General features: G+C 42.0%; 3 protein-coding genes and 2 long non-coding RNA genes across 6 annotated transcripts in view; 3 read left to right on the top strand and 2 right to left on the bottom strand.

The window, feature by feature from the left end:
* The window catches only part of LOC138950952 (dTDP-glucose 4,6-dehydratase-like), a 39,605-nt gene extending 13,133 nt beyond the window's left edge, over positions 1–26,472 (bottom strand). Inside the window, exons 1-5 of the mRNA XM_070322668.1 lie at positions 26,407–26,472; positions 8,766–8,827; positions 6,257–6,313; positions 3,583–3,637; positions 1,065–1,156 (exon numbers count right to left, since the gene is read on the bottom strand). Coding sequence (XP_070178769.1) covers positions 1,065–1,156; positions 3,583–3,637; positions 6,257–6,313; positions 8,766–8,827; positions 26,407–26,449 — 309 coding nt within the window. The 5' untranslated portion in view covers positions 26,450–26,472. The remainder of the gene's footprint in view (positions 1–1,064; positions 1,157–3,582; positions 3,638–6,256; positions 6,314–8,765; positions 8,828–26,406) is intronic.
* Positions 13,785–16,225, top strand: LOC138950949 (uncharacterized). Its single transcript, XR_011450886.1, has 3 exons — positions 13,785–14,454; positions 15,276–15,342; positions 16,190–16,225. It is a non-coding gene; the product is annotated as an uncharacterized lncRNA (long non-coding RNA).
* A 13,295-nt stretch (positions 26,473–39,767) lies between the features above and the next one.
* LOC138950948 (uncharacterized) lies at positions 39,768–61,436 on the top strand. Its single transcript, XM_070322665.1, has 3 exons — positions 39,768–39,929; positions 47,196–47,915; positions 50,791–61,436. The coding sequence occupies exons 1-3, from the start codon at positions 39,906–39,908 to the stop codon at positions 51,469–51,471; spliced, it is 1,425 nt and encodes a 474-aa protein (XP_070178766.1). The 5' UTR covers positions 39,768–39,905; the 3' UTR covers positions 51,472–61,436.
* Positions 61,437–61,581: 145 nt separating this feature from the next.
* On the bottom strand, positions 61,582–134,024 carry LOC138950950 (colorectal mutant cancer protein-like). Of its 2 annotated transcripts, XM_070322666.1 has the most exons (18): positions 133,536–134,024; positions 120,910–121,151; positions 111,666–111,829; positions 79,980–80,093; positions 79,202–79,344; positions 77,149–77,252; positions 76,042–76,181; positions 75,070–75,300; positions 74,542–74,651; positions 74,046–74,154; positions 73,211–73,426; positions 72,041–72,221; positions 70,221–70,410; positions 69,465–69,702; positions 68,587–68,745; positions 67,903–68,120; positions 66,458–66,560; positions 61,582–64,578 (listed from the first exon to the last, which is right to left on the bottom strand). In XM_070322666.1, exons 1-18 carry the CDS (start codon positions 133,649–133,651, stop codon positions 64,501–64,503), a joined length of 2,856 nt encoding a protein of 951 aa, XP_070178767.1. In that variant the 5' UTR covers positions 133,652–134,024; the 3' UTR covers positions 61,582–64,500. The 2 variants fall into 2 exon arrangements, with proteins under 2 accessions (XP_070178767.1, XP_070178768.1); XM_070322667.1 differs by lacking the exons at positions 111,666–111,829; positions 120,910–121,151; positions 133,536–134,024 and adding exons at positions 81,944–82,260; positions 82,402–85,536.
* LOC138950954 (uncharacterized) lies at positions 104,177–108,290 on the top strand. The gene is made up of 2 exons (XR_011450887.1): positions 104,177–104,708; positions 108,105–108,290. It is a non-coding gene; the product is annotated as an uncharacterized lncRNA (long non-coding RNA).
* Positions 134,025–144,179: the final 10,155 nt, after the last annotated feature.

The raw sequence follows: 144,179 nt of genomic DNA, 5'->3' as shown, positions 1-144,179 counted from the left end.
GGTCTGTTTCGACAGTGATATCAAAATCTCGACCTCCGGTCTCGATTTTGATATCACTGTCTCAACAGACAATAGCAGAAGATATCATCACACAGTCCGTCAATATTGGGTAATAGATGGGAAGCCCAGAGGGTCATAGACCATAATCACACACAGAGTTCGGACTGATTTTGAGTCATATGTGTCGGTTGACTCAAAACAAGACCTATTTTGGGTTAATATGGCTAAAATGTGTACGGCACCCAACAAATACAATATTTAGATAATTTACGCAACATTTTGCCAAGAGCCAAAGCCCTGTCACACATGCATCAGTTTAGAGTTAGAGGCTTTAAAATACACAACAGTCCCGTGGGCTGGGTTTGTTCTTCCAATCACCTGCTGCAGAAGCTAAATGTCAATCTGTATGTTCACCTGGTTTTCAATATCTTTTCCAATATTTCAATTTGTTAACGGTAAAATACCGTTTATTTCCAGATAACGTGATACTTATCCTCGTCACACTAACCGTATCTCAAGTGTATGGTAAGGTTCAGTTTACTAGCAGGCCATGCGCCATCGGCATCGGCGCACATCTGTTAATGACCCATGAGAATTCCCTTCAGCGAGTCAAAGGGCGCATTTATTATAGGTAACACTACGCCACCCTATACAGTCTCCATTGGAGTACAGCGTTTGGAATGAGGCAACATGATAGAGTGGCAAATTCTAAGCTCACATGGCACCATATTGCACAATTGTGACCCTCCACCACGAAATGAGTCGCCTGTCACCTCGCGCGGTTCTGCGCTTGGCTTAATATAAGTCCGGGGAGTGTCTGGGAACAGTGTGAGGGTCACCTTAGTCACAGGCTTATAACTTAAACAGTTTTTGCTCTTTTCTGAAACGGTTTTCCCCACTGGATAGAGCATAAAAAACTCTTTACGAAAATGTACAAATATGAAAATCATGCAAAGGTGACATGCGACTCATTCCGTGGTGGAGGGTCACAATTTAGCGTCAAAAGACCAAAACATGCTTGTCCAGGAGCTAGGCGGGATGTGAGAAATGTTGTGAAAACTGACCGGTTCACTCTGTCCATACTTGGTCTCTGCAGCAAAGTTGACAACATAGTCAAAGGGAACGTCATCACTGGCAAAGGCATTCTCCACTGAGGCTGAAACATCAATGATGTACAATGTGAGTGAAGGAACACCAGCCCGCACAAGACAAACACACCAAAACTCTGAGAAAGTCAGGTCATAAAAGGGAAACAGTCTTATTTTTAAAGGTGGTCGTCTACATTTTTGCTTTTTTTCAATAATCTTATGGTTAGATTTCAATACAAAATTATGTCAAATGATGAATGAACCATGGGGAAAAAAATTATAGAAAAAAAAATATATGTAAAAAAAGATTTTATTTTTGGATAGTGTGACTCACGCTTCCAATATTTTATTTTCTGTTTGCTGAGAACATGTGCTTTGCCTAAAAATACTGACCAATCAAATTCATGTCACTATGCTTATAGCCACGCCCAAACAAGTGCAGCAACAGTTTGACACTGTAGCGCTGTCCACGCTTTTTTATAAACGCACGAAATGCACGGGATTTGAGAGGAGCTTTGCGCTTGGCATTTTCCAAATAAGGATATCCTACTATGAGTACTTCGCTGGAATACTACAATGAATTTTCAAACGGCTACACTGGTTTCGTCTTTCCTGATCGAAACGGGGTGTATTGTTGATATTTGTAGATAATAGACTCTGCATTTTAATGGTCAAATGGCGATTTCGGTATAAAAATGTAGACAAGGACCTTTAAAGAGAGCTACATCTACACACAGAGCTACATCTACACACAGAGCTACATCTACACACAGAGCTACATCTACACACAGAGCTACATCTACACACAGAGCTACATCTACACACAGTATGAAGAGAAAGTATGGCTGTATGCAAAAGCACATCTTAGAATGAAGGCAAGTCTTCCTAAAAACATAAAGTGTTGGCCTACTCACCTACCCAGTTTATTGGAGCAACATGTTACCTCAACCACAATTTCGTTTGTTTGTTGCCTTATGCAGGGATGTCGTTAGGCATCAGACATCGGACATAGATCGATTGAAAGGCTCAAATTTCCGATTCACATAGGCGCATGGCGGTCAGATGTCCTATCGTTTTTAACTGAGCGCTGTCATTGTCCGATAAGAACTCCATTCCTTCAGACAAGCGTGCATGATATTCGATATTTTCCGTTCAAGCATGATTATACATTTTCAAAAAGCGACCGAGCACTCTCGCGTACAGGTGCACTGAAGTTGTGTAGTGCTGATCTTGTGTTTTCGGGAATTCCGAACCGTTTGCGATATGAGCCGTTTGGATACACCCATCTGCAGCACACTAAAGTTAGGAGTACGGGAGACAACTCCAACTGACTATAAGTCTTGCATCTGCTTTTGGTTTCAGTTTGAGACATTTTGACGAAGCGAATTGAATTATGCCACCGAAATAAAACTAAGGCCTGCCAAAGATCAATAAAAGCTGAAGACCTTTGGCTTTTCAACGGCATCCTGTGCTACGTTTGGGTCAAAAACAGGTGAAAACACGGCGAGCGTCATTCTTGAAAATGACGGTGCCAATGACTGTGTCGCCACGGAAAGAGAAGTTTTGTCTTTTGTACAGGACATGCTGTACAGCAAAGAGACCATACTGCTTTGTTGAATCTGTGTTGAAACAGACTTTTTTTTCAGTATTTCATTTTCTAAGTCAAATCATGCAGTTTGTGAGACAATCAAAAAAAGAGTGCTGAAGGTTTGGGTTGCTTTTTAGATGTTTGTTTCTTTTTGTGTGTGTCCTATTGGGAACTAAAATTATAAAACAATGTATGCAAAAATGTTCCGTGTATATCTATATATACGACTTGTGTCTGTGTGTGTGTGTGTGTGAGTGTGTGTGTGTATTCGCGATGCACGGCCAAAGTTCTCCATGGATCTGCTTCAAATTTGGTGGGCATATTCAGGTAGACCCCGGACACAACCTGGTCGATGAGAATTTTCAACACGTGCTCTCAGTGCGCAGCGCTGAACCGAATTTGGTTTTTCTGTTCATCTTCCCAGATCCATTCCCAGTAACTCTTCCTTATCTTCTCCAGTGTTTTGCGTTTATCTCCCTTCCTTCGTGTGGCGTCAATCCATATTCCCGTTACTATTTTTAGTCCACAACGCTCAATCCATATTCCCGTTACTATTTTTAGAAGGTCACTGTCCACAACTCTTCCTTATCTTCTCCAGTGTTTTGCGCGTTTATCTCCCTTCCTTCGTGCGCCGGCAAAGCCGGCGTACACCCGGGTATTCGGCTCTACTTCTTCCCGGCGAAGCGGGTAATCATCTAGTATACTATATGTGTGTGTTAAAGCCTATGTGTGCACATGATTTTGGAGCCATCCCATCGATAGTGTTTTGCACAAAATTATGATGTCTTATTAGTCCTATTGATATTTCTGAAAGCGGTCAAATGTCCTATTGATTTTGAAAAGCTCAGGACATTTGTCCTATAGGTGTGAATTTGTAACAACATCCCTGCTGATGTGTGGACCTACTTGGGTTGATGAGGTTGGAATGCTTGAACTCCACACATGGGTTGGAAAACGCTGCCTGCAACAGTGTACCAAGGCAAGAGTCAACAGTACACCAAAACAATGTGTTTGCTGTAATCATTACAGTGTTGTTCCCAGGTGAAGAGGACCACTGGTCATTGGACCTGGACTGAAGATTGTACACGTATTGGTCTAAATGTCCTGGCTATAAACAAGCAGTGTTCAGTCAGAAGAGCTCCTATACATGTCAACACGATCAGACAATCAACATACAACTTGGTGTCACAACAACCCTGCTTCAGATCAAAAAAGTATGTGTCAATGACCGAAGACTGGGGCCTTTATTAGGCACCAAAGTAACAAAAACAGTGGAAGAGCGATATCTGCGATGAAAGGACACCCTGTATTGTTCCAAGACACGTAAGACATAGGTCATTTCGACCTGGATTCAAAATATACGCTGTATAACCGTCAAAATGTCCTGGCCGCAAATGACTTGTGCCCGCGTGTCAAAACTACCGGCCTAGGGTAAGAACAACGTGTCAGATCAAAAAATGACCAAAGACAGAGGCCTGGGAACGTTACACTGGACAACCTTGTGTCCCTACATTGCAGCTGGCCTGTCATGACAGGTCTATTTTGGTCAAGATAATAGACAACAGAAGTTCTCCTTTCTTGGGTGATGTCCGGTCTCACCAGAGAGTCCTCTTATCTCAGGTACCATTGTACCGTACGCAATCTTTTCACCACACGAAGTAATATACAACAATTCAAACAATTCAAACCGTATGGAAATATTCAAAACATCATAAAACAGTCCTGAAAGCAGGCTCAGAGTAAACAAACTCACAGATTGGTGTTGATGGATCAATTGGCAATTTCCAAATTGACACACTTGTTTACGAATTTACCTGATCCAGATGAACAGTTTATGATAGAGTTAAATACGATTTTTTTCAAATTTCTTTGGCATGGAAAAAGAGATAAAATTAAAAGAATTACGGTCACCCAACCTTTTGAAGATGGAGGATTAAAGATGGTTGACGTGAAATGTTTTCTGTCATATCTCTGAAAATTGTTTGGTTAAAAAGGGTTGTTGGTCTTACTGGATTCATATCAAGATTATTGTTCAAAGCATGTCCATTTGTCACAACAATTAATATGAGAGGAGGAGAATTTGCAATGTTCTGATGCAGAAAATGGATAACCCATTTTGGACCGATGTATTTAAACACTATAAGAAATTATATGGAAAATGTGACCCTACAACCTTCAACGATTTTGTATCAGAATGTTTACATTATAATGTTAATGGCTCGTCCCAATTTTTGGTTAAAAAGTCGGGGGTGCGGCTTATAAAACGGTGTGTCTTGTAATCCGTCAAATACGGTACATTTTGCGGTAGAGATGAAGAAACCCTTATACATATGTTTTGGGAGTGTGATAAAGTGCAGACTTTTTGGATAGAATTTGTACATTGGTTAAAGACGAACTGCACCCATTGTGACAATATAACACTGTCCAAAGAACTGGTTCTATTTGGAGTGGCGAACAATGTAGTCACCGACAAAGTTTTTGATGTGTTAGTAATTTGTGCCAAACATCACATATATTTCCAAAATGAACAAAAAGATAAGAATAAGAATAAGAATACTTTATTATCTCATAGAGAAATTCAGACATTTTCAGACATTTAATAGAAATTTTAAGCAAAGATTTATTTGGTAAAAGTACAACGCAGCTATGAATAATACACTACATCAATTTTTCAAGGATTGGTGCTTGTATATGCATGTTTTGATGTAACCTTTAGGTTCTTTTTCATTTACATATTTTTGATACTGCGACTACCAAGCCCCACCCCCTGTGTGTTGTAATTGTCCCCTTGTCTATGTGATGTAATGTAATGTAAAGCCTATACATGTTAAAAAAAAATTCACCGTTAAAAAAAAATCAAATTTAAAAAAAAAAAATCAATTGAATCACTTCAATTTTTGATTTCTTCTTCTTCTGCGTTCATGGAATGAAACTCCCATGTACACTAGTGTTTTTTGTTCAAGTGGGTTTTTACGTCTACGACAGTTTTTAACCAGTCATGTAGGCAGTCATACGTCAATTTTGGGAGATGTGTACTTGGTATTTTTGTGTTTCTATAACCCATCTAATTCTGACATGGCTTACAGGATCTTTTCCGTGCGCATTTGGTCTTGTGCTTGCATGTACACACAAAGGGAAATAAGGCATTAGCAGGTCTGCACACAAGTTGACCTGGGAGATGAGAAAAAGCTCAACCTTTAACCCACCAAGCGCGACCGGGACTTGAACAAACAACCTTCCGCATGGGAGACCAGCGTCTTATCCTCTAGGCCATTCATTATGCCCATCCATTTTTCACTACAAGATTCGGTTTGCTTCCTCCCAGTGGAAAGCTAGCAGCAACAGAGCCGCCCTAACCATGTGTGCGTGTTTAGGTGTAATCAGCCACCTGCACTTCTGGCAGAATGACCGAGGTCTTTTATGTGACATGGTGGTGACACAGGAGTGGGACATGGATACTGTTTTTGAGTCTCTGACCTGTGTCTGTCTCGGCCTGGCCCGCGGATCAAAGGTCCAGTGTTCCACCAACTAAGCTACCGGGCCTCCCAATGACAGACAAATGTCACTTGAATAGACTCACCAAATGTCTCTTGTTCATCCAGGCCATCTGAGGTGGAACTTTGTCTGCCACCCGTATCTGAAACATGAATTCAAGTGCACTGCAAGTTTCTGACAGAACCACTGCTAGACAGTCTTTGTAAAACTTCCAAACGTACGTACCTTCAAGCTGAGAAAAAAAGTGAACAAAAACTGTGAAAAGCTGGTAAAATTCTCTGCAAAGTGGATTATAATCATAAATGAGTTTTCAACTGAGCACAAGAACAACTGAAGATTGTTGTGTTTCCCCACCAATTCAACAACAAGAAGGGCAAAGCCCATACGACTCACATGCTTGACCTTGACCTTTACATAGCAATGACATCATACACTAAGAACTGCTTTACACATTTTTCCTACCAAAATACATGTTCATCCATGTCATGCAACACAAAGCTGTTAATTCAAGACATAGGAAGTACAATGGTGCTTATTGGCTCTTTCTACCATGAGATATGGTCACTTTTAGTGGTTCACTACCTTATTTTGGTCACATTTCATAAGGGTCAAAGTGACCTTGACCTTGATCATATGTGACCAAATGTGTCTCATGATGAAAGCATAACATGTGCCCCACATAATTTTTAAGTTTGAAACAGTTATCTTCCATAGTTCAGGGTCAAGGTCACTTCAAAATATGTATACAATCCAACTTTGAAGAGCTCCTGTGACCTTGACCTTGAAGCAAGGTAAACCAAACTGGTATCAAAAGATGGGGCTTACTTTGCCCTATATATCATATAAAGGTGAGGTATTCAATCTCAAAAACTTCAGAGAAAATGTGAAAAATGTGAAAAATAGCTGTTTTTTAGACAACATTTATGGCCCCTGCGACCTTGACCTTGAAGCAAGGTCAAGATGCTATGTATGTTTTTTGGGGCCTTGTCATCATACACCATCTTGCCAAATTTGGTACTGATAGACTGAATAGTGTCCAAGAAATATCCAACGTTAAAGTTTTCCGGACGGACGGACGTCCGGACGGACGACTCGGGTGAGTACATAGACTCACTTTTGCTTCGCATGTGAGTCAAAAACAGAGTATACACAGTAAAAGATTGTTTCTGTGAAGTGGGAGGTTGCGTGCACACGTGCAAGCGTGTGTGAGTGTGTGTGTGTGTGAAAGTGTTTCTGTCTGTCTGTGTGTGTGTGTGACATACAAGCCAGTGTTTGTGGGCAGTGGGGTGTTTGCCAAATGGAGACCCTTTCCATAACAATCACCTGTCTATAAAGACCAGTGTTGCTCCTTCCCTTGGCTGGTCGTTATAGACAGCTTCCACTGTACAATCATTTCTAATTATATTTAGTCAAGTTTTGACTAAATATTTTAACATCGAGGGGGAATCGAAACGAGGGTCGTGGTGTATGTGCGTGTGTGTGTGCGTGTCTGTGTGTGTGTGTGTGTGTGTGTAGAGCGATTCAGACTAAACTACTGGACCGATCTTTATGAAATTTGACATGAGAGTTCCTGGGTATGAAATCCCCGAATGTTTTTTTCATTTTTTTGATAAATGTCTTTGATGACGTCATATCCGGCTTTTCGTGAAAGTTGAGGCGGCACTGTCACGCCCTCATTTTTCAACCAAATTGGTTGAAATTTTGGTCAAGTACTCTTTGACGAAGCCCGGGGTTCGGTATTGCATTTCAGCTTGGTGGCTTAAAAATTAATTAATGACTTTGGTCATTAAAAATCGGAAAATTGTAAAAAAAAAAATAAAAATTTATAAAACGATCCAAATTTACGTTTATCTTATTCTCCATCATTTGCTGATTCCAAAAACATATAAATATGTTATATTCGGATTAAAAACAAGCTCTGAAAATTAAATATATAAAAATTATTATCAAAATTAAATTGTCGAAATCAATTTAAAAACACTTTCATCTTATTCCTTGTCGGTTCCTGATTCCAAAAATATATAGATATGATATGTTTGGATTAAAAACACGCTCAGAAAGTTAAAACGAAGAGAGGTACAGAAAAGCGTGCTATCCTTCTCAGCGCAACGAATACCCCGCTCTTCTTGTCAATTCCACGTGCACTGCCTTTGCCACGGGCGGCGGAGTGACGATGCTACGAGTATACGGTCTTGCTGCGTTGCGTTGCGTTCAGTTTCATTCTGTGAGTTCGACAGCTACTTGACTAAATATTGTATTTTCGCCTTACGCGACTTGTTTTTTTTTCTGCAGGCCGTGCCAAGGATATATTTAGAACCAATATTCATTGATGAAATCCATTTGTATGGTTAAAATGTCTCAGTTAAATACAGAAATATCACGTGCGTAACATGGTTTCCACTGGTACACAGCTGTGGAGAATAACCCTAGGTATTATCCCTTTAAGTTTAAGTACAGTATAGCATGCTGGGTTGACTTGGGCTGATTTAAGATGTCAGCAACATTTTTATGAGAATGGCATTGGCAGTCAGGACAGTGAATTAACAAAATATGTCCATGGATGGCTATGTGTACGAAAAAAATTGTGTACAAACCTTTGATGCAAGCTCATTTGTGACCAAGTAATGAACAAAGTTTCTTCCAATGAATCCAGTACCTGAACAGAAAGCATGCTTATTTTCATACTGCCATCACAAACAGGTATCCAAAATACAAGAGAGAGAGAGAGAGAGAGAGAGAGAGAGAGAGAACAAGAACAAGAACAAGAACAAATCTTTAATTGTCTAAGGCCACAGCCCCTTACAATAGTGGTTAAAATAACAGCAATAGTATCTGCACAGTTATAAATTATAGTCACGCATAAAATTCAACAAATACATTAAAACCCTGATGACATATCACTGAACCTCATTTATAAGGGTTCGTCTCTTCTGCAGCATGAAGAACACAAATCTGCTGAAGCTGTTCATCACATTTTCCTCATTATTGCCACAGAAATACACAAGTTGTTGTTGCAGCGTCTTAGAGTTCGAGATTTTCAAATACTTTGCTCGAAGGTCTTGATAAAAAGGACATAAAAATACAACATGGTGTTCATCTTCTTTATCAGCTGTACAGAGAGGACAGTTTCTTGTCGTTTGGTTTGGTGCGTACCGAAACTTGTGAGCGTTGATTTCGGATACTCCTGCGCGGAAACGAGTAAGAGCAACTCTGTACTTAATATCTTCGATTAATTCAATGTATTTCTCTTTTTCCAAGCATGTTTTGTAACAATTATAAATGTCAAAACGTTCACTGCATTCTAAAAAGGAGAACCATTCTTGACAAAAACAATCTTGTAAACGTCTTTTAAACTCTTGTAAGAAACACTTCTCATTCCCAACCGTTCCGTACATCCACACAGCAGCAAAACCATTACAACATAAAAGACTCTGCACATGTGAGACCCAATTTGTGTGGCCCTTCGATGCCAAATTACATAAAGCTTTATATGCAATCTTGGAATATCTTGAATCGGGTTGCTTCAGCAGTGTAAACCAGTATTTCACACATCTGACTGCAGAGTTAATATACAGCGGATGTCTTCCCAATTCACCATACACAATGTTGTTTGGAGTTCGAATTGTCACTTTCAGAAACTTTTTACACGCAAACAGGTGGACCCTTTCCACAGAGTCATACTTTCCATATCCCCATAGCTCTGAACCATACAAGAGCATAGGAGCGATCCGTGCGTCAAACAGTTTGAAAAACACCTTTGCCGAATGGCAGCCAAGTCTGTTCAGTAATCTAACGATTTCGATCACTCCCTTTTTCGCCATGGTTGTCTTTGTTTCTACTGCAATGTTCCAGCTCAGTTGGGTGGAAAGGGTTACACCGAGATATCTAAACGAGTTCACAATCTCAAGACGATCCATTCCGTAGAACCACTTCTCTTTCTGTGCAATGTGCCCGCCCTTTCTAAAAACCATGACCTTAGTCTTTGTCAAGTTCACGTTCAGACACAGTTTTTCTGCAGAGCAGCGCAGGACATTAAGCTGGTTTTGTAGGCCTACTACAGTGCTGGATAACAGCGCAATGTCGTCAGCAAAAAGCATTACAAACAGTTCTAACTCAGACGGAGATAAACGTATCCCATGTCTGCCTCGTTGTATGACATCCTGTGCCAGTTCGTTGATCAGAAACGAGAAAATTGTCGGTGAGGCTACACAACCTTGCTTAAGGCCTTGCATACATTCAAAGAAATCAGTGTATTCGTTTCCGCACCGCACGCATGCTTTCACATTTTCATACATGCTCTTTAACACCTTAAATATTTTGCCTTGTATGCCTAATCGAAAAAGCACTGACCAGAGCACGGGGCGCTTAATGCTATCGTAAGCCTTACAAAAATCTATGTAGGCTACATACAGTTTGGCCTTTTGTGAAAATTGTTTCTGGACGCAAGCGTAAAGGGTAAACACATGATCAATAGTTGAGTAATTCCTCCGGAAGCCAGCCTGGCTTTCATCTAAAATGTTATTATTTTCTGACCACACAGACAGGCGGTCGTTCAGAACAGACATAAACATTTTGCTCATCGTACTGGTGAGGGAAATTCCTCTGTAATTATCAGGGTTATCACAGTCTCCTTTTTTATGTAACGGCACAATAATGGCCTTGGACCACTCTCTTGGGTACACCCCCTTCTCGAGAATGTTGTTGAACAATTTAACTAAAAAGGGTAAAATAAGACTTTCAGACACTTTCAACATTTCATTCAACACACCATCAAACCCTGCCGCTTTACCATTTTTCAAATTTCTGATTGCTTTACTAATTTCAATTTCAGTTATTTCACTGTCAAGAATTTCGTCACTGATACCTGTATCAGGCAACTGATCGTCTTCGGGTTCATCTTCAACTGTATCGGTGTTTAAAACATTCTTAAAATGTTCGTACCATGCCTCTTTTGGTACGGAGTTGGAGTGCACCTCTTTTCTATTACATTTCCTTATTTCCTTCCAAAATTCAGTTGGTTTATCAGCAGAGAGCACTAAGTTATGAACTTGTTTTAACCTGTACTCTGTTCGCTTTGTTCGAAGAAGGTCTTTATACTCCTTCCTGACTTCAGCGTACTTTTGCTTTGCTATCTCTTTTTCTTCTTTATCTTCTGTTTTAATTCTTTGGTAACTTCTCAGCAACCGTCTCGCAGATCGCTTCTTTTCCAAACATTCAACATCAAACCATGAGGACGCACTTCTACCTTCATCGTCACCTCCGACTTTTTTGTTCATGCACTTTGCCGACTGTAACATTGCTTTGTTAAAAATCTCCAGCCCCTCGTCCATGTCTGCGTTGATGATGTCGCACGCTTCCTTTAACTTAGCTTTAAAATCGTCTGATTTAACACTTTCAATAAAATCATTCTTTTTTGCATCGTTCCACGCAACTTTTGAGACACGTGCTTGTTTAGGGGGCTGGCGCTGATTCCCTTTCAACCCAAGCGCAAAGGTCACAGGCATATGCATTGATTCAATTCTGTCGCCAATGGTTAAATCGTGAATGTTATTAGCTAGGTCAACAGAGGCTAAACAATAATCCACCACACTGTTACCACTATGGGAGATATAAGTAAACTTGCACGAGTTGTCCGCATTGCAAACACCATTCAAGATTTTGAGATCAAAGCATACACATAGATCGATAAGCTTTGTACCAAACCCATTTAGTGTATAGTCTTCAGTCATTCTACCATGTGAAATCGTGTCATGGTCATGACCTTGCGAGTCTTGATCAAGGAGGTCAAAAATGTTCTGCGTATCTACCTGGTAGTCTAATGTTCTAGAATTAAAATCACCGCACAAGAGCGTGTGGCAATCACTTGTCATTTCTAAAACATCACTTAAACATAGCTCCACTTCATTTAGATGGCACGAGGAGTCTGTCTTTTGGTAATAAGGGCTCCCACATGGTGGCACATACACTGGCACGAACACAATATCTCGATCACCACCACACACATGTTTTGACAGTTTCAAGACTAGCATATGATCAGGGCCCGTATGCATGAGGAGGAAGTCAGCAACACTGGAAGTAGAGGCCTCTTTCGGAAGTGGGAACTCCCGAAGTTTAACTTTCCAACTGTTCACTATGCATGAACGCCGGAGTGGTGACTTCGAGAGTATTCGGTCAAGGTCGCGAAAATTGGGGGAATCCTAACTAGTACGCATGTGTTTGTTAACGGTAAGCTTGCCACCAGAAAAAACAAATCTCATCGCGAGTTCAAAAAGGCGAACGTTGAGCGCGCTGTAGTACTAACAGCGTTATTGCTGTTGTTTTTTTGAATGGTAAAACGAAAGGGTCGGTTCAAACCTGTGATGATTGTCTTGGAATCGAATGATTGTCTATGACAAATGACTTTGTTGGCTTGAATGTTAGAAGAAGAGTAAATGATTATGTTGAACTTTTTTTTTTGGGGGGGGGGGGGGGGGATCTCAGCTGCTTGCATGCTTCAACCCTTTATTTATTTGATTTTTTTTGCGGGGAGTATCCCTCTTCATTGACCTTTTTTTCTTTTCTTTTTTTCTGCTTTTTATATTAATTTTTCTACTTTAGAGGTCCTTGTCTACATTTTTATACCAAAATCGCCATTTGACCATTAAAATGCAGAGTCTATTATCTACAAATATCAACAATACACCCCCTTTCAATCAGGAAAGACGAAGCCAGTGTTGCCGTTTGAAAGTTCATTGTAGTATTCCAGCGTAGTACTCATAGTAGGATATCCTTATTTGGAAAATGCCAAGCGCAAAACTCCTCTCAAATCCCGTGCATTTCGTGCGTTTAAAAAAAAGCGTGGACAGCGCTCCAGTGTTGCTGTACTTGTTTGGGCGTGGCTATAAGCATAGTGACATGAATTTGATTGGTCAGTATTTTTTCCCCCACAGAAATCAGCACAAATTAGGTATACCAAACATGAGCTGAAAATGTACTGAATTTGTACCTCCTGCCCAAAAATGTACTTCAAATGTACTTCAAATGTGCTGCAAAGAAAATTCAGTACATTTTAGGTACACTGAAAATGTACTGCAGTTTTGAACCAAGTTAGGTGGTATACTGAAAACATACCTCTATTGTACTGAAAACATACCTCGTTTAGACTTAACCACTTTTTGATGTACTGAAAATGTGCTTTTGTTGGACTTTGAAAATATTTTGTATGCTGAAAAAGTACTTCAATATGACTTAGAAAACATTTTGTGTACTGAAAATGTGCTTCTTTTGGACTTAGAAAATATTATGTATACTGAAAACATACCAAAATAACTTAGCCATTTTTTGCCTGTACTGCAAATGTACTGCTTCGACTTTGTTACTTTTCATACTGCGAGTGCCAGTTGGACTTAGAAACATTTTGTGTACTGAAAATGTACGACAAACACTACGCCATTCAATCTTTCATCGAGCCATTTTCTCTAGCTGTCATCGATAGTGTAAATCAAATGCATATATATATATATATATATATATATTTGACCATATGTTTCAGTTAACTTGAAGCAAGACATTACAATTTGCATCTACATTCTTAATGATATAGACGTTTGCCTTCTTCTTCCCCAAACATCCAGGTACCATTCAAACTGGAATAAATACACCAACCAAAACACACATGTATACAATATTCTGCATTATTTATTTTAACAAGACGGCACAGTAAATTAACTTATTCAAAATGTTCAATTTTTTTTATATTTTTTTTTTATACCTAAAACACAGTTTAAACTTCAAAATAAGCAGAACATAAATATGTTGCTGCATCCACTGGACAAAAGAATGTGATTAAAAAAAACTTTAAAAAAACAACAACACCTTAGTGATTTGAAAACATTTCTGGTCCAAAACCTACTTTTCACTCTTGTCTGCATGGTGGCTAGTTCTAAAAATATCGCCCAATCAAATGAAAGGAGACAAAAGTACACCGCCATTTTTGAAGCTGCCATGAGGCATGACTGAAACAGTGCGTGTCTAGAGTGGATATTTTCCCAGGAATGCATCATGAACGAAGCTTTTGAACTGGATATCTAAGTGTGGGATCAAAGTCTACAATATTGTTGCAATGTTGAGATGCACAACTACTTCCATGCGAAAAGCCAGCCGGTCCTTTGACAACGTGGAGTTCTAACCATGGCTGACAGTGACACCTCTGGCTCAGAAACGAAACATGAAACATCCACTTTGCCTCCACCCGAATCGCAATGAGTGACTCACTCTCTTCACAAACCCTCTTCACTCTCGTTGGTAAGTAATTGTGTTGATTGTTTTGATACAGTGGTATTTTAACTTTTAGTGTAGCTATTGTGCTGACCCAGTGAGTCGAGTGACATAATGGGACTGGTAGTGGTAGTATGGCACGAAGACAAAGAAATTACACATTCATTACTCTTTTCAAACTTTCACTTACTGAAGTTACTGTTACCAGTGCCACTAGAAATAGAACAGAACTTAGCTTTGAGTTTGAATTTGAGCACTTTAGTAATGAGTCATTGGCCATGCAGGACATTCTTTATACTTTATAGAGCCTCACTTGCACCCACAAAGAGTGCTTGCATTCGTCATTTGTAATATTGCCAACCAATTATTTCCTTCCATACATTTAGTATTTGAAAATTAGCAAGTTTAACTAATTGTTTCTCTTCAAAGTTAAACTAAAATAATCAAATGTTGAATTGTATATTAAGTTATTTACTATTAGTATTACTTTATTAGACAAAAGTAATAATAACTACTATTACTGAGTACTATGCTGGTTTTTTTTCAAGTATCCCCTGGATACATGTGCGCAGTGAAGAGTAGCAAATAAGCAAATCTATATTTGTTTTATTTATATTAGCTATGCAGTTGGCGTCGCTAGAGTCAGCGTCGCCAGTCACCACGACAAATGTTCCTCAATTTGCAGCGAGTGTTGCCAGTTAGTTTATTGCTTCATTCTTTGCTTGAAGCCTGATCATTTCTGTGCATGTGACATTTAGAGCAGATCCTAATAGCAGCTAGTGTCTTTTTTTCAAAAGCCTTGAAAGTTGAATGTTCTCACGTGTTGCTATGGGATTTTTTTGTTTTAGCCTTCATATGACCTCGATGGTGCACCAACACCGCGTGCAACAGTAGCGGCTAAGGCGCCGAGATCAGGTAACTAATTATTCCCTATCAAAAAACAAGAAAGGTAAGTTTGTTGGAACGTTTGTTATTGACAAAACAATACATTCACAAATATATATTAAATTACAACAAACTACCGTTCTTGGATTTTGATTCTGAATTTTGGAACGTTGGCAGTCTTTTTGTTTATGGATTTATTTAATTATTCCCCAACAAAATTATGATGTGTCTGCTCACTTTTTAAGTGCCGACAGTTTTGATTAATGCTTTAGTAACATTTTTGAGTCACTTGAGAAAAAGTGACTCTATGTAATCGGTCAGTGTTAGTCTGTCCGGCCGGCCGGCCGGCCGTCCGGCCGGCCGTAGACACCACCTTAACGTTGGACTTTTCTCGGAAACTATCAAAGCGATCGGGCTCATATTTTGTTTAGTCGTGACCTCCAATGACCTCTACACTTTAACGATGGTTTCGTTGACCTTTGACCTTTTTCAAGGTCACAGGTCAGCGTCAAAGGAAAAATTAGACATTTTATATCTTTGACAAAGTTCATCGGATGTGATTGAAACTTTGTAGGATTATTCTTTACATCAAAGTATTTACATCTGTAGCCTTTTACGAACGTTATCAGAAAAACAAGGGAGATAACTAGCCTTTTCTGTTCGGCAACACACAACTTAACGTTGGGCTTTTCTCGGAAACTATAAAAGTGACCGGGCTCAAATTTTATGTGAACGTGACTCATTGTGTTGTGAATAGCAATTTCTTCCTGTCCATCTGATGCCTCATATAATATTCAGAACTGCGAAAGTGACTCGATCGAGCGTTTGCTCTTCTTGTTTATTTATACATGTGCATAATTGGTATTCTTTTTTTCAGTTCTAACCACAGAACCTGGCCTGCACTGAAGCCTGCAATGCAGCTGCACTGAGGGAGCAGGTCAAGGACCTGCAGGCCAAGGTCACTACTGACTAGCCTGGAGGCAAGACAGCGCGAGCTGGAGGGGGAGCTGATGGCCAGCTATGCTACACAAGGTATGTTAGGTATGATAGCTGCATACCTGCCAACTGCTACAATGTTTGGCGTAGCATGCTCCGATTTTGCAGTCATTGCTACGCCAAGCCAAAAGCTGCTATGCTCAACAACAAAATGACAAGCATCCAAAATGTTCACTTATCCCTCGACAATCAATAATGAACATAGCGTAACTAGCCAAGTACTGATGCCTGGGTACCACTCCGTTATGACTCGGATGTTGTCCACGTGACTTGCTTAGCCATTTGTGAATTTTGTTGCAAGCATTCGCATACTGCGACTTCTGTCTTGTGTGTGGCGCACGTTAAATGTCAAAGCAGCACCGCCCTGATATGGCCCTTCGTGATCGGCTGGGCGTTAAACAAACAAACAAAAAATTCAGATCTATCACTGTAAAAGAAGGTTCTAAAAATTAATCACTATCACTTCTGGTACTTACAATCTTATAAAAAAAATCTTGATCTCTTTTAAAAAGTTAAAAATCTTGTCCGGGGGAACATCCCGGATCTGAAGCAGACAGAGATGCATTCATATTAATTAATTGCACAAGTGGTATTCTGCTGGTAAAGTTAAAGAAAAGACTTCAAGTACAGAGGTTTGGATGGATATTAATATTTTTCTTGCAGGCTTTAATTTGAATTATAATTTTGTCTGAACCTGCTGAATATATCATTTCAGCTTACACCGTGGCAAGCAATGAGGGCAGCTCGTCGGCGAGGATTAGGACGGTGCTGCGGAGCAAGCTGTCAGCAGCCATTTGTAAAGCTAAGAATTCGAAGTAACTTTTACGTCCTGATATAATATATTATTGTGCCATGTGCCAGGACCTATGGTTGTTTGGATGTATGGACAGACTTTATTTTCTTTTAGATCTGTTTTCTTTTTTTCTCTGTGGTATATTTTTATCTAGTCACGTTCTGTTGTATGTACATCAAATTGTTTCTCTCCTATTATTGGTATGAGAGTTCTAGTCATATTTTGTCTGTGGTGTCTTTATGTGATCTCCACCCATGTTCTATGGTATGGAAACTTTGATGAGGGTTATTTTTTTGTGTACTGACATATATTTTTTTCCTTTCTATCTCCCCCCCCCCACCCCCCTTCCCCCACCCCCTTCCCCCCTCTCCCTCCCTCCCCCCACCCCCTCTCCCTCCCCCCCCACCCCCTTTTTTCTGTGGCTATTTTTATAAACCTCTGGGGAAGTATATTATTGGTATACTTTTAGTACATTTTTGGTATACCTCTGCAGCAGTACATAATCAGTATACTAATGGTACATTCTTTTTTTCTGTGGCAATTTTTCTTAAACCTCTGGGGAAGTATATTATTGGTATACTTTTAGTACATTTTTGGTATACCTCTGCAGCAGTACATAATCAGTATACTAATGGTACATTCTTTTTTCTGTGGCAATTTTTCTTAAACCTCTGGGGAAGTATATTATTGGTATACTTTTAGTACATTTTTGGTATACCTCTGCAGCAGTACATAATCAGTATACTTATAGTACATTCTTTTTTCTGTGGCAATTTTTCTTAAACCTCTAGAGAAGTATATTATTAGTATACTTTTAGTATACTTCTGCAGCAGTACATAATCAGTATACTTATGGTATATTCTTTAACTTCTATGGCAGTATATTATTAGTATGCTTTCAGTATCTGTGAGGTATGTCTCCAAAGCAGCAATTAATCAGTACAGTTGCAGTATATTTGTGGTACATTTGCAGTATGGTTGTGGTATGCTTGCATGCAGGTGTAAAAGTTAATACATATTTTTCTGTAAAGTTGAACACTATTTGTTTTAAATTTGCATTGTGTGTGTGCATATATATAGATATAGATATACACATGGATTCATGTGAATGCATTGTTATTTTTCGGATATTAAAAGCTGAAGATTGCCACTGCAAATTGTTTTGACTTTTCTCAGTTTTTCTTATTTACAAATGCTAGCATTTGCCCTAAAACTTTCATGGTGTGCATGTTAACAGCACATATTCAGTATATTTTCAGTACATGTTGATACTTTGAAAAGGGAAGTACGTTTTCAGTACTTGGAGGTATATTTTTGGTATCTTTTCAGCATAGTTTCAGCACGGTTCCAATTTGGTACATTTTCAGTACGTACCTTAAATGTGCTGCAAACGTACCAAAATTGTACCTCCTGCAGTACAAAATAAGTATACTGCATTTGGGTAAGGGTAGGCAAAGCACATGTTCTCAGCAAACAGAAAACAAAATATTGGAAGCGTGAGTCACGCTACCCAAAAATAAAGTGTGAGTTTAGAGGGAGCGGTCAGCGACCATAAACTCTATTTAAACGAGACAGACAATGCAGCATTAGTGAGTAGTTTAAATCTTTTTTTACATATATTTTTTTTCGATAACTTTTTTCCCCATGGTTCATTCATCATTTGACATAATTTTGTATCGAAATCTAACCATAAGATTATAGAAAAAAAAGCAAAAATGTAGACGACCACATTTAAATGTACCTATATCGTTAACAATACTATTTCTAAATGTATTTTAAACACGCCCAAAAAACTTCCTTTACGGTAATTTTTAATAATCATATTATATTTACAAATCACTTTATCCTCAACGCATTTCCAAGTGAACATAATTTTGGGGCACACACACACACACACAAAATCAGTATAATCAATTTCGTTCTCACAATAAGTACAACAATTACTGTATGTTGAACTTGTGTTTAATAATTTTATATCGGTAAAACTCTTTGTTGGACAAACATAGATGAGGGCCCCAAAGGGGGGGTATCATCACGATCACGGGAAGGGACATTTTAGCTTTCACGATCACAGTTACCTTGATTTTTGTTTTCACGATCACAAACACCTTGACGAATAGAGGATCATAGAGTGATACAGCTGTGAAAAATGTACGTTGAAAATAACATGCTTTGCAATAATGCCCATCACGATCACGAAAACAAATGACGATCACGATCACGAGACTTGATTTTTTTGTCATCACGGATCACGGGCAAAGTCCCATCACGATCACAGAAATGGAAATTTCGGCAATCACGGTCACAGAAAGGTCAAAAAACGCCAATCACGATCACGATTTTAAACCCTTTGGGGCACTCATAGATTGGTTATAGGGAAACTTTCGGTTACTGGTAAAGTTTAAAAGGAAGAACATTATGCAGTAGACCGTAAATAACTAAGTTTAGTGACTTGTTCCTTATTTATTGGGGAAATGTCTGTCAAGAAGTTTAGAAAAGACAATACTGTTCATCGGTGTTTTAATTTGTTTTCACTCGTTAATTTTTGATTACGATGGCGATGCATGGTTATGTACAGTTAAAAGTCAAGATTCGATTTTTTTTGAAAGTATAGGACAGTTTCTTTACGCGTTTAAAAAAAATTAACACAGAGGCAAAAAAAAGACTGGTTGTTGCAGTCTGAATGCAATTGAGGTCTATTAAAAAAAAAAAGGTTTAAAAAAAATTAGCTCCCAGCGGCACTTGAACCCAGAGCGTCGGATTGAAATTCCGAATCCGTAACCACTGCACTATGCTACTCGTCTAGAAAAAGCACTATGCAAAGATGTGTTATCAGTTATTCAGTCGTGGTAGTTTGAAAGCTCACCATCTTCGCCGAATGACTCGAGCACGTTTTTTTCGGTCAGTAAATGATCGTACTGTCGGTTTTGAGCCCCGCTGTTTCCAGCTTTTCACCTAAATTAAACAAGAATGTCACAGTTCGTGTCTATGGTGCAAGGTAGCCGACCGTCTCATTGTGGCCAAGTTACGACAGTTGCTCGATTGACGCATTTCACGTCTTCAATATTGTGTCTGAGCTCATTTCCCAATGAGCTGCCTTTAAAACCAGAATGTCAGGCAATTGTAGCATGCGTTGGAGGTTTCTTTTAAGATGCGATATCGTCGTATAAATGATGAAATTAACTTTGAAAGTGGGAACTTCGGAAGCAAAGCTGCCAGCTACTCGGTATGCACGAGCTAACTTGAACGCCGAAGTAGTGGCTTCGAGAGTCCTGAGGTCAAGGTCGAGGAAATTGGGGGAATCCCAATTAGTGCGCATGCGTTTGTAAACGGTAGGCTTGGTGACCAGAAGAAACAAATCTCATCGCGAGTTCGTAAATGGGCGAACGTTGATCGCGCTGTAGCTTTTACTATAGTTGTTGTTTTTGACTGGTTGAACGAAATGGTCTGTTCAAAGCTGTGATGATTGTCTTGAAATTGAATGACTGTCTGTAATAATGATTTTGTTGACCAGAATGTTGGGGAGAATAAAACTTTTTTTTGTTTATGTGGTAGCGAAGTCGGTTATGTTAAACCTCTTTTCTTTTTTTTTAATGATTGTGTATCAGTAAAACTGTTTGGTTAGAGCGAAAGTTTTGGGCTACTGGTCAATTTAAAAACTCAAGTTTTGGGGGGAATCAAGATATAAGGTGTAGTGAAAAGAAGATAAGTTCAGTAACTTTCATATTAATTGGGAAAATGTGTGTCCAAATTTTTACAAAAGATAAATTGTTGTACTTAGGTGTTAGTAAATTATGTTTGTCCTCGTTAATTGTGAACAGGATGTATGTTTATGTAAAGTTGAAAGTCAAGATTGGATTTTTTTATCCTACGCGCGTGTGTGCATGTGTGTTAGACATAGAACACTTTATTATCTCAATTTCGAGAAACTCGGGTGTGGTGAATCACAACAAACAACATAAAACGTAAGAAAATAAATAAAATATCGAGGCGCAAATAATCAGCTCATAATAGTGTGTGTGTGTGTGGAGGGGGGGTGGGGGTGCACACACAAACACACACACACACACACCGTTGAACACACACACGCACGCGCACACAAACAAACGCACAATTATACCCGCACACACGCACGCACAGGCACTCGCACAAATACATACAAACACTCAGTTTCACACACACACACACACACACACACACACACACACACACACACACACCCTTCCCCCAACACACATGTGCGCGCGTGCACTGCAAACGAATGAATGAATGAACAGATGCACACCTACACACGCACGCATGCACGCACACACACACGCACACTCTCACACAAACACACACTCACACATGCACACAACGACGCCCATTTTCATAGAAACACCCTCTCCTAAAAGCGGGGATTAAATTTTAAGAGTGGTGGCCAGTGACCCAGAACGAACAAAAGTCAAAGCTGGCAACTCAGGTTTGTATTCAGGGAAATTTACACGAAATGCACGCACGAGATACGACTTTTCTTTCTATTTTCTCTCTTTGGGACTTTCATTTGCGTTAGATCGGTTTTATATGAAAAACCGAAGAAAAGCCCTGCTATTTTGCACTGAGAAACTTTGGAAGCAGCGTGTTTACTCCTGGGTTTCGCTGTAGTACAATTACCCTCACTTACTTCCTCGCTTGCTTCAAAAGTAAGCACTTTTTCCGTCCCATGCATGCAAAATTGAGGATGTACTTCCAATGTCGCCCAAAACGTAGGAAGTTGTCGCAAACTACCATCAATTACTTCCTCACTTTGCTTCGAAGTAAGCCCTTCTTCCGGCCCATGCATACGAAAGTGAGGCAAGTTCTTCCGATGTCACTCAAAACTTCGGGAGTTTTCGCGAACTTCCCCCATAAGCATACGGGCACATGTGAGGAGTCAACCAATTCAACGTGCTTTGCTATGTTTTTCTTACACATCACGACAATACCCCCTGACTTGCGACCCTGATGTGAGAGCTTGATAGCTGGAGACATAAATTTTACGTAATTTTTAAAGTGTAGGGACAGATCAAAGGAGTCATCAATAAACGTCTCAATAAAACATACAATATCAAACTTTCCAACATAGGCAGAAAAATCTGTATCACCAAGCTGAGAGGCAAGACCTCCCACGTTCCACACCAAAAAAGACACTGCTTTACCCACACTAAATGTATCACTAGCTTGACGGGAACGCTGATCATGAAACCTACCCCTGTACTCGTCTGATTTTGAACTCATACTTGTATCAGTGTTTGTCCCCCTTGTGTTGTCTTTGCTCTCACGTCTAGCGTTAATACATTCACCACTCATGTGCACATACCTGTCGTCAGTTGTCTGTCCATTAAAACACTGTGCAGAAACTAAAGGTTGGGGCCGGCCGTATCCCTATCTCCACGAAACAGTATGTCGACCCCTACCTCTGCCCGTCCCTCTGGACGCTGCATGTGACCGTGTTTCACGATCACGAGAACCAGGGAGCGCTGCGCTCTCCCTGGCTAATCAATCAGGGTTGGCATGGTGACTGGCACGCTCGCTGGAACCGCCACCAGAGGAGATGCTGGAACTGGAAGAGGAACAGGCACCGTGACCGACTGAAGCATCGGTGTCGGCACGGGAGCTAGAACTGAAGTTAGAGCTGGACCAGGCACCGGAACGTGGAGCGGCGCTGGCACTGTGACTGGCACCTGAGGCGGTACCGTGACGTCGATTGTGGCTGGCCAGGTCGCGGGCTGCATGCACTGCGTCTCGCCTGTCCCTCGGGCTGTCCCTGTCGTTGTAGCCATCGCTGTTGTCTCTGGAATTACCCGTCGTCTGGTCTGGTCTGTTGCCCTGAAAGCTGCTATTCTTTGTCTGAGGAAGTTGCTGTATAGTCTGGCTGTGCGTGTTGTACACGTACGCAGTTCCTTCACACACAACTTTATCAAACTTCATGTATGCTTGCTTGCCATCTTCACGGAGAGTTCCCAGCAGGGACTGAAGGTGTTTACGTTTATTCTGCACATTCTGGGAAAAGTCCTCACGAACGTAAACACTGGATTTCTTTTTCCTTGATTTCGCCCTCCATAGAACTTCTGCCCTCTGTTTGTACGACTGGAATCTGACGAGTATGGCGTGACCCACCCGACGTGCTTGATCGATCAGAATCATATCACTAATCTGCAGTTCGTGTTTGATAAAGTCACGTACCTTTGTCTCACAGCCATAGTGCTCCGCACCAGTCCCAGGGCCCATACCAAAAAACAACAAGTTATTTCGACGGCTCTGGTTGTCAGCAGTATCACACTTATCCTCCACCATTTCCAACCTAGAGCGGAGATCAGCGTTATCTTTTTTGACCGAGTCACACTGTTCACACATAGCATCCACATCAGCCTGCAAAATGTCACAATGGTCAGCGATTTGACTCACTCGACTCGTTAGTTTGTTCTCCAGCTCCAATAGTCTTGTGTCAATGAGAGAGGAGAGAGATTTCTGTGAGGTTTGAAGTTCCTTAATTGCAGCAGCCATCATTTCCACAGCCACAGATAAACGATCGTCCCTGGTTTCACACACCCCTGCACTGACACTCGACTGTTCTGTGTCACTCATAGCCTGTGTGACAGTCTTTGTGTTGACGGCACGTGAACTTTCCTTTCTTTCTGTAGCCACGCTTGACTGACCAGGGCCGGGGTTCGGCTCTACACCAGCCATAAGGAGAAAGGCGAGTAAACTCGCCACGCTGAGTAGGCCTGCTGTTGTGTGTAGTTTCAGACCCCGGATCCGTTTTGCAGATTTACACGCATATCTCGTCAGAATTTTCACCAAAACTGACACAAAAAGACCAACGGCAGCGCGGTACACTTGTATATCACATGCCATCTTAAAACTTGATCATTATTGGCTGAAAATGACGATAATTTCACTAATTTGCCGGAGCGATGCGAAAGACGTGTTGACAGCACCGTGAACTCGAACTCACTCCCGAGAGAGAGAGAGAGAGAGAGAGAGAGAGAGAGAGAGAGAGAGAGAGAGAGAGAGAGAGAGAGAGAGACAGAGACAGAGACAGAGACAGAGACAGAGACAGAGAGACAGAGAGAGAGAGAGAGAGAGAGATCATAATCAAAACATAAAGAAATGAGGAAATAGAATATATTATATGAAAAAACATTCCACTAGCGTGGGTGCTGTACCGTAACATTATTCTGAAACCTTAGATTCAAGTGTGAGTATTCATTGAGTGTACTGAAGTAAAATATTCTAGTTCTCTTCTGCAACACACACACATTCTCTTTGTCTCAAATGTAAGGGGGTACTGGATGAATCACAACATGCCCAGATTTTTATTTAACTAGGAGAATGGTTGAAGGTGTGGTTGTGTGTGTGGGTGGGGCTTATTATCATTCTCACACAAAAAACCTGAAATATTATGAATATGACCTCATAGTCATACTTAAAACAGATATATATATATATATATATCCTTTCTTCAATACTTAAAAGTTAAATAGTTTTCCATTACATACTGTTAGCATGAGTGTAAAAAACCCAACTTCCTTATGTATAATGTTTGGTGTTCCTTTCTTCAAAAGCAATGATTAATTTCCTCTTGTGGCTTTCAGCTTTACATTGGATTTACTTCCTGTTACTGTCTGAGAACATGTAGACAAAAAGTTTAGTAATGACTACCCCTGCCAGCACTGTTTTCATAGGTTTTCATTTTGCATTGAAAACTGTTTTAACTTCTTAACCAAAAGTGACTAATTTTCATAATTATCGGTCAAATGACCTAGACTTTGTACTTTCTTTCTTTCTTTATTTGGTGTTTAACGTCGTTTTCAACCACGAAGGTTATATCGCGACGAGGGAAAGGGGTGAGATGGGATAGGGGGAAAGGGGGGAGATGGGATAGAGCCACTTGTTAAGTGTTTCTTGTTCACAAAAGCACCAATCAAAAAATTGCTCCAGGGGCTTGCAACGTAGTACAATATATGACCTTACTGGGAGAATGCAAGTTTCCAGTACAAAGGACTAAACATTTCTTACATACTGCTTGACTAAAATCTTTACAAACATTGACTATATTCTATACAAGAACCACTTAACAAGGGTAAAAGGAGGAACAGAATCCGTTAGTCGCCTCTTACGACATGCGGGGTGCAGAGAAATAAGGATGTGGAAAAGAAGACTTTTGGTAAGTGAAATAAAGGTGATGGATCCAGTCAGGTAGAAATAAGACAACAAGAAAAGAATTGGAAAACTGCAGGGAATAGTAGGGAGAGTTTTCTTGGAAGGAAATATAGGTGAAAGGACTGGTAAGGCAGAAATAAGACAAAAGAAGAGAAGTAAAGGAGTGGGGTAGCATAGTATAAACACTCCCGCCGTGTGAAGGCGACCCCATGGGAGCGACTTTGTACTGATTCTGCCCCTCCCCCTCCAATTTACAAAAATATTGGCTAAAACAACGCACACACAAATGTCTGCACCAGTGGCAGTGTTTTTAGTACTTGCGCAGGAAATATTTGTAACCCAAAATGGAAAAAAAGATTGGCAACATTTTCAATTTCATTCCAATTAGAATTACTAAACAACAAAACTTTCAGACTAACCCAAATAGGGCAGTTTGCCATTATTTCATATTTCTCACATAATCTACACAGGCAGAAGTTAACTGATGTTTCTTGCCTTGTTTAATGTTCATACTGATATGAGGGGAAGGATCGAGAGACCGGGGGGGGGGGGGGGAGGGGGGGGGGGGGGGGGGGCTGATCGGGCAGATCATACAAAATTATCAAAAGAGAGCAAGAGAGTTTTTCTAAATAAGCTGGTAATCCTAAATCAAATTGAAAGGAAAGAGAGAAGACGTGGGAGCGAGAGATCTAAGCAAACTGGGAATGGGGCGGGGTGTTTTTACATTGTTAGCACAAGTGGGCCCTCCTATAGTGTCACCAAACACAGGCCCTGTCACTGCACCACAAAGCTCTCAAGCCCACTATAAACCTCATGCCATACATACACAGTCAGTCACTGGTGACATGCTGGCAGCACGTACAACCCGGTGGAGAGCTGACCTGACACCGATCAATATTGGGTCATAGCTGCAGTGAACCTGACAGACACTCTCACTCCCCTCGTGAGGTCACCGAAAGCGCCGTATCATTTTCCGTGACTCCGCCTCACTCATCCGTCTCACCTCCGCTCTGTCGCCTACAATATCACACATGTTTTTCTAGTTTGACAATGACTAGTTACTCACACATATGCTCACTTGTATCCGGCAACAAATGTCAGCACTAAACACGGATACTCACCACCAAGCACCAGAACACGCGGCCTCTCGCTGCTCGCCGCCATTTTGACTGTCTTTTATTGTTATCATGTGACCTCAGAGTGTCTTCCCAGTGGCGCATGTTTCCACAGAGTGCACTATGACGTCAGGGAAATATGTGCTCTGAAGCGTCGTCTGCTATCGACGCTATTAATTTTCACATTGTTATGGCTGGATTGGTTGTTATGTTTATATTGCCAACCTTTTATTCGGCCACATGTGCATAGGAGTATTTACAATTTACAGCCAATTAGCAGTGCGCAAAAATAAAGTATTCACTGATGATTCGCCCGTGAAGCCGGCCGGTACAGGCACTACTGATGAATGATGTCACTTTATATTGATTACATGTGTCTATAAAGTTCAAAACTGAACAGTGTGCCTAGTTAGTTAGTAAAGTCACAGTGAGTGGGCGAATGAAAACAATAGAACATGAATAAATAAAATAAATAAAAATTACAGCCTAAAATAATAGAACATTATATAACCGCAGTAGCGCTTCTGTACAGCTCGACAAAAGCGAGTTACACTGAATTGCTCGGTGGAGGGGAAAAACCAGGGCGCGCGAGTGTGTGTGTGTGTGTGTGCCCTGTGTCAGTGTGTGCCCGGTCACAGTGTGTCACCGTCAGTGTGCCGTCACTGACAGTGTGTCTCAGTGTCTGTCATGTGTCACAGTCAGTGCCGTGTGTGTCAGTGTGTGTGTTAGTTTTATATGGACGGGCACGGGCCAACAAAACTTTCTTTCACTATTTTACATGCTTAAAGTGTGTTTTATTTAAACTATGTACTGAAGAAATTAACACTGGATCAAACCGATATGGATCAAACCGTGGACCGGGCCACACAGCGGCGATTATAACTGACATTATTAATTATAAGTTTCCCTGCCGGGGCCCAGTCGCTGCCTGTGTTCGTGGTTGCGGAAGGTGAGCACTCGGGGCTAGAGCTGGCTAGTGCATACAAACATAATCGCACACACACACACGCGGCCGGAACGGCGAACACACTGACACACACTCGAGTCACACGCACGCACGGCGCACACACACACACACACACACACACACACACGCACATCATCATGTGCTTAGCATCAGAATGTCTAGGCGGCTGAATTACAGGCACAGTGACACTTTTTGGGGGGTTGGGCTCTACTCCCGGCACTCAGCAGCCAATGTCATGTGGCGGCGGGACTGAAAACTAACAGAAACTCGAAAGCATTTTAAAACGGTTGACTGACTGAAGAGAAACAGTTTTCTCAGTGCTGACAAAGTGCAGTATGCTGAAATATAACTGGCCGTAACAACCGTTGCGGCTGACTCGAGTTCTGCATTATTAGGCAGTCAGCTTCGGCACTATAATTATAGCGACCGGTGTCACAAACTGAAAACTCTGCCTGAACTGACTGACTAATCCCTCTCAATGCGACGGTCAATGCGCATGCGCTAACATGGGGTGATTAATCAGGTCGTGAACAACCTAACCCTAACCCTAACCCTTACCTGAACCCTAACACTAACCCATGGTTCGTTCGGTCAAAGGGTCGCATTTTTTAAGTCCAAGATTGGCGCATGCGCATTGACAGCATTGAGAGGGATTTTTCAGTTCGTGACACCAGCTTCAGTTCCGAGCCTCGTTACGCCGTTACTCGTTTTGACAGTGACATACAACTTGACTGAACTATGTGGCATAATGCCGGTGTGTCAGTCTCAGAACTTCTGACGTCGCCGCTAGTGGTTCCATTCAGCAACCACTTTCTTAGTTTTAGAAAAACAAACAAACTGAGCAATTAAAGCTAGCAGCAAAGAAGCAAACAAAACCGGCTGAATGTGACGAGATAGACGATGCGAGCAACCGCTTTTTCCCCCTTCACTGAGATTGATGTTTTATTTAAAAGAACTTGAAGTGGGACAATAACATTGAAAAAAAAAATTAAACCGAAAAAAAGAAAGAAGAAGACACCTGAGATAGAAACTGAAACAAATTCCGGCATCCTTGTACTCGATGGTCACTCCTGTGTGTGTGTGTGTGTGTGTGTGTGTGTGTGTGTGTGTGTGTGTGTGTGTGTGTCAGTGTGTGTGGTGAGTGTGTGTGTGTGTGACGGAGAGAGAGAGAGTGCTTGTGTGTGTGTGTGTGTGTGTGTGCGTGTGTGTGTGTGTGTCAAATGTGTGTGTGTGTCACGCGAGAGAGAGTGCGTGTGTGTGTGTATATGTGGTGTGTGTATGTGTATGTGTACGTGTGTGTGTGTGAGTTAGTGTGTCAGTGTGTGTGACAGTGTGTGTGTGTGTGTGTGCTTGCGTGTGTGTGCGCGTGGGTGTGTGTGTGAGATAGAGAATGTGTGTGGGTGTATGTGTGTGTGTGTGTGTGTTTGTGTGTGTATGTGTGTGTGTGTGTGTGGTTTTTATTTGACTTGGGGTGTAAGTGTGAGAGGGAGGGATCGCCGATTCAGTGTCCTTCGGTGGGGATATGCAGTGCCCTGATTGGTTGACTGCTGTGCCAAGGGCATTGCACTTCTACTTAATTCTTGTTTTAAAAAAATGTATAGCTTGTTTGTATGTTTGTTTGCTTGTTTGTTTGTTTGGTTGGTTTGTTTGTTTGTTTATCTGTTGTTATTGAAGACTGACTCCTTACATGCACTGAAATAACGCTCCACAGAAGAAGAAAACAAGTCGCGTAAGGCGAAAATACAATATTTAGTCAAGTAGCTGCCATTTTTCAGCAAGACCGTATACTCGTAGCATCGTCAGTCCACCGCTCATGGCAAAGGCAGTGAAATTGACAAGAAGAGCGGGGTAGTAGTTGCGCTAAGAAGGAGAGCACGCTTTTCTGTACCTCTCTTTGTTTTAACTTTCTGAGCGTGTTTTTAATCCAAACATATCATATCTATATGTTTTTGGAATCAGGAACCGACAAGGAATAAGATGAAAGTGTTTTTAAATTGATTTCGACAATTTAATTTTGATAATAATTTTTATATATTTAATTTTCAGAGCTTGTTTTTAATCCAAATATAACATATTTATATGTTTTTGGAATCAGCAAATGATGGAGAATAAGATAAACGTAAATTTGGATCGTTTTATAAATTTTTATTTTTTTTTACAATTTTCCGATTTTTAATGACCAAAGTCATTAATTAATTTTTAAGCCACCAAGCTGAAATGCAATACCGAACCCCGGGCTTCGTCGAAGATTACTTGACCAAAATTTCAACCAATTTGGTTGAAAAATGAGGGCGTGACAGTGCCGCCTCAACTTTCACGAAAAGCCGGATATGACGTCATCAAAGACATTTATCAAAAAAATGAAAAAAACATTCGGGGATTTCATACCCAGGAACTCTCATGTCAAATTTCATAAAGATCGGTCCAGTAGTTTAGTCTGAATCGCTCTACACACACACACAGACACACACACACACACACACACATACACCACGACCCTCGTCTCGATTCCCCCCTCTACGTTAAAATATTTAGTCAAAACTTGACTAAATATAAAAACGTTGGGTTTTTTTTTCTCCTCAGTATGACTATTTTATTGCACGGGTCTTCTATATTTCTGAGATCATCAAGCAACCCGCTGTGGTGTGGCTGCTACACTTTCACGGAGTCCAAAGCTGGGACCGCTCCCTCGCCACTTGGCTATTTGGCCTCTTCCACCTTCATAATTATTATCTGGAGAGAAAAAAAATACAGCTCGTCAAAATAAAGTAGACGCCAAGGGTGTTTGCATGCAGAGGACGTCATTTTAAGCACATGTGAACAAATCCTGCATAACAAAGAGTGGCGTCTCCAAATAATGTTTATCAGTTGTTGGAAATAAACATCGCTACATGCAGAGAGAGAGAGAGAGAGAGAGAGAGAGAGAGAGAGAGAGAGAGAGAGAGAGAGAGAGAGAGAGAGAGAGAGAGAGAGAGACTCGAGTAGCATTCCAACATTCTTACTCTGCATACTAAAGTAGACAGACTGTAGAATTTGTGTTATATGCATAGCTCTTTCTCACTAGCGAGGCCGGAGGTGTGCACGAGTTTCGTCCCTTTGGTTCGGTAAGTTCCGGTTAAGATAGAGGCGGCAGTCGAGCGCATGAACGTGAAAGAATTGAAAGATTTTCTTCGGAAACATGGCCAACTTGTCAGTGGAAAAAAAAGAAGAATTAGTGCGCAGAGCAAGAGGCACGTTTCAGCTGCGAAAAGATGGCAAGGATGCTATCGATAATGCTGTGGAAACAAATGATTCAAGTTAGCATTTGACAGACCACTTCGACTGTCAGTGTCACGAACTTGTAGCCTATGTGTTAAATGTTATCAATAATTATTGAGCACACGCGGAATTTGTGCGTGAATCAGTGAGTCCTTTTGATGCTTGGTAGTCATGCATTTATTGTTGTTAACTGGATGTGCGTGTTGTCTAAGGCTAATGTCAGACGGAGCTCGCAAAACACGAAACAAAAGGCCGAACAAAAGCAAAACAACACACAAAAGCACCATGTTTTGCTTTTGTTCGGCTTTTGTTTCGTGTTTTGCGAGCTCCATCTGACATTAGCCTAAGAGCAGTTTCACATTACCAGTTCATGGCTCTTTAATGTTACTTCAGTTGTTTTACTTTACATTGTTTACCAACTTTGTTAAACTGCTATTGTTTGTATATGTTTTAGATAAATAAAACCCAAACTGTATCAACTGCGTCTGTTGAAGTGTGTGTGATTATCTGTAAAACAAGTCATTCATCAAGCTTCAGATTCATCATGTCTTTATTCTTTGAATACATATATAATTATATAATACACTGCATTGTCGTTCCTCGGCAAATATTTCAGCCAACTGTGAATAAAAAACAAAATGAAATCACACACAGGTAATAAATATTTTTCCCTTAAAAACATAAAAAGCATAGATACACACCACACAAACCCTATTTATAATTTCATGTACATAATCCCACGTTACAAAATAGTGCACTCCTTACAACACACGCTCACACCTGGTTGGTTTGCGTTCAACTTCTCAGACATATTCAGGCATAAAAATTCTCCGTATTTTCCGTATTTTTGAAAAAAATAAACCGTATTTTTTTTATTTTCCGTATTTTTCCTTTTTTTTTAAAAAAAAAAAATTTTTTTTTAATTTTTTTTTCCTAGTCATAGTTATAGTAAAATAGTTTTGGGGCCATGTTTGAATCCAATTTTAAGGCTCAGATAGCCCCAGATTGCACCAAATTGCACACTTGAAAAAAAAAAAATTTCTGGGGGGCATGCCCCCGGACCTCCCTAGAAGTCTTGGCGCTTTGCGCCTGCGAAACTTGGCGCTACGCGCCTGCGAAAGTTGGCGCTACGCGCCTTCGAATTTTGTTTTCAGTATTTTTTTTTTTCAGTTTTCATGCCTGATATTTTAACTGGATACAAAAATTTGGAGTACAAACCAGCATCAGTTTTCATGCATACTAGTTTTATAATTTCTGTCTTCCATGCATTGGGAATGTAAGCATCAATGAGTGACATACACAGAGTCAATGACTGAGATTTATAGTGACACTAGAGACTACAGTCATACTGAGACACGGCAGTCCTTCTTACAGCCCATGTGCCTGTTACTGTTTCACACAGACAAGAGCAAAATGCACTAATGATTGAAGGAAGTATGTTGTACAACAACATTCTTTTACACTTTTATGTACATGAACAAATAATACCCATCTGATTAACTCGACGAGAAAGTCACTCTGTCATTTTCTAAAAGAAAGAGTAACACGTAGGCGCTGCTCCCAAGCTCTTTTCAGTTCCTTTAAACAGTATTTTATTCGTAAACAGACACATGATAATATAACAACATCATTAAGAAGGAGCACAACAAGTTTAAAACTTATGGTAAGTGCTCACATAAACATTCCTGAAATTTCATGGCGGATTATGATCAATGCGACACATTTTTTGAAAAAAGAGATGAGACCACAAAAAAATAAAAAATAAAAAGGAAAAAAAGAAAAGGAGAAAAACAGCAAGGAAAACTTAGTTTGAATTATCGAACACAATCTGTGTCAATACCGAAAACGAAAACAATTACAAAACGAGAACGAAAGACACAATTTCAGTTGCTTGTTTGTTGGAAGTTTATGTAGCCTGACAACTCTTCCTTCAATAATTTTTCCACGATAGTTATGGCAAATGACACAGTACTGCTTTCCACCACCACACACTCTGAGCGAGCTTTCTTTCAGTGCAGACGCCATGATGTAGAAGATACCGGAACTAACCCAGCGTTTCTCCTTCGTTGAAGAGCATGGAAAGATAACTCGTACTTGACTAGAAGTGAGAAAGAGCTATACAAGTGAAAGGGTGATCTTTACGAAGATATGTGAACAAGTTGAATGATCCTCTTGTCACGTTTGGAGATATACATAGGAGGCGGAGAGGCCGGGTGCTCTTATCGGATCACGTTTGATGTCAATCCGATCATGAATAAGAAATGGCCATGTTATGTTTTGTTTTGTCTCGTCAGTCCAAGTGTTCTTACTTACCTTCCTCATCGTCTGGAGCGCCAAAACAAATCTCTTCCAAAGATTGTTGGCCAGTTCCACCGTCATATCAACTGCAACAAAACAAAAATCACAGCTCCTCAAAATAAAGTAGACCCCATGTGTGCAGAGTAAGTTAAGGTGGCGTCATTTTCAACCACCCGTGACCAAATCAGGCATGACACAGAGTGCATGACGTCACCAAATAATTTTGTTGTTGAAAATAAACGTTGCTACAGAGAGAGAGAGAGAGAGAGAGAGAGAGAGAGAGAGAGAGAGAGAGAGAGAGAGAGAGAGAGAGAGAACTATTATTCGTCCTCGAGTCGCACTCCAACATTCTTACTCTTCATATAAAGCAGACAGACTGTAGTTGTTGTTGTTGTTTTTTTATATATGCATACGCCAAATAAACCGTAATTCTACTTCGACACATACTTTTGCACAGTTTGAGACCAAACGAAACATATATATTTAGATGCAGGAAATACAAATCATAACAAAATCACGTTTGTGTCTGGTACAGAATTTCACATTTGAGGCAGAACTGTTTAGAAGCAAATTACTTGATCAATTGTTCAGCTTAAACACTAGAATACTCTTTTGACAGAACTGTGCAAAAATATGTGTCGAAGTAGAATTACGGTTTATTTAACCGACATAATTAAGCCCAGAACTTACTAGTCTCAAAAAGACATCAGTTTGTTCTGTTTCATTGTTTTAGGCCAACAATGGCTGAATATTTCGACACTGCTATCGATGCGACTTGTTTTCACATTAAGTCAATTATGACTAAATGTTTAAACATAGACCGGGAATTGAGACGAAGGTCAGTGGTGGTTCGTTGAGTTTCATTCTCAGTTGAGTTCGACAGATTGATTTAATGTATTAATTTCGTTTTACGCGACTTGTTATTGTTTGTTTTTTGTGTAATACTTTTGTTGCCTTCAATTGTCAGATTCTGCAGCAAGCGAGGGCCATAAAAGGTTGGTGCATTTGTAGTTTAACAACATTGGTAGATTAACACCTTAACATTTGGAGTTTAACCCCTTAATATTTGAAGTTTAACCCCTTAACATTTGTAGTTTAACACCTTTACATTTGTAGTTAAACACCGGAAAATAAATAGATTTACTTTAATTACAAATAATGATTCCGGCACCTGAAAAATCGTATTTTCTTCAAAGCGTTCATTAAAGTATCATTTCCGTCGGACAATGAGACAAAAAAAAGATACATTTTAGTAACACCTTAACGCATTGCATCAGTATGTAATACATTGGAACATGGTTTAGACGACGAGGAAGGTAAGTATGAACACTTGGACGAGACAAAACAAAACATAACATGGCTTTTACTTATTCATGATCGGATTGACATCTAGCGTGATCCGATAAGAGCACCCCTCTCCTCCTATGTATATCTCCAACAAGAGGATCCTTCAACTTGTTCACATATCTTCGTAGAGATCACCCTTTCACTTGTATGCATATAAAAAAAATTCTACAGTCTGTCTACTTTAGTATACAGAGTAAGAATGTTGGAATGCTACTCGAGTCTCTCTCTCTCTCTCTCTCTCTCTCTCTCTCTCTCTCTCTCTCTCTCTCTCTCTCTCTCTCTCTCTCTCTCTCCACCCTCTCTCTCTGTCTCTCTCTCTCTCTCTCTCTCTCTCTCTCTCTAAGGCTCTCTCCACCCTCTCTCTCTCTCTCTCGCTCAGCTCTCTCTCCACCCTCTCTCTCTCTCTTTTTCCACCCTCTCTCTCTCTCTCTCTCTCTCTCTCTCTCTCTCTCTCTCTCTCTCTCCACCGTGCCCCCTCTCTCTTTCTCTCTCTCTCTCTCTCTCTCTCCACCCTCTCTCTCTCTCTCTTTTACATTACATGCAAATACATGCTAATGCATGCTAATCACTTTTGTCCTCAGATGTTTTGGATTCTTTATATGCAATGCGTTCAATGCAACTGTGTTGCAATCATCATTGCATCATCAACACTATATTTTGTATGATTGAACTGTTTCCCCTTTTGTAGTGTGTATAAGAAAATATGATTTATTTTATTTTATTATTATCAATATTATGTGCGTCTGTATTAAGTGTTTGTATAAGGGACAGGTTGTAAGATTAGGCTCTGCCTAAAAACCTCTATCCTTTTGTAATAAAGTTCAGGTTCAGTTTCAGTTTCAGTTTCAGTCTCTCTCAAGTATTCTGGCAGCGTTTTGTGGAATTCTCTCCCGGAATCAGTTCGAGTCCCAACAAGTCTCAATACTTTCAAAAAACACCTCTCATTACATTTAATGTCAAATTACGAAAAGTCACAGTGATGGAAGACTTCGTTCTGATTATTTTCATATTGATCATATCTGTCCATAAAGCATCAGTGTTTCATAACGCAAGAATGTATGTATAGCCTACAACGTGTATATAGTCCTGTGAATAGTTTTTCTGCCTTTTTTTTTATTTTTATTTTTTACTGTCATGCTTATCTTTTGTAATTCTTTTACGTTTGTATGTATATGTATTTAAGATTAGAATAGTCCCTCTCTGGGCGAGGGCTGGTTGAAAAGAAGCTCGTTTATATTGCTTATGCCACAACCCTCGTAAAATAAAATTTGATTTGATTTGATTTGATTTGATCTCTCTCTCTCTCTCTCTCTCTCTCTCTCTCTCTCTCTCTCTCTCTCTCTCTCTCTCTCTCTCTCTCTCTCTCTCTCTCTCCGAGTCTATCTCTGTAGCGATGTTTATTTCCAACAATAAACATTATTTGGAGACGCCACTCTTTGTTATGCAGGCTAGGTATAATGACACAAAGGAAATTTCTACAAAGTTGAAGAAAGTTACATGAATCAAAGCTGCTTCATATTCTACAACCTGACAAAATAAAACGAAAATCAAAACTGGGGAAAAAAGGAACAACTCTGAATAGCCAAAAAGACTTCCGGGAACTCTTCAAACAGACGAATGTAGCTGCTGTATCAAAACTTACAAAACTAAGATTAAACGTGTTCATACGAGTATAAAGTGCCTGACTTAAACTTTCATATAGAACAGTCCGCAGAATTCTACACAATGACCTTCAGTTTCAACAGTTGGCCGCAAAATGGATGCCTTATAAGCTGACAGGGAAACGGAAGAAGCAACAGATTCCTGTTGCACGCGATCCGCTCAACCATTTTGAACGAAGTAGACCCAAACTTGTGATGAATGTAGTCACTGATAATGAGACTTTGGTTTCCTTCTATATTATAGCCAGAAAACACAAAACAAAGCGCGATTGGACCACAATGACGTGACGCACCAAATTTGTATGCAAGGTTTTCAAAGCAGAAACCGTGCTATTCGCTGTACTTTTGTGATCACCAAGGTCCTGTTGCTGTCGATATTCTGTCTGCTAACAGAACTGTCACATACTAAGCAAAAACCTTATTACCCAAACTTACTCACGAGTTCAGCAGTAAACTGCGAAACCCAGACTTCCCTTCTCTTCCATGACAATGCCAGTCTCCATACGGGCCGTATATAAGTCTAAATAATCCCACCTTTGCCTCACACACTCTACAGACCTGATTTTACTCCTTGTGATTTCTGGTTATTCACTCTATGAAACTGACAAGACTTTTTGTCAAGACATTTTATTGTTTCCAAGACATCAAAAAAGGTGACAAATCAGAGCTTAAACATGTGACCAACTCCAAAGAAGGCCATCTTAAGGCGTCTACTTCGCCCAGGCACTTGTGACTTTGCATCGAGTATTGCTAATGGCTACTGTAATTTGAGCCAGATACGCCAAACAGTCTCCGCGAAAAATCACATTTGATAATTTTGTTTCGCCGGATCATACCTCGTAGCGCTAATTCTCATGCAACAATGTTTGAGTTTAGTTATGTACAGATTTACAATTAACGTGATATTCTCGACTAACACCAACAAAAAATAAAGTGGAATAGTGTGTTGCACATTTAGGATCTTGTCAAATGTACATACTCATTTGTTTTACGTGAGTGTATCATGGTTGTTAAATTGCCGGGAAGAATTTTGTTTTGTTTTGTTTGTTTGCTTAACGCCCAGCCGACCACGAAGGGCCATATCAGGGCGGTGCTGCTTTGACATATAACGTGCGCCACACACAAGACAGAAGTCGCAGCACTGGCTTCATGTCTCACCCAGTCACATTATTCTGACACCGGACCAACCAGTCCCGGCCTAGCACTAACCCCATAATCAGTGCCAGACGCCAGGCGGAGCAGCCACTAGATTGGCAATTTTAAAGTCTTAGGTATGACCCGGCCGGGGCCGGGAAGAAAGACCGTGAGAACGTGAAAATAATGACTGCTCAATACAAAACCGTTTAAATGACGTTTTTGAGCTAGAATCAGGAGCCATTTATCTTTCTGATAATGTGTACCTGTTCGCCCGCCACGTTTGAATTCAATATTTTTGAAAATCAAGGCGATGTCTGAAGTGTATAAGAAAAAACCCGAGTGACCTTGACCGGTGACCTTCAGGAGTGTTCTTGACCCATAATGCTTTAAATATGTTTGCTGGAGGAGTATGTTTCTTTAATGTGTATCAATATATGTAGAAAATGTCCAATTCAAATGATTAGTTCACAAGTTCAGTATTTAGATGGGCAATCATGGTGTCGGTAGACCAACGGGCGGACCAACGGACAGACGGACGGAGAGACAAAGAGCCGTATCTATGGTTCAACAATGGCTGAGAAGATCAATAATCAGTTAAAAATCGTCCGTGTGAAACTACCTATATTTTAACACCAAAAATATATAACTATTGAACACTGATTGAATTCACACGTGCCACGTCAGTGACGCTCAAGTGCCACGTCAGTGACGCTACATATTAACCGCTTGTGGGAAGGATACATTTGATATTTGCAATTTTTTTCATATTTCAGTAAGTATGATATGTCTTGACTATGATCTACCAAAAATCACATGATTTAGTTGCCTAAACTCATAGAATTTTAGAGTTTCGCTTAGTGAAAATGCAGGTGAGCATTTTTGCCACATGTGTCAGTGACGTTTTTTCAAAATCAAGTTAAGTACCCTTAGCTATTTTTACCCTCACATTTTTCACCTTGGGTAGGAAGGTTGTCATATTTGGGGAAATCTCTGCAGAACTGAATTTGAGTTAATAAAAGCATCATGAATATTGCTCAAATTTTATGGCAAATAATGTCTGAGTTTTTGTGCGAATGCCACGTCAGTGACGCTGGAATTGCTCTGAAGAGATAACATTTTGCGTAGGTTTAAAATATCCATGCGTATTTCAGTAATTAAAGCAGTTTTCAGGGGCTCACATCCATGAGAGATGGCATAGGACAAATGTCCTGGACAATGCAAAAGCAATAGGACATTTGTCCCGAACAAAAAAAAATGAATAGGACCTTTTTTTTCTCGCAACAAAACGTACACTAACAGCATGGTTTTGTCTGCTTGGAGAGACACATCGTAGCAAATCAAACTACTGTAAATTGGAAAGTACTGACAATTTCCAGATCAAATGAAAGCATAATCGGACAATGACCACTTTGTGACAAAAACATTAGGACATATTAATTATGTCCTCTTGCATGAAAAATGTATAGGACATTTGGAAAAAATATCCGTGTATGTCCGATGTCCGACGTGGATGTGAGCCCCTGAGTTTTTACACGAAGACTTACTACACAGCCGGGTAAAAGTTCAGGGCGCTAAAGTACATTTGAGCCGAAATCGCACCCAAACTCCTGTTGACCTCATTTCTTCCCAAAATAAACATCACTGCTAAAATAAAATGCATTAAAACCAAGACAGTATCCAACCCAGTATCCTTAATTTTTGAAAGGCTAGGCTAAGTGATTTACAACAAATGTCTTCTCACAATCCGTAACTTTGTCAAAAAATATTTGCAGAAGTTTCTCACCTCGCCTTGGCAGCCATCTTGGAACTGGAGAGACCCTACGCAGGAAGCAAGGTTGAAAGTTGGTTAACCGGTGACGTCACTCCAGTCGTACCGGACCGAGTTTTTGCGACCTCCGGTTCGACTCGAGTCACCTTAGTTGACGCTAAAACTCGCTCACTCTCTCTTCGGATTCTCAAACGGAGCAGTCTTCATTTTACACTGTGAACCAAAAGAAAGAGGTCAGAGTTCACAAGCACCGAGCCCGACTACACAAGGAGCGAGTTTTAGCGTCAACTAAGGTGACTCGAGTTGAACCGGAGGTCGCAAAAACTCGGTCCGGTACGACTGGAGTGACGTCACCGGTTAACCAACGTTCAACCTTGCTTCCTGCGTAGGGTCTCTCCAGTTCCAAGATGGCTGCCAAGGCGAGGTGAGAAACTTCTGCAAATATTTTTTGACAAAGTTACGGATTGTGAGAAGACATTTGTTGTAAATCACTTAGCCTTTCAAAAATTAAGGAATGGATACTGGGTTGGATACTGTCTTGGTTTTAATGCATTTTATTTTAGCAGTGATGTTTATTTTGGGAAGAAATGAGGTCAACAGGAGTTTGGGTGCGATTTCGGCTCAAATGTACTTTAGCGCCCTGAACTTTTACCCGGCTGTTTTGCGCTCGATTTTCACGCTCACTTCTTCATTGACGTTCGAATCGATAGTTCGATGTTTTGGCATTACATTCACATCAACAATAAAACAGTACACTAACCAAAATGTACCGATTATCTCAAAACAACAGCGATGGAATCCGTAACGCGCTTGTCGCCATCTTGTTGCAAGGGACGCGACTGGACACAACCCAACAGCGTTTCCGCGAAGAAAAAAACCAGACATGCGCAGTGACCCTACCGTAGCTCAACCCTGTTCCTCGCGAAAACTCGCTCCTTAGGGAGGCCACAAAATCACAGCACACTCATTTTCTTGTTCCTACTCTGCATCCGAGTCGGGATAAATTTACGTTTTGACGAGAGGAGACCCAGCCAGCGGGATGAATAGCTTTACATGACGTCGCCATAAGATGTATTTGTACCGTGTTTGCTGGGTGAGTATAGGAAGAGATGGATGAGTGGTACATAAATGAAGTGACTGTGGTCGGTCACCGGCATAGATCTATCTATGGTCACCGGTCTTTCCGTGCTGGTCGTCTGCTCGCAACAGACCCCGTTTTTCACTCGCGACAAGATGTCTACCGCGTGTATTTTTATCCCTTACGACACGTCTCGTACAAATGTCGATCTTAAACTTTTTCAAAATGTGGGGCTGATGGTGTTAGCAAAAAGATCCTACTGCGTTATAAATGAAATTTGGCGACTGGTGGTAACGCAACAGTTGTAACTTATACCGGGGGGAAATCGAAGGCTAAGGAAGGAGCCAAGAATGCTGCTGACAGCAGGCTCCGGGCGTTGATTTGGGGGGGGGTGGGGGGGGGGGGGGGGGGGGGTGGGGGGGGGGGGGGTGGGGGTGTGCTTTAGGCTTTAAACGCTTGCAGCCAAAACGCAAAGCAGCAACACACGTTTATTTTATGTGACATTATCGCTGTGGGAACGGAAGAGGGGATCTGTTGCTTGCATCAGGCTTAGACTACTCGTGTGCGTACAGTCTCTTCCTGTGTTCTTTTCTTTTCTTTGTGTGGTGAGATGTTATGTGATAATAGTACACTACAGTCTATTATTTTCTCTATGCCCACACAGTCATTATTGCATCCCTAGAGAGACTATCAGGAATATATCCTGATAACGGTATGATGGAATCCAAGCACTGTCTGTGCAGCTCCAAGAAGATGGCACATAATATGAGTTCATCTACAATACTGAACACTTTGGTGGTCAGTGTGGTGCTATTAAGATTTTGTTCAAAATAAGGCTTGTAGTTACATTTGTATTGTGGCAATGCATTAAGATAATGATAATGTACAAATTCATATATTTTTTGCTGTCTGCATGATGCATTTAATTGCAAACTGATAATAAAATGTCGACCGCTGTACTTGCATAAAACGTCTCCTTTATATGGCAAACATGTATACATGTTATTGTGGCATGGCAAACATGTATACATGTTATTGTGGCATGGCAAACATGTAGACATGTTATTGTGGCATGGCAAACATGTATACATGTTGGAAGTGAAAATTGCGGTTGACAGAACATGTCCGACTGTCCCATAGACACAGCAGAACATAGAACCCCTCCCTTTAAAGAAGAAAGTCATGCCCCCCCTCCCTTTAAAGAAGAAAGTCATGCGCAAACACTGTGGCACATTGACATGATGGTCATTGAGCTAAGGGTTGATGTCACAAGTGGTCATGACGCCTTGTATACTGAACAACCATCCTTGACTGCTTGCCGATAGAAATGATCAGTGACAATCTCCTTGACGCTGATAGTCATGCACCACAAATGTTAATGTAACATGATTAAGGGTATTCAGCTGGTATTTCCTTGTTTTTTACTACCTATTTTATTCATGTTTTTATTACTTAGTTAGTGGAAGAATCTTTTGTAATGTATGTGTGATGGTGTATGCTTTTAATTAAGCGTTGTTGACTATGAATGTAGATGTAAATGCTTGTATAACTGTGTTTTAATTTTAAATGTGTCAAGCGCAAAGAGCATAATTGTAAAGTTATGATGTTGCGCTATATACATGCTCATTTATTATTATTATTATTAAATAAGCAGAAGTATGGAAGATAACAAACACTGCTCAAAGATAATAATAATAAGAACATTTATATAGCGCTAAATCAAAAACTTTCGTTAAAAAGGCTTGCTCTAAGCGCTTGACATCTAAACTAAAACGTCATTCACACTCTTTACAATGATGTACAAGAACTTCATGTCACACTCTTTCATTCAGTATAGCACCATTCACACAGTTGTTATTCTGTACAAGACAATAAGTTAGTCTAACATTTAGAATGTTCATAAGATGAAAACAAGAGAAAACCAGACTGATTAAATCAACTGCTTAGTGCTAACAAAGCATGAATCTTAATGATAACGTAATACATGTTTAACTGTTAAGACCATAAAAAAACCTATATACTAAAATAACTTCGAACTTTTAAGAACTTCTTATAAGATACACAGCACATCTAGATAAACACCAGAATGATAAAACAAAAGGCAACTCGTTAAAACTATTAAATGCATCAATGTCTAAAACACGAAAGACTCAAATATAAGATACACAATTCTCTAGAATTGTTTATTAAAACTGAAACCGACCTGCTCAAAGTAAACCATACCCACCCCCTCCCTACCCACCCCCAACCCTCCTCCTACACTAAATACTAATTATTTCTACTCTTAACTTCCCAACTACACGTTATCCATAAACTATGCACAGGAACATGTGTGTCAGCATTATGTGGCACCAACATGACTTGTGCATATCTAGCTTACAGCTAAGGGTTAAAGTTAAAGGACTACTGCAGTGAAAAATTATATTTATAATAATTTAAAACAAAAGACAAAAATAACAAGCTGAATAGAGATGGAACCGTTACAGAACAGGATGGCAAAATGTTGCGACTTTAGGAGTTGTGTTTCTGGAAGAGGTGAGTTTTGAGTGCTCGCTTGAATGACTGTACTGACTGAGAGTGGCGAATGTGAGAGGGGAGAGAGTTCCATTGAGTAGATGCGCAAAATGCAAAAGTGCGTTGTCCATATGCTTTTGATTTTGTGTGTGGGATGACTAGGGTGCGGCTATCAGAAGAGGAGCGGAGTTGTCTAGCAGGAGTGTATACAGTGAGAAGTTCAGAGAAATAAGCAGGAGACGAGGCAGAGAAGAAGTGAAAGCAGAGAGTGGACAGTTTGTATTCAATGCGGGCTTGGATGGGTAACCAGTGGAGTGTGCGGCGAAGTGGTGTGACATGATCTTTTTTTCGTGCTTTGAGGATCAGGCGTGCTGCAGAATTTTGAACTTTCTGTAGTTTGTGCAGGAGGTAGAGTGGACAGCCAGAGAGAAGAGAGTTACAGTAGTCAAGTTTAGAAAGAACAAGAGAGCAGACTAGAGTGTTTGTAGTTTGAACGGACAGAGTATGGCGGATGGTTGCGATCTTGTGGAGTTCAAAGTATGCGGACCTACAGATGTTGGAGATGTGCTTGTTGAGTGTCATGTCACACCACTTCTTCGAGCCTCTTCCATCTGGTAGGCGCTACAGAGCTTTGAAAGCCAGAACTAGTCGCTTTCGCTCTAGCTTCATCCCCCATGCTGTACTGACAACTCCTGTAGTGAAGACGTTGTAATATACTGTAGTTATAGGATTGGGGGGGGGGGGGGGGGGGTTCTTTTGTTACTTAGTCCTTTCACTGCATTCCATTACTGTTCTCATAACTTGTGATAGTGGAAATATGTGCAATGTGGAATGGTCCTTATTTTTTAGGTGCTGGAGTAGTTCTGTGATGGTAGTAGTTTTGTGCAATGCGACTCTAAGTTCAGGTGCTTGAGTAGATCTGTGATAGTCTGTTAATACTGTTGTTTTAAACTGTCTAGATCATGATTATATAATTTTATGTGATGATCTGACTAAATGATAATAATTACATGTACTACTTACTTTTAAATGGATTATAAATTTTAGGTATTGTTCTAGTATTCACTAATGTTGTATTGATATTACTGGCACCCCTTTTAAACTGATATGGTTTTTACGTTTACAAGGCGACGATGTGAATTTGTGATGTAGATATGTGGCTGGTTATGTGTGAGAATGTAAATAATTGTGTGTGTGTGTGTGTGTGTGTGTGTGTGTGTGTGTGTGTGTGTGTGTGTGTGTGTGTGTGTGTGTGTGTGTGTGTGAGTTGTGTCTGTGTGTGCACGACAGTGTAATGTACGTATGTATGCATGCATGGTGATGTGTGTCTGCATATGTGTCTGGTTGGTTTTTATTTTATTTTTACCGTGCCGTGCCAAGATGAAATCCTTTTGCAAAATTGGTGAATAAATATCTTGTATCTTGTATCTTGTATGTCTGAGGAGATGGTGAAGCCGAGGTTTCTAGCTGAAGAAGAGAAAGAGATGTCGGTATTGCCTACTTGGACAGACGAAGGTTGAGAATTTGGGAACTTAGTGGACTTTTTCATGCACAGAAGTGCCTCTGTCTTATCATCATTTAGTTTTAACTTATTTTCTACCATCCATGACTTAACATCTAAGATACAGGTCTGAATGGTCTGGATGGCGGCATGTGTCTCAGCGGGGGAACTAGGCTTATACAACTGGGTATCATCAGCAAAAGACTGGTTTGAAACGGAATGATTTTGAATGAGGGCAGACAAGGGTTTGGTATACATAATGAAGAGGACGGGGCCAAGTACAGAGCCTTGAGGGACACCGAAAACAAGGGGGGCTGGGGCTGATCTCTGGCCATTGACAAGCACAGCCTGAGTTCTATCCGTAAGGTAGGACTCAAACCATGCCAGCGCTGGACCAGAGATGCCATACAAGGTCTGGAGCCTGCTCAGCAGCGTGACATGATCTATTGTGTCAAACGCTGCCGAGAGGTCCAGTAGGGTGAGCACAGACACATCACCACCATCCAGAGCAGACAGAATGTCGTTGGTCACCTTGAGCAGGGTAGTCTCAGTACAGTGAGAAGGACGGTATGCTGACTGAGAATGCGAGATCAGATCATGAGTGTTCAAATACACTAACAGCTGCTTTAAAACTACTTTCTCAATGATCTTTGACAAAAATGAAAGGTTAGAAACAGGGCGGTAGTTCTTTAAGACATTTACATCGAGATTGGATTTCTTAAGGAGCGGTTTCACAAGTGCAGTTTTGAACAATGATGGAAAAACACCAGACAACAGGCTATCATTAACAATCTGGGTGAGAACAGGCAACAAATCAGAAGGGGGGAATCCAGAGGCTGTATTATCAGACAAAGGGTAAATGTTCACTGGCTATCAGCACCTGAACCACTTGGTCATAGTTCAGGAATCTTGACAAACACTTGTCCAACAGAGACAGGAAAGACGAGAGCTAGCACCTGTGTGTTAAACTGTGCGTCTGCATGTGCCTTGAGACACATAGTGGCATACACCTATCAGGGCACTTTCCCCCTGGATTATTTCCCCCCTGACTTTATCCCCCCGAATTCTTCCACCCGGATTATTTCCCCCCCGTGACTTTTTCCCCCTGGGACTCTTTCCACCCGTGGCTTTTCCCCCTCGGACTATTTCCCCCGTGACTCTTTCCCCCTTGTGAATTTTTAGCAATGTTTTTTTATATCAATTGATGATCACGCGAGAAGACACAAACATTTCCACCCCTTTACAAATTGGTCGCACGTTTGTATTATCACGTGAGAAGTGAGCAGTGTTAGACACAAACATTTCCACCCCTTTACAAATTATTCGTATATTTCTATTTTCACGTGAGAAGTGAGCAGTGTTAGCCACTGTAACTTTGTAAGTGAAATCTGTGAATGTGTGAATGATAAATCTGCGATATCAGTATCCGTGACTGTCAACTTGATTGCCACTATTCTGCAAAATGGATCCTCCTGGATTTTTTCCCCCCTGACACAGAGACAGAGAGAGACAGGGGGATGACTTGGACCATCCCTCCCTGTCTCTTTGTTTCAGTGTTTGTTCATTCAAAGTGTCCTAGAATCGGCATACACAACACAGACAGATGAATGAACAAACACTGAAACAAAGAGACAGGGAGGGATGGTCCAAGTCATCCCCCTGTCTCTCTCTGTCTCTGTGTCTGTCTCTTTCTCAAATGTATGTGTTCCCCTGCTTTAAGCGCTGGATGCAAACAAGTATGAAAATGCTTGTTCTATCACTCTTCAAAAATCAAGATATCTTTCTCTCTCTCTCTCTTCTCTCTCTCTTCTCTCTGAGGCTCTCCCTCTCGACCCATTCTCTCTCTGTAAATGTGTCTGAATAAAATAGTAAAATAATCCTTCTTGCCAGAAACTAGAATCAAACACTTCCTGTCAGAGAATGTCACTCTTAAACTCTAAGTCTTTCTCTCTTGCTTGCCCTCTCTCTCTCTCTCTATCTCTCTCTCTCTCTCTCTCTCTCTCTCTCTCTCTCTCTCTCTCTCTCTCTCTCTCTCTCTCTCTCTCTCTCTCTCTCTCTCTCTCTCTCTGTGAGTTGAGGTCACTCTTGTTGTGGAACTGGAAGGGGCTAAAACTAAAACTGAATGGCATTTTGTGCTTGCTTGAGGGTCGTGCATAAAGGGTCTTGCATTACTGTTGGCATTTAACAGGTGATTTTATTGTCCCCTGTTTCTTTGCACTGACTTTCTTTGCACTGACCCTATTGTGGACTTGGATGATAGCCAGGTTAGTATCCACCAGGCACACTGTTATTGTCTTGACAACCAAGCTGTCAAGTGATCAGCTCAAAAAGTTAGTCATTATTTGAGCTACTTTGTGCATAGACTGGAGTGATCATTGCTGCTTTGTACATAGACTGGAGTGATCATTGCTGTTTTGTACATAGACTGGAGTGATCATTGCTACTTTGTGCATAGACTGGAGTGGTCCCTGCTGCTGTTGGTGGGTTTGTGCTGTAGTACATATGTTGAACTGTATAAAGAATCATGTGATATTTGTTGTTTAGGTACGTCCGTACTACGCCCTGCTGCTGTTGGTGGGTCTGTGCTGTAGTACATCTGTGTAAGAATAATGTGATATTTGTTGTTGAGGTACGTCTGGACTACGTACGCCCTGCTGCTGTTGGCCGGTTGGTCTGTGCTGTAGTACATCTGTGTATGTCACACGCTTTCCTTCTTTGCCACTACTAAAGCAAACGTGTGCAAGATTGTATGTTACACGCTTTGGAGCATGGCAAGAACGGAGTCAAATTCACTATCGTCCATCACAAACCCCAAAAATGCACACATGGCTTTCATTTCTCCGGCTGTTATCGTTTCTTCTCTTTACAAATTCTTAAATACTGAGAATATTGCGAACGGCATCCCAGGCGACAGTACTGTTTCCATACACAAATTTAGCTCCCCTTGGAAAGTGGTTCGCTGGTTCGATTAGCTGATGTCTAACTCAGCCTGACGGCTTCGTTAGACAATCAACGTAATCTCATGTGGAAGAAAACGTCTGTAACACGACCAAGTCTGAATAGCAGGTAATGAATCATGTACTATTTGTTGTTCAGGTTCGCCCGTACTACGCCCTGCTGCTGTTGGTTGGTCTGTGCTGTAGTACATCTGTGTATGAATCATGTGATATTTGTTGTTCAGGTACGCCCGTACTACGCCCTGCTGCTGTTGGTTGGTCTGTGCTGTAGTACATCTGTGTATGAATCATGTGATATTTGTTGTTCAGGTACGCCCGTACTACGCCCTGCTGCTGTTGGTTGGTCTGTGCATGCTGACGGTGGCCATCAGCCTGCTGTACCTGGAGGACGCTGCCCTCACGCTGCCCCACACTCTGCCCCGCCTTCAGCGGGCCGCCGACCCAGGCCTCCCTGCACCAGCTCTCGCCCATGTGGCGGAGCCAAAGGAAGAGGGTGAGGACGGAGGGGCAGGGGTACACAGACAGCTTTGGCCGGATCACAAGAAGAACGCGTGGGGCGGGGGGAGGGGCAGGGGGGGTAATGGCAGTGTGGAGGGCCAGGACGTGCGGGTGCTCAACAGCCTGGAGATCGTGGTGCACAACCTGTCTCACCAGCACCAGGAGGGCGTGGGTCAGAAGGAGTCTGAGCGTCTGGGGATCTCCCTACGGGACGGGGCAATCGTCATCCCTCCTCACCTCCTGTCCGCCCCCTCGCCCAACGCGTCCAGCCTGGCGCGCCCTCGCTACATCGTCTACCTGTGCAACAGCAACATCACCTGCTGCGGGTGGGGTGACCGCCAGCACGGCATTCTCTCCGCCTACCTCATCTCCGTGGTAACCAACCGCACGTTCGGTGTGGACATGTCCAGCCCCTGCCCCATTACCACGCTCTTCCACCCGCGCATCCTGGACTGGAAGGTCAACGCGTCACAGCTAGCCGGCCGCACCTCGCGCCACATCTACACCGTCAATGACCGGCTCTTCAGGCAGGTAGGTTCACTTACTGCACTTTCATTTCTTTGATTTATACTCAGGGATGAAATTTGTACTCTGATTCACTGAAATATGCATGCATTTATTGTCAACCCTATGGCTGAACACCCCGGTGTGATCGCATGCGCACGATACAGAACCCTAGTTCACAGCGAAAGTCTTAGGGCTTGGAAAAATGAATACACGCATTCAGAAAAAAGGAAGAAAATGGGTAGCGCCATACTGTATAGTGTATGGCAGCTCACTTTCCCCAGTGAGAAAGCAGCCCGAATTTCCATGAGGGTAACCTCACAGGACTATATGAAATCTTATCCTTATCCTTATGAAATAGCCCATTTTTAATGTCCAAGTAAGTTAAAGATTTTACTCAGCTTTAGGTTAGAAGTGGGGCGCTCCCCAGTTAGCTTTTTTCATTTCTTCCCAATTCCCATCCCTGTATACTTTGTCATCCTATTGCTGACAAATGTGGTGACTTTGTCACAGTTGAAAGCTGGCACCATCAAGAGGTACACTAAGGTGTGTCACAGTGTGCGTGTTGTTAGTGTTATCAGCCTACCAGTGGTAACCAGTGCTATTTTTCTTCAGATACATTGTGTCTTTTAGAAAGTTTTGCAAGTCAAACAAACTTACTTGAAACATATTTCTCTTTTAATTTAAACTATGATGCAACAATTATTTGCGAATTTAACTCCTAAAATGATGAATTGAAAAGCAGTATCAGGCGATTGTGCATGGCAAGGGATATAACTCTGGTTTCTTTTTCCTCGAGTTCGACCCCTGCGTCTTGTATAAGGAAGCGCCTAATCCGTGTATGAAATAGGAAAAAAATCAAAGAGACCGCTTGAGTACCAGTCAAACAACTTGTGATAATGCATGTTTCAGCTACTAGGTACTGCCCTGCCTTTGATCTGGCCACACACACAGATTTCCACTCTGTTAAACTGGTCACTGACCCCGATGCAGGAAGTGTTTCCTCTCTCAGATATGACAGGGGAACCACCTCTCATGGCAAAAACTGGGTCATTGACCCCTGGGAAGAAGGTCGTGTCTTTTAACAAGGCCACCCAGCTATCACAATGCCTTTGATCTGGCCGCACACACAGAGCACACATATTTTCACTCAGTTAAAGTCGAGTGACCGGTCACTGACCCCGATGCAGGAAGTGTTTCCTCTCTCAGATATGACAGGAGAACCCTCTCATGGCAAAAACTGGGTCATTTTGGTGCGCCCTATCGGCCCCCTGGGTCCAATGGATGACTGGATTACAATTTTTTTTTTAAAAGAAGGGGGTGCGTCTTAGATAATGAAGCGCCTTGTCACCCGGAAAGTACGGTAAAAAAAATGTTTAAATCAAAAACAAAACTAGGTGATGAAATCAAATACATGTACCTTCAAGTTTACAAGATTTTTTAATTTTGTGCATCTTCAATTTTAAGTTTTTGTTTAAGTGAGGAGAGGCTTCTAAAACCCTTCTTGAAATGTGTTTACCTCTTGTTTTTGTTGACCCCCTAGCAAGAGTGATGCAACCAAACACCTTCAAGTATAGAGATTTTTAATTTTGTGCATCCCCCCCCCCCCCCCAAAAAAAAATGTCTGTTTTCAATTTTAAAGCCAGAAGAGGCTCAACTAGCCCCTCTTGAAATGCTAAAATAGGAAGGTTTCCGCCAGTTATCTCTCTTTGAGGTTTTGGGTGCTTAGAGAGTACCGTGCCCCTTGCGGGGGCATCAAACATCGAGGTCACAAGCAGGGTCAAGGGGAAGGTCGGCTGGGCAGACAGGAGACTTCATTTTCAGCTGGGTGGTTCTTAGATTTAGAGTCAGGAGAAGCCACCTAAACCCTCCCTGATTAATGCTCAAATTCATTTTCGGCTGGGTGGTTACAAATACCTTCAAGTTTACAAGATTGTTCATATTATGACCCCCCGCGGGTTAGGGGGAAGAATTTACCCGATGCTCCCCAGCATGTCGTAAGAGGCAACTAACGGATTCTGTTTCTCCTTTTACCCTTGTGAAGTGTTTCTTGTATAGAATATAGTCAATGTTTGTAAAGATTTTAGTCAAGCAGTATGTAAGAAATGTTAAGTCCTTTGTACTGGAAACTTGCATTCTCCCAGAAAGGTAATATATTGTACTACGTTGCAAGCCCCTGGAGCAATTTTTTGATTAGTGCTTTTGTGAACAAGAAACAATTAACAAGTGGCTCTATCCCATCTCCACCCCTTTCCCCGTCGCGATATAACCTTCGTGGTTGAAAACGACGTTAAACACCAAATAAACTATAAAGTAAAGTAAAAAGTTCATATTATGCATCTCCAAAAAGAGTGTTTGTTCTTAGATTTAGAGTAGGAGAGGCCACCTAAACCCTCCCTAAAATGCCTTACAAAATGTTCAGTCCTGGAAACATTTTGGGCTCCCACCCATGCCTATGTCTGCCCCGCCCCGGATTTGAACCTTTGATCAGAGGATTACAAGGGCAGTGCTGTACCAACTGAGCTGCAGAACCCTCAGCCCCTCAACAAACCAGGTGTTATCTAAGTATTTTACACTTGCACTTTTGCAGTTGCACCAAAACTTGCTTTATGCTTAAGAACTAGGGTAGGTTTTATGCTATATGATTACAATGTACAGTGAACACCCCTCACCCCCACCCTCCCACGTTTTAAAAAGGAGGGAGTCTTAAAATGGAGGTAAATTTACAGACATTGTGAAGAGAAAGTCTAAAAAAACCAAGGTCTTAAAAGGGGGGGGGGGGGGGGGGAGTCTTCAATTGGAGAGAGAAGGTTTGGTTCCACTGTATTTAAAGGGGGGTTCCACCGTTTTATCCTGAATTGTGGCACAAAGCCAGCACTGAAAGGTTTGCGTGTGTTGCCAGGTGATGCAGGTGATCGACTTTGACGCGGTGTACACGGAGGACGTGGTGTACCTGACCACCAACTACGACTATTTCTACGCCCTCAAGTCCAACCCCCACTACACACAGCTGTTCAGGAGGAAGATGCACGGCAAGCCCAGACCCGTGGTCTTCGCCGACCTGTGGCAGAACATATTCAAGCTTAACAAGCGCGTGCGGCGGCACATCGATCGCGCGCTGAAGCTGGCACGGCCGACCCCCCACCACAAACTGGTGTGTGGTCACGTGCGACTGGGCAAGAACCCGTCCATCCCCAACGACTCTGAGGTGCGCAACACGCTGCAGACCATCAAGCCGCTGTGGAAGTTCCTGGCGCACTTCAAGGACGCGAAGAAGTACCGGATCTTCGTGCCCAGCGACTCCCAGCTGGTGCGCACTAAGGTGCTGGACTTGTTCCCCGGCCAGGCGGTCGACGTCAAGGGCGACATCATGCACATCGACAAGACGCAGGTGGATGACGCCTGTCTGGGCTTTGAAAAGGTCCTGGCCGACCAGTACCTCTTGTCCATGTGCGACGTCTTGGTGCTCACCTACAGTGTCTTCGGCAAGTCGGCCGCCTACATGCGCCGCTCCAACCATGACCTGTACTTCATGGAGAACGGGACCATTAAACCCCTGCAGCTTTTCAAGGAGAAAACGTAACGGAGGGTAGCGCCTCGCTTTGTGTTCTATTCTTCATCAGTGCTTTCACAACCCTGCAGCTTGTCAAAGAGAAAAAGCTACCGTAAAAGTCGACCTATAAGACGCACCTGGGTATAAGCCGCAACCCCCGATTTTTAAAAAAAATTCAGAAAAATCCATACACAAGCCGCTCCGGCATACAAGCCGCGCCTAGAAGCAAAGTTCAAGTCAAGAAACATCGAAAGTCAACGAAAAAAACACACACACACACAAAAATGAACCGGCTAACTTGTCAGTTTTGCACTTTACTTTCAGCATCAGATGTTGAGTGATTCACAGAACTCTGGACTATCAAACTGTCCTCTCGTCCTGCACACAGCACCTGTAGTTAGTTCTGTAAATCACTCAACATCTGATGCTGAAAATCCGCTGAAGTCGGACTCCTCAGTGTCGGAGATGAACAAGTTCAGAATGGCTTCTGGCACAGAGTCACCGGAAGTGTCACTCTCGGCCCCACTGTCAGTGGCTGTCGTGTTGTCTGTCGCGTCGTCTGCTCCAGTGATGATCTCAGCCTTTTTGAAGCCGTTGATGATCGTTGACTTTTTGACAGCATCCCAAGCTTTCAGGACCCACTGGCACACATCTGCAAAGGTTGCTCTACGCATGCGGCCAGTCTTTGTGAATGATTTCTCGCCATCCACCATCCACCTCTCCCAGTCATCCCTCATCACCACTTTGAAGGGCCGGTTCACACTGATATCGAGGGGTTGCAGGTACTTTGTTGTGCCACCCGGGATGATAGCGATGATGGAGTTGGTGGCAGTGACTGACTTTTTGACCTTCTCAGTGATGTGTGCACGCATGCTGTCCATGACTAACAGAGCTTTAGTGCGACGGAAGAAACCCCCTGGCCTTTTCCCATAGCATTCTGTCAGCCAGGTGTCCATCATCTTCTCATCCATCCACCCCTTCTTGTTAACCTGCACGACGATCCCCCTCGGAAACTTTTCTTTCGGCATTGTGATTCGCTTGAAAATCACCATCGGCGGAAGCTTTTCACCCGAAGCCGTGCACGACAAAACACAGGTGAAGTGTGTTTTTTCATGTCCCGTTGTTTTCAGTGCCACAGAAGACTCGCCCTTTTTGTTTACTGTGCGTGTCAATGGAAGGTCAAAGGTCAACGGAACCTCATCCATATTTATGATGTTCTGTGGGCCAATCAGATTCTCAGCTACCTGCTCTTGTGCGTAGTTTCGAAATGACATCATTTTCTCCTGGAAGTCTGGCGGCAGCTGTTGGCACAAAGTTGTACGTGCACGCAGTGACAGACCTTTGCGCCTCAAAAATCGGCAACACCAAGATTGACCGCCTTTGAAGTCGTCTATCTTCAGACGTGTTGCAATGGTGCGTGCTTTCAGACGAAGCTGAACAGTTGAAACACCGCGACCATCCGCACGTTGTGTGTTGACCCAGTCCTCCATTTCGTTTTCTAATTGTGGCCAGCGTGCCTTGCAACCACGGAATTCTTTTGTGGATTTCTTGCATTTCACAAGTTCGCCTCGTTGCTTTCGCCAACGCCTAATCATGCTTTCATTGACGCCGATTTGTTGAGCAGCAGCGCGATTGCCTTTTTCAACAGCCAAGTCTATGGCTGCAAGTTTGTAGGCTGCATCATAGGCCTGCCTCCGTGTTTTCGGCATCGTGGTCAGTTGTACGTTGCTTTGTTTTAGGAGATGTGCGTGTTGCTGTTCTCTGTAGTAGCAATGCGAAGTGATCGATCAAAACCGGTGTATGCCAACCCATTACTGTGTGAGTTATTGTCATGCTTCAAACTTCCGAAAAGAAGGTGAGTGAGTGAATTGAGGTAAACACAGCTGATTCAAGGCCATTACACAGCGGCGATCCAACTTCCGGAAACTAGGTCACTGAGCGAAGTCGGATACACGCCACTGATTCAGAAAAAGTCATTCGCAGGGGTCCATTTAGGAAAAAAAAGTCGCGGCTTATAGGTCGACTTTTACGGTACTAGTGAATGTTTCCTTTTTTGTCTTTATTAAACTTTCTACAACTTTTCTTGTTTTCTGGTACGAGAAAATGTTTCCTGTGTTATGCATGTTTGATGTATAGCAATAGAGATCTACCTGAAGCAAATAAACAACCCCTTTTCCGCAAAAGACCCAAACTAATGGCAAAGGAAAACATGATAGACAGTACGAAAGGGATGAATGTTTCTGTGCGTTACTGCTGAAGTATGAGTGAAACGAATAGTCAAAGAAGATGTGTTTGCTTGTTTGCACTGTTAATCTACTCTTTACCGACTTGTTTATAAAAATTGAAACCCCCAGAGTGATTCAAGAATGATATCTAGTTGACCAATGTTTTAAATGATGGTAGCTAGTATAGGTTACAGCCTGTCTTTACGCATTATATCTGTTTTTTAACAACAAAAAGTTATGGACCGGTCCAGAAAATGTATCATTTGTTTGTTGTGGAAGCATGGCGCTACAGTGAAATGACATGATTGTATTTGGTCAGTGTGTTAAACACAGACTGGTCAGCACAGTTCATGGTCAGGGCACAGCTGTTGTAGCGTGTGCATTACAAGATTTTGCCCTGGCATGTTTTGCATATTTGTAAAAAACACCTCCTTTTCCCAAAAAAGCAAAATCTGTCCACGACTTTGGCATAGTGCAATGAAACTGTCTGCCAAAACGGTTTCTAGAGCTACACTCACAGTCTATTGGGCTATTGTAAAAAAGGTCAAATGACATTATTTGACCAAATTTGAGCAAATTGTTAAAGATTCTATACATTTTCTTGAGCGGTCCTTTAACTCATTTTTCAAGATATATGTGGAGACAGTAAGCAAGAACAGGAAAGTGGACCCGCGAGGCTGAAGTCTTTCATATTCTGATGTGTTGCGCATATCAAAATACATTCTGGCCCCACTAGGAAAGCTAAATACTGAGCTACATGTTTTATACAAGGTATTTTATTATCCAACACAGAGGGACATCATTCATCCCAAACTGTACTTGTTAACCCCTCCTTTAGAGAATCTGGTACACAGTGTAAAGTCAGGGCCCAGATTTGTGTTTGCCTGGCGTAGCTTCAACGCTGTTTACCGCTTGCTCATTTGTTTTGGACCAGAGTGGAATGCACATCATGCTGGCAAAGAAACCCATCCATTTATTATCAGCTGTTTTGGCCAGGAAACATCCCATTGTGTGTTGATCTAAGCAAAGCTGTGAGTTTATTTTCTTGCTGGCATCAGGTACACTCAGTTATTTGATTTATCATGTGTTTGAACAAAGTAGAGAATATCTAGGATTGTTGTGTGTGTGTTTTCCTGGATTGTCTTTGTCACTGAGCATATAGTGCATGAGATGATGCAACTTGTTGTGTGTGTGTTTTCCTGGATTGTCTTTGTCACTGAGCATGTAGTGCATGAGATGATGCAATTTGTTGAACGTGCTTGGCTGCCTAGACCTGTGTGCAAATTGTGCATTATGTATGCAGGCAAGCTGTTTTTTCTCACTGTCACTTCAGCAAGTCTTCATATGGGAAACAACTGTTGAAGGTCTTGGGAAATTGTTTCTTGTGTAACCTTTTCCCTTTGAAACTTGTGTCTTACCTCATGACGCCCTCCAAGCCTTTCTTCCATCCCTCATCCTCATGCTTGCATCACACATGTAGTGCTTGTGCTCAACATGTAGTGCTTGTGCTCAACATGTAGTGCTTGTGCTCAACATGTAGTGCTTGTGCTCAACATGTAGTGCTTGTGCTCAACATGTAGTGCTTGTGCTCAGCAATTTTGAGCCTGAAACAACATTTCTACCAGTACTCTTTCTAATTCTATGGCAATAGGTCGTTCATTGTACCTGACCGCCCCACACTTTGCCTTATTTGATAAATGGCTGATATGAGGACTGTGTTTGCTGTCCATCTCTGTTTCCTTGCTGAGGCCCCACTCCTACCACCCTATTCCTACCCACCCCCACCCCACCCCACCCTGCCCCTTTTTTCAATTATTGAGTCGCATGACAGATAGATGGCTGCTACTTTGATTTTGTACTTTTTTATTTGCTCAACAGAGTGATGTTTTTATGTTCACAAACATTTTTTTATACTTCAATGACAGTGGAAAAGGAGACACGTTGACGAGAAAATAATTTATTTAACTAATGATCTGAACTAAAGTCAGGCTGCTGTGTAATAGAAAGAGTGTCAGGCAATTTATCCAGCCTTTGAATTATCACTGGTTGATCTTTGCTATATTTTGCTTCATGATTCCACAGTGCTTTCTGGTATGTTGTGATGTTGTTTTATTTCATGTTTTTGTTCCTGCTCTCTCTCTCTCCATTGTGCGGTACTGCTGACTGAGTGGCTGATGGTGAAAACAAGACTGGCCAGCCACTGATTGTCTGATAATGAGACCAGGGTCCGGTAATATGTAGCTAGTCATCGGTCGGCTGACCGTGAAACTGACGGTGGGTCGACGTTGAACCGCAAAAGTCAGTAATATGAGCGCGAACAACTGCCGGTCCAACTGAAAACAGTCGCCCGACTGCGGTTGGGCTTACAGGCACCTTTTTCGGTCGATCGACCGCAGTGTCTCTACTTGTTTTAACTTTCTGAGCGTGTTTTTAATCCAAACATATCATATCTATATGTTTTTAGAATCAGGAACCGACAAGGAATAAGATGAAAGTGTTTTTAAATTGATTCCGATAATTTAATTTTGATAATAATTTTTTTATATTTAATTTTCAGAGCTTGTTTTTAATTCAAATATAACATATTTATATGTTTTTGGAATCAGCAAATGATGGAGAATAAGATGAACGTAAATTTGGATCGTTTTCTAAAAACAATATTTTTTTTACATTTTTCAGATTTTTAATGATCAAATTTTCTCACCCTGTCCTTTACCACCCAAAAAAAAAAAAAATATTTGAGTTTGGAAAAAAAAAGTTTAGGGTCGGCGCCGAAATTTAGATACCGGTACCGCCAAAACAGGACCGATGTTTACATCGGAAGTTGTAATGTTCTAAAAATACCACTGAGCGGCTGACTGTCTAGTCAGCCGACTGTCAGTGCTACCGCGCTGCACATATTACCCGTCAAAACACGGCCGGTCAGCAGACTGCAGTCAACTGACTTGACAGTCAGTCGACTGTGGTTGCTCGACCGTCCAAAATACGCTGTTCATATTACCGGCCCCAGGGTACATTCCTTTCATAATGTTCACCACTACAGATCTGTTCAGGTTTTGACATAGGATAAAGACACCCAAATCAGCTGTTGTAATTGTCATTTGTTGCTGAATTCATTTGACATTGATGCCTGTAAGGACGTCGGGGCAACACAAACATCCCACTGTCCACAGAAAGTAGCCAGGCTATTGAATTTGGGTGTATATGTTGAAGGATGCCCTGAGATGGGTGTATTGCCTAGGCCCCCCCCCCCCCAAAAAAAAATCTGTTTACGGTATCCCGACCGACCCTATTTTTTCGCGCGACCCTAGACTTTTTTTTTGCATTTGGGAAAATAAAAAGGAAAAAAAAGTCTGTTTTTTGGCAAAATAACTTTAAAATATGTTGTTGTTTTTTTTTGGGGGGGGGAAACAAAAACAAATCCCGACCTACTGACCCTATTTGTTTTGCCTATGTTACTGTAAACAGACTTTTGTTTTTGTTTGGCCCTAGTGGCTAGGACGTCGGCACTCTATGTTGAAGGATGCCCTGAGATGGGTGTATTGCCTAGTGGCTAGGACGTCGGCACTCTATGTTGAAGGATGCCCTGAGATGGGTGTATTGCCTAGTGGCTAGGACGTCGGCACTCTATGTTGAAGGATGCCCTGAGATGGGTGTATTGCCTAGTGGCTAGGACGTCGGCACACTATGTTGAAGGATGCCCTGAAATGGGTGTATTGCCTAGTGGCTAGGACGTCGGCACACTATGTTGAAGGATGCCCTGAGATGGGTGTATTGCCTAGTGGCTAGGACGGTGGCACACTATGTTGAAGGATGCCCTGAGATGGGTGTATTGCCTAGTGGCTAGGACGTCGGCACACTATGTTGAAGGATGCCCTGAGATGGGTGTATTGCCTAGTGGCTAGGACGTCGGCACTCTATGTCGAAGGTTGCGCTTTGAATCCTCACCGCTTCAGGTTCTCATCTCCCATATCAACTTATTATGTTCAGACCTTATCCCCTTCATGCGTAGCACAAAGCCAAGTACGCACAGAAAAGATCCTGTCATCCATATCAAGAGTTGGAAGGGGGATTACAGGGGTTACAGAAACAGGAAAGTACCCAGCATGATTCCCCGAGTATGGCTGCCAAAGGTGGCAGGGAAACAATGGTCATACACGTGAAAACGCACTGGTGCAAAACACAGGTGTATGTGGGAGTTGCATTCCATGATTGTAGAGAGAGAAGGGTGGTGTGGACAGATGGGTGGTAGCTGACATGATGGTTTACATGAGAAGGCCGGTGCCTTTAACAGTGCTCAACAAGTCAGCTACAGGGGAACCCCCCTTTTAAGACCTCAAATCTCAGAAAATCCAGTCTTAAAATGGAGGTAAATTTACAGAGGTTGTGAACAGAAAGTCTGAGAAAACAGGGTCTTAAAAAGGATGGGGTCTGAAATGGGAGGGGGGGGGGGTGGTCTTAAAAGGGGGGTTCAGACCTGGGAACCCATACGATTTCGCCGTATTTTGTACGCATGATTGTCTAGAATACGATCAGTACGTTCAGTGGGAACAAAATATGACGAGAAAAATACCAAGGTTACTTTTCTTAACAAGCGCATCCCGAGGCCGATCCAGTATTTTGACACATGATTAGTTGTTGTCAGTAAACATTGAAAGACGAATTTGTTTTTACATGTATTTGTAAACTTTATTAACGGTGCGACGGACGTGTGTGAAGCATGTTTGAATCATGGGTGTTCAAATGCGGTGTGATCGAGTACGCTCATCGTTTTTGAAAATACTCCAAGTTTGTCTAAGTATACTCCAAGTGCAAAACAGGGGTTCCCAGGTCTGGGGGTTCCACTCCAGCAACAGATGACATTGTTCAGTGCATCAACAGGCCAGAAAGACATGCTGTTTGCACAGAGGTGAAAGAAAACTCTATCATTCGGGGAAAACCTTTAAGCTGCAGCTTTTGATAATAAACTGTGATTATTTTGGGGATCAAAGTTTCTGTACGGATTTGCAGAACACTAAAGGAGTATCAGCATCAAAATGCAAAATACACCAGTGCTTTGTTAGGAAGTGGTTACTTTTTGTGAAATGCCAACTTAAAATATTGTGTTTGTTTGTTTGCTTTGCAATTGAGTTCAAGAAGCATCAGTTAGATTTACACTAATAAATGTTTGTGTTTTTGCTTATCAAGGCAATTCTTTGAGACATGCAACAATTTGCTTCTGTATGAACTCCTGTGTTTTTTGTGTTTCTGTGTTGCTTGCTTCTCACTTCATTGAAATATGGTTTGAGTAATGCTTATTGTTTCTAATGTTATACATTTCTCACTTCATTGAAATATGGTTTGAGTAATGCTTATTGTTTCTGATGTTATACAGTTCTCACAGTCCTGCTTGCTTCTCACTTCATTGAAATATGGTTTGAGTAATGCTTATTGTTTCTAATATTATACAGTTCTCACAGTGCTGTTCAGACTGTTGCCACCTGGAAAAAGCTCTTATAAACAGTATCACCTTTGTCTTTTTTGGTCTTAAGTGACAGTGTGTGTGTGATATGGGTGAGGCCATGCACTGTTTTTATAAGTGTATTTTGCATCATTAAGGGCATTCAGGGTTGTTCAGTTGATAAAATAAGATGATCAAACATAGTTCATTTTAAATGAAGAATTGATATTAATGCTGACTTTGTCATAGTCCACACTTGTGTGGGTTGTATGCACTTGTATTATTTTGTTTTTCTTGCTTTGTTAGGAGTTTGTTTTGCTTTGAAGGGGCTGGGGAAGTGGAAGGGTTGACAAATACAGAAAGGCCAGAGTGAATTCTAATCCAATGATTTATTTACTAGCAATGCATCAGTGGGGCTGGAGGAGTCTAGCTTGACCACTTGTACCGGCAATGTGCGTCATTTGACTTTTCCTTTACGTAACTCGCGTCGCTCTCGTTAGTGGTCTGCTGACTGTTTGCGGCCTTAGCATTAAAACGAGATAATTGACACGCATTGCAGTGACACCAATTACAGGTAAAGGTGGTCCACTTACACCCAGTCAGCATTAGTGTGTATGTCCTAGCCTTTGTTCATGGACAGTGACTGTGTGTGGCTTGGCAGTACTGTCAGCAGTGAGTGGATGCAGGGAACGGCCTGTGTGTGTTGAGCTTCAAGTTGAACCCACCTACCCTGCAGTCAGCTGTGTGTGTTGAGCTTCAAGTTGAACCCACCTACCCTGCAGTCAGCTATGTGTGTTGAGCTTCACGGTGAACCCACCTACCCTGCAGTCAGCTATGTGTGTTGAGCTTCAAGTTGAACCCGGCCACCTTCCCTGCAGTCAAAGTGTGGTTTTTATGTGTTCACATCTCTCGCACAGGCTGGTTTTGACAATAGAAAAACGATTTTGATGTGAAACATACTGTTGGTGTACTTAGCGGTAGTTTCACTGTACATTATGTACCTTTTTGTGTATCCTCAGCTTTTTGCTCTCCCCCGCGGGTTAGGGGGAAGAATTTACCCGATGCTCCCCAGCATGTCGTAAGAGGCGACTAACGGATTCTGTTTCTCCTTTTACCTTTGTTAAGTGTTTCTTGTATAGAATATAGTTAATTTTTGTAAAGATTTTAGTCAAGCAGTATGTAAGAAATGTTAAGTCCTTTGTACTGGAAACTTGCATTCTCCCAGTAAGGTAATATATTGTACTACGTTGCAAGCCCCTGGAGCAAATTTTTGATTAGTGCTTTTGTGAACAAGAAACAATTGACAAGTGGCTCTATTCCATCTCCCCCCTTCCCCCGTATAAACCTTCGTGGTTGAAAACGACGTTAAACACCAAATAAAGTAAAGAAAGAAAGCTTTTTGCTAATAAGGCAACAAGAGTTTTGCTTTGTGATCTTAACATTATTTTAACAATTTGCAGCTCAGTGCTTATTTCCCCCATTTAAACAAGTCACAATTCTGTTAAAAAGACTTATTTCAGGTGTGATGTCTGGCGGAGCAAAAATGGTCATACCCATGAAAGGCACGGTGGCCTAGTGGTAAGGCGTCCGCCCCGTGATCGGGAGGTCGTGGGTTCGAAGCCCGGCCGAGTCATTCCTAAGACTTTAAAATTGGCAATCTGGTGGCTGCTCCGCCTGGTGTCTGGCATTATGGGGTTAGTGCTAGGACTGGTTGGTCCGGTGTCAGAATAATGTGACTGGGTGAGACATGAAGCCTGTGCTGCGACTTCTGTCTTGTGTGTGGCGCACGTTATATGTCAAAGCAGCACCGCCCTGATATGGCCCTTCGTGGTCGGCTGGGCGTTAAAAAAAGAAAAAAGAAAAAAATACCCATGAAAACCCACTAGTGCAAAATAAATGTGGACGTGCGAGTTTTAGCCCATCAACGAAGATGTGATACAACAGTCCAGTTCCCACAGCATTCATACATAGATATTTCTGCACTTGGTTCTCCTAGCTTTAATGGCAAGGTTTTGAGCATTATGAACAAGTGGTGTGTGAAATGAATGCAATGTAAGCACGTGTTGCATTTCGTGTTCAATCTCTTTTTGCCCACTGTATCCCCAAATGATAATCACGATGAGCGTTACTACATCAGAGAGACATATGCTTAATCCTGTATTTTTGTTTGTTTTGTTTGATAAAGGACCATTGTGTGATGCATGCTAGTCGGCCAAACTCACATTAAAATGTTATATTTAATTTCATATCTATGTTTTAACTTAATTTCATGCAAGTCCATATGTGATATTTGCATTTGCTCATGAATAAAATTTTCTATGCAAAGCTTCCGTGGTGATGTTTTATCAGATCTGGCTGAATGTCCGGGACAGGTGTGTCAATGCACACATATACACACAGCTCTTCACTGGCTGAATGTTACACACACACACACACACACACATACACACACACACACACACACACACACACACATAAATTTGAGAAGTTTATTGCATATGTCATTGCATGATTATGGCAGTTTCATCCAAATTCGGAGCAGAAAGTAAAAACCAAAAGTAAACAAAATAAGGTATTAACATTCTGGCAAGCTGAAAAAGTAGGTGGTCACAGCAGACACAAGCTGACTAGCAGAGCATGGAATAGGCCAATAAAAGTTCACACCACATTTCTCCCATTTTCTGGCCTTGTTTCTAACCTTGTTTGGCTGCACTTTTTGCGACACTCAGATCTGCTTAACATTTAGCTGGGCATTGTCTGGTAACAATCGGATCAACTTACAATTTAGCTGAACTTTATTTGGTAACACTCAGATCAACTTAAAATATGCTTGACTTTTTGCAACACTCAGATCAGCTTAAAATGTGGCTGAACTTTATCTGGTAAACACTCAGATCAACTTCAGATTTGGCTGGATTCAATTTGGGAACACTCAAATCAACTTAAAATTACAAAAACTTGCACCTCGTCTCCACTTTACCCTGTAAGCGCTTCACCCAACCAGCACTAGCCCAACAAGGCAGTGTAATGCACAGTTAACACTCAGATGGTCACAAAGAAAAACAAATTGGAACAGCTATAACTGAGCTGAAAATGGTGGAGATTTAGTGGTGTTGATGTAAGCAAGAGAGAGTGCATATTTATCCAATACAGCTAAACCTCTCACAACACAAAAACATGCACAACACATCTCCCCCTTATCTCTCTGACAATGTCACATCCTCTTTCCCCTTTGCATCATGGTTTTAACTATAATCATTTTCCTAAAAGATACCACCACAGATCTTTTCAGGGACAAAGGTATCATTCCACTTTAACATAACCCTGTCAAGGGACAAAGGTATCATTCCACTTTAACATAACCCTGTCCAGGGACAAAGATATCGTTCCACTTTAACATAACCCTGTCCAGGGACAAAGGTATCATTCCACTTTAACATAACACTGTCCAGGGACAAAGGTATCATTCCACTTTAACATAACCCTGTCCAGGGACAAAGATATCGTTCCACTTTAACATAACCCTGTCCAGGGACAAAGGTATCATTCCACTTTAACATAACCCTGTCCAGGGACAAAGGTATCATTCCACTTTAACATAACACTGTCCAGGGACAAAGATATCATTCCACTTTAACATAACCCTGTCCAGGGACAAAGGTATCATTCCACTTTAACATAACCCTGTCCAGGGACAAAGGTATCATTCCACTTTAACATAACCCTGTCCAGGGACAAAGGTATTATTCAACACAACACAAAACCCTGGCTGCTTCCTGTGCAGTGGGAATGTTTTGCTCAATTCATTTTGTGTATCGACATTTGCGTCTTTTACAAAACTAATTCAGCCCAAAATGCCTACTGTGCAGAGAGCTGGTGTACATAGATTTGTTGTGATATACAAGGTGACGGGGAGGGAAAGGAGAATATCGACATCGTCGTGGAATTTTGGCATAACTCGTTTTAAACACTTTTCAGGGGAAGGAAAAAAAAGATTCTTTTTATTACGAAATAATGTTTATATAATCGTTCCTGGTATAGATAGAAATATAAAGGAATGTTAAATCATGTATTGTCAATTGTATTCAAGAGATTATTTCTCATGGATAATGATTTACTTAGTCTAAAGCACAAAAACATTTAAGTGGCCAAGAATAGAGCTACGCCAAAATTTCACGACGACGTTGGCATGTTTCATGTCTCCAATGCTGCCATGAATCTCCCACAAGAACCACAACTCTCTCTGGCCAACACCATCAATAGTCCGCACCATTTACTTCTCAACTGTCTCCTTGCACTTCTGCCTGTTCCTTTATTTCAAAGATGCTATTTTAGGATACACAATCTTATTTCTGTCGGTCTCTCTTCTCTTCTCTCTTGCTCAGTGATACACGGAAACATCTGAGAAACTTGACAAAAAGGACAGCTTTGAACAACAAGTTTCACATCAAGTAATACAATAATGTGGAGATATTGCACATAAATGTATCTCCTTCAGTTCAACACTTGCAGTGACATAAAGACAGACTGCTTGTATGGCGACATGTATGAAAGCAGCACAAGAAACATTGCAGGGAGAGTGTGGCTGAGCGTCGGGCGTGAGCATACATTCACACGTCATTCTCAACTCACCAGAACAATGTGTCAAGGTGTTGAGCAGCTATGGTCACAGACAGTGCACATGTATTCCACTTGGGTAGTTTCTCACACTAAGCATCAGGGCATACCCAGAAAAGGGAGATAATACACTTTGAAGACTTTGGCAACTTGACATTGATTAAAAGCAGGTATCCATAAGATGACTTTGGATTTTGGCAATGGCAGTCTAGAGTTCCCAGTGGGCATTAAGGATGTAGATGGCCTACTTTTACTTTTTACTGCTGAACTTGCGTTCTCTATAGAATTCTGTAGAATTCAATCACAAACACAAACCATATGCAGCCCCCCTTTCCTTCCCCCTTCCACAAAAACAGATGTGTTCCCCCTCTGCTCAACCACTCGTCATAATTATGAAAAACCGGTATACGTAGCAAAGACAAAAAGCGTTGAATTCCTCATCACAACACAAACAGCAAGTTTGGTTAATGGCATCTCTAATGACTGCATCACAACACTTCGTCTCAACACACACATTGTAAGTACTTGTACAAAAACATGCAATGTTTTATAATAAATATCACTGTACAAAAAATGCTATTCAGTATTTTTCTCTCACTGGTTTTCATTCGCAACGCATTCTTAATCTTGTTCATACCAATGCTAACATACTGTACAATAGACATTCATGAACACACACACACACACACACACACAGATGCACGCAGCAACACACACACATACACACACACACACACACACACACACACGCACACACAGAGTTATCTAGTGTATGGATTAAAGAGAGGTTTCGCTGGGAGGAGGCCGACAGCTCTCATCCTCAAACATGGACAATCGCTGCTTCATGATGTGGATCTGAAACACAAAGCAGTTCACTCAAACCTTTGTCCCACACAAACATCACTGTGCTTGTCTGACAGACATAGCAACACTATAGACAAAAAGACAGTGCACACATGCTCTACACAGACATGCTGAACAATATCCTTTCTTTTTAATTGAAGCACCAACATCATCTTTTCAGTCCTACCCACTGCAAGTTTCACTGTTATTTACCACCACAACTTTAAGAAGATCATCAGAGATGTCAAAACACAGCATTTCCAACTGAGTGATTGGACTACTGGCTTGGCAAAAATCACAAGTCCACCATTGGCATGAGAATTTAAATGTGAAATGGAAATAACAAAAAGCACAGAATTATGTTTGAAAAAAAAAGAAGTTTTTGTCATTATAAAGACGAATGACTTTTTCACCCATTTACAAGGTATGCAATAAAGACTACACGTTGTGCACACAGTTTGTGTTGTCTACATGATGTTTGATCCAATGTTAGTCACAGGGGATACAAAATCTTGACAGCACCAAGTGCTCATTGTGAAGATATAACGATACTCAACTGTGTCTCATAACCCTGCAACTCCACCGCTGTCAGTTTTCCTACCTATACTCACTACAACAACTGTCATCATCAGCTTCCATCTCTACATAACACTGTAACTCCACCGCTGTTAGTTTTCCTACCTATACTCACTACAACAACTGTCATCTTCAGCTTCCATCTCTACATAACACTGTAACTCCACCGCTGTTAGTTTTCCTACCTATACTCACTACAACTGTTATCATCTTCATCATCCATCTCTACATAACACTGTAACTCCACCGCTGTTAGTTTTCCTACCTATACTCACTACAACTGTTATCATCTTCATCATCCATCTCTACATAACACTGTAACTCCACCGCTGTTAGTTTTCCTACCTATACTCACTACAACTGTTATCATCTTCATCATCCATCTCTACATAACACTGTAACTCCACCGCTGTTAGTTTTCCTACCTATACTCACTACAGCAACTGTTATCATCTTCATCCTCAGCTTCTATCTCTACATAACACTGTAACTCCACCGCTGTTAGTTTTCCTACCTATACTCACTACAGCAACTGTTATCATCTTCATCCTCAGCTTCTATCTCTACATAACACTGTAACTCCACCGCTGTTAGTTTTCCTACCTATACTCACTACAGCAACTGTTATCATCTTCATCCTCAGCTTCTATCTCTACATAACACTGTAACTCCACCGCTGTTAGTTTTCCTACCTATACTCACTACAACTGTTATCATCTTCATCATCCATCTCTACATAACACTGTAACTCCACCCCTGTTAGTTTTCCTACCTATACTCACTACAACTGTTATCATCTTCATCATCCATCTCTACGTACTGTAACTCCACCGCTGTTAGTTTTATTACCTATACTCACTACAGCAACTGTTATCATCTTCATCATCCATCTCTACATAACACTGTAACTCCACCGCTGTTAGTTTTATTACCTATACTCACTACAACTGTTATCATCTTCATCATCCATCTCTACATAACACTGTAACTCCACCGCTGTTAGTTTTCCTACCTATACTCACTACAGCAACTGTTATCATCTTCATCTTCAGCTTCCATCTCAACATAACACTGTAACTCCACCGCTGTTAGTTTTCCTACCTATACTCACTACAGCAACTGTTATCATCTTCATCCTCAGCTTCCATCTCTACATCAACAAGGGAAGCTGTGTGTGACTAAACCTGCGTCTCCTAGCATTCAGAGACAGACTTGAGTTGTAGCTCTATGGATGATCAATTTCCCTACTTATATGCTACCATAACTGTTATTTATTATCATCATCATCATGATGATCATCATCATCATCACTGACCTGCGTCTCATAGCGTTCAGAGACAGACTTGAGCTGTAGTTCAAGTTTCTTCAGCTTGCCCTGATATCTCTTCTTGGCCTTGTCGAACGCTGTGATCAGGGCACTGAAACACACACATTAAAGCACCCTGTTAGTGTGTTGTGTGGTGTGGTGTGGTGTGGTGTGGTGTGGTGTGGTGTGGTGTGGTGTGGTGTGGTGTGGTGTGGTGTGGTGGTGATCTTTGCATCGATCTACTCCAACTCTATTTCTAACATGACGACAACCCCTCACACAAAATAATCTGACATACAAAATAAAAAATCTGATGAATATGCATTATGACACAAATCTTCAGTGATATAACACTCATTTCTGAATAAAATCACACACACACACATTTTGCCCAACAGACATACAGACTGATTCCAGTTTACTTTCTTTCTTTGTGAAGAATGATGTAAAATCGCTTAGATATTAAGCTACAATTTTATAAATGGAGGTTACCTGATTTTTAACTAACAGCTTAGGATAGCTGCTGAAAGAAGGATACATGACAGGCAAAAAGCCACAAAACACCACCACAACATACAGTGCAAACAAAACAAAACACCACCACAACATACAGTACAAACAAAACAAAACACCACCACAACATACAGTGCAAACAAAACACCACCACAACATACAGTGCAAACAAAACACCACCACAACATACAGTGCAAACAAAACACCACCACAACATACAGTACAAACAAAACACCACCACAACATACAGTACAAACAAAACAAAACACCACCACAACATACAGTACAAACAAAACAAAACACCACCACAACATACAGTGCAAACAAAACAAAACACCACCACAACATACAGTACAAACAAAACAAAACACCACCACAACATACAGTACAAACAAAACAAAACACCACCACAACATACAGTGCAAACAAAACAAAACCACAACATACAGTACAAACAAAACAAAACACCACCACAACATACAGTACAAACAAAACAAAACACCACCACAACATACAGTACAAACAAAACAAAACACCACCACAACATACAGTGCAAACAAAACACCACCACAACATACAGTGCAAACAAAACACCACCACAACATACAGTGCAAACAAAACAAAACACCACCACAACATACAGTACAAACAAAACAAAACACCACCACAACATACAGTACAAACAAAACAAAACACCACCACAACATACAGTACAAACAAAACAAAACACCACCACAACATACAGTACAAACAAAACACCACCACAACATACAGTACAAACAAAACAAAACACCACCACAACATACAGTACAAACAAAACACCACCACCACAACATACAGTACAAACAAAACACCACCACAACATACAGTACAAACAAAACAAAACACCACCACAACATACAGTGCAAACAAAACAAAACAGCAAACACTATATACAGTACCTGTTTGCTCGCTTCAGATCGTTGACAAACTCCGCCGACTGCTTGTGGCGCACTTCAGAGTTGCGAGAAATTTTTTCCAATGTGGCCACCAGCTCGTGAACTCTGCATTTAAGACTGCGCTCTCGGGTCAAGGCCGCAGCAAGGTCAGAGGCCAGCTGGGCGGGGTCATTGGAGGGCAGGTCAGCTATGGTGACCGGTATCACTTCACTGTCCACCTCCTGCGGTCAAAAGAAGACGGTCAACTGACAACGAAACTCAATTACAATGCACAACTGAGCGGAGTTCATTTTCTGTTCATGATCTCATCATTATTTGTTGTCCGTCCAATTCAAAGACCACATACCATACTAGTAAATGTTTTGTTATGTCTATCATTAAATGCTCCAACAACTATCCATCTAGATTTGGGAAAATGAACTGGCATGAACTACACATTCCATCTCAATGTCTCGTTTCGTATACCTTTCAAAAATGTTACAAAACAATTTTCGGCCCCACAGTATACACCAGAATGTTTTCTTCATCACATAACTGGTGTTTACAAGACTCACAGCTGATGAACCTTGTCAGATTGACTGAGTGTCAGGGTAACCCTCACACAGGTATAGGTCAGCATATTGCCATCTGTTGACAAGTTGCCACCAACTAGTTGAACACACCACATGACACCAGTGAGCAACAGACCTGCGCGCCCCCAGTGCGTTGATGCAGCTCTGATCGCAGGTGCTTGATGGTGACCCGGAACGCAGCCTCCGTGGAATCGTGTGCGGCCAGACGCAGCTCCTGTGCGCGCGACTCTTTCTCCAGCAGGTAGTGTGCCGCCTTCAGCTCCGCCCTCTCCTCCTGCACGTACACAAGGTCAGGTCAGATAAAGTAAGGTAAGGTGAGGTGAGGTCAGATGAGGTAGAGTGAGGTGAGGTGAGGTGAGGTGAGGTGAGGTACACACTTTTCTTGGGGAAAGCGAGCTGCCATACCTAACGGTGCTACCCATTTAAAAAACAAAACTACAAACAAACAAATTCTGCATGTGTGTGCTCATATTTTCCAAACTCTGGGATCTTTGCCGTGTGCATTTGGGCACACGGGGGGTGTTCGGACACCAAGGAGAGTCTGCTCAAAGTGGACTCATGGAAATAAATCACTATGCCTTTCTCCTTTCTTTGCTGTTTTTCTCTAGCTGATTTCAGGAAGACTGAAAAAGCAATTTTTGACATTATGTTGACAAAAGTTCACCTTAAGTCCACACAAGATGTGTACATGTAACATTCAATGCACATACTGCCAGCCTTGTAATCTACTCATCCACACAAGATGTGTACATGTAACATTCAATGCACATACTGCGAGCCTTGTAATCTACTCATGCACACATATCACAACAAAGCCTGTCAGGAAAGCAGAGAGAGAAGAAAAAACCCTGTTTGAAAACACATCACAACACCACTTCTTAGCATCCTGTCTTGGCAACATCAGATGCTATACATAGAAAATCTAAGAAAGCAGGGACTTAAAAAAGGGGGAAGCCTAAATGTGGATGTCTTGAGTTGTAAGGTAGTAATTACCTTCATAGCCATCAGTTCCTGCATGAGTACAGCGTTCTCCAGGTCGAGGCGTGTGACGTCGAGGTGGCGCCCCGTGTCGCTGAGCCAGGGGTCAACGTGCAGCGGCTCCAGCTCCATGGTGGTGGCACGCACCGCCACACGCTTGGCCCGCAGCTGTAACACGTAGTCCCGCAGTCGCTGCTCCTCTCCCTTGCCCAACTCACCCTCCCCCCCGCCGCTGTCCGTGGAGCTGGTCGTGCTGGGCAACACAATCAACTCACTCACATTCTTCTCATTTCTAACAACTTGTCACTGCATTGACATCTCTTTACTGACAACTTGTCACAGCATTGACATCTCTTTACTGACAACTTGTCACTGCATTGACATCTCTTTACTGACAACTTGTCACTGCATTGACATCTCTTTACTGTAGCCGTGAATAAGCAATACCCTTTCAAGTTTATTCCCCTTGCCAAATTCAACCCCACGGCTGTCTGTCAGACTCATCATGTTGGGTACAGTATTAATTGGACAAGTTGTTCCTCGAAGAAATATTTTCTTGTGGTACATATATAAGAAAAGACAGACAAAACATACCAAAAAAATGTTAAATAAAAAACTTCTATTTTCTATAATATATTATCACTACAGCACACAAAGTAAAAATTGGATAAAATAAAACTTGTGTCAAATGCCCACCCACACACACACACACAAAGACAAATAGAGGCTGGATGCTTGACAGAGAAAAAGAGAAAGTGTAGTGTAAGATACCTGGTTGTGTGTGAGAGAGACGACACGTCCTCCCAGGGGCTGGGTGAGCAGAGCAGTGTGTGTGACACGTGGTTCCGGTCCAGCCGGTGCAGCAGTCGACGTGCCATGCTCTCTGCCGTGCGCCGCGAACCGTGCGACTGCTGCAGTAAGGCAGTTACCTCCCCTTGATCGTCTTCCCCAGTGTCCACTCCTGTTGCACAGAACACACATACAACAGTCACACAATAACATGTCATCTCAGATATCCACACACTCCACCCACACAATAACATGTCATCTCAGATATCAGCACACACTCCACCCACACAACAACATGTCATCTCAGATATCAGCACACACTCACACACAAACACCCACACAACAACATGTCATCTCAGATATCAGCACACACTCACACACAAACACCCACACAACAACATGTCATCTCAGATATCAGCACACAACACACATACAACAGTCACACAACAACATGTCATCTCAGATATCAGCACACAACACACATCCAACAGTCACACAATCACATGTCATCTCAGATATCAGCACACACTCACACACACAATAACATGTCATCTCAGATATCAGCACACACTCACACACAAACACCCACACAATAACATGTCATCTCAGATATCAGCACACACTCACACACTCCACCCACACAATAACATGTCATCTCAGATATCAGCACACACTCACACACAAACACCCACACAATAACATGTCATCTCAGATATCAGCACACACTCAAACACAAACACCCACACAATAACATGTCATCTCAGATATCCACACACATACACACAAACACCCACACAAGTCACACAATGACATATCTCAGATACCAGCACACACACACACACACACACACGTCACACAATGACATATCATCTCAGATACCAGCACACACACACACACACACACACACACGTCACACAATGACATATCATCTCAGATACCAGCACACACACACACACACACACACACACACACACACACACACACACACACGTCACACAATGACATATCATCTCAGATACCAGCACACACACACACACATGTCACACAATGACATATCATCTCAGATACCAGCACACACACACACACGTCACACAATGACATATCATCTCAGATACCAGCACACACACACACACATGTCACACAATGACATATCATATCAGATACCAGCACACACACACACACATGTCACACAATGACATATCATCTCAGATACCAGCACACACACACACACACATGTCACACAATGACATATCATATCAGATACCAGCACACACACACACAATACCTACATTTATGACTAACATTTCATCCACCCTTTGTTTTGTATAATTAAGTGACACAAATATATGAGTACTCTTGTTTATGTAATGTACTCTTGTTGATGTAATGTAATCTTGTTGATGTAATGTACTCTTGTTGATGTAATGTAATCTTGTTGATGTAATGTAATCTTGTTGATGTAATGTACTCTTGTTTATGTAATGTAATCTTTAAATTTGCACTAATATAAGGCACAAATGTTCAAGGTATTTTCTTTGTAAAAGGGCAACAACAAGGAAATAGGGGTGCGGGTGACAGTACTGTCTGTACGTACAGTGGACCTTCCCCTTTCAACACCTTGCTCTTCACATTTCTCTACATAACCTCAGCAAATTTACATACATATTTAAGACTCCCTCCTCTTGAAAATCTATTTTTCTCACACGTTTGGAGGAATGACAGGAATGTTCCACTGTATGAAACTAAAGCAGCAGAAGAAGAAGAGTGAAGAGAAGAGAGTAAAGACAAGAGGGTGTAGGTACCAAAGCCCCCGATGCCTGCAGCGCGACAGTTGGCCAGCAGGACGCTGATCTCGGAGTCGAGCAGCGAGATGAGCCCCTGACAGGCCTCCAGCGCCTGGTCCGAGTAGCTGAGGGCCAGGGTGAGCGCTGTGGCGTTGGACTCGTACTTGCCCACCAGGCTGCTCATCCGCTCTGCATGGGCCTGCACAAAGCACACACTTTGCCTTTACACTCAGTCCTTGTCCCCTCAAACATAGGGCTACATCACCAGTCCCCTATATGTCAAATACATATGTACACAGTTCTCATTCTCAAAAAATGACTGCCGTGTTCCAATACACAAAATAGATTTGTAAACATTTCTTGAAGTCAAACAAATATTGCCTGTACAGTTACTGAATACTTATTTACAGTCATAGTGTGAATGATGAATGTTGTATTGCAAAATATCAAAATACAGTTAGCATTAAGCAATGGCAGAGACCAATGTAAATTTGGCTGGACTTTACTTCTGTGCCAATTTTCACAACTTCGCAAGGCGAAAAGAAAGAGTGTTTACTTTAAAATGTCAAACAAACATCAAGTCAGGCAGGCAGAAGATTTGTAATCTTTCTAGACTTTGTTTCTTACTCCTTTTGTTATTATTTTATTGTAATTCCCTATTCCTCAAACCTGAAAGAAAATGTTTTGGGTCAATAGCAAAACAGAGTCAGTTGTCTTACAGCAAAATGTTTTGGGTCAATAGCAAAACAGAGTCAGTTGTCTTACAGCAAACTGTTTTGGGTCAATAGCAAAACAGAGTCAGTTGTCTCACAGCAAACTGTTTGGGGTCAATAGCAAAACAGAGTCAGTTGTCTCACAGCAAACTGTTTGGGGTCAATAGCAAAACAGAGTCAGTTGTCTCACAGCAAACTGTTTGGGGTCAATAGCAAAACAGAGTCAGTTGTCTCACAGCAAACTGTTTAGGGTCAATAGCAAAACAGAGTCAGTTGTCTCACAACAAACTGTTTAGGGTCAATAGCAAAACAGAGTCAGTTGTCTTACAGCAAACTATTTTGTTGCTTGTGCTTCAGGACTTGAGTTTTCTTTTCACACTGTGCTCATGGTTGCCGGATAATGAAATGGAAAACCTTTGTTCATTTCTACTCATCAGCTTCAAACAATGACCCAGTACACACTAGCACAGCCTACCTTGGACTCGGACAGTGTGAGGGCCAATGTGTCGTTCTGTGCTCGCAGGTGGTCTGCCCGGCTCTGCACACGGTCTAGCTCCAAGCGGTACTCCACCAGGCGAGGGTCAAGGTCAGACGTGGAGGGGTCAGAGTTGAGAGTGTGAGCCAGTTCCTGTGCGCTGGAATTGACCTGGAAACTCTGAACCAAGTGCTCTGCCGTCTGTGTGGTTGGCAGCTGCAGACAGAGGTGTGTTACAGTTTTACCTCCTCTCATGGATAGGAGTAGATTTGAAAGAAAAGCAAAATTGCAGACACATTTAGCAGTGACTTTTCAGAATGACACCCTACTGGTATTTCTTCTTCCATCTGTAATTATTTTCTCTGTAGAGAAGAAATCGCCACAAACAAAAGTGAAGAGAAACTACTGAACCAGGCAAAGCTTTTTCAATTAAATGTGATAAACCTAGGGTGAAGGATCACTGAACAATTTTCCAAACTTGTCTGAGTAAAACAAAATCTCTTCAAGTTCAAATCGATTATTCCAAAGAGAAAGACCATTTCTGATGTACATTCAGATCAAATGTAAGTGTTTCCACTTTGCAAGCTGCTACAGGCATTGCCTCCCCAAAGCTGCTTGATAGAGATCAATCATTTGTCAAATCTAAATAGACAGCAAATCTTCTGAGTGTGTGCAGCTCCCATGTGCACTCAAGAGCTTTTGTACAACTGGGCTTTTACGTCCAAGACCGTCCCCCCCCCTCTCCGTTATTTCAGGCAAACATACTCCATTTTTCAGACGGAACTGCGAGTCAGCTACAAGGAAAAGACGTGTATCAATGTCAGCGTCTACATACCCCTAGGGAGCTGATTTCTGCTCCCAGCGCATGGCGGTCCCCTGTCAGCGTGCGGAGCTTCTTCAGACCGGCAACCTTCGCCACCGGCAACTGCTCTGCTCCTGCCAGTCTGATAACACATCAAGGTTGTGATTTACTGTTATCCATGTGACACTTGCAAACATATTTTGCAATGTGGTGTTTTATTGTTTTGTTTTTGCCAGTAAGACTGAACATTTGAGTGTGTGCATGTGCGACAGGATGTGTACGCAGAGTATATGTGCAGTGGTACATTCAAAGCCACACAGGTTTAATGTTTGTGCAAGTCAACTACAAGCAGACATACATAACATGGACAATAAAGTGTAAATGAATAGAAATTACATCTACCATGAAGGACAGTAAACTTACCTTTCTCAATAACCTTTGTATATTTTACACACACACACACACACACACACACACACACACACACACACACACACACACACACACACACACACACAGAGTGACATACCTATCAATGGGGAAGGCAGGGTAGTGAGGCCTGGCGGTGGTAGGACTGGGGGAGCTGACAGGACTGCAGTGGCCCTCGGCACTCTTGGCTCGTGTCTGTAGCTCCCAAACCTGTAGACGTAAATCATTTTCACACCTGTAGACATGCATCACTCTTCCATCACCATCTTCTTACGCACCTGCCTATTTTTTTTTCTCCATAATTCTTCAGTAGTATTGATTCCAGTTTCCGCTTATCAAGCCTTTCTTTCAGTTGCAGCCAAGAAAGTTGGATTTTATTTTGCAATATCCACAATAGCCAACAGAAATGTCTTCAAAGAACACACACAAAAACTATTAAGAAGCTAGTCACTGGAGTTACAAAAACCCATGAGACGGACAAGGGTCAACTTCATACAGTAACTCAGAGATGGTATCCGTATCCCACCCCTGTGTCACCGCCATGGTACATAACTCTTGTTGAAGATAGCTTTCCATTGAGAGGAAGGGACCTGTATTTGCCAGCAAGTGAGATGAAATGTGAACTGACCCGTTTGTGCAGTGTGTCTCTCTCGGCGCGCAGACTGGTCAGCTGGGAGCGCAGGCTGGTCAGTTCGGCGTCACGCTGGGTCAGGAGGTCGTTGTGCACCTGCGGGCCCCCTGGCGCCGTGTGGCCGCTGCACCCCAAACCTGAAGAGGACACGGCCTGGCGAGGGGGAGGGGTGGGGGGTTTGGATTCCTCCTCTTCCTCCTCATACTCTGCCACCTCTTCCTGGGCTTTCTGACAGTGGACAAAGGAGTTAAGGTCAGGGGATGAGAGCATGGAATTGTAAAACAAATATTTAAAACAGCAAGAAAGCACAATCTTTAAGGCTGTTCTTAATATACACAATAAGATACAGCACAGCTGCGCTGCGTGCAGTGTTTGATTCTTAATTATTTCAGCACGCCGTGTTTAGTCGCCAGACTGGAACCCAGTTTTGAAGAAATATCGTCAGAAAATCGTGCCATTTGAATGCGTCATTGCCAGCCAGCCAGCCAATCGGCGTCTACTGCAGGAGACACACCTTTCTACAGCTCAAAGCAAAACCTGTGCAGTGAAATTCACTGCATGCAGCTGCTCGCAGTACTTATTGACACTGCGCGTGGCTGCATGCAGCGTATATTAAGAACAGGCTCCACTGGGAAGTGTCCTCCCATCAGATTTTCCCAACATCTCTAATACAAACCCAGTGTAAAAATAAAATCACACTTAGTGATTTCTTTTGGAGGATGGAAGTAATTTGTTCCCTCCAATGCTCCAGAAGATCTCCAATAATTCAGAAGATTGGTTTCCCATAACTCTCACCTACTCTTGTTGTTTACATTTAGAGCTTTTACTACCGTTTGTATCTTAGATCTCCATGAATTAAGCATGGTGTTTTCTTGAGTTTGAATTTTTGCACACACACAAAAAAAGAAAAAAAGAAACAGGACAGGGAAAATCAGTCTGGGTTACTCAGACACCCAGCAAAGTGCTGACCTTAGTGATGTTTTGTGCAGTAAGCTCCTTGCCCTGTCCGTCCTCCTCCAGCTGAGAGACCAGGGGGGCGTGTTTGGCCATAGCGCTCTCCATCTCCGTCACCACACGCGACAGCTCCAGGCTCAGCTCATTGCCCAGCCCTGCACACAACACACACACATCTCTGTCACCACACGCGACACACAACACACACATCTTTGTCACCACACACAACACACATCTCTGTCACCACACGCGACACACAACACACACACACACATCTCTGTCACCACATGCGACACACAACACACACATCTTTGTCACCACACACAACACACATCTCTGTCACCACACCGACAACTCTAGGCTCAGCTCATTGTTTGTAACCTTTGGGGACAAAACTCCCCTTTCATAAAAAAAGAAGTGTTGAGTTCACCAGGGTGCTATGCGGGTTATAACCTCCTTTTATGCTCGCCATGAAAACTTCTTCTACGACTCATTCTTCTACTGGAATAACCTAGTCAACTAAAAAAAACACACAGAAAAACACATTCACACATGCTTCTGCTACAATATCATCTCTGAATCGGCACCTGCCTATCTTTCTGAACTGGTCTCTCTCTACACTCCCTCTCGCACCCTTCGTTCTTCTGATGATGCTCGACTTCTCTGTCAAGGTCGCTTTAAACGCAAGGCTCATGGCTTCCGCACGTTTTCGTATTATGGACCTCAGTTATGGAATTCACTCCCCTTTCAATTACGTCACTCTCCATCCATTTCATCTTTTAAGTCCAATTTGAAAACTCACTTGTTCCAACAACACTACGGATAGTTCCTTAGTATATAGAGTCTGGGGATGTGAGATGTGCATGATGTGTTGTTTGAATCTGACAGTGATTGTATGATTTTTGTATACATGTATTGTTGTCACGCGCTTTGAACTTCTGATAAGGCGCTTTATAAATGCCCGTTATTATTATTATTATTATTATCTAAAACAGCGGTAAAACACAGCCACAGATCTGCTAACAAACCAAACCTTGCCGTCTCAGGCCAAGTACTCATGGACAAAAGAATTAGGGAAAAAAAAGATTTTTGAAAAGGTGAGAACAAACGCTGACAGCTTACCCAGGCTGGCGGAGTGCGAGTCCCCCAAGTTGTCATGGTTACTACCTCCATCCTGACTGCGGTTGCTCTGGGCAGCGTCAGACTCCTCAAACTCCTCCTCTTCCCTGGAACATTGCGCACCCATTGTACTCACCCTCATAACAAGTTAACTGACTTACAGAAAACTCTAGTTTTTACAATACTTGCTCTACAGATTCATCCCTTCCCGTGTATAACCCTTTCCTGTGGAATTCCGGTCGCACCTCCCAGTGGAAAGCTAACAGCAGCAGAGCAACATTACCCGGGCGTGTTGGTGTTTGTTAAGGTGTAATGTGCAAACGGCACTTGTGGCCGATGACTGAGGTCCTTTACGCGCCACAGTGGTGACACAGGGTATGACATGGATACCGCTTCTGAGTTCGTACGCAAGGTTGACCGTGTCTGTTCACGCCCCAACTTGTACTTGTGAGCCACAGATCCTAGTGCTGGACCCTGTGTGTGGGGTAAGCGCATCCTTCCACTTGGACCACACAATACAGCCTGGCTGCTTTCTGCGCTGTGGTCACTATGTGTAGACATCATGTGGAAAGGGACGCCACAAAGCAGCCACTCATCTTTTCTGGTATCAATCACAAAGCAGCCAGGCTCATCTTTTCTGGTGTCAATCAATCAATATGAGGCTTATATCGCGCGTATTCCGTGGGTACAGTTCTAAGCGCAGGGATTTTTATTTTTTTATTTAAATTTTTTTTTATGCAATTTATATCGCGCACATATTCAAGGTGCAGGGATTTATTTATGCCGTGTGAGACGGAATTTTTTTTTTTACACAATACAACACGCATTCACATCGGCCAGCAGATCGCAGCCATTTTGGCACATATCCTACTTTTCACGGCCTATTATTTCAAGTCACACAAGGGACCTCGGTTTTTCGTCTCATCCGAAAGACTAGCACTTGAACCCACCACCTAGGTTAGGAAAGGGGGGAGAAAATTGCTAACGCCCTGACCCAGGGTCAAACTCGCAACCTCTCGCTTCCGAGCGCAAGTGCGTTACCACTCGGCCACCCAGTCCTCTATGGTATGTGTCCATGGAAAGATGCTCTCATCCCGTGCTCAAGCCTGGATTGGTCCGTGTTGGCTGACATGATGGGTTATACAGGAAAGAAGATGTCTTTCAAATCAAAGTGTCAGTTCTCACTTGATTCACATTCCCAAGGTTTTCAGATGACAAAAATGTGCACTATTCAACAGCAAATGTGACACACGCTATGTTTTTGTATGACTCTTCTAATTCAAACCAAACCAAAATATGCTTCTTTGATCCCATTGCAATGCATGGAACACTAGCACAAAGCATTAGGACATATACTCTCTTGTACAAGATCTAAAGCGTCATGGATAGGAAACCAGGCCAAAAAGCATCTGAGACTGTGCCAAAAGGTGACGTTTTCATGTCAGTATGTCCCAAATGACATCACCAGTACATTTTTCATTCTATCTAATCTGTTTTCGTTCTATTTTTTCTAATAACATGCGTTAACAATTGATTGCCAACTGGAATGGAAGAGCACAAAAAGTGTAACTTGATATGTAGCTTCTCTAGAGGGAAAAACATCTTCCACTTTCATGTCAGTGTGTCCCATGCAACATACATTTGCCAAACAGCTATGTGCAAGTAGATTATTTGTTAGTGGTATAGAAAATACTGATCAACAATTAAAGTCAGTTTTCACATTCATTTTCTACCTATTTCTTATTTGTTTATTCTGTTGGCAATGGTGAAATGTCAGCAATCGTGTGTCATTCGGGACAGTAGACATGACACCTGACCTTTTGGCACAGTCTCACCTCCGTGTGAGTGTACACATGCTGTAGAGACTAAGGGAAAAGGTGATGCTAAGAGGTACCCCCTTTCAATGACACTGAAAATGTGAGAGAATGATGAGAGAAAAAGGGAGCCTTAAATCTAATGGAGAAACATGTAAGGCCATAAAAAGACAATCTGGGAAAGCAATGTCTTAACAGGGGCGGGTATTTCAGAACCAGGGGAGGGGTGTCAAGTGAATTACCTGATGACATTGATGTGGTGACGTTCCATCTTTTTGCGCAGTTCAGCGATGACACTGTGCAGCTCGATGATGCGTTCCTCGTAGCGCGCGGCCACCTGCTCCACTCGCGCCTCCACCTCTCGCTGTGAGCACAGCGTGTCACTCTGCAACACACAGCACGCACACATCACACACAGCACACACAGCACACACATCACCTTCCAACACATCATACATAGTCACACAAAATCTTAACAACTCATGAGTTTGAAGAAGGGCAGCCATGAAAGCAAGCCTATGAATAAAAGGCAAGAGCTATACTCCTATAGTCAAAATAACACCGCTATGTATTACCAATAGTGAATGAATTCTTTCTTTCTTTCTTTATTTGGTGTTTTACGTCGTTTTCAACCACAAAGGTTATATCGCGACGGGGAATGGGGGGAGATGGGATAGAGTAAGCCACTTGTCAATTGTTTCTTGTTCACAAAAGCACTAATCAAAAATTTGCTCCAGGGGCTTGCAACGTAGTACAATACCTTACTGGGAGAATGCAAGTTTCCAGTACAAAGGACTTAACATTTCTTACATACTGCTTGACTAAAATCTTTACAAAAATTGACTATATTTTCTATACAAGAAACACTTAACAAGGGTAAAAGGAGAAACAGAATCCATTAGTCGCCTCTTACAACATGCTGGGGATTCTTAACTATTTGACTACAGCAGGCACACACACACACACACACACACACACACACACACACACACACACACACACACACACACACACACCCACCTGTGTCATGTTGACCTGTCGTTCCAGGAGGTCTCTCTCCCTGGTGACATGATGCAGTCGTGTCTTCAGTTCGTTCAGCTCGCCCTTCATCGACGTGATGGCTGCCAGGTGCAGCTGCAACACACAACATTTTTTAAACATTTTTTGTCTCAGTGAGTAGTACGCTGGCTTTGTAACCAGTTCATTGCTGTCGGCTTTAGTTTGAGGAACAGGTATGGACAACTTTGGAGTATCCTGTATTTTCACAATCAACTTTCACTGCAGCCTCTTATCAGACCGAATCGTACCACCTTCGTGTGCTATTGCATGCAAAAGACTGATACGCATGTTAAAAATCCTGAGTTTCCAGCAGAAGTCTGAGGACTAATGGAAACACACAGATACCTAGCACACGTTACCTTGAAGACGGCGTCATGATGCCAAATTGGCTGGGTTACAATGGGTAAGGCATGCACAACTCTCACCATAAGGTGACCCCGAGAGCGGAAAGTCAAGGAATGCCAAAGAAGAAGATTCAGAAGAAACCATTGTTATAACAAGAATGTATAACTGAGTACTTGGCTATCTCTAGTTGAGGTATTGGTTTGAACTAGGTGTTGGGCAAAAGTAATCACTTTTTATGTTTTGTGATCATGTACGATCAGCAGTGATCTAAATGGTCCTGTATTTCCATGGTTACCTCTTCCCAAAGCAGCCCTATAGATCCCTTTACTAGGATGCTCTGCTTTAAAATCATCCAAAGACAGGGCAAGGCTGCTATATATGGCGAGGTGATTGAAAATGGCAGTGAGTGATGCACGTAATCTTCCCACAGACAGTCACCTTGTCTGTACCCACTGGCCGTGCGAGTGTCAAGCCACAGTCACCTTCTCTGTACCCACTGGCCCTGCGAGTGTCAAGCGACAGTCACCTTCTCTGTACCCACTGGCCCTGCGAGTGTCAAGCGACAGTCACCTTCTCTGTACCCACTGGCCCTGCGAGTGTCAAGCCACAGTCAACTTGTCTGTACCCACTGGCCCTGCGAGTGTCAAGCCACAGTCACCTTCTCTGTACCCACTGGCCCTGTGAGTGTCAAGCCACAGTCACCTTCTCTGTACCCACTGGCCCTGCGAGTGTCAAGCCACAGTCACCTTCTCTGTACCCACTGGCCTTGCGGGTGTTAAGCCACAGTCACCTTCTCTGTACCCACTAGCCCTGCGAGTGTCAAGCGACAGTCACCTTCTCTGTACCCACTGGCCCTGCGAGTGTCAAGCCACAGTCACCTTCTCTGTACCCACTGGCCCTGCGAGTGTCAAGCCACAGTCACCTTCTCTGTACCCACTGGCCCTGCGAGTGTCAAGCCACAGTCACCTTCTCTGTACCCACTGGCCCTACGAGTGTCAAGCCACAGTCACCTTCTCTGTACCCACTGGCCCTGCAAGTGTCAAGCCACAGTCACCTTCTCTGTACCCACTGGCCCTACGAGTGTCAAGCCACAGTCACCTTCTCTGTACCCACTGGCCCTGCAAGTGTCAAGCGTGGCTATGTACAGCAACAATCCACAGCCAAAGTGCACGGCTTTCAGAGCCATTAGCTAAGGCCACATGTGAGCAGTAGGGCTTGGTGCAAAAGCAATAAAACACAAGATGCAAAAGCAGGACTTTTTGGTGTCTAGACTATGGCAAAGTATTAAACTTGATTGAACTTTATTTTACAAGGAATAAGATTTAAGGCTAGGCCTTTTTTTACAATCTGTAAAGTAAAGTAAAGTAAAGTAAAGTAGACAAGCCCCCCCCCCCCCTCCCCCCCTGTAATCCATGCCAGAGTTTTGAGAGTTATGGAAACAAGAAAACTCCCAGCATGCATCCCTGGAATCTGAGTGTGACTGCTTAAATGGCAGGGGGTGTGGGCAGGGGAAGAGCCCACGAACGCAGAAGAAGAAGGGTAAAAAGTGATCAGTACAGGTGTTTAGGTAAGGGGCCTACCTGTGTGGTGACACTGCAGGTGTCGTGAAGACAGTAACGTTTGTTGCCCGCCATGCTGCCTTGCTCCATGCCAAGCAGCGGCATGTTGCAGTACTTCACTGATCTTTACATCCACAAAGTCAAGTTATTTATGTACCCAATGTTTGTTTTCTCTCTCTCCATGCTGTCTCTTTCTTTGGTGTAAAGTCAGTGACACTCTGTATGTCACATGATTTCTGTACTGATTATTAGTATTACATCCACAAATATAATACACCGTACATCACGTGCCGTCATTCCTTACATGTCATTACCATCCTGAAGAAATCAGCGACTGTCTGACAAAAATGTTATGAAGAATTTACCCAAACTGGTTACTGTTGTGCTTTCTGTTTGTTTTCTGTTTGTTTTTACATTTGGTTTTACATCCACACAGTCAACTAATTATCCAGTACTGGTGTTATCTCTTTTAATGCAACCTGATTTGTTCTCCTTTGTTGGCAAGCACCCCTCAGCAGCAGCGGGTCTCAGGCATCCTGAGCCTCACACAACGTCTGCACTGGTTATTGTAACATCCACACAGTCTAGCCTGTATCCAGTACTCTTGTTCTCACTCTACACACTGATTCTCAAATTCAAAGTCATTCTTTCTCCATCCTCTAATAGCCAAGTGTGAAATCAGAAGCACACAAAGGTGAACTGTACTCGACACCATCCATGGCACCAGGAATTGTAAGTCTGATTTACTAAACCTCTCCTCATCTCACTCCTTCCTATCACAGAAGCACAGTCTACTTGTTGTGGGGTGAAAAGTCTGACCGTGAAAAGTCTGACGGTGAAAAGTCTGACAGGTTCAATCAACAGCACTGCCTCCCTCTCCAACCACTCATACTATTTCAATCCTCCTTCAAGACTTTCCTGAAGGTCCAAATGGTCTCTTTTGTCGTGTCACAAATCTCACCACACATAGTTTTTATTTATTTCTATATACATATACCCTTTAAAAAAAAGTTTAGCGATGGCTGAGAAAATGTTTACAATTCTTACAAAATTGCTAAAATTCAAGAATCCAATGTGGTCAGTGTGTCAGCTTGTAAACACAATTTGGTGAGCACTTTCTATGGCAAGGACCCTGTTGTGGCAAGTGCATCACAAGTTTTTGCCCTGAAATATAAGACTTTGAAAATCAGCCCCTTTTCCGCGAAACAGCTAAATCTGTCCACATGTTTAGCACGGCACAAAGAAACTATCGCTCAAAACATTTCTGGAGCAACACTCAGTCCTTTTTTTGAATTCCAAAAAGGCAAGTTTCAATTACATTATTGGACGCTTGATTTTTTGCACGTTTTTAAAGATTGTATCCATTGTCTAGCAGTCCATAACTTTTTTTTTAAGAGTAAATAATATATATATATGACAACCCTGCTGGCACTGTCTTCTGCCTTATTCTGACAGCCAGCACTGAGTTGCCCTGAGTTCCATGGCCGTGCCTAAACAAGCCTGCAAGGACACAGCAGGGGCAGTGCTGGTGCAGTCAGGCAAATTCACGATCTGAGTCAGGGAGGGAAACAAGTGCAGTCACATGCACGCCACATGGGCCAATTCATTCCTCTACCCACCTCTGAAATCTGACCCTCTTTTTTTTGTTAATGTTGCAAGTCCATTAAAGTCCTATGAAAACAGCGTCAGTTCTGAGTGACTGTCTGGCTCTGGCTTACAGTGGCAGCACAAGAAAGGTATTCACAGCTCATTCTGTTATACAGCACAAGAGAGGTATTCACAGCTCATTCTGTTATACAGCACAAGAGAGGTATTCACAGCTCATTCTGTTATAAAATACATTTCTTAATGTGCAAGCAATCATGTTCACTACAAGTCACATGTTCACTACGGTCATTAATGCCATCTAAATTCCCACTTGTGCACGCAAACACCTGAGTGAACGTGAGAGTTTCAGCCTTTGAACGAAGAACAAGAAGAAGTTCACAACCACGGATCTATTCAAGAAAACAGCTTCCTTCAACTCAGACACATCAATCAATCAATATGAGGCTTATATCGCGCGTATTCCGTGGGTACAGTTCTAAGCGCAGGGATTTATTTATTTTTTTAATTTTTTATTTTATGCAATTAATATCGCGCACATTTTCAAGGCGCAGCGATTTATTTATGCCGTGTGAGATGGAATTTTTTTACACAATACATCACGCATTCACATCGGCCAGCAGATCGCAGCCATTTCGGCGCATATCCTACTTTTCACGGCTTATTATTCCAAGTCACACGGGTATTTTGGTGGACATTTTTATCTATGCCTATACAATTTTGCCAAGAAAGACCCTTTTGTCAATCGTGGGATCTTTAACGTGCACACCCCAATGTAGTGTACACGAAGGGACCTCGGTTTTTCGTCTCATCCGAAAGACTAGCACTTGAACCCACCACCTAGGTTAGGAAAGGGGGGAGAAAATTGCTAACGCCCTGACCCAGGGTCGAACTTGCAACCTTTCGCTTCCGAGCGCAAGTGCGTTACCACTCGGCCACATGCCAACAATCAACAGCTTGGCTGTGTCCTGTGCAGAGTGGGCTTTATTTGTTCAACAGCCTGGCTGTGTCCTGTGCAGAGTGGGCTTTATTTGTTCAACAGCCTGGCTGTGTCCTGTCCAGAGTGGGCTTTATTTGTTCAACAGCCTGGCTGTGTCCTGTGCAGAGTGGGCTTTATTTGTTCAACAGCCTGGCTGTGTCCTGTCCAGAGTGGGCTTTATTTGTTCAACAGCCTGGCTGTGTCCTGTCCAGAGTGGGCTTTATTTGTTCAACAGCCTGGCTGGGTCCTGTCCAGAGTGGGCTTTATTTGTTCAACAGCCTGGCTGTGTCCTGTGCAGAGTGGGCTTTATTTGTTCAACAGCCTGGCTGTGTCCTGTCCAGAGTGGGCTTTATTTGTTCAACAGCCTGGCTGTGTCCTGTGCAGAGTGGGCTTTATTTGTTCAACAGCCTGGCTGTGTCCTGTGCAGAGTGGGCTTTATTTGTTCAACAAGTTTGTAAGTGACACCTTTCTCCATCTGCTTAATGGATTCAACCACACAACAACAAAACCTCACTCTTCTACGTTGTTGATTTTTGGTTATGAGTCCAACTGAAAGGATGCTTGTATTCCACGGGGAAGCCTCAACAGATCTATGGCGATGAACATGAGTGTCACACAGAAAGGGGCAGTACCTTTAAACAAATGTTCAAGCTATCAAGATCTTCCAATTCTGTATGTCCATTTCACTGAGTTTTGTCCAAGAATACGAACCGAATTTGCTCTTGCTCCACTTAAATAAACATCAACCTCGCAACACTTCCACTGAAAGGTTAATCTCCGACACAACACAATGGAAGCATACACGAAACACAAGTCACTGTGGCACCGTTTTCTGCAAGGCAATGGAGCATTCACTGCCAGAACATGTGTATGATTTTTTTTACAGCCTAAAACCTAGCCTCAAATCTTTCCTACAAGCTGGAAGTCAAGCCCAATTTAGAGAAAAGTGAGCAGAGACAAGAAAGACTGACAAGTAAAGCCTTCAGGATTGGCCTTGCCTCACTCACAATCTAGCCTAGCCAAGTCTTCAAGCTTAGCATCCCTTTCTCTCCCACCCCTCCCTACAACACGCACTCCAGTGTATCCAAGTCTTGAAACTAGCATTTCCTCCCCTGCCACCCCTCCCACAAGACAGACACCCTGACACTGGTGCCAAGACAGCCCAGGTAATGAGAGTAACCTGGCAGGGGGGAGGTGCCAGAGAGCTACAGGTAAGGTGCAGGAAGACAGGTGCCCAGAGAGGTGGCAGGTGTGGGGCAGTGTTGTGCATGAACACTGGGTGTGGACTGTGCTGTCCACTGAAGGTCAACTGGATCAGTAGCCAGGTCGTCAGTGACTGGTCAGCTCTTTTTCTTTCTGAAGCTGCCTCTGAACAATGACACCAGCCTACATCAGGGAACAATAACACCAGCCTACATCAGGGAACAATAACACCAGCCTACATCAGGGAACAATAACACCAGCCTACATCAGGGAACAATAACACCAGCCTACATCAGGGAACAATGACACCAGCCTACATCAGGGAACAATAACACCAGCCTACATCAGGGAACAATAACACCAGCCTACATCAGGGAACAATAACACCAGCCTACATCAGGGAACAATGACACCAGCCTACATCAGGGAACAATAACACCAGCCTACATCAGGGAACAATAACACCAGCCTACATCAGGGAACAATAACACCAGCCTACATCAGGGAACAATAACACCAGCCTACATCAGGGAACAATAACACCAGCCTACATCAGGGATGGGAGGAAAGGAAAATGCTTACTGGGGATTGTTGGTGGTGGTGGTGTGGAGGAGGGGGGGGGGGAATAAGTGCAGTCCCATCAAGGTGAGTCTATTATCTGGACATCAAAAATGGGCCTCACCTGATGTTCTAACCACTCAATCACTCCCTTTCAGATGGAGAGAAAAAGCATCCAAATCCTATCCGTGTGTGTTACCTGTCACTGTCCTCTACTTGTCCAGGGCCTTTTAGCCCTCCACCTCTTCTGTCCACTTCTTCAAACCAGACCTCTTGGTCTTACTAGCTCAAAGTGCACAGGCTTTTCGCCAGCACAATTCCAGCCATAAGTTGGTCTAAGGTCTACACAATTCCAGCCAAAAGTTTGTCTCAGAGGCCTGCCTATCAGTTTTAGTGGCATCAATCTCTGCCACATATCCCTCCTGTCACGTTTCTGTAAACACATCAAGAACAACCATCACTTCTCCTGATAAAACACACAAAAACGAAACAAGAAGACTGCTCACCCCCCCCCCCCCCCCCCCAACAGAAAATCTTTGAAAAAAATCCAGTGTAGCATTAAAAAGAACTTTTCTTATCCTTGGATTACTTTGCAGTTAAAACCAAAAAACTAAAAAATGTGATACAACAAAAATGCCTTGACAGGCTGACCAGAAGACTGCTGCGTAAACCACATCTAACTGTTGGTGGACATAGATAACTGTGACTTCCAACTCTGTGAAGAAACACATTTCAAGTTTAGGACACTAGCTCTAATTCAGACAGAGATGGCTTCTTCAGCATCAGACAGAGATGGCTTCTTCGGCATCAGACAGAGATGGCTTCTTCGGCATCAGACAGAGATGGCTTCTTCGGCATCAGACAGAGATGGCTTCTTCAGCATCAGACAGAGATGGCTTCTTCGGCATCAGACAGAGATGGCTTCTTCGGCATCAGACAGAGATGGCTTCTTCGGCATCAGACAGAGATGGCTTCTGATTAAATAAACAACAACTTCCCCACTGTCAGTCCTCATCTCCTGCTCAACACTTTACACATCCAAAGCTGTTACTTTGTGATTTCACTGGTTTTCTTCAATCACAGTGGAATATATAGACTAACAAAGGTACATTGCTGTTGGCAGAAACTCTCCATTGTTTCCAAGGAATACTGGGATGTGTCAGACACTTCACAACCAGCCTCTACCCGTTGACACGCAGATCTAGTCTTTATATCTGTGGGGCCAAAACCTGAAAATAGAAACTTGAAATGTTGTTTGAGGACCCTGCACACTCATTCACTGGACACATCCCGTGCAGACCAACTCTTCCTCCCCTGTCAAGTGTGTAGGCCGGATTAGGGAAACAACACAAAGCCGTGTGTTCTGTATTCACATTAGGCCACAAAAAAAATAGGTCTGTTTACGGTAACATAGGCCCAAAAAATAGGGTCGGTAGGTCGGGATTTTTTTTTTCCCCAAAAAAAAACCCCATATTTTTACGTTATTTTGCAAAAAAAAACCAAATTTTTTTTATTTTTTTTCCCAAATGCCAAAAAAAAGTCTAGGGTCGCGCGAAAAAAATAGGGTCGGTCGGGTTACCGTAAACAGACTATTTTTTGGGGGGGGCCTTACCCCGTCAAACTGCATGCACACAAAGTGCAGTCATAAAGACAGCAGGCCACTGTAACACTACAAGGAGGGAAGGAAGGGGGGAGGTTTTGTCTGCAGTTAAACTGTCGCTCCCCTCCCGTCACTCCAAGCAGGCCTGTGTGGGGGTAGGGCACCTCTCTACACTGCTACCTGTCTAGGGACACACCTGTAAAAACAGCCCACTGTCGCTGCCAGCCAGTGCACACGCTACATGACGCAGCCTACCTGTCGTCAAGCTACAAGTGCTTGCAGCAACATCTGTGATCAGACTTTCTCACCCCTCTCCTGCATGCAAAGTTGGCTCTGTTGAAGGGCTTATCTCACTACGTGTAACCCTACCTGCATTATCTCTATCTTAGGCAGACTCACACAATGACTTCAAAAACCTTAGTTATTTTGAGTACCTGTCCTCTACCTGCAATACCCTTATGTTAAACAGCTCTATGTCATGAGTTCTATTCCAATGCAATGATATCAACAACAACAAAGTCTGAAATAATGAAGAAATGTTGAAAATCTCAGAAACTGCTGTGGAATGTTACCTTTCTTTGCAACTAGCCATCGTATACTACATGTACTTCACAAGGCTCAGAAGCTCAGAATGCCCGTGAAGCTCAACAACCATTCTGATTTCAGCCCAAAGTCTGAAGAATCTCATGCGCCAGCTCACAACAGGTGCTGCAGTAGTGCGGCGTTAAAACAGCATCTGGAAAGGGAAGACGAGGCGCGGGGTGGGGTGTCACTGTGCACACACTGTTGGCTTGACTCGTGACAAGCTGTGTGATTTGCTAGTCTTGTCTGACATCTCGCTATTCCCTACCTGTCCGGGCGCCAATCAACCTTCCATCATCCTCACCGGCACTCAGGCAAGTCAGGTCACAAGGCGAATTAACTTCCCTGGTTCCCACATAACCTGTGCTACAAACTAATCACTTCTTACATAAAGTGCTTCCCGCACGGAGGATCTGAGAAGTAACGGGGAAAAATAATGTACTTCTCTTTCTCTCAACCATTCCCCCCCCCCACACACACATATAACCCCCCCCCCCCCCCCCATCTCTTTTTACACACAGACACACACACACAGTTGCACATATTCTCTCGCACCCCCCCCCCCCCCCCCCGCCACACACACACACACGAAACACACAGCCTCGACCTCGATCTCTCCCTCGCTCGCAAATACACGTGCATGCATACATTATTATTATTATTATTGTGATCATTTTTATGCGCCTAATCTAGATATAGCCCTAGGCGCTTACATATTAATTTCTGCCGTTTGAAATGGAATTTTTTTACAGACAGACAGACAAACAGACATTTTTTACACACAATATATAACGCATTCACATCGGCCAGTAAAGCTCAGTAGCCTATTAGGCGAGCATTCACCTTTCACGGCCTTTATTCCAAGTCAAACGGGTATTTGGTGGACATTTTTATCTATGCCTATACAATTTTGCCAGGAAAGACCCTTTTGTCAATCGTGGGATCTTTAACGTGCACACCCCAATGTAGTGTACACGAAGGGACCTCGGTTTTTCGTCTATGTCATCCGAAAGACTAGCACTTGAACCCACCACCTAGGTTAGGAAAGGGGGGAGAAAATTGCGGCCTGACCCAGGGTCGAACACGCAACCTCTCGCTTCCGAGCGCAAGTGCGTTACCACTCGACCACCCAGTCCCTAACTACGTTTGTGTGTGTGCGTGTCCGGCTGTCTGACTGTATGTCTGTCTGTCTGTGTCTCTCTCTCACACACACAGACACATCGCATATATCTCTACATCTCTCTCTCTCTCTCTCTCTCTCTCTCTCTCTCTCTCTCTCTTTCTCACACACACACACACACACACACACACACACATACTCTCTGTCTGTCTGTATCTTTCACACACACACACACACACACACACACACACTTCGACATCACACCCCTCTCTCTCGTCTCCCTGGAGTCTCTCCCCATAGACACAAGCAGAGAAGACCTAGGAGCGGAAGCACGCCAGACAGTCTGCGTACAACTCCCGGCACCAGCAAATGAAGGCGGACACAACCAAAGGAATCACGGAGCCGTTTATCATTACGGCACGGAATGAAAACATGTACACCGATAATACCTGCCGCTTTGCGCTGCACGCACAACCACACACGCAAAGTGCACGTGCACTGACCTCATAGGAATGTTGAAGCATAGTTTGGCGATTAGATACCAGACCTGCTTATACCCAAAACTTGACAGAGTAGTTGTCAAGTCAATCAAATAGAACTCTGATGACCACAAGTAATCTCGTGGTGACCACACGCCAACATTAACACATCTTCAGAAATGTCAGTCAGTTTTCCAACCGAATTCAACACATCATTGATACAGCCTTATTAGTGTTAAAGTACTCCTTGTTTGTGTGACTGTGGGTTCCCCATATGGGCTATTATAGGACCACAGAGGACCTTCATTTCAACCGCAACAAAACTGTGACATTCAAAAATGACAGTGCACTATCCCCCAAAACAACTCAGTCATAAAACCGTCAAAAAATCGGTCAAGGACCCCCCCCCCCCCCCCCTTCATTAACTAGGTCAAAGAAAACCCAGGCACTTTAACACAAATCTTCCAGTATTTAATCATGAAGGTTTTCAGGTTGTTTAACATTTTTGATGATGAAGAAAGACAGTCTATTCTTATCCTGTCAATTTATATCTGAGAGAAATGAAATCGTTCTGGGGAGAAAAAAAACCTGACTAAAAACCTAGTTCGCTGTCTACTTCAATAATGAAGATTTTTGTGTACACATTTGCTGATACAAAAAGACAACAACAAATAGAATATTATAGTGCGCACAAGAAATAAATACGTCGCCCAATGTATATTTGCTGATCAAGAAGTCTATCCTTAACCTGTCAATTTACAACTAACAGAAATTAAATTGTTTGTTTAAGAAATTACGAAACAAGAAGGGCAAAGCCCATATGACTCACATGCTTGACCTTGACCTTTACATGACCTTGACCTTCAGGGTCAAGGTCAAATAACTAAACCTAGCATGGAACACAAAGCTGTTAATTCAAGACATAGGAAGTACAATGGTGCTTATTGGCTCTTTCTACCATGAGATATGGTCACTTTTAGTGGTTCACTACCTTATTTTGGTCACATTTCATAAGGGTCAAAGTGACCTTGACCTTGATCATATGTGACCAAATGTGTCTCATGATGAAAGCATAACATGTGCCCCACATAATGTTTAAGTTTGAAACAGTTATCTTCCATAGTTCAGGGTCAAGGTCACTTCAAAATATGTATACAATCCAACTTTGAAGAGCTCCTGTGACCTTGACCTTGAAGCAAGGTAAACCAAACTGGTATCAAAAGATGGGGTTTACTTTGCCCTATATATCATATATAGGTGAGGTATTCAATCTCAAAAACTTCAGAGAAAATGGGAAAAATGTGAAAAATAGCTGTTTTTTAGGCAACATTTATGGCCCCTGCGACCTTGACCTTGAAGCAAGGTCAAGATGCTATGTATGTTTTTTGGGGCCTTGTCATCATACACCATCTTGCCAAATTTGATACTGATAGACTGAATAGTGTCCAAGAAATATCCAACGTTAAAGTTTTCCGGACGGACGGACGGACGGACGTCCGGACGTCCGGACGGACGGACGACTCGGGTGAGTACATAGACTCACTTTTGCTTCGCATGTGAGTCAAAAACGGAGTAAAAATGCTGTAGCGCTCAGTGTTGTGGGCGCCACGTGCCGGCCTGCAGTGACCCCGCGAAGTAGGTCACGCCGTGTCTTCACTGGAGAGCGGCGCTCACTGCCGGGCCCTCTCTCACCGCCACGCGTCCGATACACGCTGCCAGAACAAGTCCAACTCTTCCCTACCCCCCTTACCCAATACACTTTCGGGGGTCACCTCTTCCCCCTCCTACCCCGTCCCTCTGCGGGGTGGGGCAAGGCAGGTATTGATCTGCACGGGTAGTGACAGATGTGGTGGTGCCAAGAGTGCCCCCCCCCCCCCCATCCATTTATCCATTAGGTGCTGACAGCTGGAAAATGCACGTTCTTGCCCCCCCCCCCCCCCCCCCCCCCACGACCACCTCTGTTAATCAGTTGACGCGACATGCCTCCCGGCTGCGGGCAGCTTCTGGCGCATTCCTTTCCTCCCCTCGCTCCAAACAACTACAAAACCCTCCCCTCGGGTTGTGAGGACACCCCGCTCCAAACAACTACAAAACCCTCCCCTCGGGTTGTGAGGACACCCCGCTCCAAACAACTACAAAACCCTCCCCTCGGGTTGTGAGGACACCCCGCTCCAAACAACTACAAAACCCTCCCCTCGGGTTGTGAGGACACCCCGCTTCAAACAACTACAAAACCCTCCCCTCGGGTTGTGAGGACACCCCGCTTCAAACAACTACAAAACCCTCCCCTCGGGTTGTGAGGACACCCCGCTTCAAACAACTACAAAACCCTCCCCTCGGGTTGTGAGGACACCCCGCTCCAAACAACTACAAAACCCTCCCCTCGGGTTGTGAGGACACCCCGCTCCAAACAACTACAAAACCCTCCCCTCCCCACTCCACCGGATCCTTGAAGGCCTTATGAGGTCGAAGCGCAAACGTAGCACTTTTACCTCTTCTCATAAAACAAACGATCGTTGGGATAAAAATAAAATGTTTTCACTGACATCACTGTGTTCATCAATGATTATCATTGTTGGTCCACATCATTGTCTTTCTTAACCTAGCAATTTTCTGTATTACTTGAAGGGCAACATTTCAATCAATCAATCAATATGAGGCTTATAATTATCGCGCGTATTCCGTGGGTACAGTTCTAAGCGCAGGGATTTATTTTTGTTTTAAATTTTTATTTTATGCAATTTATATGCGCACATATTCAAGGCGCAGGGATTTATTTATAATATGCCGTATGAGATGGATTTTTTTACAAAATACATTACGCATTCACATCGTCCAGCAGATCGCAACCATTTCGGCGCATATCCTACTTTTCACGGCCTATTATTTTGGTGGACATTTTTATCAGTGCCTATACAATTTTGCCAGGAAAGACCTTTTTGTCAATCGTGGGATCTTTAACGTGCACACCCCAATGTAGTGTACACGAAGGGACCTCAGTTTTTCGTCTCATCCGAAAGACTAGCACTTGAACACATTTAAATCTGAAAAATGTCTAGCTTCATTTTCGTTTTTTTATTGTTTATTTTGTGAAATCGCAGACCAAGCAACTTGTGCCTTGCTACACATTGAAATCAATGGATTATAATTTCAGACACTGAGAAAAAAATAATGCAAGTGGGCAAAACATACAAGACGAAATGAATCATACCCAAAAGTTGATTGATTGAATTGATTGAACGGATTCATGACGACAATAATCAAAGCTGATGCGATAAAGAACTGAATCGTGACTACAATGGGAAAATGTCTGATTAAACCAAGAATGGATTCTGGGATACACAAGGCGAAGAGAGAACTCATTCAGAACTTTATCAGACAAAAAAACTAATTCATGGCTACACAAGACAAAGATAAAACTGATTCAGGAGTAAATCTCACAAAGAACTAGATCAGACAAAGAACTGATTCAGGGCTAGACAAGACAAAGATAAAACCGATTCAGGAGTACATCTAACAAAGAATTACTAGAGCAGACAAAGAACCGATTCATGGCTACACAAGACAGGGACAGAAGTGACTCCGGGGAATCCAGACAAAATGCAGACTCTACTCTACATGGCACTGGCTGCACCGCGCATGTCTGGAGTGATAGGAAGAAAAGAAGCGTAAGAACATTTAATTCAAACCGAATGTGCAGGAATGCACCACAGTCCTCAAGGAGCGAAGAGCAGAATAGAACATTTCTTGTTTTCGCTGCTTAGTTGCTCCTCCCCTTGGAGCCAGATAAAAGTAAAGCCATAAACACTGACACGCTTCATTGTTAGTGTCTGGGAAAGGACATCCATCAACACTGTTGTTAATCCCTCCTCAGATACCCCGGGCATGATGCCCCCCCTCTCTCTCTCTCTCCAGTCTCTTTGAGTCTCTCTCTCTCCGAGTCTCTCCCTCTCTCTGGTTGTAATGCGCACTGTTAAACTGACATCATATTTATCTGCTCCCAGACAAGAAGCTGCAACACACACACACACACACACACAAATACACTAGCACAAACACACACTCTGGCAAAACACACACACACACACACGCACGTACACTTACTCTTTATGTACGTCACACACACACACACACACACACACACACACACACAAATGCATACTTTTCTTCCTCCTCAAACAGGGAGACAAAGACAAAGCCCAAGTACATAGGTTTCGCTGATGCAAACATTTGCCCCATGTATTTACTGTGGCCCCCAGTATGAAACAAGGAGGTGTGTGTACCAAACCCAGCCCCCTTCCCCCATCTCAATACCGTGGCTCCACGCTTCTCTCCCTTTCACCCTTGTCGAACGCGCAAGCGGTTTCTATGACGGCTTACTAGTGCCAAAACCTCATAATTGTAATTATACCATTACCATTTTCACGTGTTTATTACTAATTTTCCCGGTAAAATTACTAATTTTCCCGGAATAATTACTAACTTTCACCTGTTAATTACTAATTTTTAGTTTTGGCTCACTTCCTCACGGATTGCTAGTGCCAAAACTAACAAGAGGCGAAGCCTTCAAGGCTCACGTAAGAAATAGACAAACAGTAACACAAACTCAATCACTCCCTCACACATACACACCCACACACACAGTAAGCTTAGGTGACGACTATGGCAATCCGAATGGTGCAAAAGTCCCTTTTAGCTCTTGATGTCTAAATAACACATTATTTAGCTAAATAACGCGTTATTTAGCTAAACAATGCTTTATTTAGCTATATCATGCATTATTTAGCTAAATAATGCATTGTTTAAATTAAACAATGCATTATTTACAGATACAGAAAAAAGAGAGCCCAGAGCACTAAATAATGCATTGTTTAGCATAAATAAGAGATTGTGTTTGTAAATAACTCATTATTTATAAATAATTACGCGTTTTCTCTAAACAATATATTATATGTAAATAAAGTGTTATTTAAATAAATAAAATATTATTTAGATAAATAAAATATTATTTATCTAAATAAAATATTATTTAGATAAATAAAATATTATATGTAAATAAAATATTATTTATCTAAATAAAATATTATTTATCTAAATAAAATATTATTTAGATAAATAATTTATTATTTAGATAAATAATTTATTATTTAGATAAATAATTTATTATTTACTGTTTTTGCCTTGAAATAGTATTATTACACTAAATAATGCTTTATATAGCTATATAATAGGTTTCCGCTATATAATTCATGATTTGGTAAATAATACATTATATACCGTAAATAAAATATTATATACCGTAAACAATTCATTGTTTAGCGCATCGCGAAGCCGTTTTTTCTCTTGTTGTTTTTTTCCACGTGTTTCCGTGGATCCACGAGAGCTCTGTTGATTCTCAAACTGACCAATCAGACAACTAGCATCTGTACACTAATTAAAGTCCCATTGTTGAGTGTGACGAAAACTCGTGGTGACGATTTTAAAACATGTTGGGTCACGCATGGTCCAATCTTACATGGTCCAATCTTACATGGTCCAACCTTACATGGTCCAACCTTACATGGTCCAATCTTACATGGTCCCACCTTACATGGTTCAACCTTACATGGTCCAATCTTACATGGTCCAATCTTGCATGGTCCAATCTTACATGGTCCAACCTTGCATGGTCCAACCTTGCATGGTCCTATCTTACATGGTCCAATCTTACATGGTCCAACCTTACATGGTCCAACCTTACATGGTCCAACCTTACATGGTCCAACCTTACATGGTCCAATCTTACATGGTCCAATCTTGCATGGTCCAATCTTACATGGTCCAACCTTGCATGGTCCAACCTTGCATGGTCCAATCTTACATGGTCCAATCTTACATGGTCCAACCTTACATGGTCCAACCTTACATGGTCCAATCTTACATGGTCCAACCTTACATGGTCCAATCTTACATGGTCCAATCTTACATGGTCCAACTTTACATGGTCCAACCTTACATGGTCCAACCTTACATGGTCCAATCTTACATGGTCCAACCTTACATGGTCCAACCTTACATGGTCCAATCTTGCATGGTCCAATCTTGCATGGTCCAACTTTACATGGTCCAATCTTACATGGTCCAACCTTACATGGTCCAACCTTACATGGTCCAATCTTACATGGTCCAATCTTACATGGTCCAACCTTACATGGTTCAACCTTACATGGTCCAATCTTACATGGTCCAATCTTGCATGGTCCAATCTTACATGGTCCAACCTTGCATGGTCCAACCTTGCATGGTCCAATCTTACATGGTCCAACCTTACATGGTCCAACCTTACATGGTCCAACCTTACATGGTCCAATCTTACATGGTCCAACCTTACATGGTCCAACCTTACATGGTCCAATCTTACATGGTCCAATCTTGCATGGTCCAATCTTGCATGGTCCAACCTTGCATGGTCCAATCTTACATGGTCCAACCTTACATGGTCCAACCTTACATGGTCCAACCTTACATGGTCCAATCTTACATGGTCCAATCTTACATGGTCCAACCTTGCATGGTCCAACCTTGCATGGTCCAATCTTACATGGTCCAATCTTACATGGTCCAACCTTACATGGTCCAACCTTACATGGTCCAACCTTACATGGTCCAATCTTACATGGTCCAACCTTACATGGTCCAACCTTGCATGGTCCAATCTTACATGGTCCAATCTTACATGGTCCAACCTTACATGGTCCAACCTTACATGGTCCAACCTTACATGGTCCAATCTTACATGGTCCAACCTTACATGGTCCAACCTTACATGGTCCAATCTTACATGGTCCAATCTTGCATGGTCCAATCTTGCATGGTCCAATCTTACATGGTCCAACCTTGCATGGTCCAACCTTACATGGTCCAACCTTACATGGTCCAATCTTACATGGTCCAACCTTGCATGGTCCAACCTTACATGGTCCAACCTTACATGGTCCAACCTTACATGGTCCAATCTTACATGGTCCAACCTTACATGGTCCAACCTTACATGGTCCAATCTTACATGGTCCAATCTTACATGGTCCAACCTTACATGGTTCAACCTTACATGGTCCAATCTTACATGGTCCAATCTTGCATGGTCCAATCTTGCATGGTCCAATCTTACATGGTCCAACCTTGCATGGTCCAACCTTGCATGGTCCAATCTTACATGGTCCAACCTTACATGGTCCAACCTTGCATGGTCCAATCTTACATGGTCCAACCTTACATGGTCCAATCTTACATGGTCCAACCTTACATGGTCCAATCTTACATGGTCCATATATATTATTGGACCATGTAAGATTGGACCATGCAAGGTTGGACCATGTAAGGTTGGACCATGTAAGATTGGACCATGTAAGGTTGGACCATGTAAGGTTGGACCATGTAAGATTGGACCATGCAAGGTTGGACCATGCAAGATTGGACCATGTAAGATTGGACCATGTAAGGTTGGACCATGTAAGGTTGGACCATGTAAGATTGGACCATGTAAGGTTGGACCATGTAAGGTTGGACCATGTAAGGTTGGACCATGTAAGATTGGACCATGCAAGGTTGGACCATGCAAGGTTGGACCATGTAAGATTGGACCATGCAAGATTGGACCATGTAAGATTGGACCATGTAAGGTTGAACCATGTAAGGTTGGACCATGCAAGGTTGGACCATGTAAGATTGGACCATGCAAGATTGGACCATGTAAGGTTGGACCATGTAAGATTGGACCATGTAAGGTTGAACCATGTAAGGTTGGACCATGTAAGATGGGACCATGTAAGATTGGACCATGTAAGGTTGGACCATGTAAGGTTGGACCATGTAAGATTGGACCATGTAAGATTGGACCATGCGTGACCCAACATGTTTTAAAATCGTCACCACGAGTTTTCGTCACACTCAACAATGGGACTTTAATTAGTGTACAGATGCTAGTTGTCTGATTGGTCAGTTTGAGAATCAACAGAGCTCTCGTGGATCCACGGAAACACGTGGAAAAAAACAACAAGAGAAAAAACGGCTTCGCGATGCGCTAAACAATGAATTGTTTACGGTATATAATATTTTATTTACGGTATATAATGTATTATTTACCAAATCATGAATTATATAGCGGAAACCTATTATATAGCTATATAAAGCATTATTTAGTGTAATAATACTATTTCAAGGCAAAAACAGTAAATAATAAATTATTTATCTAAATAATAAATTATTTATCTAAATAATAAATTATTTATCTAAATAATAAATTATTTATCTAAATAATATTTTATTTAGATAAATAATATTTTATTTAGATAAATAATATTTTATTTACATATAATATTTTATTTATCTAAATAATATTTTATTTAGATAAATAATATTTTATTTATCTAAATAATATTTTATTTATTTAAATAACACTTTATTTACATATAATATATTGTTTAGAGAAAACGCGTAATTATTTATAAATAATGAGTTATTTACAAACACAATCTCTTATTTATGCTAAACAATGCATTATTTAGTGCTCTGGGCTCTCTTTTTTCTGTATCTGTAAATAATGCATTGTTTAATTTAAACAATGCATTATTTAGCTAAATAATGCATGATATAGCTAAATAAAGCATTGTTTAGCTAAATAACGCGTTATTTAGCTAAATAATGTGTTATTTAGACATCAAGAGCTAAAAGGGACTTTTGCACCATTCGGATTGCCATAGACGACTGTGCAAGAAAGAGAGACACTAGATCTAGATCTGTCTGTGTCTGCATGTAGCCTACTTACAGGGACACGACTGCCAAATAGTCTCGGCCCGCTCAAAATAACAATGACCGAGACCACACACACCACGCGAGAGAGAAAGACTACAGGGAGGCATGCCGTCATGATGCATTAATTGACGTCAAACACTTTTGACCGTGACGTAATCTTATGCGAGCTTTATCCATAGTCTTGGATAACCACTCACACATAGACTCGGAAATGTTAAAGTTTCTACCACAGACATACACACACACGCACACACGCACGCACAGACAGACAAAGTTACGATCGCATAGGCTACACTTACGTGAGCCAAAAATTAGTAATTTTCCCGTGAAAATGAGTAACTAAAAGGTGAAAACAGTAACTGACAGCGTTAATTAGTAATTATCACGTGATAATGGGTAACCCCAGGTTTTGGCACTAGTAAGCCGTCATAGTGCCTTCCTCTCGTTTCCATGTTCCGGGTTTGGTTTCTATCTGCCTCTTTCGTCTTTTGTTTCTGTCTGCCTTTGCTACGTTTTGTGTCTGTCTGCTTATTTCCGATTTTTCCTCTTTTTGTCTGTGTGTGCTCTGGGTATTTCTGTTTGCTTTCTCCGGGGTTTGTTACCGTCTGCTTTTTTCATGCTTTGTCTCTTGTGTTTTTCAGGTTCTGTTCCTGTCTGCCTTTTTCATGCTTGGTTTTGTTCCTGTCTGCCTTTTTCATGCTTGGCTCTGTTCCTGTCTGCCTTTTTCATGCTTTGTCTCTTGTGTGTTTTTCAGGTTCTGTTACTGTCTGCCTTTCTGATGTTTTGTTCTGTTTCATTTCTTTTTCTGTCCCTTTTCTTTTCTCAACTTTTTTTATCAGTGTAAGTTCTATGGGTGTCTGACCCTCCCCCCCCCCCCCCCCCTTGTCCTCTCACCCTCTACATAAACAGGGCTAAACATGTACACCGTAGTACCCCCCCCCCCCCCCTCTCCCCCACCCCACGGCCACAACTCGTTTCTCCCAACACTCGCAACCTACTCCCACCGCCCTCCTCGCCCTTGTCTAGGACAATCAACGACCACATGTCAGTACTCTAAAGTTGCCTTCGCTGTTGCCATGGAAATCAAGTCCAAACATCCGACCAACCCGACCTGATGTGGCATGATTGTTGGATTCAAATTCAAAGGATTGAGATAGATTTTTAGAGAGATTTAAGCAAGGAGAGGCCTTTTTCATCCAAGCATCGGCGGAAACAGAAACAGAAAACAAAAACAAACCGCATCTTGCACCTTAGTAGCACAAGAAAATCGGCAAAAATCAATAAAACTGAGAGAGGGAAGGAGGGGGGGGGGGGGGGGTGTGTGTGTGAGAGAAATAGAGACAGTAGACACAGAGATAGAAAAAAACACCACACGCACAGGATTTAAAAAAAAAAATTTTTTTAAAGGAAGGCATTGGCGTAAACAGGTGCTATATTACATTAAACTCTCGCTTATCTACCGTTAAACGTTTAGGAGAGACAGAGAGAGAGAGAGAGAGAGAGAGAGAGAGAGAGAGAGAGAGAGAGAGAGATACAGAGAGAGAGATACAGAGAGAGAGACAGAGACAGAGACAGAGTAGGAAGACAAGACAAATTCTTTAAGCAAACAGGTGCTTTTTTACATCCAGCCCTCGCCCATGAGAGGGACTAATCTATAATACGTTTTATAAATGTTAAAATAACGAGCGAGAGAGAGAGAGAGAGAGAGAGAGAGGGAGAGATAGAGAGAGAGAGAGAGAGAGAGAGAGAGAAAGAGAGAGAGACAGACAGACAGAGACAGAGACAGAGAAAAAGAGAGCCGAGAGATCCTGCATAACTACAATTCGGTCAAGCAATTCCGCAGCAAAAAGGAAGACACAAATGAAGGTCACTCTCCCCCACCAACAGCTTTGAGGGGAGGGGGGAGGGATGTGGGTTAGCGGAAGTGAAGAAGCTTTAGGACAGAGGACGCTGCAACCATCCATCGTGGCTGTAAATTTACTTTAGCCTCTTTCACAGCCCTCCCCCCCCCCCCCCCCTGCTGGCCGACTATTGATTTTTCTGCACCCTCCTTGAGACACTCAAGCAGTTTGATTTAGAAATGCATGTTGGTGAGCCCTACCACCCACACCTTCCTTCTGGTGTGCATGTTAGTACCCCCCCCCCCCCCCCCCATGTGCATGTTAGTAATCCCTCATCTCCCCGTCCATGTAAAGTGCATGCATGTCACCCCTCCTACTCTGCCCCACCTCTGAAAATTGCATGTCAGTGCCCCCCCCCCCCCCCCCCCCCAACTACTGTGCATGTCAGTGCCCCCATTACACTCTCCCCACACTTCTAATGTGCACCGTATTTCTCCCCCACTTTCACTTCACCCCTCTTACATTTCTCCCCACTTTCACTTCACCCCTCTTACACCCCTTTTTCAATATTTGAAGAAGAAAAATGTAAACCCAATTTCACACAGCAAGCCATATATTATTGTGTGTATCCTACCTTGTGCACTTGTATTCCTTCTACCTCAACTGTTACTGACAGCTCCCTTCATTTGGCGACCACTGATCCACGTTGACACACACACTAAAGGTTCTCCTTGTACATCCTGCTCCATCCATTGTCCTACTTCACACAAACCTCGGCTAACTTGGCATTGGAGTTCAAACCCCACTGCCTCCAGACCTGCATGTTTTTTGTTTTGTTTTTGTTCGTTGGTTCTTGTCTCTTTGTACACATTGAAGGGAAAAGTATTGGAAATGATGCGAAACAATCCAAGACAAGGTAAAAGAGCCAATCCAGCGAAACAATTCTTTATCCATCACCTCCAAGGGGCGATGATAACTACATGTTACTAGTCTGTGTGAGAACATTTACTCATACACCTTTACCCATCAAGAATGGATAATTGGACATACAGTACAAGCTGGTAGTGGCAAGAACTCACCAACACACAAGTCAGTTTAATGTTCCATCTGATCAGCCATAATTAAACATCATTATCAGATTAAGACAGGAAGAATACGTTCCTAACACAATACATGTACAGTTTTGTTTCGTTTTTGTAATGACTGCTCAGGACAGAGAGGCAGATGGAGACAGAGAGAGAGAGACAGAGAGAGAGAGAGAGAGAGAGAGAGAGAGAGAGAGAGAGAGAGAGAGAGAGAGAGAGAGAGAGAGCAAGAGAGAGACAAAGAGAGAGAGAAGGAGAGAGCGAGAGAGAGAGAGAGGGAGAGAGCGAGAGAGAGAGAGAGCGAGAGAGAGAGAGAGAGAGCGAGACACACACACACACAGAACGGAAATGGACCTTATTTAAAAAGGATGATAAAAACAAGTCCAAGGCAAACTGCCGTGTTTTCTAGCCTGCCCAAATACAGTATAAAGAAAGAGAGAGAGAGAACCAAGGTCTTCTGTTTATCCTACATTCTGTATTGTTATGCCCTCTATCTCAACTTACTGACAATCACTTATCTGCATTGACACACAAACTAAAGGTTCTCCAAAGTTGTTCCTCTTTCTTAACATAAAGACGGTTTACTCTGAACACTGAATCAGTTCAATATTGGCATTATGTTCAAAAGAAAAGAGGGAAGCATTTGCTCCCCAAAAAGTAAAAAGAAAAGGAAGAAAAAACCCATATCATTGTGCCTCGCCCATGGAAAATTACTTGTGAGGTCACCGCCAGGCGGTGCATGTGTCCGATTAATAGTTGACCCTTGCCAGATCTCCTTTACATGATATACACACAGGTGAAGATATGGTAACCGTTTAGTTATCAAATGGGCAGTCTCTCTCGCGAATGCGCAATAAAACATCTTTTTTACAACCAAACCTAACCACACTGTGAACTACATACGTAAGACCACAACAGTTGCCTTGGAACACGGCAGTGTGATCGAGATTGACATTTCTCAGGGAAGACTATAGACGTGGTGAGCTAGAGCAAGTAACCTGGTGGACACCGTGAGGCGACACAGGACTGGCTGGTGACTGGTCAGAGGCCATGGTAGAATGTTGGCTCCACATCGTGGGTCCCTTGGCAATGTGCTGGTAACGTGAGGCATACATCTTGTGTTCCCTGCATGCGGCTGACGCCTGCGCTTAGCAACATGGGGTGAAATGAGCGGCCAGGCTGATGGACGAGGCAGCACCGTGCACCCAAATCACTGCCAAGTCCGTGATGTATGTGCTGCTACTCCTCACTCGACTTCTCCCAGCCCTTCTCCTCCTGCCGCATTCTTCTTCTTCTGCCTACCAATCTCGGATCGATACCTACCCCCCTTACCACCTCCCTCCCCGCGCCCCTGGCCCCACTGTGACCCTGGCTGCTGTGAGGGGGTAGGGGGTAGGGGATAAGGGGGGATCAAAGTTCCACCCACGTCTTGACTGTGCGGCAGGACACGGTGACCACGACTCTGCGTGCAGGCGCAACATTTGTATGCAGATACTGCTGTCCCTCCATCCCCACCCCTCTCTGTATTTCCAGGCCATTCCCCTCGCTCTTTTACTACTACTGCCTCTTGTGAGCCGAGAAATGCCATCACTACTACCCCCTACCTACCTCCCTCCCCTCCCCCCCCCCCCCCCCGGGGTGACACAGTTTGTGCTGATTACAAGTGATCGCGGGGGGGATCGCGTTACGGTAATAACGGTCGTCTTTCACTGCTGATGTTTCAGCTTTGTCGCAGGCAGCGGCAACTAAAACAATAATAGGTCTCACATGCACAGCAAAAAGGCTCCCCCATTTCCCACCCCTCTCCCTGTTGATGAGGACAGAGCGGTAGCGTAATCCATGAAAGGCAGAAACAGGCTGGCAGTGCATGGACTGGGTGCAGTGGAATGCAGCGTGGCCATCACGCTGTGGGCTGATGGAGAGTCTTGCAGTCAATATCACCACCATCACTCAGCCACTGCCGCACCGCTAAAAAGGCCGACAAAAAGCACTACAGCATCAGCCTCTTACGCTCATGACGTCAAGCCCCTTCCCCAATGGTCGCACGTGAAATAAAAGCAAGAAGTAAAACACGGTCACCTTATTGGTGCACGCGCTCGATGTTAGCACCCCGGCCAAACCTGACCCACACAGTCAGGGTTTCAAGAAACAGCATCAACCTCCTTATGGCGATGCTTCCAGAATTTCACGGCTTCTCCTTACTAAAACCCAAAAACATTTTATGCCAGGTCAGATTTTTTTTAAATCAGTTTTACTGATGCACGCGGTCAATACCTTGTGAAATCAATCCCTCCTCGCCCCACAAAAAAACACACACACACACACACATAAAACCAGATATAAACAGAGTGCATCAGTAAAGCGGTCAATAGCAGCTTTCTCCAGAACCCCCTCCCCCTTCTCCATCTCTTGCCATTGTAAAAACCGGGCACTGACTTTCGCCTGGGTCAGTCTAACTTTGTCTTACCCCCAAGGACATTGTGGAAACAAATCAAATTACCAACGCCACATGAAAGACAGCTCCTGACACAGAGGGTAGGGTAGGGAAAACAAGACCCAGGGAAGAGGGTGCTAGAGGAAGAGAAGGAAGGAGGGGCTTGGCTTTGAGAGAGATGATGTGAAGGCCAAAGAATATAAAATGACACTGTGCACAAGGTTTCTACATATCTCCCCAAAGGAAGCTAGATGCATGTGTACATGTTGACGTTGTGTCATGATGCATGGCGTGACCTTAGCAAGGACAGTCACTGCTTAGAGCGGAGAGAGCAATGGGAAGCAAGGGCCTGCCTCCCGCCTCCCCCCTCACATGGATTGCCTCCCTTGCACTTGTCTCACAACACGAACAGACGCGCACACGGATCAAACAGCAGAAATCTTCACTGCCCCCATCTTATAGCCTACCCCTATGAAGGAATCGGGAACCGCTCTCATGGAAGCCATGGTGTGTTTTTTGCTGGTCATTCATCAATCTTTTAGGGCCACATATCTAAACTGGTGTTGTGCACATAGGATTAAAGGCTATGAGAAATAGAAGAAATAAAAGACAAACAACAGTCTCACACACAATGATTCAGCTTTTCTGCATTTACAAGGTCTTCAAGACGCGATCCATTCTATTCTATATAAGATCAAAGGCTATGGTAAAACTTGTTCTTAGTTTAGAAATTGACACACATTAAGACCTGATAGGAGTACACAGTGCAACTGGTGTATTACATGTATGACTTCGTGACAGAGCTTTAGAAACTGAGGGACAGAACAGTTTAAAGGTGATGTGTTTTGCAGCGAGCACTGCTGCATCACAGAATACTACTTGAAGTGATGATGTCTTACCAGAAAACTGTCTCTCATCGCCCCAAGAGCTATACAGTTAAGGTTGGGGGTTGTAATTATGTGACCACACACCAGGAATACCTTAAAATAAACGTTTGAGCGCTGAGTTACTCAAATTGAAAACGGCTGTGTTTTGAGTGGGAATCCCAGACTGTAATTCTCATTGTGACGCCTCTTTGCGCCAGTCATCATTATCGTCCTGAGTATTTCATGTGCTATTCCTAGAAATACAGATATGAAATTGAGCCGAGAGCTGGGTGTTGAATAGATGACCACACACACGAGGAAGGTCTTAGAATTAGTGTTTAAGCATTCTATTTTTCAAATCTGAATGCTGTTTGGTAGTCATTTCAGACCGTGATATTCTCGAACGGACTGTGTGTTTGTTTACATTATGTGAAGCATTTTTACTATGATATGCACGTGTTTGCTAGACTGTAGGTTTGACTTTCTCAATCCAACGGTCTTAATCTGCTTTGACGAATGGGTACCTATGAGGACTCGATAAACCATGATGACGAACGGAATCGGGCTCTTGACACAGGAGAGCTGGGCGAAGCAAACCGCTCACTGATTAAAATTCATTTAATTATTTGGCATAGTTCTGGAACAGTTTTGAGCAAATCATTGCAGGTGTTTCTAAATTACAGTACAGCAAATGTCCCTTGAACTTTTTAAGGTCCAAATCGTCAGAACATTTTCCAAAATGGCGCCTTCGGTGTACAATCTTTAACTACTCTCTCTGTCTTACTTTATGAGAAAGACACAAAAGGCATTGATCAAACAAGTTTAACCTGCTCTTTTTCAAGTTTATTCATGTAAGCCTTTTTAAAGTATGAAGGATAGCAATAGTACTAAAACAAAAACAGAACAACACATGCCAACAGACATTGTTTTACAACATAAAGATGTCAAACAACATTTCCAAACTGATTACACTTTGCAAGACTAATTGCTCTTTTGCTTCCTGATATCAAATTGCAGAGTGGAAACAATGGATTAAACAGATGAATATTTAGGGGGTCATGCTTTCTTTCTTTCTTTATTTGGTGTTTAACGTCGTTTTCAACCACGAAGGTTATATCGCGACGGGGAAAGGGGGGGGAGATGGGATAGAGCCACTTGGGGGGTCATGCTGACTTTGAGTGATTTGCATAATGATGGAAAACAAAACCTATATCTTGTGCAGCGATAAGACCCAAATTGAAATGGCAAGAATGAGAAAAAGCATAATGTTTTGCAAAGAGCACAACCCCTGGTATTTCACAATTTGCGGGAAGAAACTCAAGCAGACATTAAAAAATAAAATGAAATTTGCTACCCAACCTATGCATATCACATTACACACACCTGCAAGTGAAAAGGCTGGATTCTGAGAACAGATGATGTTCAAAAATATCTCTGTCAAGTTTTTATGGGTTGTAGCAGAAGTGCATTAATCAGAAGTAGTTAACCACCATACATGCAGTCGACGCGAGGTGATACAATCGCCCATTCCCAAAAATTTGATGTTACTAAAAATAGAATGGGTAATTCTGAGAAATTAATCACTTGAAGTACTCAATAATTATGCAACTCTTTGATTAATTTGATTTAATAAATCATTCAAAATCTTTGGAATGAAGAAAAATGAATAAAATACAAGCAGGAAACGTTCAGAAAAAAAGGTAAAACAAAAAATGTTCTTGTCAGCGACCCAATGTAACGAAATGCGATCGGGCGCTTTACCGACTGAGCGTATCTGGCTCACGGTTTGCAAGAGAGATTTTAACTACAAATAGTACACTTGAGTTCTCAAGCATGGGGAACAGTATCGACTCATCGGTTTTGAGTCGCAATCTCCCTTCGTATTTGTGTACTGTACTTTCTGTCGATCTCACTGCTCGAGGTAGAATAAGTTGATAACTGACATTATTTTGAAGTGTGACCGACATTATGTCATTGACCAATCGCAGAAAGGTGTTGGTGTAATCTGATAAAATGATTTCCAAACCCAGAATTCCAAAAGGTTTTGTAGATTTTGAAGATTTCGTTCGGGACGATGATGCCCCTATGACCGATTTATTATACAAAGGGTAGCAAGCAGTTAAAAACGTGTGTTGACAGAGCCAATGGAGGGGTAACTTATAAGATCATATACCTATGGCTGTGGCCAATCACTGGCGAGCGTGGTGTGCCAGTGAAATCATGCCAAAAGGAGGGAGACTAGATCATTCCAGGGGTGATGGTGTCTGCAGACTGAAAGGTAGCTTCCTACCCGTGAGACCATCCTGTAAACCACGGCAGGTCTGGCCAGGTTTTTACATGGGATACAAACATCCTTCCACCTGGACACAAACAAACAAATCAACAGATGCTATTTATTGCTGAATTAATTTTGCCGATTGATATAGGTGCCAGTTATGAAATTAATTCAGCAAAACATTTCCATTGAGCACAAGAAACAGTCAGGCTGTTGACTTGTGGAATTGGTGTGCTCACAGCCACTGTACATCACATGACATTCTACACATTCTCATGTATACAGCTACCATGATTTTGTTTGAACACTTGCAAACGGTCAATGGTCTTAACAATTACCTCTGAGACAAGGGAGCTCTGAGCAATGTTAATTTGAGTGTTCAGCTTGCCACGAAGAAAGAAAGCAATACGAGTGACACCATCCTGTGTCTAGCCTTGGGTGCTGACACAATCAATTTACTGCATTAGCTGAACAGTTCGGTCATTTAATCAGCTAGAATGATGCCAAATAACATTAAAAAAAAACCCACTGAAATTGACAACTGGTCGACTGTAGGTATTGATATTCCATTTGACCGGTCTCTTCCTGAAAATCAGTGTTTTAGACCAGTGACAGAACAGTATTTCTGTTTTCTGTAAGGAACATGATTCGTAGTCGTACATGTAAAACAAATATTGGTCAGGAAAATGGCTAGCGTGATCATTGATATACTAACATATATATGCTCATTGCTAAATTCTGCGTTAATATTCCATGTTTCAGGTGTGGTACACAATTTTTGTACGACCGACACAAGATACATCTTGTAACGTTGTGCACAACGGACACAATTGACACCAAGCCAGCACAACTTACCCCTGCTGTGTTCTGTCAACTCATAACTTCACCTGTACACGGTGCAGTTGCAGATGAATATCAGAATGCTTCTAAATAAAGTCACAAAATGATGCTGTTTCAGTTGTGTTCTGGTTTTTATTTCAAAGGTGCTATTGGCCATCCCCCCCCCCCCCCCCCCCCCACCCAAACATTTAAGCAGCATTCGGGGGATGGATCATTGCATGTTTGGGTACTTTCGTGTTTCTATAACCCATCAAACTCTGACATGGATTACAGGATCTTTTCCATGCATCTTGTGCTTGCATGTACACATAATTAAGGCACTAGCAGGTCTGCACATTAGTTAAATCCACTAGGCTATTGCACCCATCACACATTGATTTAGAGAGCAATAACTGTGCTCATGTATCCAAATTAGCCAGGCACATTTCCTGCCCAGAAGAAGAAAAAAAAACAAGTTCAAATATCATATGGTCATAGGTACGGTATGAATATGTGATGAGAAATATGTGACAGCATTTAAAAACAAGAGGCGAAGCCTTCAAGGCTCACGTAAGAAATCGACAAACAGTAACACAAACTCAATCACTCCGTCACACATACACACACACACACAGTAAGCATAGGTGACACTGTGCAAGAAAGCGAGACACTAGATCTAGATCTAGCCTACTTAAGCCTGTCCTTAATTGAGCCCGTAGTCGACTACACGAAGCTTCGCAAAGTCTTAATACCAAAAACCCGCAGCTACGGCGTGGTACTTTGACCCCAACATCGCTTCTCAAGTTTTGACATGCGAAGCTTCGCCGTAGCTCGCAACGAAGTTGGGTTTTTTGTTGTAAGAAGAGTGCTTTTTGATTCAAGATGGACGACGAAATCAGATTCAATACCATAGTGAAGAATGCACTTATCGACTTTGGTCGATATCGACTAACCTCCTACCTGTATTATTTCATACTGCGATGCATTGACATGTCGAATGAAACTCGAAATCCCAGCGCTCACGCCAACTGGTCCCGGCCGTGCTCAGTCAACGAAATAGAACACAATGTCATACAATTAACTTACGTCATCATCAAGTACGTAAAGTACAATTTGTGACGTAAAGTACTCAGAAAGAAGCACACCACGCGCTGGTCGAGACTACGTGCATGCGCTTTCTGACTAATAAGATTTGAGACGCCAAGACATGAAAAGATAACTCTCTTTTCCGCCATAGTGCCTTCCAACTAGTCTCGGCCCGCTCAAAATAATGAGCCAAAATGACCGAGACTTTCAGTAATTCCTTCGCGTGACGTCTAACCCTCTTACGCCATAATGTGACGTCTTCAAATGACGAAATGTTAAAGTTTCTACCACAGACATACACACGCACACACGCACACACACACACACGCACAGACAGACAAAGTTACGATCGCATAGGCTACACTTACGTGAGCCAAAAACAGGTAAAAGTCGCACAATACATTTTCGAGTTATACTAGAGGCTGAAAAAACAGGTATATTTAGTCGCACAATACATTTTCGAGTTATACTAGAGGCTGAAAAAACAGGTATAAGTCGCACAATACATTTTCGAGTTATACTAGAGGCTGAAAAAAAAGGTTGACAGAGTTTTACATTTTGTGGTTTTTGGACTCAAATCTAATCTGTGTGCATACCAAACTATTTTGCACATGAAACAAACTGAACAGGCCATTTTGCTCACAGCTCTGTATCCCTATGCACAGTTTCAGTACATTCTAAAACTTTTGATTTGAATTCCCAAAATCATGGTGTCTGTGCATTCAGAAATTCAAAATATCCAAACCAAGAAACAAAAATTTGAATGTTATTTGGCATCATTTGCTCCAGTAAATGAGCTGAAAATTAATTCTGATAAAAGATTCAAACATAACCAGGTTTTCTTGTGTGCAGTCACATATAATTTGAGAAGAATACGGGGAAAAAAGCTGCCGACAGACAGAAAAACAGGAAAGAGAAGAAGAGGCCATGAGAGTGACAGACAGACCAGACACAGGCAAGAGAAGAGGCCATGAGAGTGACAGACCAGACACAGGAAAGAGAAGAAGAGGCCATGAGGACAGACAGACAGGACACAGGAAAGAGAAGAAGAGGCCATGAGAGTGACAGACAGACCAGACACAGGAAAAAGAAGACCTGCCATGAGAGTGACAGACCAGACACAGGCAAGAGAAGAAGAGGCCATGAGAGTGACAGACAGGACACAGGAAAGAGAAGAAGAGGCCATGAGAGTGACAGACAGGACACAGGCAAGAGAAGAAGAGGCCATGAGAGTGACAGACAGACCAGACACAGGCAAGAGAAGAAGAGGCCATGAGAGTGACAGACAGGACACAGGAAAGAGAAGAAGAGGCCACGAGAGTGACAGACAGACCAGACACAGGAAAGAGAAGAAGAGGCCATGAGAGTGACAGACAGACCAGACACAGGCAAGAGAAGAGGCCATGAGAGTGACAGACAGACAGGACACAGGCAAGAGAAGAAGAGGCCATGAGAGTGACAGACAGACCAGACACAGGAAAGAGAAGAGGAGGCCATGAGAGTGACAGACAGATCAGACACAGGAAAGAGAAGAAGAGGCCATGAGAGTGACAGACAGGACACATGCAAGAGAAGAAGAGGCCATGAGAATGACAGACAGACCAGACACAGGCAAGAGAAGAAGAGGCCATGAGAGTGACAGACCAGACACAGGAAAGAGAAGAAGAGGCCATGAGAGTGACAGACAGACCAGACACAGGAAAGAGAAGAAGAGGCCATGAGAGTGACAGACAGACCAGACACAGGAAAGAGAAGAAGAGGCCATGAGAGTGACAGACAGACCAGACACAGGAAAGAGAAGAAGAGGCCACGAGAGTGACAGACAGACCAGACACAGGAAAGAGAAGAAGAGGCCATGAGAGTGACAGACAAATCAGACACGGGAAAGAGAAGAAGAGGCCATGAGCATGACAGACAGACCAGACACAGGAAAGAGAAGAAGAGGCCATGAGAGTGACAGACAGACCAGACACAGGAAAGAGAAGAAGAGGCCATGAGAGTGACAGACAGACCAGACACAGGAAAGAGAAGAAGAGGCCATGAGAGTGACAGACAGACCAGACACAGGAAAGAGAAGAAGAGGCCATGAGAGTGACAGACAGACCAGACACAGGAAAGAGAAGAAGAGGCCATGAGAGTGACAGACAGACCAGACACAGGAAAGAGAAGAAGAGGCCATGAGAGTGACAGACAGACCAGACACAGGCAAGAGAAGAAGAGGCCATGAGAGTGACAGACCAGACACAGGAAAGAGAAGAAGAGGCCATGAGAGTGACAGACAGACCAGACACAGGAAAGAGAAGAAGAGGCCATGAGCGTGACAGACAGACCAGACACAGAAAAGAGAAGAAGAGGCCATGAGAGTGACAGACAGACCAGACACAGGAAAGAGAAGAAGAGGCCATGAGCGTGACTCACCCGGTCAGCCAGGTCCAGCACCTGACCGGACCCCATGTCCTGCACGCTGCGCACCGCTGAGGGGTCATGGGATTGCATCAGCAGCATCAGACTGACTGGCTCGGGGCTCAGGTCACGAGCACCGCTGTCGTAGTCCGCACTCTCCGGCTTGCCTGAGTGAGCGCCTGATAAGAAGAATCAGGAGTTGTCAGTCATGACACCCACATGATGTGAAGGGGAAGTATGGATAGGTTCTCTGTGTGTTTGGATGGGGGGTGTGGGTGTGTGTGTGGTGTGTCTGTGTGTGTGTGTGTGCACATCAAGACCATCTTAAAAATGAACATAATAAACGGCATGCACTAATTCAGAGACTAGCTGTTCTATTCATCAGAAATAACTCATGTCATGTGTTTTTTCTTTGTTAGGTGTAGACTATTTTCTAAATCAGGCTTGTGAGTGACATAGCAGCCTGCCACTGGGACACACACCAACAATCCACAGCCCTTGTTCTCTTCACAACAACAGTTGTTGTTACAGTGCTACCTACAGCGTCAGGTCCCTCTGATGAGAGATCACCTCCCAATCAAGGACATATTCTGTTGTCCCTTTGCCTATGAATATCTTGACCAAAGTATCCCTGTCTTGACAGGCCTCCTGCAATGTGGGGACACTTTTGTGGTTCCAAGGATGTCCTGTCATTCCATACCACTCTACATCAATTAAGTGTCAGACACAAAATAAATTCATTTTCATTTTCATAACTTTATTGTCCCATCGCTGAGAAATTTGGGTCGCTTCCTCCCAGTGGAAAGCTAGCAGCAACAGTCGCGCTACCCAGGTGTGTGCGTGTTTAGGTGTTATCAGCCACCTGCACTTATGGCAGAATAACAGATGTCTTTTACGTGCCACAGTGGTGACACGGATGTGGAACATGGATACCATCTCTGAGTCTGCACATATACAGCCTGTTCCAAAAGAAACGCAACCAACCTGTTTGCAAAATCAAAGTGCAAAATTTATTTTGCAAATAATATTTCATGAAGTTACATACGTGACGACATAGGGACAACTCAAACACACGACACACACAGACACACAACAAAAGTGCAAAATTTATTTTGCAAATAATATTTCATAGAGTTACATACGACACACAACAAATTAGACAGCTGTCTGCCAAGCGTTTTTAATTGGTCACCAGTTACTGCCCTCTAATGTGGAGAGGGTGAAATTGACATCGCACGTGAACAGTGCCCACGTGTTTGTGAATGGATCAAGTTTCAACTGAGCTGGCAATACAGTAGAAAATAGCAGTGACTTCTTCAGCTGGACTGACGGCAGAATGCCTCGTTTGTCTAAAAATGAAAGAGAGCGTGCTATTGGCATGCTTGCCGCTGGCCAAACGGCCCAAGCAGTCAGTCAGGTCATGAATGTTCACAAATCCACCATTTTTCGTCTAGTCATTCGGTTGAGGGTGACAGGTAGCACAGATGATACTCCCAGGTCAGGACGGCCTTCCGCCCTCACTGCTCGACAAGAACGCTTCATTGTGTGAAGTTACCGCCAAAATCCCTTCCAAAGTGCAAGAGCAGTAGGTAGGGAGGCCCACTGTCCTAAGCGTGAATAGTGCACAGAAGGCATTTTTTAGAGTGCTGTAAACAGCTTCAAAATTAAGCAATATTCTTATAGTTCAGGTTTGAAATGTAAAAGTACTTATAGAATTGCTGTGCAAAGTTTGAAGCCTGTTAGAATTATACATTTGGAGGTATTGGACTGTAAAGTCAGGCAAATATGCGATTTTTTCACAACTGGGAAGTTCTGTACAGGGCGACAAATTAAAAAAAGCAAAAAGAAATGACCTTTTCGGTTTTATTTTATAAAACAGATTGCAGCAACCACAAATGTATCACAGTTGAACCAATAAATGCAATAAAAAGGGTTTTATAGCCGATTGCAATTTTAGGCTATATTGACGTCATCACACGAAATTTAAAAAACGCGAACAAGCAAATCTTCAGTGGTTTTACAGGTAAATATGTCATACGATATATCAAATTGAAGATCTCTTTGTGTATAATCTAGCTGTCATACTTTTGATGCTGTATAATCAAAACTTTACAACTTAAGCTTGAAAATCAATATTTTCAAAAATAATAAATTTAAAATAAAAACTATAAAATGTATTAATGTTCCGCAATGTCAATCTTTAAAAACATTTGTAACCTCACATTTTAGCATATTTCCACACATTGAATGATAATAATTTTACTTCCAAACAAGAAAACACTAACTACAGCACAAGTTTGCAGTTATGCGTTATATTTTAATCTGCCTGACTGAAAATGTGTGCGTTTCTTCCTTAACCTGTATATCCGCGATTATATAGCAAATTATGTGTATGTAAGTGTATATATATCCATGTATGTATGTGTGTATGTATGTATGTATGTATGTATGCTTATGTGTGTATGTGAATATCTCTCTCTTTCTATCTCTCTCTCTCTCTTTCTATCTCTCTCTCTCTCTCTCTCTCTCTCTCTCTCTCTCTCTCTCTCTCTCTCTCTCATACACCCCCACACACACAATATCTGTTATCCTTGTTGCGGTGCAATTAAGGTTAGGTATCCAGAATGACAAAATTCCCAGCAATGCAATAATGACACAAACAACAGATTTTCAACAAAAAAAACTTTCACAGCAAAACAGAAATTGTCTAATCAATGAAATGTAACAAATACAATTGCAGAACAGAACAAAGAAACATTTAAAATATAACATCAGGTATTTAGCGCCAAAAAGTCAGATCATTAGTTATGAGAAGCAATTAAGAACAATAAACAATTCAGCGCCATAAAAGTCATTTGAAGTCATCAGTCACACTTTACTGAATTTCAAAAATCGTCGGGAAATGAATTCAGCATTATAACAATACCATCAATAAACACACAAGCATGAAGATGAAACAGAACAGACCGAAATTGTAGCACAGAATTGAATTCTGCAAACATATCGCGATCAAAGAAGAACACCAGGTGACTAAGTGTATTAAAGCTATCGTTAAACAGACATTACACATTCAATGAGATGTACCTACAGATCAGGTAATTCGTGCAACAAAACCCAGTGCGGATCATAGTCTAAAAGACATCGAGATATTACTAAATTATACAGTACTTCAGCGCCATACTTCTCTTCTTCTTTTTTTGCGTTCATGGGCTAAAACTCCCACGTTCACTCATGTTTTTGCACTAGTGGGTTTTTACGTGTATGGCCGTTTTTACCCCGCCATTTAGGCAGCCATACGCCGCTTTCGGAGGAAGCATGCTGGATATGTTCGTGTTCCTATAACCCACCGAACTTCTGACATGGATTATAGGATCTTTTCCGTGCGCACTTAGTCTTGTGCTTGCGTGTACAATCCCCGGCGAAAGAAACGCAACGCATTCGCGCCCAGTGTTCCGAGTGATTTTTCGTCATTTTCAAATTGTCGTAAAATGTGAACCAGATAAGATAAATCAAAACGAAAAACAGATTCGTAGAGGATATTTTACTGGCTCTACGACAAATGCATAGTATTTAATCGTTTTTATCTTTTACTTGTTCATAAATTGTGTTATACAGGGTAGGGGTCAAGCGAGTCGTGATTGCAGGCAAACGTGTCTCTTCAACATGCTACACAAATCGTAAAAATGAATATTTTTTTTAACAAGGTAAAGACATTTTTGGAGGAAATTCATTTCTCAACAACACAATTTAATTAGAAGTATTCGCCAAAGCGTTTAAGACTAAATTTTTTTTAGCAAAGATCACTTAGACATTTGGCCACAAATAGCACCTGTCTTTCAAAGAAATCATCACGTCGATTCCGTGCGAATGAGCTTTTGCCAAACAACCCTTTGTAACACTGTCAAAGTGATCTTTGATAATAATTTGAAGTCTTAAACAATAAGCCATTAGCAGGTCTGTACATAAGTTGACCTGGGAGATGGAAAACATCTCCACACTTAACCCACCAGGCGGCCGCGACCGGGATTCGAACCCTCGACCTTCCGATTAAGGTTGAAACGCTACCTTTTATTGGAGTAACCCAAGATGCACGCTTGACTTGGAAGAAGCCACATATTGCAGCCACAGAGGCAACAGCGATTAACAAATTCGCACTAACGGAATGAGAGCGAAGACATATGTGTCTATGTGCACGTGTGTCTGTCTGTATTCATGTGTGTGTGTATGTTTGTGTTCGTGTGTGCGTGAGTATGTATGCATGTGTGTATGTGTCTGTCTGTCTTTGTGATTCTGGATCAAAATGTATGTGTTTGAGTTTGTGTGTGTGTGTGTGTGTTTGTGTGTGTGTGTGTTTTGTGAGAGAACGTTTTACCGAGAATTTACTTTGCAAAGCGAGTATCTACAGCTAGGTTACTGCGAAAAGGGCTTCTGTGTGCTGATCGGTCCTGTGAAGCAATCCATGTTGCAGTGAGGTAGCTACGTGTTTTGTCCACGTGTTTTAAACCGGAATTTCATTGTCCCCCAACAAACCTTCTCCTTGGGTCTGTTAATTTTGCTGGGTCACGGGGTCCTGCGTGTCGTGAATGGCCTGTTTCTGATAATAATACTTGTGGCGAAGGCGAGTCATATATGTAAGCAAAATTGCTGTTCTTGTTAGATCTGTTCACTATAACTGATGGATCTATTCAAGGCCGCGTCGCGGAGAAAAAAAATCATTAGGCCAAAAAAAAAAAATTGTCTGTTTAGGGTAACCCGACCGACCCTATCGATTTGGCGCCGACCCAAAAACTTTTTTTTGATTTCAAAAAAAAAAAAGAAAAAAAAAGAGGTAAAAATGCTAAAAAGAGACATTTGGCGTTTCTTTCTCTCCCTTTCTCTCTGTTTTATTTATACGTTAGTTTTGAAACATGTATTCATCAAATATAAGAAGTGAATGTTCAGCCAACATAGCATTTACCCAAAAAAAAAAAAAAAAAAACTTTACCTACCTACCGACCCTACTTTTTTTGGTCATGTTACCCTAAACAGACAATTTTTTTTTTTTGGCCTTACCACAGCTGGAAGGCTCGGTTATTCTTTTTAAAGATGTTGCTAATTCGTTGATCTAACTTTGGTGGGGAGTTGACAAACCTAAAATTATAACATATTTTCCTGTGACATTTCACGGCATGCCTTGATTCAGCCTTCGGCGGTGAAACAGTTGAAAAGCGTTTTAATTTAATCGCTTGGCGAAGTCCAACAAATCTACATCAGGATGAGAACAGACTTCTGGATAGATCTTTTGCAGAGATCTTTCACTACACAATATATTTTCTGTTTAAAATAAGTTTTCTTTGCGAGCTCGTGGAAAATAGGCGATAATTTCGAATTTCGGCTTGTCGCGACGTCAAGTTTTTCACTGTGCATACTCTGATACCGGTGCGTCCCGCTACTGAACACTGCGTAACTGATTCAGCTTGTGTATGACTGCGAGAGTTGATCAGCTTTGGGTTTTTTCACTTCAATCGCTTGTCAAGGTCAAGCCAAAGCACATACTGATGAGAACAAATGTACTAAACTTACTGGTAGATCTATCTCTTGAGATTACTAAGAAGAAAGATCGAGCGACTTCCTAAAACGCATGTGTTTAAAAGAAAACACTGTGTTCAGAATAAACCCTTTCAACGACGTAATGATATATTTTGTAAGTTGCTCCTTTGAACATATAATAACAGAAAGTTGATTGTATCGCACGCAAAATTTCATGAATCTGGTTAGCATATCTTTCCTTTGCGAGTCTTTGGAACTGGGGCGATAATTTGGAGTGTTTCAGCTTGCCGCGACGTCATGCAAATAGTTGTATCACTCTGTAAATGACTAGATTCAGCCTTCGGCGGCGCAGCCGTTGGATAATCGCTTCACTTCAATCGATTGGCCCGGTCAAAGTATAGCCCGTATTGATGAGAAATGATGTTCTTCTTGTAGATTAGCCTTTTAAGATTAATGAGAGAAAAGAGCGATTTCCAAAAACGCCTGTGTCAAAACAAAAACACTGTGTTCAGAATCAACTATGTTCACACCATATTAATAATAATTATGAGTCGCTCTGCGGAATATATAATTACAAAGGATTGATCTGATGGTATGCAAAATGTCATTAAACTGCGTCTAATACTTTTTTCTTGCGAGATCTCAGAACATACGCGATTCGGCCTTGGACGGCGCAAAAGTTGAAATATTGCTTCACTTCAATCGGTTGGCCCGGTTAAAGTAATGCACACATTGATTAGATAAGACATTGTCCTGGTAGATTGGCCTTTTAAAATTATTGACAGAAAAGAGCGATTTCCAGAAACATCTGTGTAAAAAGTAAAACACTGTGTTCAGAACCCACCCTTTTTCAAGACGTTAATAACATTTTGATAAGTCGCTCTTTCACATACATCATCACAGAGGGTTGATCTTATGCCACACTAAATTTCAGTATTGTACTTTAAACAGTTTTTCTTCGCGCGCTCTTGGAACTTGGGTGACGATTTCGAGTGTTCCGCTTGCCGCGACGTCAAATAGCTTTTTCCCTGTACACCGCGTCTGCGGCTAAGTCCGAAGCGAGAGATAGCGTTTTGGGGCAAGTTCGGGACTTGTTTTACTCATGAACCAAAAACAGCACGTTCACATACCAACAATCATTCAAAAGAACAACAACTGGAGAAACCCTTGCAAGTTGTTTGACGTTTTTAAAATATTTATTTAGCCTTTTAAATCTTCAGAGAAAAGTAAAAAAAAATCACGGCTGTGGCCGCCATTTTGGATTTTCTCTGTGGGCCTCCCTACAGTAGGGAGACAGACTGTTAATGCCCAAGGAAGAGTCACAAGCCCGCAGACTATCTCAAGAGTGCTTAGAAGAAGCAATTTGCGTTGCCGGAGACCTTATCGAGGCCAGATCTTGACACAACGACACCGTCTGCTCCGCCGAAACTGGACAACAGCCCATAGAAACTGGCGACGAGAATGGGATTCTGTGGTTTTCAGTGACGAGTGTCAGATCAACCTAGATTGCACTGACCACAGAGTGCATGTTTGGCGACCACCCACCCAAAGGCATGCAGCCCAGTACGTGCTCCAGAGGAACCCTTGGGGAGGACCATCAGTCATGATGTGGGCGGCACTGCTTCGTAACAGACTGATTGGGCCAGTTTTCTTCCAGTTACAGGCAGGTCGAGGTGGTGGAGTGACTGCCCAGCGCTACATCCATCAGTTTGATTTTGGAAACAGGTTGGTTGCGTTTCTTTTGGAACAGGCTGTAGTTGATCCGTGTCCGGCCCAGCCCAGATTCGAACCCGTGACCCTAGGATCACAAGTCCAGTGCTCTACCAACTGAGCTACCGGGCCCCCAACAAAATTAGCACGTCCACTGTGAAAAAGCAGCAGCCAAGTTGTAGACTGTGGGTGTGTGTCCTTAAGTGAAAGGCTTGTCCCAAGAAACACCTGCAGGGATCTATGGTGCTTTACCAAATAGTAGACACGGTAAGGTAGCTACCTCCAACTCCAAGAACTAGTCAGCATTTAAGCTGCAAAAAGCATCCCCCCTGCACAATTATACAGGTCAGGGTCGATATGTAAGACCTGAGGGTAATGTGAAGTAGGGTTTGTACCTTAGTACAGACTAAGTAAGAGGAAGCGAGCTGCTGCAACACTTTAGCGCAATGCAGGAGTCGAGGTTACAGAAAGAATATTAATCTAACTTGTGGGTTACTCTGAGTCTCAATCTATTTTAAGCATGGGAATTACCTCAGCTGTGCTCATGACGCTCAAATGTACACGCTGTTCCAAAGATGGGTATCATTGTTTGAAAGGTGCCGTCGTTCTTAATTACCCACAAAGACATTGACGTCATGAAGTCTTTTCAAACTAAGGGGTTCGGGTCTTGATTCCTTGTGCCATTTTGTGCTTTGCATTGTTTTTGTGTGTATGCAAATTCACATTAGATTTGACAAACTGTGGCACAACAAGAAGAAATTTGTTTCTGGACTGAGTGATTGATTGTTGTTGCTGTTTGGGTCCAGCGGACCATATAGGCCAAATCAGGACCTTCTGGACTGAGTGAAATGAGTTGGAAGAGGAGGGGTTTAGTGTGACTGTTCAATTTCCTTTGGTCAGTGGTCACAAGAATTTCCATGCAGTGGAACCAACATTTCTAGAAAAATTCATGAACATCAAATACATTGAACAAGTTTGTCCTGTCCCTGAAAATTTAAATTTTTTTTTTGCAATTGACACAGTTGACCGCCGCCATGGTTGTTTTCCCGGGCTAAACCCTGTAACCTGGACTCCTGCACACCTGCCCAGATCACCTGTTGTTTTTTAAATGAAGGGAAACACCCAAGAGAAGGTCACCTTTTTAACGAGCCAGAAGCATGCCTTCATCACTAGTACCGTAAACTACCTTGTAAGCGCCTGACCGCCACATCTGGATCCAGGATGGCAGGAAAAAAAAGATTTGTTCTCTTTGTTTGTGAAACTTCGCACGCAATACAGACATAGCATTCCGATGCATAATGACCAGATACGGTCATACCGTTTATTTCATACGTTTGTCACTGCAGTCTCTGGATAGTCGTGCCAAAACAGGATGAAGATTTAGGAGACTCCTCTGAGGTTGAAGAGGTCAGCCTGGAGAAATTTGGGGGACTTACATGTATGACACTACCAATTTTGGGCAAGTTTGTGAATGTTCTTATAATACAAGCCTCATGAAGCCTTCATTTGAGGATTTCGGTCCTCACTTTTTTGACTTACGCCGAAATGCTACGATGACTCCAACTCCAAGCCTATTATTTGGCTTTTAGAGCCTTTTTCAAATTCTTGTTTGTCTCAAAACTTCAAAACAATGAGATATATATATATGCAATCTTTTTATGATGGTGACGACAAGGTGTCCTACACTTGGAGGGATCCTTCCATCAGAGGGGTCTCAGGGTTGCTTCTTGCCTTTGTTTATCCCGCTAAACTTTTTTAGGGAGCCTGCCGAAAGGCTTTCTATGACAGGTTGTCACTGCAGTGAATACAACAGAGAGGTCAGTATCTAATCTTGCAGAGGTCAGTATCTAATCTAATCTATCTAAGAAAGAAAGGATTGCAAGTGCTCTAAATATAGACAAGGATAGGAACTGACAGTTATGCACAACCTCAGTCTCCTGAGCGAATCTGAAGCATTGACATGAACAAACAACTTCCCATACCCTTCTTCTACACTCCCCCCCCCCCCCCCCCAACTTACCCAGACTGTCACTGCTCATGGTGGGCCATGACGTGATGTGAGCAGGGTGGGTGTGCACGCCGCTGGTGTCAGAATCTATTCCACCGTCCTCCGCCTCCTGAGTGGTAGCCATGACGCGCTGTCGGCAGCGCAGGAAGTCGCTGAATGACATGCGTGTGTTCTGGGACATGCCGAACTCGTGCTGGATCTCAGACACAGAGTCCTCCAGGTTGAGCTGCTTGCACATGAAGACAAAGTCCTCCCTGCACACACACAACACGGCAAAACTACAAGTCATGCTTGCCAACACAGTGCTACCTCTATTTTAACAACTCTAACAATCTGGGGGGAAAACACATATATTCAAATATTATATTATAGAGGGAGTCTTTAAACAGAGGTAACCTTACTGACCCTGTGAAGAGAAAGTCAGGGTCTAACTGGAGTCAGAAAATGGCAGGTCTTACAACAGAGGTTCCAAGCCTGCCAGTTTGGTCTACCAAGAGAAACAAAGTGTGCTGCTCAAAGTTGTGCCCTACAGCAACACAAGTTGGTGATACTAACATCTGATCAAAGTTCCACATTTAAACACATGATTTGTAAAAAAATTCACATTTAACATTATTCTTACAAATTTTTCCTCCCCAAATACACATACAAATTAATTTGTAAAGGTCTGCTGATGATTCTCCACATATTTGTCTCGGTCTATTTCTGATTTCACATTATTTGTCTCCGAATTCCAACCTTGTGTACACCTGTTTATCTCAGGTAAGTGTAAGTAAGTAATTATTATCCAACAGCTCCTCAGTGAAAGTTAACATTCATCTGCTTCGACTCTCATCAAATAAAACCATGATTAGCCACAAGCAGAGAGATTGATCAGAGTTCAGTCACCGCGCAGTGACTGATCCAGCCCAGCCCAGAGGGTGGCGATTAGCCAGGTGACTAATCGGCCATAAGAGGCAACCCATGTTGTGCCTGATCACTTTCACTGTGCATGTATTCTGATAGGAGAACATTACGCCCTTTGTTAGGCCAATCCGCAAATAACATTACACACATCGTCAGGCTCAAGGTAGGACTGACACAAAACACTAGCAGGGCCGCTTCCTGCGCAGAGTGTTTTGCTCTAATTGCACGTGCTGCATGCGCTTGCAGACCGCCATTCTATGAGAAATCAATGCATCAAACAGAGCAGAGGCACATCAGTCAGCTGTTTCTCCTGTAAATGAATCTGAAGCCTAATAGCTCGCTCCATACAGGCTGGCACCATCAGGCCGTTATATAAATTGACTGCTAATTGGATAAAAGGGGAGGGAGGGGGTGGGGCACAGTGTGGGGCCCTGTGTTTTATGTCACAGGCATGTGCCTGGTCGAGTCCACAGCCCTACAGTGGTAGTCCTATGAATCATCCTGCGCTAAATCCTTTTACATACATGAATCACCCACTTTAACTAACTTTGTGATGACACAAAAGGCTCTTTTCAACATTAACTAACCAGGGTATCTTTACATTTTTGCAAACATGAATACCAATAAAGAGAGAAAACTGCATACTAACTATCATGAATATCATGCATGTTGGTAGAAAACTGCATACTAACTATCATGAATATCATGTTGGAAGAATTTACTAGAAAACTGCATACTAACTATCATGAATATCATGCATGTTGGTAGAAAACTGCATACTAACTATCATGAATATCATGCATGTTGGTAGAAAACTGCATACTAACTATCATGAATATCATGCATGTTGGTAGAAAACTGCATACTAACTATCATGAATATCATGCATGTTGGTAGAAAACTGCATACTAACTATCATGAATATCATGCATGTTGGTAGAAAACTGCATACTAACTATCATGAATATCATGCATGTTGGTAGAAAACTGCATACTAACTATCATGAATATCATGCATGTTGGTAGAAAACTGCATACTAACTATCATGAATATCATGCATGTTGGTAGAAAACTGCATACTAACTATCATGAATATCATGCATGTTGGTAGAAAACTGCATACCAACTATCATGAATATCATGCATGTTGGTAAAGGACCTGCCTCCAATTATATAAACTCTCACACTGCAACAATCTAATTCAATTATCATCGCTGTTGTGATTTGGTCACTCAGTGACTGGAGTCTTCAATTTCTATGACTATGAGACTGGCTGCTAAGTCAAGGATGATCGAGGCACAACAGTTTGTTTTGAACCGAAAAAAACACAATCTACTAAAAATACTTTCAGTTACTTTGAGTCATGTGATGTCAGAGACCAACTAAAACTCAAATTTAGGCTGCTGGCCCAAACTACAAAAGAGTGCATGGTTGTAACTTGTATACGTTCAATCGTAAAAAACTAAAAGGAATTCTAACTAAGATGGATTGTTACATAAACTATTAAATGTTATATATGTATTTTTTGCCAGTCAAGTTCTAAAAACATTGGGGTGGGGTATTATAGGTGTGCCAAGTTTTTCCTCTCAAGCTGTTTTCGTTTCCCTTTGCATTTTATGATCTACCCAAAGCCGTTTGTGTTATTGCAGGATGTATTATCCGCTCTTTAAAATGTTCTGCTTGGGTAATACTAGTTTCTTAAAACAGCCCCTGAAAAGTGGGAGCCAAGCAGACAGTAGGCAATGAAGCAGAGCGAGGAAGGGTGATGATGATACAGCCAGAGTCAGACTGGAGACTGCAAGGAAAGCAACTCTATCCCGTGGTCTTCAGCTTCGACTTCTGCTGGAGTCTCAACAGAGACATGAGCAAAGAGAGAAGTGGCAAGACTATGTTGAGAGAGAGAGAGAGAGAGAGAGAGAGAGAGAGAGAGAGAGAGAGAGAGAGAGAGAGAGAGAGAAAGAGGGAGGAGAGAGAGAGGGAGGAGAGAGAGAGAGAGAGAGAGAGAGAGGGAGGAGAGAGAGAGGGAGGAGAGAGAGAGGGAGGAGAGAGAGAGGGAGGAGAGAGAGAGAGGGAGGAGAGAGAGATATATAGGGGAGAGAGAGAGATATAGGGGAGAGAGAGAGATAGAGAGAGAGAAGAGAGAGAGAAGAGAGGAGTAAATGGAGAGGAGAGAGAGGGAGGAAGAAAGAGGGAAAGAGATAGAGAGAAAAGCCCAGAGTGAGAATTATAAAGAAGAGGAAGCACAGCAAGGCTGAGATAGAGGAAGACAGAGAGGCTGAAATTAAATAGAGAGAAAAAGTGAGAGACAGAGTAAGGGTTCTAAAGACTGAGAGAGAGAGAGAGAGAGAGAGAGAGAGAGAGAGAGAGAGAGAGAGAGAGAGAGAGAGGGGGGGGGGGGGGGGGAAGAGAGAACCTCCAATAGCACTAGCAGTAGCAGACACCAATGACTTTTACAGATGTCTCAAATGCTCATAATCCCATCATAGCAGTTTGAGGGCGGTGTATCAAGCAGCCAGGTTGTGCTGAAGGTCTATTGGGGTGTAGTGTCAGCGCTGCTGTCACTTCTCAACTACCCAAGAAAACCATTTGTAAATTCATCACTCAACCTGCTGTCTTTCTAGAAATTATCGTATGATCTGCAAAGACAATTCAAGCAAATGCAAAACTTATAACCAGGGTTTGGATCTCTCCTTCTGGCAGTATTGTAATAACAAACTGAAGTTATTATGTTGATCTTGCAAATTGAGCAGAATCCTTGATTTCAAGACCCTGCTTTTTTTTTTAAGACTTCCTACAGGTTCATGACCTCTTTAAATTTTAACCCCATTGACCCAATTTCTCATATTTTTGGTGGTCTTCAAGAATACATTCATTTTCATTGTGCACTTATTGATTCTATCTGGATGACATCACTGTTACTTAGAAATGTTGTAAGTTTCTTGTTCTATTATTATGTAAGGATTTGTGAATAAGATTCTTTTTTATTGTACATTTATTGATTATTGTGTTATGCTGTGTGGTCGTAAGTGTTACAGTTCTATAGGTTGATATGTTATTGTTTATATATATATGGGCGTCTCTGATACTGAGCACAGACCAAAAATTAATAGGTGTACAACTTTGGGGATGTGTTTGGACACATTGCTGCAAATATGACAGAACCAAATGTTATTCATTTGCCTTCTGAGGCATTTTACTAATAAAATGAACGCTCAATATTACAAAAATCTGTTCTTGTGAATTTATAATATATTTTTGTAATCCGATGAGCGAGTCAAAATGGCGACGAAATGTGTGACATCGGTCAACACGCAACTTTGAAGTGCTCGTTTTTTAAAATTACACAGTTTTCAAATGCGATACAGGTGTTGAAAATACCACAAAGGATGAAAGTTAAATGATGCTAAGCAAAGTTGATAAATGACTAGGCTTCGCCTAAACAGGCACGGTAAAAAGTCGGTCGCGTACATCCATTTTTCAAGAAAATATGAGAGTAGAATCATCTAAGGCCAGCAAAGCACATACACTAACATATTCAATAACAAATGGTCTCAAGAACTCACATTTTCACTGGCTTCTTTGTGCTGTGAATAGCAAGTCGAATCACACTATGGATGTCTCTTATGAAATCATTATGTTGCCATACCCCAAAGATTCAAGAGACATTTGACTTTGGAAAAAACACTCCTGAGAACACACCACAAGCATGTCACTCTCCAAACAGTGAATTTTGAATGACAAAATCGATTTAAAATTCAGTAAAATCAATAAAAACAAATATATAATCGAAATGCTGCAAGGCTTGTTTGAATTTTGTTCAAAACTCAAAATAGATGTACACACCAAATGGCTACTGGTTTTGACAAGCAAATTCAATGCAATTTATTCTTCAAAATGACGAAATGGAACGCTGAACGTCATTACAATACGTAATTTCGTCGTGACGTCATCCGTACATATTTCTGTTCGGCCCGTACACTGTTATTCAGCCGGTACACTCAGGTATTTGGCCTGTGAACCTGTACCAGGCTTGATCCTGTTGGAGTAGGCTATAAATATCAGTCTGCTTAACCTCAACGTCTGATGACCACAATCGGTGCAGAAATGAGATATAACGGGTTTTAACTGACAAAAGTTTGTTTTTCTTCTTAAAAGGTGTACATCTAAATTCAGTCAGGGTTTGTGGTCCTATCAAACAAACATCGTCAAAATCAAAGAAAAATATCAAACCTTAACTGTTTTTAACGGACAAAAGTTTACTTTTCTTCATCAAAAGTTTGAATTGAAATTTAGTTAGGGACAACAGATCTACCTACAAAATTTCACTAAGATCGGTGAAAAAATGGGGTTTAACGGTTTTTCAAACTGCCAAAACTTTGGTTTTTGTCTTGAAAAGTATGTTATGATATTCAGTTAGAAACAACAGACCTACTAACCAAATTTCACAAAAATCGGCTTAAAAATGAGATTTAACGGACTTTTAACTGCCAAAAATATTGCTTTTTTCTCTTGAAAAGTATGTGTTTCTGTTTAATTAAGAACAACGGACTACTATGCCAATTTTTGTGGCAATCCAACTTTAAATTACAAAATGTCACACTCTCCGTGCCAAGATTGAAGACGCCCACATATATATATACAGTAGATGTCCACTATATCGCGGTCTTTGGGGTCCAAAGATTTGAGATCACGATATATCCAATTCGCGAACCTTTGGGTAAAGGGGGGGTTCGCGGCAAGAATTTGAAATGGATGAATATTGTCTGAGTTTTTCTTGGTGTTGTATGAGAGGCCGGGGTATAGTGTCAGTTGATACAGGTCTGTCCGTCTTCTGTTAGTTCTAGTTGGAATTGATAAGCACAAGTTGTTCCTCCCCCCCCCTCTCTCTCTCTCTCTCTCTCTCTCTCTCTCTCTCTCTCTCTCTCTCTCTCTCTCTCTCTCTCTCTCTCTCTCTCTCTCTCTCTCTCTCTCTCTCTCTCTCTCTCTCTCTCTCTCTCTCTCTCTCTCTCTCTCTCTCTCTCTCTCTCTCTCTCTCTCTCTCTCTCTCTCTCTCTCTCTCTCTCTCTCTCTCTCTCTCTCTCTCAGTCTTGTCACCTCGTTCAACTGTTCTATTCTTGTTCTCAATAAGCAGTTAATAATGATGCCTAGATGTTGGTTAGTAGCTGAGGAAACACCTGGCCACAGCAATTAAATGGACACAAGTCATAAATCGGCATGCTCGACTGCACAGCAGACAATAAAGGATGGTCAACCAGTAACCATGCTGCCTAAGGGGTGTCATGTTTGACTGATGTGCGATGGGGTGTGAAGTTTGAGGAGTGCTGTACAAGTCCACAAGAGAATACCTGCTTCTTCACAGGTTGGTCCTGTTTTTTGGGGCGTCCAAGAGGTCGTCGCGATATAGCCGAATTCGCGATTTAGTGGACCACGATTTAGTGGAAGTCCCCTGTATATGGCCTTGGCTCAGAAATGGCGTCGAACTCCATTTTCCCCCCACTCGGGTTATTCATGGCCTAATTTCTGTGAACAGAGCCACAGAAGGACAACGGAAAGAGATTTCTTGGATCTAAGACATGTTTACCTTTCGGTTTTCACTTCAAGTCGATAGCCGATGTTGTTCTTTTGGTCGCTGTGACGCAATTTGTGCTAACTATCGGCCGAGTTTTCTCGATTTGTTTGTGACATTTTACAGTGGGTCTAATTGGATTAATTTATTGCGATAGTGTTCGAGGACATAACATAGAAAATGAAGTTTTCCTGTTCTGCAAAGGCTGATGAAATCATAAAGTATCTTTCGGGCAGAAACGGTCAATGCATCGCCGAGTATTTTTCGGAAACAAACGAAGTGATGTTCATCACGTATTGTCGTAAGGAAACACGCGCATGAATCGTTCACTACAATGAGTTATCAAAAAATACAATCGCCGTTGTTCACTCAAATATTTGATGAGACTAGACCCGAGTATTATTTGCTGGATCAAAATTCATGGTTTTCGTTGTAGTTTGTACAGAAAATGGCTTCATAGGTGAAATGTGTCAATTTGCTGTAAGATGCATCGTGATGAACTACATTTTTGATCGGACTAATACTTTATCGGAAAGGTGTGAGCGGTCACATTCCATTGTTTTAGGCGCGAAATCAATAAAGGGTGAAGCGTCATTGTGAATGAAGTCGTCATGGACGAAGGAAATAGAGAACGTAAAGGTAAATGTTTTGCTGTAATTGTGTTATCTAGCGTGATGAACTGCGTGGCTATGAATAAATGTTTGTAGTTTGTTAATTTGTCACAATGCAACGATGTTTGTTTTTCTGTATTGTTTAGCAAGTACTTGTGCGTAGTTTCCGATCTTGAGACAATTTTCAATTCGATTCCTACATGTGAAAAAAAAAAAAAGTGTATCGATCTTTTGTAAAGTGATGAACTTACATTTTATAGAAACAATTTAATGAAAGACTGGAGAAATAATCATAACTGGCATGATTTCACCAATAATTTGAAAAAAATAAAACCGTCAGCATGTTGTTATTTTGATAGACAAATGCAATGCCTAATGTCGACGTAGTTCATCACTTTTCAACAAATAAATTACACTGATCTAAAAGTTAGCGATTTTTGTTGTTATTTTAGAAATCAGTCATGAAAAAAATGCCTTAATCTAATCTAACTATATCTTCATATAGTTTTGATAAAATCAAACTTATCTCCTAGAATTACTTAATTGGCGTAGTTCATAACCTTACAGCAAGCATCTATTGCCAAATATGTGTAAAGTGATGAACAAAGGTAACTTTTTTTTCCTTTGTCATTGATTGGAATTTTTTAAACAGTTACCTTTTACTTGTGTCAAGTTCAAAATCTGGGATGTTCAACTAATTACAAAATGTCTTCAAGTCACATGAGCATGCACAGTTCATCATCTTACATCAGATCTCTGCAATCTGATTTGTGTAAAGTTATGAACAAACACCAAAGTGTTCTCTATCTCACATTATTTTTTTGAACATATCATATTTGGAGTATTTTTAATCTTAAGTCATATATATTCTTCCATTTTCACTTATTTTGCTTATGTTCTGTCACCAAAGTGGTTTGCGGGTCTCATTGTGTGTTCATCTTGTGATGTAAGGTGATGAACATTTTTCTTATTGGCGTCACTAAATCTTACTATGCTCGGTTTTTTCCTCCAATGTTCTATATTTTATGTCTGCCACCTAATGTAACTTGTTTAATGACATGTTAAATGAATTATGCAGACAGGACAGTCATTTATGTTTAATTTTTTGACAAGTTTGCTGTAATGTGATGAACATCTCCAGTTTTCATGTGATAACTTTTGAGTGCTTCAAGTTACAAGCTTTTTTTTGCCATTGATGTTACCCTCCTTTGATGTGTGTGTTCTGGATATGTGTATTGTGTTCTAGCTCTGTTCCGTTTGGATACTAATATGTGAAATGTGACTTTGTCACGCTGTAAAGTGATGAACAGAAAAGATGGATGAGTAATTTATGTAATTGTTTCTTGTTCACGAACTTGAATTTTGTCTCGTTGATGATAACATGATAATTTATGTCACTTGACATGATGTTTCAGATGACTTTCTAGATAACGTGCGACCTAAGTTTGATTTTCTAGTTTTTGTACTGAATAGAAACTTGCTGTTCATACAATTCAACATTTCATTGCTTTAAAAGTAAATATTTGCTTGCATTATCACTCTGAAATCTGCTACAGATGCTAATTGGTACATGAATGTGATTCCATGTATATTAACTGATAATTCTGTAAGTTTTTGCTATTTTTAACTGAGGCCCTCACATTGTTGTAAGGTGATGAACTGTCCTGCTGTTTATTTTTGTCGGGAACGTAATTCCAATTACTTTATTTTGAATTTTGTACATATTTATCCTTTTGGCTTCCTTTGTCATTATTTACAACTGAAATTTGTAAGCTGTTTATTCAGGTTTCCTTTTAATTGGCATGTTTATCTTGTGACATGATGTAAGTGTGATGAACAGCATGTACGCACATTTTTTGTCCACTGTTAACACAATAAATGTCCGATTACTTCCAGACTTGTTGGGTTGTCTTTGTCATCTTTTTCTCTTTGAGGTGCAGTTTATAAAAACAACATTTTCTGAAAAACACTTTTTGTCACAGTTTCTAGACACCAATTCTGAGCCAAGGCCATATATATATTTATACATGTATACGCATTCAATGTTAAACTAGTGTGGTTTATTCATCGTTAATTTGTAAAGTGTAGAGGACACGATTCTTCGTGGTTTGTGCTAGATATAACTTAAGCTCTCATTATTATTATTCTTAAAAGCAAATTCCAATATCCCCTTAATCCTACCACAGGTTTAATATATATATATATATACAGGCACCTAGGGTTAACAGATAGCAGCCTGAAACTATAAATCTCATCTGAGATCAGACTTAGCCAATGCAGACCACGGAAACTGGAATACATCATGGAGAGGGGGGGGGGGGGGGAGTCTCTAGACAATGAGAAGAATAAGGCACGATGTTGTGTCCTGCTGTAGGTGATGGAATTGAACATTATAACGATCATCATGTACACTCAACAGCAGCATACAGCCTTTAAAATAGTATAGATAGATCGTGGCCTCAGAACACAAAAAATTGGTCAGAAGTGTTCATTAACTGCATGAATACTTTGGTAATAGGTGGGCTTTAAGGTTAAAGACAGTGGGAAGGAAAATGTGTCCTTTATTTGGAGATGTCCTCTCATCACAATGACCTCTACTTCAAGCTGTTCTCTGTGTATCTTGATGTTAAAGGCACAGTAAGCCTCCCGTAAACCATCACAGATACGGTCAGGCTTTTACACACAGTACAAACACCCTTTCATTTAAACACTCACCGATTGAGAACATCCTAGGTGCCCTCCGTAAAGAGCGAACAATTTTCAAAGAATTTATTTTTGCGTGGTTTATCTTACCCCTGAGCCATTGTGAACCCGTGTGATCCAGTTTCCCTTTTTCACAATGTAGTCGTCAGTTAGTCATTTGAATGCGACTCGATGTGAGCTTATATTTACAATAGCACGTTTTCATGCACGAAACAAACGGCTGTGGTTCACAAGAACTCTAGCGATGGCTTTTGACTGTTGAGAGGAACGGCGATATGCACTGATAAACCGTCGTCTGCTATGACCCTTGCGTGACCCTACTTCCGGGCTTTTCTTTTTTCAAACTTTCACAACTTCGAATTGTACTGATCTTGTCTTGATGAAAAAAGAATTCTTTTATGATTAAAGAATGTTTGTGTAACAAGCTGTCAATTTATTATTTAGATTTTAAAAGTTAGGTCTCACGCAAAAACGCACCACGGTCCAAAAATATTTTGATAATCATCGATTCACGGCTATCGCCAGTTTACATCGATAGAATGAGACCCGAAGGGAAGTAACTCATGTTTGACCTGAGTTCAGGATGGGTCCAAAAAGTGTTCGAGACAATCTGCAAAATTAATTCTTTAAAAATTGCTCGCTCTTTACGTAGGGCACCTAGGATGTTCCCGTTTGGTGAGCGTTCAAATGGACTGTGTGTAAAAGCCTGACAGTATCTGTGATGGTTTACGGGAGGCTTACTGTCCGGGCGTGAATTCCGGTATTCATAACAGCCGTCGAGCACCAAAACGAGGCACCATTGTTGTTGAGGACCAAGTCCACGAAAATGAATTCTTTGAAAATTTCTCACGCTCGACAGAAAGCAGCCAGGATGTTCCCGTTCGGTGAGCGTTCAAATGGAAGTATGCTTGTACTATATAAGACGCTCAGGGAGCTCTGTGATGGTTTACGGGAGGCTTACTGTGCCTTTAAACTGCCCTTTCACTAGTCTAGTTTCTATTCAATATAATGCATACACCTGCAGAAAACAAATTAAAATTTTGCTGGGTGATTTGAAATTGTTAAATGGATTATTCTCTCAACCGGCCCCCGTAGCACAGTGGTTAGCGCATCGGGCTGCGGGCCGGGAGGTCGTGGGTTCGAATCCCATCAGGGTCATGTGGGTTTTTCGGGCTACGGTCGGCTCCTACCCAGAGTGGAAGTGCTATGGTTCCTATTGGAAGGCTGGGATCACACAGCCGAGTGTCATTCACTTAACGAATGCGACTTTGAGGGTGCTCAGGTTCTGTTTACCTGACCAACACCGCAGGTGCGGCAGTTCTCGGGCCTGGTTGACGCCAGGATATATTATGATGTTATAAACACCTGCTATTTTCCATACTGTGATACAGAATGGACAAAACCATACAATTGGCTGGATTTTCAGTACCGATCCAACTTTAATGAGTAAATGACAAATAGAGCTTTTGTGAAGGTCTGACAGAACTTTTCATCCTGTTGTCCTTTGACAGTTTGAGTCTAGGAATGTTTAACATTGCTGTGTATAAATAATTTACTTGTTTACAAATGAAAGTGTAAATTGTAATTCATGGCAGGTATGGATAGATCGATCCTTATTTTAATCTTTCTGATCAATTAGGCCAAAAAGTCTGCAGGTGATACTATTAGTATTACTAAGAGTAGGAATTTGCATACTGGCCATGCATGTTTCAATGTTTGTCTAGGATTATGCGCAATTAAGGGACCTGCAGTCTTGCATGTTAATTAATCCCAGCGAAGCTGGAGGTATCCCACAAACGCGCGCTGTACTGTAATCGACTTGAGAAATGTTCATGCCGATAATACATGTATAAAGAAGGAATCTTTGTGCCCTAACTCAGACTACAATTGGGGATGGAAGTTCACAAAAAATTGGGAACATACTAACTAGTAACTTAAATACGGTGGGTGCTGACCAATTCTTCGATTTTTGATCCAACGCCACCCAGGGCCGCTTTGTTGAAGGTAGAATTTCCAAGACTACAGCAATTATGTTCGCGCAAGTAGACGACGTCACGATGTTTTTACGTCAATGCATCCTGACGTCCTCCCCTCTCTTCGACCTTTCTCTCATGCGCGTGGCGTGTGTGTTTTTGCGTGTTTATGAGCAAAAGTGTGTGCGTGTGTGTGCACGCGTTTGTGCGTGCCTAGTTATGTGGATGTGTGTGTGCATGTGTGTGTTAGTGTGTACATGTGTGTGTGTGAGAGAGAGTGTGAGAGAGAGTGAGAGAGTGTGTGAGGAGAGAGAGAGGCGATATTTCCTTCGCGGGGGGTATGCAGTGTCTCTAATGGCATTGCACTTCTACTTAATTCATAAATTTTCAGAATGTCCAAACTTACTCTAAGTGCACCGCTGTTGGATCAGAGACTGCTTGATCTTTCTTGCTATAGATATCTCTCTCTCTATTACACACACACACACACACACACACACACACAACAGCAGTGTCATATTGACTCAAAAGCAGCTCTATGTCTGTACTGTGTTCCATACTGATTACTGGTACTGTACACAGGTCTGTCTTTTAACAGTTGTGACTGTGTTTGCAAACACTATGTGTCGAAGCTGATCTTCTGCTCTAAACAAATCACACACACCTGCAATGTCAATCAAAATTGAGGGAGACGGGGTAAGGGGTGCATGGTGGGTTAGCTAGCTGTCAGTAAACTGTAAAGCCTTAGGCTGGTGGAGGGATGACTTGGGGTAGAGGTAGTCTACTCCTTAGTCGTCCATACAACTCTTCATAGCGAATGCATTATGAGCCACATGACTTGGGTCTGATAAACGATAAGGGCGAAACTATAAACCTACCCGTCCAAATATCCATCGCCATCAGCATCACAACTGTTGAAAAGTCGTCTGAGTCTTTCTTCTTCACTTGTTCCACTGGAATCGCTTCCACTGCTGGTAGCTTGGCCTGCAGACATCGCGTCTTGTCTCTCGCACTCAGCTATACTTCGCCTTCACCGCCAAACCTTCAGCGCACCACGTCGGCCACACCATGTCGAAACGCATCAAACATTCTGAAATAAACGTCACTTCTGCAAAACTTTTTCTGCTTCTATTATTTTTCACTCGCTGCGGTCTCAGACTATGGGGCGCTCCAGACAAAACTAATCGATATTGTTGTGGAGCACCTGACAGTCCCGTTCGTTTGTATAGGATTAAAGTTACACTGTAAACACACCTATAACCTTATTCCTGACTTGTTCCAACAATTAGCAATGCACACTTTGCGCCTAAAAATGCCCAAAAACAGTCAAAAAGACCTCTATACTTTTGGCTCAGTTTCCAAGCAATAATACCTCCCTCATGAAACACTGGGAAAAGAAGGCCGACAGTGATTGGCCAATGCCAAATTCCTTTGTGACGCACAGCCCCTGAGGATATGCGAGGTAGGCGAAGGAGGCGAGGGTGCTAAATGGCTCGTGCCCCATCCTGAAGGGAGCTGCTTCCATCCGTGACGAGAGAAAAGACAACTAATATGTACCGGGGAGAAAAAAACTGGAGAAAGAAGACGGGAGAAAAGACAACCAATATATACCAGAACCAAAAAAAACGCCGCGAGAGGAAAAAGAAGAACTGAGACGGAGAAACCGGGATTGAAGACATTTTTAAACTCAAGAGAACAAAAAACTTGACTAAATGTAAAAACTAACAGGATAGTGAGAATATACCGTAAACGACTACCTTGTTACTGCCCATACCCCCGTATAAACCAATTTCAATAGAAAGTAGGGGTTGTCAGTGCGATTACTTGGTACTACCATGTGCAGGATACGCTCCGGCCTCGTGAAAAATAGCGGTAAGCTCTTAGTTACCGTGATAAAAATCATCACTTGGAATAAAAGGCCGGATATGTTTCTGTGCAAAAAATGACTATCATCTTTCTCCGTCTGTGACACTCGCGCGTTCTCGTGTGTGCCAGTGCCGCCTTGCCACAATGGAACCTGGAAATTAACCACAAAAATAATTTTGCGTCATGCGGTTCCAGGGGCGGATCACATCATTTTCAGTAGTACGGTGGGGGGTTTCCACATTTTTTTTTTAGGGACAATTCAGTCGACGCCGCGATAAAAATCAAGGAAAATGGAGCAATCTGGTGCAATCTGAGCCATAAGTTTTTCTTTATTTCTTTATTTTCTGTATTTATTTCTTTTTACATTTAGTCAAGTTATGACTAAATGTTTTAACATAGAGGGGGTAATCGAGACGAGGGTCGTGGTGTATGTGTGTGTGTGTGTATGTGTGTGTGTGTGTGTGTGTGTGTGTGTGTGTGTGTGTGCGTGCGTGCGTGTAGAGCGATTCAGACCAAACTACTGGACCGATCTTTATGAAATTTGACATGAGAGTTCCTGGGTATGATATCCCCATACGTTTTTTTCATTTTTTTGTTCGACGAAGCCCGGACTTCGGTATTGCATTTCAGCTTGGTGGCTTAAAATTTAATTAATGACTTAGGTCATTAAAAATCTGAAAATTGTAAAAAAAAAAAAAATTTTATACTATCCAAATTTACGTTCATCTTATTCTCCATCATTTGCTGATTCCAAAAACATATAAATATGTTATATTTGGATTAAAAACAAGCTCTGAAAATTAAATATATAAAAAGTATTATCAAAATTAAATTTTCGAAATCAATTTAAAAACACTTTCATCTTATTCCTTGTCGGTTCCTGATTCCAAAAACATATAGATATGATATGTTTGGATTGAAAACACGCTCAGAAAGTTAAAACGAAGAGAGGTACAGAAAAGCGTGCTATCCTTCTCAGCGCAACTACTACCCCGCTCTTCTTGTCAATTTCACTGCCTTTGCCATGAGCGGTGGACTGACGATGCTACGAGTATACGGTCTTGCTGCGTTGCATTGCGTTCAGTTTCATTCTGTGAGTTCGACAGCTACTTGACTAAATGTTGTATTTTCGCCTTACGCGACTTGTTACATTTAGTCAAGATTTGACTAAATGTATTAACGTAGAGGGGGGAATCGAGACGAGGGTCATATGGTGTTTGTGTGTCTGTGTGTGTGTGTGTAGAGCGATTCAGACTAAACTACTGGACCGATCTTTATGAAATTTGACATGAGAGTTCCTGGGTATGAAATCCCCTAACGTTTTTTTCATTTTTTTGATAAATGTCTTTGATGACGTCATATCCGGCTTTTCGTGAAAGTTGAGGCGGCACTGTCACGCCCTTATTTTTCAACCAAATTGGTTGAAATTTTGGTCAAGTAATCTTCGACGAAGCCCGGACTTCAATATTGCATTTCAGCTTGGTGGCCTAAAAATTAATTAATGACTTTGGTCATTAAAAATCTGAAAATTGTAAAAAAAAAAATGTTTTATAAAACGATCCAAATTTACGTTCATCTTATTCTCCATCATTTGCTGATTCCAAAAACATAAATATGTTATATTTGGATTAAAAACAAGCTCTGAAAATTAAATATATAAAAATTATTATCAAAAATGTCCAAATCAATTTAAAAACACTTTAATCTTATTCCTTGTCGGTTCCTGATTCCAAAAACATATAGATATGCTATGTTTGGATTAAAAACACGCTCAGAAAGTTAAAACGAAGAGAGGTACAGAAAAGCGTGCTATCCTTCTCAGCGCAACTACTACCCCGCTCTTCTTGTCAATTTCACTGCCTTTGCCGTGAGCGGTGGACTGACGATGCTACGAGTATACGGTCTTGCTGCGTTGCATTGCGTTCAGTTTCATTCTGTGAGTTCGACAGCTACTTGACTAAATGTTGTATTTTCGCCTTACGCGACTTGTTTCTTTTTTTCTTCTTCTTTTTTTATTAGCCTGCCCCCCCCCCCCCCCCCCCCCCCCCCGGAAACTCCGGAAACCCCCCCTGGGTCCGCCCCTGCGGTTCAGTATTAAACAAATGCACATATCTCAAAAACTGAAGAACTGACACTGATGCTGACTTCGCGTGTGCAGTCAGTGTGTGTATGTGTCACTGTGTGTGTTTGTGTTTGTGTGTGTGTGTGTTTCTTGTCTCACGGTTGTTTGGGGAACCTTCTTCTGAGTGAAACTTTCTTTGCAAGAAAACAAGCTAGTAGTTAACAGCATGAAACAAAAAGTGGTCTATATTAGGCAACCTTCCCCTAATCATGACCAGCGAGCGAAAGTGAGCCTTTAAATATATTCAAAAAAGCAATGAGTGTAAATCTGGTATAACACACTGCAAACCATGTAGTATTCTTCATCCAACAACCTGCACTTGCGTGCCTTTTGCTCCAAACGTCCCGGAGTCGAAACGTACTTAAGAGACGTGTCCGAGTCTTATGGTACCTCGATCTATTCAAAAGCCTCGTTAAATCTTTGACGTCAAAGCAAAAAGACGTCACTCTAGAAAGTATATGTTCTTACAATTCTCCCAGAGAAAACTGCAAGCGTAAAAGACGGTGTTTCAGAGAAAACTGCAAGCGCAAAAGACGGTGTTTCAGAATGACGTTTGTCTCGGTGAATCTGTCATCATTAGCAGTGGAAAATTAAGTTCCTGCCAGGCCAGGCTAGTTTGACACGACCTCATTTACATGATATTCTCACGTGTGAGTGTCTGGTTTTTATGACATGGGTGGTTTTTCTCACGTGTGTTGGATAAAAAAAAGAATGAACTCTTGCACCCGAACAGGAAACATTTCCAACAACAGCCTGCGCTGTATGCACTTTCTTACCAGTAAAATAGCACCCCATGCCCTGGGAACAAGTCATCAGAGACCGACGGTTCTACCACCATGGACAAACTTTCGGCCATTTTAGTCCGGCAAATTTGTTAAAACACGGGGACTAATTATCCTTTTACACCGGCAACAGTGGGCCGGTGACAGCAATATATCACCTGTAATTATGTTGACAGGCAGGGAAAAAGCATCGCTCAATTAATAAATTATTATTTTTTCAACGGAACTGACGCGCCCCAAGCAATTCATGTTTTGTAAAGCATACCTGCAACGAATTGTTTATGAATTGCTTATCGTTATAGGGGTTGAATGTCGCTTAATTCTCACAAAATGTCAGAAGATTGTGAGTACAATAAGAAAAAAAATTAAAAATGTATTTGTCTTCAAGGGCGGAAATGGGTACGAGTTGAAAGTGGTGACGAATGAATGAGAAGAATTAACACGAACGAAACACAAACATTTTTGTTGAAACACCAATAAGTTGAGAAAGTACAGAACAAGCAAACAGACAAACCAGGGGCGGACGAGGGGGGGGGGGGGGGGGTCTGGGGTTTCCGAAAACCTCCCCCCCCCCCCCCCGCCACAAAAAAAAATTGTGTTTTTTGGGGGGTATTAATCAGTGACAAAATCTGCTGCCTGAAACTGGTAATGATCATCCTCAGAATGCACTAGATTGCACCCTTTTTTCAAAATTTTCCGGGGGAGCATGCCCCTGGACCCCCCTAGGAAGCTAGGCGCTTTGCGCCGTCGGCTCGGCGCTTCGCGCCTTCACACCTATATCTTCACAGTATACTTTTGGAAACCCCCCCCCCCATAAAATGAACTGATCCGCCCCTGCAAACAATCAAAGGAACAAAGAAAACAACAATTAATTATCAATCAATGGCAAGAATAAACTGTGAAGTAAAATATCTTTGGAGTTAAATCAGTTTTTGCCTGGGAATAATTTTGTTTCGTACGTCGTACAAGAGAAAAGTATTGCACGAACTATAGTTACTCCGGAGTATAAATCTTCTTACGATATCTTTACCCGGAGTACAATTTTGTGGAGTAAACATTTCGTAGTGAGTAGTTTTCCGTTCCTGGGACCGGTGTACTTGGAGTTTTAAGTATAATGATCTGATCATCTGTGAAGTCCATTTGAGCCACGGTATCAAGTGGATATCTAGTAAGAATAGACTTTGATGTAAGATTAAGTGGAATAATAGTTCGCTTGACATATGAAGTCCATTTGAGCCACGTTATCAAGTGGATGTCTGGTAGGATGAGATGATTGATGATAAATATATAAAAATATTAATTTAATTAATATATAAAGTACAATGATAGATCGCTTCATTTGTCAAGTCCATTGGAGAAAATTGAGCACATGGACATCTCGACGAAGTGACTACTGGTGTAAGATAAAGTACAATGATAATTCGCTCGATTTGTGAAGACCATTTAACCAAGCAGAAATCTGATCGGAATGGACATACACGTAAGATAAAGTACAATGATATTTCGCTTGATTTGTGAAGTTGATGTTCAGACCATCTCCCTGGCAGCTGTCCACTGTTCAACTGCTCTATTGTGTTGGGATCTTGTTGAAATCTGCAAGGTGGCAAAACGTCCATTGTCCGTGATTCCAGAAACGAAAGTAAAATGTTCCACTTCTGTATTTATACTGGAAGAAACATAACACGCGTTCGGGCCAAAACCCCTCGAATTCGTGTTTACTTTTCTTGAGTTACTTGGTGATTATTTTTCCCGAGGCGTTTTGTTATTGTTTGGTTCTTTTGTAAGGCACAGTCCTTCCTACGGAAAAAAAGTTGGCCTCGCCATCTTAGATCTGGCCAGGCTGTGTGTGTGTGTGGACAAGACTTGAACAAAGTAACTCTGCACATACATGAATGCACCCATTTTCCTACCCCAACTTAAACATTCATTCCCGTGTCATTTCATTCAAACTTTATATGCCATTAAAGGCCCTTTACTTGGCTACCGGGCACACTTTTCTGATCAAAGTTTTTTTGTTATAGGTGTCACATGACCGCCGCCAAGTAAGGGTACCCTCAAAATCGACCTGACAAAAACGTCAGGTACCAACAAAATCTACAAAAAAAATCAGAATAGGCGCAACTTGGCAACTTTTACATACGAGGAGAAAGCCAAATTAATGATCTAACCAAAACAGCATGTTTTTGTTTTTTTGCTATCTTGCGTATATCTTGTGTTAACGGCACAGTCAGCCTCCCGTAAACCATCACAGACACTGTCAGGCTTTTACACACAGTATTAATTCTTTGAAAATTGCTCGCTCTTTACGTAGGGCACCTAGGATGTTCTCAAGCGGTGAGTGTTTAAACGAAAGGGTGTTCAAGTTGTACTGTGTGCAAAAGCCTGACAGTATCTGTGATGGTTTACGGGAGGCTAAGTGTGCCTTTAACTAATGTAATTTCTACTGATGCAGGTGTGGAGCGAATGAGTAGTAGAAAACGAGAGTTTTTTGCGTCCTTTATGAGGTGTACCATAACAAAAAGCGGCGCTGCCCCGGTATTTCAGCAATGACTGAATGGATTGCTTCGACACTTGAGCAGAACTACACGGGTAGAACTGCGCCTTTAACTTTCCTTGAATGAGTTCAAGTGTTTGGTGACTATTTTGTTCTTTGTAAGTATACGTGGAACTGTTCAACTAAACAAAGGCCATTTTTGGCTGAAATATAATTACTGTATATGCTCTATGCTCGGTGAGGGGGTGCAATCGCCCATACGCCAAAAGCGTGTTGTTTGCACAGTAAATACAGCCGCGAAAAATAGCTCGCTTGAAACTGTCTTATATATCAATTCCATTGTAATTTAAAAATTACAAAACACCATGAAAAATCATTATCGACTTCTTCTTCTTCTTCGTTCATGGGCTTAGACTCCCACGTTCACTCATGTTTTTAGCACGAGTGGATTTTTACGTGCATGACCGTTTTTACCCCGCCATTCAGGTGACCAACGACATTCTGTCTGCTCTGGATGGTGGTGATGTGTCTGTGCTCACCCTACTGGACCTCTCGGCAGCGTTTGACACAATAGATCATGTCACACTGCTGAGCAGGCTCCAGACCTTGTATGGCATCTCTGGTCCAGCGCTGGCATGGTTTGAGTCCTATCTTACGGACAGAACTCAGGCTGTGCTTGTCGATGGCCAGAGATCAGCCCCAGCCCCCCTTGTTTTCGGTGTCCCTCAAGGCTCTGTACTTGGCCCCGTCCTCTTCATTATGTATACCAAACCCTTGTCTGCCCTCATTCAAAATCATTCCGTTTCAAACCAGTCTTTTGCTGATGATACCCAGTTGTATAAGCCTAGTTCCCCCGCTGAGACACATGCCGCCATCCAGACCATTCAGACCTGTATCTTAGATGTTAAGTCATGGATGGTAGAAAATAAGTTAAAACTAAATGATGATAAGACAGAGGCACTTCTGTGCATGAAAAAGTCCACAAAGTTCCCAAATTCTCAACCTTCGTCTGTCCAAGTAGGCAATATCGACATCTCTTTCTCTTCTTCAGCTAGAAACCTCGGCTTCACCATCTCCTCAGACATGTCACTCAACAAGCACATCTCCAACATCTGTAGGTCCGCATACTTTGAACTCCGCAAGATCGCAACCATCCGCCATACTCTGTCCGTTCAAACTACAAACACTCTAGTCTGCTCTCTTGTTCTTTCTAAACTTGACTACTGTAACTCTCTTCTCTCTGGCTGTCCACTCTACCTCCTGCACAAACTACAGAAAGTTCAAAATTCTGCAGCACGCCTGATCCTCAAAGCACGAAAAAAAGATCATGTCACACCACTTCGCCGCACACTCCACTGGTTACCCATCCAAGCCCGCATTGAATACAAACTGTCCACTCTCTGCTTTCACTTCTTCTCTGCCTCGTCTCCTGCTTATTTCTCTGAACTTCTCACTGTATACACTCCTGCTAGACAACTCCGCTCCTCTTCTGATAGCCGCACCCTAGTCATCCCACACACAAAATCAAAAGCATACGGACAACGCACTTTTGCATTTTGCGCATCTACTCAATGGAACTCTCTCCCCTCTCACATTCGCCACTCTCAGTCAGTACAGTCATTCAAGCGAGCACTCAAAACTCACCTCTTCCAGAAACACAACTCCTAAAGTCGCAACATTTTGCCATCCTGTTCTGTAACGGTTCCATCTCTATTCAGCTTGTTATTTTTGTCTTTTGTTTTAAATTATTATAAATATAATTTTTCACTGCAGTAGGCCCCTAGTCCTTTAACTTTAACCCTTAGCTGTAGGCTAGATATGCACAAGTCATGTCGGTGCCACATAATGCTGACACACATGTTCCTGTGCATAGTTTATGGATAACGTGTAGTTGGGAAGTTAAGAGTAGAAATAATTAGTATTTAGTGTAGGAGGAGGGTTGGGGGTGGGTAGGGAGGGGGTGGGTATGGTTTACTTTGAGCAGGTCGGTTTCAGTTTTAATAAACAATTTTAGAGAATTGTGTATCTTATATTTGAGTCTTTCGTGTTTTAGACATTGATGCATTTAATAGTTTTAACGAGTTGCCTTTTGTTTTATCATTCTGGTGTTTATCTAGCTGTGCTGTGTATCTTATAAGAAGTTCTTAAAAGTTCGAAGTTATTTTAGCATATAGGGTTTTTATGGTCTTAACAGTTAAACATGTATTACGTTATCATTAAGATTCATGCTTTGTTAGCACTAAGCAGTTGTTTTAATCAGTCTGGTTTTCTCTTGTTTTCATCTTATGAACATTCTAAATGTTAGACTAACTTATTGTCTTGTACAGAATAACAACTGTGTGAATGGTGCTATACTGAATGAAAGAGTGTGACATGAAGTTCTTGTACATCATTGTAAAGAGTGTGAATGACGTTTTAGTTTAGATGTCAAGCGCTTAGAGCAAGCCTTTTTAACGAAAGTTTTTGATTTAGCGCTATATAAATGTTCTTATTATTATTATTATTATTATTATTATTCAGGCAGCCATACGCCGATTTCGGGGGAATCATTATCGACGACAGCGAATCTGCTTATATCAATAAAACAAAACAAAAAGCTCTAAATATGTTTAAAAAAAAATCGGTCAGACAAGGAAACTCAAGGCATCCTGTCAGGGAGAGAATGAGCCGAACTGATTTTGACCTGAGTTCAGGATGGTGCACGTGCTGAAAAGCGCCACATCTAGATCTTGCCAATGATTTGCCATTACACATACATGTATCACGAAATAGCGTTAGGAGCGATTTTTTTGGCCGACGATTCTTCTCTTCACACCTGAGAGAGTAAGAAGTACTGAATGAACAACTGGCTTTCCAAAAGTATTATCGTGGTAATCTCTGATACATGGACATGTTGGACTTTTTAACTTGTTATCGTAGATCAGTTTTGTCAGAAGCGCTCCGCATCCTATGGTAATGTCTTTTTACATTTAGTCAGTCAAGTTATGACTAAAATTTGTTTTCTTCTTCTTCTTCTTCGTCGTTCGCTACTAAATGTTTTAACATCGAGGGGTTCGACAGCTACTTGACTAAATGTTGTATTTTTGCCTTACGCGACTTGTTACATTTAGTCAAGTTTTGACTAAATGTTTTAATCGAGATGAGGGTATGTGTGTGTGTGTGTGTGTGTGTGTGTGTGTGTGTACAGCGATTCAGAGATAACTATCAGACCGATCTTCATGAAATGTTTACATGAGAGTTCCTGATTATGATATCCCCACAGATTTTTTCTTTTTTTGATAAATGTCATTCATGACGTCATATTCGGCTTTTTGTGAAAGTTGAGGCGGAACTGTCGCGCTCTCATTTTCCAACCAATTTTGTTGAAATTTTGGGTTTGTCATCTTCGACAAAGCCCGGAATTTGGTATTGCATTTCAGCTTGGAGGCTTAAAAACTAATTGATGAGTTTGCTCATTAAAGTTGTCCTTAAAATCGAATTTTTGCAAACAGACTTAAAATTGATTGCATCGTATTCTTTATCAAATTCTGAATCTAAAAATATATACATATGTCATGTTCACTCTAAAAATGTGATCACAATTAACAAAAATAGATTAATTAGTACTACGATTAAAATTTAAGAAATCGATCCAAAAATGATTTCATCTTATTCTTAATCATTTCCTGATTCCAAAAACATATAGATATGATATGTTGTATTCAAAACAAGCTCAGAAAATTAAAAGAATACAGAAAAGCGCACTTTCCTGCTTAGCGCAATACGCTACCGCGCTATTCTGGCTAGTCAATTTCACTGCGTTTTGTATTGTCTTGTTGTAAAAATACAGTGCGTTCAGTTTCATTCCGTGAGTTCGACAGCTTGACTAAATGTAGTAATTTCGCCTTACGCGACTTGTTTATTTGTTTGTGTTTTGGTGTTTTTTTGGTTGGTTGGTTGGTTGGTTGGTTGGTTGGTTGGTTTAAGCGTTTAAACTACAGAACGATAACAAGCAAAATGAGAAAATGAGAGGCTACCAAGTCTCTGTATACCGCCAGTAAAAATACTCTCGTAATCTATATAGGCTAGTAGCGTTGAACCACACCTTTAACACAGAAATATTCCCCCCCCCCCCCCCCCCCCTCCGAACCCCCAGTCCGAAAATGTGTTTAGTTTGAAAGTTTCAAAAGCCATCATGTGGTATAAAATAGGAGTACGAGCAGCTCCAGCATTAAGCCTTCTGACGTCATCCACAGTCCAGCTTTCACCACGCTACAGC

This window comes from Littorina saxatilis, linkage group LG16, assembly GCF_037325665.1.
Source record: "Littorina saxatilis isolate snail1 linkage group LG16, US_GU_Lsax_2.0, whole genome shotgun sequence".
Classification (NCBI taxonomy): domain Eukaryota; kingdom Metazoa; phylum Mollusca; class Gastropoda; order Littorinimorpha; family Littorinidae; genus Littorina; species Littorina saxatilis.
Note: the sequence above shows the minus strand (reverse complement) of the source record. Positions and strands in the feature narration are given on the sequence as shown.

Bases quoted from the DNA above. Each gene is read 5' to 3' on its own strand.
- LOC138950948 (XM_070322665.1), top strand. From the start codon at position 39,906: ATGTATTTGTACCGTGTTTGCTGG. The intron at 39,930-47,195 runs GTGAGTATAGGA...TTTGTTGTTCAG, and splicing joins ATTTGTACCGTGTTTGCTGG to GTACGCCCGTACTACGCCCT. The intron at 47,916-50,790 runs GTAGGTTCACTT...GTGTGTTGCCAG, and splicing joins ATGACCGGCTCTTCAGGCAG to GTGATGCAGGTGATCGACTT.
- LOC138950950 (XM_070322666.1), bottom strand. From the start codon at position 133,651: ATGTCTGCAGGCCAAGCTACCAGCAGTGGAAGCGATTCCAGTGGAACA. The intron at 68,121-68,586 runs GTCTGTTGCTCA...TTTTGACCGCAG, and splicing joins AACGCACTGGGGGCGCGCAG to GAGGTGGACAGTGAAGTGAT. The intron at 66,561-67,902 runs GTACTGTATATA...TGTGTGTTTCAG, and splicing joins GATCTGAAGCGAGCAAACAG to TGCCCTGATCACAGCGTTCG.